Here is a 144,179-nt window from a genome sequence, read left to right on the forward strand (position 1 = left end):
ATGAATCAGTAAAAGAATCAGCTTGCAAGAAGCATAGGAGAGTCTGGGGAATTCCTCCTGACGGAGCGCTCAGCCTGAAAATGGACATCCTACTTCTTAGGAGGTGCAGCCACACACATATTAAGAGATGGATGGTAGTGTGAAATAGGCTGTTCATTTTGGTTACTCAGAGGACAAGTCATTGGAATATGTGTATAGTAGAGAGGCTTGTAACTAAATGCCATTGGGGGACAGGATGTTTAGTGGAGGAGGGAACTTGGTCTTATGCAGTTCCAATATTGAAATTTCAAAATTATAAAAGAAATCATTCCTTTTCAAAACTAACATTGGGCAATATTAAACATTAAACAACACTACTGCCCTTTTTTGATTGTCCCCCTTAGGAATGACATGACAGCCTACATTTAATACTGGAAACTGGAAAAAAAAATAGCCATTACTGTGTCATGCATGCAAAACCAAGCTGCACTGAAATACTTTACTGGAATGCAAAATAATGTATAAATGATTAAACTAGACATTTAGTACAAACCTGCTGAAGAAATTTTGCTGAGATTGGAAAAATTCATTGGAGATCAGAAGTTCATTCAACCAACAGTAATAGAAAGATGCAGCATCTACGTGTGTGTTCTAGTAGGGAGGATCAGTTCTCCACATCTCTTCCTCTTTCCACAAAAATTACAGCCTGTTGTTCTCCTTCCATCACAAAGCAGGTGCTCCATGCTTCCAGTGAACTCTCCTGGCCTTGGAATGTAATGGTGTCATGCAGAAACATGGTACTGCATTAGGCATTCAAGACATGCTAGGAAGTTGTTCATAGGTAACTTTTAGTTTTTCAAAGACCTAGACCATTAAATATGCAAAAATGGTATTAATGCAGTGGTCATACAGTTAGAATAATTAAGTCAGGAACTTTAAGGTATGCTTCCAGCAGTAATGTCAGCTTGAACAATGTCAGCTTGTCTCGCCATTGTAATATTTTCTGCTCACTTGCCTTAGCAATGAAAAACATAGCAACCATTCATTTCATCCACCACAGTCCAGGAAAGCAATCAAGGAAGGATTTCACCTGAAGCATAGAAGTTGTTCTGCTTGTTCTCTGATGCACACATCAGACTGCAGATGCTGTGAAAGGAGAGCTATGTGATTGCATTAGTAAAGAAGAAATTTGTTCCTTTTTGGAACAAATGGTTAAAATACTTAATTTCCATTAGCCAATTATCTGAGGGGAAAAAAAAAAAGAGCAGTCTATGAAGACTGTGTTTCGATCAGCATTTTTTAATGTTTATGTATAACAATACTATTTCAAAACAAGTAAGGAAACTTTTCACTTAGGTATGTAGGAGCAGGAAGAGTGTTATTCCAAACATACATTTCTTGAAACTTTTTTTGCAAATCAGAAAAATAAGCAAAATCAGCATCCTTTTTGAACAGTATCCTTTTTGAATCATCATCAAGAAAATTGATAAAAACTATTTTTCTGGAGAATTTCCAATTACACTTGGAAAAAACACTACCTGGATTCCCTTCTTGACTGTGCTTGCATTTCTACATGCTCTAGACTCAGCAAAAACATTGGTAAATACCATTTTCCAGAAGAAGGAATGTATCTGAGCGAGATGGGGTGCAAAGCAAGTTTCCACATTCTGTAATATGTTTAGTGGTTGGCTACAAATACAGTCTCCATTTTCTCATGAACACTAAGACTGTTCCTTCTATGTGCTTCCAAAGCTGGATGGTGTCTCACATGGATGTAAGGGTGGTGGATGTAACATAACAAATACTGGAGCATCCATCCTTTTGGTACAACAGCTCTCTGACTGCCTGTGAAATGATTTAGCTTTTGCACTACTCGCAAGGCAGGGCAGCATCTCACAGGCATTACACAGCCCAGCATTACCAGACGCAGCATGATGGCAATTGTGCTGGGGTAACTGACCACCACAAAGCAGTTGGGGAAACTCCTGAGGCCCAGGCTGTGGTTCTGAACATGGTCAGAGCAGTTAATGAATGAAGCCGAGCACTGCAAAGCGTCAACATTTCAGAATTCTGACTTGCTAATAGACTCAGGAAGCAATAAGACAAAATGCCCTTTCACTGATGTTTAATAGTTCAGAAAGTTAACCTTTTTGTTGCTAGGCAATATGACTACGGTAAAATTACAGCGACCGTCTGTGCAAAGCTCAAATGGAGGCCCGGTTCACATTTTGCCAGACACCAACCCATCTCCACTACGCCAGAAGATCTACAAGACTGATTTCTGTTCCCCAGGGCTTCCTGATGCACAGCAGCCCCCATTTCAAGCAGTGCCCAGGAATGCAGTCCTAGCACACCAATCCTTCTTTATGGAAAGTGATAAATTCCTTTCTCTCAATTTATCCAGAACTAAAATAAATTTGTAAATATCCAATAACTCTGTGAACTCTATCAGCTTTATTTTTCAGCTGAGAGCCAGTGACAGAGGAACAAAAAGGATTAAAGGCTAGTAGTGGGAAAGAACTCTCTTTCTGTTATAACTGGTTGGATTTGTAGTTACAAATGCCTTTTCAAGAGAAATAAAGGTAACAATTTATGGTTCATCATATTGTGACAGAAGTGGGGAGAGAAAGAAAGTGATAGCTTGCTTATTTTTCTGATTTCCACTGCCAATTTTGTTTTATTGTAAATATATCCCTTTACTATATCTGGCTCAGGAATTAACTTGTTAGGCACTCAGAATTGCTGTAGTGCGGAGAAACCTGTAGATTATGAATAAAGAAGTCCTTGTGGGTTTCTGTTATTGTCAGGAATCACACAACTAGAAAAACAGTTAGAAAAAATAGCCCTCATCTAGGGCTGAGGTTGACAAGCTGTTGCCTTCTAGGTAAAAATATAAGGTTTCTTTACTCTTAAAAATCACAAGTGTATGGGAATTTCTGGGTAATTATAACAAAAGATCAGCAGTAATCTCTAGTGAGGTTGCCTGATATTGTATTCTGTAGGGTCACTATATCACTGGCATTACTGATTCTCCATCTAGATGAAGAAGTTCCTATAGGAAGATTTATAGGAATTGAGCAAGACCACCACCTTGAATACCCTCTAGCATTCTATAACTCCAGCAACTGTTTTTGTGTCTGTCTGTGGTCTGAGTTCCTTCTCCCCCACCCCCTGCAGTACTCATCCTTCACCTTGAAGGCCATTCTCAATACTTTGAATATTTTTGCTATCTGAAGGAATTGTTAAAGTTGACATCAGGGTTACTGCTTAAACATTTCATGCTGGAAAATCTTTCATTTCCTCATCTCCTGCTATTTCCACTTCAATTTCCATTGATGAAGTGCATACTGATCCTTAATTAACAGAAGCACCTTTACTGGACTGAGCAACATGGTTTCTAGACAGCTAAAGACTTCATAATTAGTTGGGTTTTCCCCAGAACATTACTAAAGGCTGGATTCATCTTGTCATAATGCAAATACTTTACAATTTAACCTCAAGAATTATGGATAAAATTATATTACTTACAGAAACATACCATGAATAAAACAATAAGCCAGGAGTAGAGGAAATTAGCTGGGTAAGTAGCAAAGTTCAAAAATCTACTAAAATGCAGTTGGCCTCCTTCAGAAAAAAAGAAATCTTACCCAAGTGAAATCAAAAGGAAAGTAGCAAACTATCACTGATAATGTGCAGGGAAGAAGTTAGAAAAGCAAAGAGGACATTTGGAAAATACTTATCCAAAGACGTTAACAGAAACCCCATGATATTTTCTAGGTATAATGGAAGCAGGAAGTCATGAGTGAATCAGTGACTCCCAAGACCAGATGAGCATAAACTAGAAAGAAATAACAGTGGAAATAAGCTGAAAGAATAGCCCCATCCCATCATGTCACTATGAAATTATACTTTCATTAATTCAAAATCAAAATTTTCAAGTAATCAAGACAGGCCATGAGCAAAAACTCAAGATGAAGAGCAGTACAAGAAGAGAAACTGGAACAAAGTGACAAGTTAAACAGGAACAGCTTACTAGGACTGGCTGGTACATATCCAAGAGTTCTGCAGTTGCTGAAGACACAAGAGATTTGACAGCTACCAAAATATGCAATCTTCAATTAAAATCAGCAGCTATGTTGAAGGCCAGTAGGATAGCAACTGTTCTAGTTCCAGAAAGGTAGTATGGATCTGGGGAATTACAGATCAGAGCTTTATTTCCGTATCCATTAACTTTATTTAAAAAAATTAAAAATAGTCTTTGAAAACACCTCGGGGAACATGACAGGACCAATGTGTGGTAGAACCCCAGTCTTTAACATGCTTATAATCATTGAGAGAAGGTGAGAATGGTGAGGTAGGCAGTTTTACAGATGGTAGAAAATTACTTCATTTGGCAACACTAGAAAAGGTTGTAAGGTGTTCTGTAGAGACCTCATAAAGATGTGTTAGTGAGAAGCATACTGTCTAAAAATCAGTATTGGATGTTATCCAGGAGCAACAATGAAAAGAACAGCCTGAACTATTTTGTACATATAGTTAACCTATACAATTTGCTTACCCAGGTTGCATTTGGAGCCAAGAACTTTGCTGTTTTTTTTTTTTTTCCAAGTGGAAGTCAGTATACCCTATGGAAAAATCTGTAAAGGATGCAAACTCTTATGATTTAAGATGCTAACTATTAAGTATCAGCCTCCAGGAGGTACACAGCAGTATTCTTTGTAGCAAGTCTTCACCCATCCTCCGGAAAGGCAAGCAGGAGGATCAAGGTAACTACAATCCAGTCAGCCTCACCTCAGTCCCTTCGAAGGTGATGGAGCCAAGAGTTGTGATCACTAATGTAAAGTCCATCTGGCAGCTAGTAATGAGTGGCATCCCTCAGAGGTCAATACTGGGGTTCATAAGGTTTAACAACTTCATTAACAACCTTGGTTGTGGGACAGAGTACCTTTTCAGCCATCTTGCAGGCACGCTATATTGGAGGAGAGTGATCAATATGCAGGAGGGTGAGGCTGCTATTCAAAGTGACCTAGACAGACTGGAGAAATGGGCAAACAGAAACCTTATGACGTTCAACAAAAGTATGTGTAGATTCTTGCATTTGGGATGGAATACTCCCATGCAACACTAGAAGCTGGGGTGGTGGAGTCAGGATGTGTGGGAAGCAGCTCCGCAGAAAAGGACCTGGAGGTCCTGGTGGGCAGCAAGCTGAGCATGAGAAAGCAGTGTGTTCTAGAAGCACCCTGGGCTATATCAGTAAAAGCGTAGCCAGCAGCTTGAGGGAGGTGATTATTGCCCTCTGTTTAGCACTGATAAGACCATGTCTTGAATACTGGGTCCGGTTCTGGTTTGCTAGTATGAGAAATACACTGACATACTGGAGCAAGTCTACCAAGCTGGTCAGGAGGCTGCAATATGTATGAGGAAAAGCTAAGAGAACTGAGTTTATTCAGCCTGGAGAGAAAAGTCTTAAGGGAGACCTTACTGCCACCTACAGCTACCTGATTGGAGGATATAGAGAAGACAGAGCCGGACTCTTCTCAGAGGTGCACCACATTGACAGAATAGGAAGCAATGGATACAACTTGGAACAGGGGAAGTTCCAGTTAGATAAATTGAAAAAACTTCTACCAAGAGAGCAGACAAATTCTGTAACAGGCACACAGAGAGGCTGTGGGTTTTCCATGCTTAGAGGTGTTTAAGACTTGACTAGACACAACCCTGAGCAAGCTGGTCTGATTAAAGTGCTTTGGGCAGTGGGTTGGATTAGATAACCTCCAGAAGTCTTTTTCAGCCTACATTAGTCGATGATTCTGTGATTCTAAGTGACTACAGAACTGTTCACCAGGAGTAGTCATCAGCCTTCCTTTGACATATCTCATACCCTGCTGTGTAAGAGATGAGATACCACAACATCTTTAGATCCCACCGCCTCTTCTAACTGAGTCAGTAGTGCAGGTCTCAGAGGCATACTAACGGTTTGCCTACACTTCCCAGAAAAAGTGATGTGCAAGGTGCATGACTGAGCGTGAATGAGTCCATACAGAGTAGCACACTGATGCTAAGGCAGCTTTAAAGCTGACCTCAAAAGTTTGTAGAAACTTAGCCCTAAGGCATCTCCTGTCTAATCCCATATGGCTGTTTCTCTCCCATTACCAGAAAAACTGTTCTAGTGGGATTTTTAAACAAATAGCAAGATACTTTGAAAAAAGAGAAAAGAAGTAACCAGAAAGAAGTACAGAAATTCACCATTTTGTCCAGATATCATTTGATTGTCCTTCTTTGATGAAGCTACCTTTGTTACAGGCTCTCAAGTGGTAAGTATATTTATCACATTATTGAAAATCACATATATTTTCCAAAAAGTAGGCAGGACGCAAAATGACTGAACTTATTAACATAATTTAAAAAATATATATTAGCAAGTTCTTTGAAGATGATGTCTCTAATTGCTGTACTGACATTTCAAGTGTAATATAGTTGCATCAATCTGGGGAAGCAATTTTGTACTTTAATTCCTAATTAACTGGTAATGTTTCCTTATACTTTTATAAGCACATTTCCACTGTTATGTAATTCTTAATCTATGTTGGTTCCTGTTGTGACACAACTCAAAATTTTTCTCCCTTTAAGAATACAGGTAATAATTATTCTGAAGAGTGACAATTATTATAGTTTGTTTGCCATGGCAGCTCTCAGCAGTAATAAACTAAGCAAAGGGCTATTGGCAAAGAGTAGCAATAGTGGCAGGGTGTCAGAACAGATCAGAATGAGGCAGAAGCATATTCCAGTTGGGTGGAACAGATGCTGCTCATTTGTTTAACATCTTCCATAAATAGATGACAGAGACAACAGCACGTTACAAGTTATATTAGAATAGAAAACATTGCAAACACTTACGGAAAAGGGAGAAAAGGAACCTAGAGGAATAAGAAATGGGAAAATGAGGTCTGTTTTAAATATTCAGAACATAGATATTCACTTGCATGAAACACTTCAAAATATGTAGGGTTAAAAATATTATAACCTGTGCCTGAAGATCAAAATAGATATCTGCTTGCACTGCAATATTGCTCTATAAAACATTGTGTGATTTTGAGGAGTGGAAGCCTCATACCGCATATCAGGGAGGTAACATCTCTGTATCACGGTGGTAAACATCAGCTACTACACTGTGCACATTTTCAAGCACTTCTGCACAAGAAGGATGTCTATAAAGGAATTTTGAGAAGAAAAAAGAAGTGCTGGTGATTGGAGGGTTCGGTTAATTAGGAAGCTGTTGAGAACAGAATAATATTAATGGGATGTATTAATCCTCGCTTGTCCTTATAACTGAAAGTTGTGAGCACATGCTAGAAGACATGAAAATCTATATTTCTGTTAGGGCTACACAGTAAGATGCGGTTAAAATACGAATCTTTCTCTCTTTCTCAGACCTTTGACAGACACAGAATTAAACTTGCACCCCACATCCACTGAAATGTTCAGTTCCTGAGCAATGATTTTTGAACACATATTCCATTCCCATGTAAATGGGAGGCTTAGAGAAGACAGAGCCATACTCTTCTTTAAGATGCACAGTGAAAGGACAAGGGGCAAGAGACACTAATTGCAACAGAGGGAATTCTAATTAAATGTTAGAAAAATTATTTTCACAGGAAAGGTAGTCAAATTCTGGAACAGGTTCTTCCAGAGAGGCTGTGAGATCTCCATCCCTGGAGATATTCAGAACTTGACTGGACAAGGCCTTGAGCAACCTGATCTAATCTGTATCTGACTTCAGCATAGGCTCTGCTTTGAGCAAGATGTCAGATTAGATGACCTCCAGAGATCCCTTCCAACCTCGATTATTCTGTGGTTCTAGCAAGTGTCTGGAGGAGAAACCTGCACACCTGATAACCTTCATAAGTCAACAGCACCCACAAGATGAGAATCTGTGGCCACCTATGGGAATAGACATGCCACCACTTCTTCAGACATGTGTGTTAACCACTGCACTCCAGTGCCAGACTCGGCATTTTCCATAGCTATTTCATTAGCATGTTCAGTGTAGGACTTTGTGTGTTTGCTGTGGTCCTGGCTACAGTACTTGAAAAGTGATAATCGAAAGCTAAACTATACCCACTGAAAAGGAGGAGCACCCTTCCTGCTGTTTGTCTTCAGGCTTATTTTGCTTATGTTTAGTAAGCAGTTTTTAATGTAGAAAAAAATGAAATTTCTTTACCTAATGCGTGGGCCGTTTTCTCATTGAGGACTTCCTTTAACCTCTTACAGCTTACTTAAGAATACTTCTTTCTTATACCTACTTTTTTCTACTACTGATAGACTTTCGATTTGCAGGGGCTCAGATGTGATAAAGACTTACTAAAAAGTTTCCCAATGCATATCTGAAGCACTTTTGTTGATTTCATGCAGTTTATGGCAATAATAATAACAAATTTTACTCATATCTCATAAGCCTAATATACAATCCTAAAATTAGCCTCTTGTGCCAAAAGGCAAGGGCTCTCCCAGATATCAAGCTGAATTCAGCACAACACTAAAAATAAATTTGAAGAAAAATACTTTAAAAAACAGATGATTACAGATGTATTATATAGATGTATAGCAGCAGGTGTACCACGCAAAATGTATTTAGTAAAGATCAAGAAAAATCTTGCAGCTACTTCAGCCACCACATTCAAGGACAAGTCGTACATTCATACTTTTAAATAGAAACTGTAGTATTAAAATAAGGGCAAGACTGAATCACGAATCTATGAAAGATAGTTTAGTTACATTAAATGTGAACTGCAACGATGGCATAGGCTTAAATCAATGAAGAAAGTGATGACTTCTGTGACATTTTCTGGCACAGTGGGGATTTGATTTTGTTTCCTTTTTATATCAGGAAGGTGGAACAGCTATGACCTTGTTCACACTACAGTAGGTAAATAGCCAGGAGTTTTGCTTTGGGAGAAAGGGTGCTTACAGAGCTCTCCCCTTTGCAAGAGGCCGTAGGTTTCCTGCTGAACCCAGCCTCCTAGTCCCACAGATCGATTCTCCTTTGGAAACCCTGGACAAAGCTAACAAGAGCTGATGACCACATGAAAGGGAGAAGAAGCTCAGCTGTCACTCTTCTGCTTCTGTAAACCTCTGGATAATAGAGATGTGAGCTCAAAGGCAGGGCCAGACACTTCATGCTGCACCATATTTTCACCTTCTGACATGGCACTATGTACCCGCGTGTTCCTGGACAATCACCTCAGCAGCCTCAGCTAAACCTCGTAACAGCCAAGGGCATGGGGACATGCCAGCCAAGGAAGAGGTAGAGAAACAGCCACAAGGCATGCCTTTTCCTCCAATTGGTGACACTTACTTAACACAAGCTATAGAAACAGCAGGGACAAGCAAGAGCTGAAGAGGAAGAAGAGTGCAAGGGGAATGGGATTGGAGGAACAGTAAGCTTAGAAAGGAGGACACAGTGTGAGGTGAAGAGTTTGATTACTAGAAGACGAAGACTGCTGCATCGGGGGGAGGGGAACAGAGAGGTTATGGGAGAGAAAAATCCCACCCAGACAGACAGAACGAACAAGGTTGAGCTGTCTACTGTGGATGAAAAAGCATGTTCTGACAATAGCTGTTAATGATTCAGTGCATCAGACCTCAAGGGCTGCTGTTTAAACAGCTATTTGCTGAGCTACCGCTAAGAAGTTCAAGAAGGGGAAAACAAAGCAGCATCAGGATAAGACATAGGAATTGGGAAGAAAAAGCCCAGCTTTGTTAAGGTAACATGAAGTATTCACAGTCTGACATGGTTGCTCTCTGAATGAGCACTTTTATACATTGTCTCATACCCAACCAGGACACAATGCGCCACGTTCTTCTTCTTCTTCTGTCTCTGCACAGAAGAACACTGCATTGGCAGGAATCCGTAGGAAAGTATTTCACTTCCTTCCCCCTGCCCAAAGTACCAGGGAAAAGGCAGGGGCATCCTATAAGCAGTACATGGATGAATGAAAAGAGAGCTGAGTCGTATTTCAGCTTCTCCTGCTGTGAATTATGTAAGACTACTTTTCCTGCGATATAAAATAGGGGAATCCCTAGGCCACTCTGCTAGATTAAGTGGCCTAGCAACTCTGAATCAAGGAGTCACAACCAGTTTCTTGACCCTGTTTTTTCCCTTCACTGTTCCCCACATGTTGCTACATATAGATGCGTCTGGGACAGGGTACAGAAGGGAACCTCCGGTTAATAGAGAAGAAAACAAAAAACCAGCTCTGTTCCCGTAGAAATCATTAGGAGTGATGACACCGACTCCAGTGGGCCCTTAATTATCAGGGAAAGAAGGCTCTTGAAAAGATAATTACTGCTACAGGTCTCAGAGTGTTATTTAATTATCCATAATGGTAATCATAGCACTATGCACCTTTTCATTCTTCCATTCTACAGTATATATCAAATACTTTGCAGAACTGTGAGCCCAGGAACGAAATGCAAACAAGTGTAAGGAGGTTTAATTAGTGAGCTGATGTCTCAATCACTCACCAGGCTGATCATTATCTGACTCAGTAATTTCCCTGGTTATTTTATTGCACTTCCCAAAAGAAAAAAGACGAAGAAGGGCGCAGTGTCCTCAAAGCATTTCAGGGACAGATTCTGCCACTCTTACTGCTATTGAATAATACCATGCCCCACAAACCATTATTCCAAGTCAACTGAGAAAAGGGATCTGACATTCTTGCAGGTGGCAGAGGCTTCAGTAAAACATATGCCTACTAACACAGTATAAGCAAGGGTAGAAGCACAAATCCATAAATGTAAATCTACCATAATACTTTTTTTTCACATAACAGCAGTGATCTCCACCACCTAGGCCTGTGGTATGCAAATTCAGAAGCACTAGTATGCAAATATCTAGTCTTGATTGCAAGCTATCATAATACATGACATGCAGAACAGTACTGGTGTACCTGTTTGAAGTGCTGATATGATACAATGACATTTAGCAGACCATTTCAGTAGCTGCATGTCCAGTTTGACTTTGTGAGTAAAACAATGGACAAGAGTCACAACATTTTTAAATCCCATGTACAGAAAAAGAAACTTTTTTTTTCAAGCTATGAGTAGTTCTAAATCTGGAGCAATCTGGACCCTCAAACTGGATTCTTCCTCCCAAGTAATTCCCTGATTCAGTCTTATTCATTAACATGGAGCATGAATGTCCTGCTTTCAAATTGAAGATAATTTCCTCAGCATTGCAAACTGAGTGATCAGAAGCTCCATTGCCAAGAAGTTCTCTGATTAGCAAAGCCAGTTGCCTCACACAGAATTTAAATTCCTTTGCTAATCTCACAGATAACTGCAGTCCTTTCAGGCAACAACTTTCACATTTCTTCTCCTCAGGTATTCCCTCTGATGGAAATGTTAATCTCAAAATTCATATGTTTCTATTTTTAACATTTTCTGGAGTTTTTGTTTTATTTTGTGGGAGCTTCTGAAATAACACCATCTTTTTACCAAATTAATCTTTAAAATCATTTTCCCAAAATGTCTCTTTTTAGACTTCTTGCTGTTCCTCAGTTTTTGCTCTCCAGTTACGCTTTCTTTTTGAGGTGACAGTTCAGGTTATATCACTAATCTTTTAAATAGATTAGAGTCAAAGACATCATAATGTAGGAGCTGAGTTTCTCCCCTAGTTTTCTAACATGCTAACAGAAGATAAATTCAGATTATTTCCTTTTCTTTCATGGACTTTTGGGGTGCTTAAGAGTTCTTCCAATATTCTTCCAGATATCAACATGTAGTCTCTGCATAAAATCCAGAATTTTTCTTGTTCACCTTTGGAACCAAACTGACTCCACTTAGGGTATACAGAGCTAATTCTCTGAGAAAATACAATAAGACAAGAGGACAGAAGGTAATGCTCTGTACAAGGAAATCCTACTCAAACTGCCCAAATTGTCAGAGATACCTTTATCACTCCCATTTTTTTTAGTTTTTGCTGTTAAGTAACTAGTGTAGATACCACTCAGTGAATCTAGACAGGGTCATTTGATGGTGAGGTGAATTTAGATGAGGGGTGAATAACTCAGTAACTTTCCTAAAATGTCCAAATTCCCACAATATTGGGATATGAGAAATACAGACAAAGTTACAGCAAATAAAACAGGGATCCTAGTCCAGCGCTCAAGAAAGACTCAATAATCAATACTTCTGGAAGGGCAAAAAAACAGTAGCCAGACTGTATTCTGTGGGGCAAGGAATGGGTATTAGGCCTCTCTCGGCACCTTTTTGTAATTGTTCTGACTGTTGCAGAACATTCCTTCATGGCTTGAGTAGCTAGTTTGATATACAAATGATACAGAGATTGCCCCAGTTCCTGACAACTCAATCTAGGACAACGCAAGGATAAAGACCGATTCTTCTATATTAATGAATATGTAAATACACACCACTTACTGCTGCTCAAAGTACTTAGCACCAAATTACCTGACCAGAAAGCATAAACCATCCACAGTGTGGATATGCCCAGTGCGTGTGGAGCTTTTCTCTTTACAGGAGATTTTTTTTCAAAGATGAGATCTGTTCGATGAACCTTTTATTGCTGTTTCTAAGCACCATTCAGCTCCTGCCATCACCTGCCAGTAGTGACACCTCACCACAGACTCCAGGGCAGCAGCTCAGAATGTTTTTCCTAACTTTCTGCAGCAGCACTCTGCCTTTCCCACAGATATTTCATGGTTCCACAGGAGAGATTCCTTCCTGACGCCCCGGGCTTTCACATCACCTTTTTCTGGGGCTCAAGAGCATGTTTTTTGTACTAGTTTCACAGATAGGGTCAGCAGCTCTATGGCTGTTTGACAGCAGAGCTGATAATGAGACAAGCAAAGGGAGCTTTTACAATATTGTCAGGGCTGATTTGTATGTGTGCAGGTTTAAGAATGCTCCTAGCATTTGGATAGATGGAATTGCTTCTGCAGTGTCAGTCCAGCACAGAATTAGCCCTGGTTTTAACATAGACTGAGCTACTAGTAGAGTGTTATGGGGACTGAAAAAAAAAAAAGAAAAGATATAGAATAACAGAAAGGTAAGTATTTAAGTATTTATAGTTTTGTTGACCGTTCCTTGCTTTCTACCGATAAGGCATTTCCATCATTATTTCCTCTCTCACAGAAGGTACTTTCAAACAGAAACACATGGACATCATACTCCATGTCCACCACATACCTAGAATACCTACAGTAAAGTCATCCAGGCCCATAGGTCTAAAGAAAAGGACTTTTTCTTATCTCTGCATAAGTTTCTTACTGGATCATGTGGATGATAGGACTATCCGAAACTGAGTTAGAGATACCCTGACACTGAAGGGAAAGGAAGATCCAGTATTATCCACTTGTGACACATCAAAGAGGTCTTGATTTCAGAGTGGTACTAATATGTACTCAGACCCTCCTGGAAGCTGAAGGATTTCCCCCTAAAAGTGACTTCTGTCAGAAAATCTGATTTGCACAATTTACATGCCCTAAAGTTCCAAATACGCTATTCTTCTCACTGAAGCAAATGGCTAAAGAAAAAGACTTTAAGAAAAAAATCGGTATAACTTTTCTTTTATCAAGTAAGAATCCCCACTCAGTCTCAGTGTGGTCAAGGCTGTCACAACTCTACTTGAATGTTGGATAAAACAACTAATTTAAAGGGACTGCTTTAAAGGGACAATGTGTGATAATAATTTAATTTTCTTCTTGAAGACTTTGTTCCTGCTTTCAGGAACAATCCTGAAAAAATCCTATTCTGTTCTCAGAATTCATACCAGCATAGCCTTATTACTTTTGTTTGTTTCCGTCCTGCACCCAATTTGATGCCCCATAGATCCAAGGGGGCAGCAAAGTTGTCCAAGGGGGCTCGCTGATACTCTAGCAAACAAATATTACACTGCAGGGCCAGTGAGTGTCAATGGGCATAAGGAAATTTTTCCTGTCCTTCTACAAAGAGGGAAGACTCACATGCTAGGGCTTGCAATTCTTTGTGCCCTTGGTGGATTTGTTTGACATTTAAAATTCAATCTCTGTTGAGGATGTACACAAATGAAATTTATTACACAATGAATATGAAAGATAATAATACACAAACATATTCCTACAGTGTCTCCGTCCTCAAAAAGGGAGTCTCAAATATAGGGCAAGCTGGAAAATGTTTACTGAATACTAAAAGTGACAAAATAAACTTCCTCCTTCTCTTTAGATAGCTGGGCACTAGATGAAAAAGTTTTGGGGAGATGTTTTCTGTTATTAACACCAATCCTTTGGGACTTTTTCAATCAAAAATATTTATTTGACCTCTAGTTGTTCGTACTGCAAAGCAGGAAAATATCCTTTTCTTAGTTGGTTTCCACACTGCTCCACTAAATAAAAGTGCTATTGCAACACAGGCAGGGAACACTGAAAAGATTAGTGGTGTTCTGCCAAATTTTCATTGACAAAGAGCCCCATTTGTCTTCAAAATGTCTGATCCATCTCTTCCTTCAGATAAGGATAAATTAACTAGGTGAAAAAGTAACATGAAGAAGTCAAACTGTCATTCTTATCAGCCTTTTTGCACAGTCCTCTCATCTGCCACTGTATCTTTGTAATTCTCAGTACTACAAGATCCTTCAGTAGGTCTTCATAGGCAGCAATAATCTCATTATGAGGAATAATTTAATGCTGTCATCAGACTTTGTCATGTTGTACAGTTCCTCGTTAGTATAGTGGTAAGTATCCCCGCCTGTCACGCGGGAGACCGGGGTTCGATTCCCCGACGGGGAGGTACACACTTTATGGGTCCCGATGGGATGCACCCTCGAGCGCTGAGGGAGCTGGCGAATGTTATTGCTAGGCCACTCTCCATCATCTTGGAAGGGTCCTGGAGTAACAGCAGAGGTGCCTGAGGACTGGCATAAAGCCAGTGTCACTCCAGGCTTCCAAAAGGGCAAGAAGGAGGAGCCAGGGAACTCCAGGCCTGTCAGCCTCACCTCCATCCCGGGAAAAGTGATGGAACAGCTCATCCTGGAGGCCATCTCTAAGCTCATGGAGGACAAGAAGGTGATCAGGAGTAGTCAGCATGGATTCACCACAGGGGAAATGATGCTTGACCAATCTGACAGCCTTCTGTGATGGAATGACTGGCTGGGTAGATGAGGGGAGAGCAATGGATGTTGTCTCCCTGGACTTCAGCAAGGCTTTGGACACTGTGTCCCATCACATCCTCCTAGGTAAACTCAGGAAGTGTGGGTTGGATGAGTGGACAGTGAGGTGGATTGAGAACTGGCTGGATGGCCAAGCTCAGAGGGTTGTGGTGAATGGCGCAGAGTCAAGTTGGAGGCCTGTAGCTAGTGGTGTCCCCCAGGGGTCAGTCCTGGGTCCAGTCTTGTTCAATGTATTCATCAATGACCTGGAGGAAGGGACAGAGTGCACCCTCAGCAAGTTTGCTGAGGATACTAAACTGGGGGGAGTGGCTGACACAGCAGAAGGCTGTGCTGCCATTCAGAGGGACCTGGACAGGCTGGAGAGGTGGGAGGAGAGGAACCTCCTGAAGTTCCACAAAGGCGAGTGCAAGGTCCTGCGCCTCGGGAGGAATAACCCCATCTACCAGGACAGGCTGGGGGTTGACCTGCTGGACAGCAGCTCTGCAGAGAAGCACCCAGGAGTGCTGGTGGACAACAAGTTAAGCATGAGGCAGCCATGTGGCCTTGTGGCCAAGAAGGCCAATGGGATCCTGGGGTGCATTAGGCAGAGTGTTGCCAGCAGGTGGAGGGAGGTGATGCTGCCCCTCTCCTCAGCCCTGGGGAGGCCTCCCCTGGAGTCCTGTGTGCAGTTCTGGGCTCCCCAGTAAAGGAGAGACATGGCGCTACAGGAGGGAGTCCAGCGGAGGGCTACAAAGGGAACTGGAGCATCCTTTTTCTTTCTGTGACTGTTTCATTTCTTTAAGAGCCTCTAGTGTCAGACCTTGCCAAAGCTTTTGCAAAATTCACATACAGTAGCTCAACCAGACCATCTGTTTTTGTTATACCTCTTGAGCCTTTCAAAAGCTTTAATGGATTTTGAGGTATTACTTCTTTCTACAAAAGTCTTATAGACTCCTTGTCATTATATTAAGATTTATCTGTGTGTCTATTTATTTTATTCTTTGCTACCATTTCTACCAATCTGACATATATAAATATCAGCCTTTCTAACGTACAGTTCTCTAGCACATCCTTAAAACCTTTTAAAACAAATTGGCACCACTTTTGTCCCCTTCTATTTGTCTGGCACAGAGTTTGTTCTGACTAGAGGCTATACATCACTATCCTTCGCAATCCAGCAAATTCATATCTGAACTTTTTTAGAACCCCTAAGGAACTGCCATCATGTCCAGGCAATGTGTTAACATTATTTTTTTCAGTTTATTCTAAAAAATCCTCCATTGATGTTTCAGTTTTGAGTCAGTTCTTCAAACTTCCTTCCCATTAAAAAGTGTAACCAACTTAGGAACATTCCTAACTTCCCTTCTAACAAACACTAATACAGAGAATTCACATAATTTTTTTTCTCTTGCCTTATTCTCCTTGAGTAATGCTTCTATGCCTAAGTCAGCTATCAGGCTTATGGTTCTCTATAGCAGGCTTCCTTCTTCCACTGTATTTTTAGAAGTCTTTTTTTAATGACTAGTTTATACGTATTTAGCAATTTTATCGTCAAAATATTTTTTGGCTTGCCTTGCTATGAATTAGTATACAGAGTTCATGTCCATTTCTACTTCTCTTGTTATAGCAATCTTTTAAAGATGTCTTCTTACTTCCAAGACCCTCCTTTCTTCTGTTCTTTTAGCATGGCCTTTTTTTTTACTTTTGAAGATAGTCTTCAAGTCCTTTCTGATTTTTGATATACATTTATTCTGAACCTAAAATATTGATTTGCAGTGCATATTAACGCTGGTACAAAAAATTAGCCTGAATCGCCAAACAGTCTACATGCTGTCTGCAACATTTTTAACCTTTTAGCAACTCCTGTTAATTAGCCTTCTCACTTACAGGTAGCTTTGCTATCATGCTAGGGTTGCTAGGAGATTCCTGGAGAGCTTCAATAACAACTGCCTGAGATAGGTGATTGAGGACCTAATCAGGAAAGTTGCTCTGCTGGACCTTGTACTTAACAAGGGAAGGAAGGATCCCCTGGAGATGTGAAGGTCAGGGCAGCCTTGGCTGCAGTGACCACAAGATGGTGAAGTTCAGGATCCCGTGAGGAGGGAAGAGGGCAGAAAGCAGGATCACAACCCTGGACTTCAGGAGAGCAGACTTCGGCCTCTCCAATGCTCTTCTTGGAAGAAAATCATGGGATATGGTCCTAGAGGGAAGAGGGGTCCAGGAGAACTGGTTGATATTCAGGGATCACTTCCTCCGAGCTCAAGAATGGTCCATCCTGAGGAGCACAGACTCAAGTAAAGGTGGCAGGAGGCCTGCATGGATGAAAAAGGAGCTCTTGGCAAAACTCAGACCTAAAAAGGAAGTATGCAGAAAGTGGAAGCAGGGATAGGTAACCTGGGAGGAATATAGGGACATTGTCCGAGCATGCAGGGAAGAGGCTAGGAAAGCCAAAGTCGATCTGGGGCCACAAAGTGGAAATCATGCTTAATGAACCTGATAGCCTTCAACAAGAAAATGAATGGCTTGGAAGATGAAGGGAGAGCAGTGGATGTTGTCTCCCTTCACTGTAGCAAGGCTTTTGACACTGTCTCCCATAACATCGTCATAGACCAACTGTTGAAGTATGGACTTAGATAAGTGTTTGGTGAAGTGGACTGAAAACTGGCTGAACTGCTGCTCAGAGGGTTGTGATCAGCTGCATGAAGTGCAACTGGAGGCCAGTCACTAATAATGTCCCCCAGGGGTTCAATACTTGCTCCAATACCATTTAGCTTCTTCATTAATGACCTGGATGATGGGACATAGTACACCCTTAACAGGTTTGCAGATCATCTGCTGTATCAGCCACTTTTCCAAGAGCAGGAGTATACCAGATAGTTGCGCTGCCATTCACAGGGAACTCAGCAGGCTGCAGAAATTAGTAGACAGGAGCCTCATGAAGTTCAGCCAAGGGAAATGCCAAGTCCTGTACCTGGGGATGAATAAAAAAGCATGTGCTAGTGCAGGCCGGGGGCTGACTGGCTGGAAGACAGCTTTGCAGAAAAAGATCTGTGTCTCAGGGTGAACAAGAAGTTGCCCATGGGCCAGCAATGAGCTTTTGCTGCAAAGAAGGCCAACCGTGTCCTGGGCTGCTATAGGAAGAGCATCCCTAGCAGATCAAGGCTAGTAATCGTTCCTCTCTGCTGAGCCCTTGTGAGACGTATCTGGAGTGCTGTGTCCAGTTCTGGGCTCCACAGTATAAGAAAGACATGGACATAACGCAGCAAGTCCAGAGAAGGGCCTCAAAGTTGATTAAGGGATGGGAGCATCTGACATAAAAGGAAGGGCTGACAGAGCTGGAAGTGTTCAGCCTGCAGAAGAGAAGGCTTGGGTGCATCTTGTCAATGTTTATAAATATCTGATGGTAGACTGTAAAGAAGGCAAAGTCAGACTCTTCTCAGTGGTGCCCGGTGACAGAATGAGAGGCAACGGGCACAAATTTGAATACAAGAAAATCTGTTTAAACAGAAAAAAAAAAGTTTTACTGTAGAGGTAACTGAACAGTGAAACAGGTTGCCCAGAGAGGCTGTGGGGTCTGCATCCTTGGAGATATCAAAAACCTAACTCGACATGGCCTTGAGCTCTCACTGACTCCGCTTTTAGCAGGGAGGTTGGACTATATGGTCTCTGTGGGTGCCTTCCAACCACAACCATTCTGTGGGTCTATATATGCTTACAGGAAAACTCAAGGAGGAGATGAACTTCCAGCAGTGGATGAGGCTTGACTCAGGGATAACCTGAGAGAACTTGACCCATACAAATCCATGGGACGAGATGAGACCTAACAGGCTGTATCCAAAGATGCTCGGAGAGCTGACCAATGAGTGAGTGAGGCCGACCAACGAGTGAGTGAAGTCTTTCTCTATCTTCTTTGAAAGGCCATGGAGCCTGGGGGAGGTCCTTGAAGTCTGGGAAAATGTAAATGGTAAAGGTAAATCAATCTTCAAAAAAGTCAGTCTAAGAAATCACAGGTCTGATAGCCTCATTTCAGCCCCTGGAGAAATCATGGAGCTAGTTCTTGTGGAATACATTTTTAGGCACATGAAGGAGAAGGTGACTGGGAGCAGTCAGCATGAGTTTACCAAGGCTATAGTATGCCTGACCCACCCGATGATTGTCTTTTTTTGATAAAATGGCTGGATTTATGGACTGGGAAAGAACAGTGGATGTCATTTACCTACACTTTATCCTGGCTCCACACAGTCTCCAACAATATGCTTGCACATAAGTTGGAATATTATGCTCTGAAAGGGTGGACAACTAGAAGAGCAAAAACTAGTCGGATGGGTGGGCTCAGAGGGTGGTGGCTGATGGGTCATAATCTACCTGGATATCCGTGATGAGTGTGACACAGACCTGTCCCGGCACCCGTGTTGTTTAATATCTTTAGCTAAGACCTGAAGGAAATGACAGAGAGCACGCTCATCAAGTTTGCAGATGATAGTAAACTGGAGGGACCAGTCAATGTGCCTGAGGGCCATCCAGAGGTACCCAGACGGGCTGGAGGAATGGGTCAAAAGGAATATTATGAAATTCAACAAGGCCAAATGCCATATCCTGCCCTGGGTACAAAAGAGGCCCCGCAACAACACAAGCTGGGGACAGAGGGGCCAGGGAGCAGCTCTGCGGAGAATGCCTTGGGGTCATGGTGGGCAGTGAGCTGAACATGAGCTGGTGGTGTGCCCTGGCAGCAAAGTGAGCAACAGCACCTGGGCTGCATGGAGAAGAGCATAATCCTGTAGACTGAGGGAAGGGATTATTCACCTCCATACAGCACTCATCAGACCACCTCTAGAGTATTGCTCCCCAGGGCAAGAAAGATATGGACAAGCTGAAGCAAGCTCAGCAGAGGGCCTCCGAGGTGGGGCTGGAGCACTTGTCCCATGGGGAGAGGCCGAGGGAGTTGGGCTTGCTGAGCCTGGGGAAGGGACGACTTCGGGGCACAGAACAGCCCCCCAAGCGCCTAGGAAAAGATGGAGCTGGGCTCCCCACAGAGAAGTGTGGCAGAATGGTGAGAGATAAGGTGGATAAACTGAAATGAGAGAGGTGCTGAATGTGTATAAGGATAAATATTTTCCCTGTGAGAATAGTCAGATACTGGAGCAGGTTGCCCTGAGAACTGTGACATCTCCATCCTTGGAGGTTTTTGACTCGACAAAACCTGAAGCAGCCTGGATTGACCTGAGAGCTGGCCCTGCTTTCGGGTAGAGACCTCCTGAGGTACCTTCATGCCTAGATGAATGTGACTCTGTGATAGGGAAGATCTTATGGTCTCTGGCTCTCTACAGTCCTTAACACAGCTTGGTTGCATGGATGGGCAGTCACATGCTGTCAGACTCTGTTCTCTCTGTTTAGGCATGGCATTTCCATTCATAGGAATCCCATGGTACAACTTTGCAAACCACCTTATTTCATTTACTTTATTTGATGCTTCTTGTAATATATTCAGAGTATTTTCCAGTGAAAAAATCTATTCTGTCATTTCTATATAATTTGTGCACTGTTACTAGCATCCTTCTGAAATTCTATCCTGCCTCTGCTTTCTAAGTTATCTACAAAGTCAATACACTTCTTTAATCCAGGCACTTCACATCATCCATTTTAGCTTTCAGACTTCCTTTCCAAATCTGTCTCCTCAAAAAGGCCATACTTAGCCACTAAAAATTAGTCTATTTAGTTCAGAAGCGTCGAAATGCCTCACTGATATCCATGGAAGCTGCTGTCTGTGACTGAAAATAAATTTCTCAGGCACTGAGCTAGGGATTTTAGGCATTCATGTCTGGCAGAACAAAGATAATAATAATAAAAAAGAACATATAGAGATTTTGTACACATTACTTTGCACAGAATCTCACCCTTCAAGCTAAGCTGCAAATTTGGCACACCATGGGCAATAAGGGTTTTATAAGCTACATCTCAAAACTAAACCCCGTAGGCTTGGGTTTAAAGACACTATGAAGCCCTTCGTAGGTTCCAGCTTTAAAAAGTGAAGTGCAATACTGCCTTCCAAAAATGTTTCCTCATTCAGAAGTGGTAAGATTAGTACATAGCTAATAAATACACAGCATTTGTATATTTCTATATAGGAAAAGGTTCAATTTTATCACTTTGAAAATATATGCACAGTTGTAGCTATTATTTACAATTTGATATCCATTTCTAGAGTATACACTACTTACAATAGTACTTGTTCATATAAAAATGGCCTTTATCAGAACATATGTAATACTATATGGCAATTATAAAAGAGAAGAAAATATTTAAATGGTAACTTATCGGTAAAACAGTATGCCTGGAGTGCTTGTAGGTAAAGTTTGAGTATACGGTTCTAGAAAAAGGTGATGATAAAACTGGTCAATATATTATGCCAATAACTTTCTAAATCAGATATATCATTCTGTGGCTGGCATAGAACAAAACATATACTTTTTTGACCAATACTTTTTATTTGTTTTTGTTTTATGAATTCCTTATACCATACCATTATGTTGCTTGACAAATATTTAGTGTGGGAATTCCAGCTTGCTGGGATTTTTGTCTTTGCTTTTGTCTTTGCTTATTTCTTCCTGCACACTGTGTGGAAGAATGAAGACTCACAGGAAATAATGAGGTAGTTTGTAAACCTGTCAGAAAAGATAGAATTAATCTGGCAGTGGTCTGCTGAAGGGGCAGGTGAGGACTACAAGGGCCTCATTTCACCTCTGCAGCAGAATCCTTGTTTCTACATCAAGCAATGTTTTTACATGCATAGGTAAATCTCAGAGTCTGATGTTTCTTCTCTGCACAAATTCACGATTCCCAAACAATACGCATATGTAGGAGGCTTGAAGTAACACCTGAATTCCCCTCTTCCCTAAATCCCTAGTGAAGCTTCCACAGCTGCTATGCATATTTCCCTCTTTCTGCCTCTTTGCCAGGAGTGCCAGTGTGTAACCTCTGCAACAGATGTGATACTCCATCTCCAGCATTCCTATTCTTTGCCTCCTTGTCTGCTTGGGACCCCTTGGAGAAGACTTCTTCAGGATAAAGGTGTGCCAAAAGCCCATAAGGGCTTGTTACCTTCTTATTTTTATTCTGTATGATTCTTAGCAGTAACAGCATGTATTTGAGAATATATTCATCAGCAAAGTGAGACTTTAATATTAATGCTTTGTGTATTTTATTTTCTTAAGAGGAACTGAGGAAAACAGTCCATTACTAGCCTTTATGTCTGTTAGTTTGCTACAGGGAGGTAAGACAGACCTTCTACATCTGTTATTCTTCTTTACTTTTCATGGGGGAGACAGAAGGCTTGTTGGCTTTGTTGCTGTTCTATTTTTCCCAGTAGCATGCTCAGGAGACGCATCTTCTGAGGAGAAGGCTATGAAAATGAGAGGAAGTAGAAAGGCTATGAAAGGCAAGGGAATTGATTTTGTACTAACCCGTGAGGACAGCTTCCCAATGGGAAGATAATCTTTGGAGGGAAAGCTACTATATGTTACTTAAACCATTTGGGTGCTCAGATAATTCTAACATTACTTGTATTAAAAGTTTCCGGGTAAGTCATTGCCTATTATGAGTAAGGCTAATCCATTTCATTATTTTACTATTTGGCATGCATTATCAAGATTTGGTTGCAACTATTGCTGATTCCCATTGGATACTTGATGATTCATCAGCTCTGTGAAGAACAAAACACCATCAGGATGGCTATAACTTTTTGTCTTGCAATGTTCGCAGGGCTCAGCCTGAATAGAATTTTGCTTGACCTTTGCTTGACACAGATGCTCAGAACCCTTGTTTCTTATGGTTCAACCAGTATCTGCTCTTTACTTAAGAGCAACAAAGACAGATGAATCTTTATGAATTCTTATAGGTTTGAGTGATACAAGCACTGTACACTTGACTTTATCGTTTTATTAACAGCTCTTAGAAAAAAGTTTAAAACCCTAGTCCTATGCCATAGTCTCATTTTCTCAGTTCCTTGAAGACTGCCATAATAGTAATTATTTTAAAAAATTGATCTCTGCAATTTAATAAGGATCTTCACAGCTGATTTATACTTTAGAGAGGAGAAAGTTGAAGAGTTGATCCTATAGAGAATAAGTAAATGGGTTATGACTAAGGCAACAATATGAGTTTGTCAAGAATAAGTCTTATAAAGCAAATCAAATGTCCTATGACAGGACAGTGATTTTGTGGGTGACAAAGGAAGCAGTAGATGTCATACATATTAACCTTAATAAGATTTTAAGGATAGAATTTAGAGGAAAGTAGCAAAAGCCTTCAGAAGTCTAGAAACCATGACCTTCAAGGAAGAACTGAACAAACTGAGGTTGTCTGGCACTAGGAAGAGAACATTGAACAAGACGTATGAGAAAAATAGAAAAGTATATGAAAGGCTGATACAAAGAAGAAGGAACTAAACAGCTTTCCAAACACACTGTCTATAAGACAAGTCACGGCTTAAACTGAAGCAGAGAAGGCAGACAGGAGGAAAAACGAGAAAAGCAAAGCTAGTTAAACACTGGGATGTATTACTGGATGGAGAAATGAGATCTCCATCACTGGAGAGTTTCAAGGCCAGGTTAGACAAGCAGTGACCAAGAGGGGGACATCTGTAGTTGATCTTGCTTTGCAAAGGATTGATGAAATGATGATATCTTAAGACATCTCCTGGCCTTTTGATTCTATGATACATATCTTTGTCTTTAGGTGCTGCAAATAGTCGTCCAGCTGAACTCTTTTTAGCAGAATACACTTTTTAAAAGCAGTTTTGAGTTGATAAAAATGTCTTAAGAGTGTCTTTTCCTCCAGAGATGCTTTTTTTTTACTGCTGCATGGTTGTATATTGCTGTTTTGCTTTAGTTTAACCATCTCATTGTTTTCATGGAATCAGGCTACTTTTAAATGAGGAATTGTCTTTCAAACATTTGTGAAGCTTTTAGTAAGAAGAAAACATTCTATACAAAAATATGGCAGTTAGTAAAACTGGCAACTTCATGTAAGAATTACGGGTACCTGGCTGGAACTTTTTCTTCTGTGATTTCACTTATAAGAAAGTATCAGAGACCTTAGGAATTCTATTTTTCTCCCTGAAGAAGTCATGCAAGGGCTATGGGAATAAAAGCTACCAGCATAGCCTCCCGTTAATTAGCTTCCGCCTTTTCCTAAGGATGAGAGATAGTACAGTTACTTTACTTACTCTGTTCATTATCTTTCTCCTGAGCCTGTAAAGCAATAGGATAATGATTTCATTTGTATGATGGTGATATCTGTCCAGCAGGAGCAAGTCTGAGAGCATCAATTTATTTCCCAAAAGCCATCCATTACTTAATCATAATGACTTAAATATTAGGATTCAGTTGAGTCAGATACCATATCCACACTATGCAATTCTGTCTTGAGTCTTTATTAGGCAATATTTGCATTATTTGTACGTAACATTATATTTATGTGCTTCGGATCCCTCCCTCTCCTGTATCATATTTCTATAAACACTCTAAACACGGGCAAATATTGCAGAACAATATCTGTAAATGTTCATTCAGTAAATTGTTCACTTTCCTATGTGCTTTTAAAAGTGTATTGAATAACAGATTGTGAGTAAGAAATTTTTAAGATAGTACTGCTTACATTCTTTGCACATAAATTTGCAAACAGAGGCTTACACAAATACATATGAACACAGGAAATATATCCATCTTGAAAGCCCTTTATGGACTTAATAACCCTTTGAACTAAGGAGAAGGTACAACATATGTGATTTAGATTATCAATAACACAGTACACATAACTAATAATAGGACTGATTGTCATAGCAATTAATTCATAAGCACCTCAGAGGTTGAGCAAACGCTATGAAAAACCCACTTCTGGATGATTCATAAACAGAAGAGGGAAAACAGATAGCAATCATTGTCCTCTGAAAGAAGTTTTTCTAACTCTCATACTGCACTTCTTGTCTACTTCACTCCTCCTTTTGTATCCTGGTTCCCTTAGCCACAGCAGGGACCCTGTTTTGTCCAGTGCATGGAATTGGAAGGAGGTGCTCCTGGGTAGATCTTAAGTGGAGCTCATCCATGGTGCGTGAGAAAGATAAAGCCAGGAAAAAGCTCAAAGCTCATGATTATATTACCTGATCAGGAGAATAGAACATGGATGGAGGATTGTATGAAGGTCAACAACATCTGAAAAAGAGATTAAGAAAGCAAAAAAGCATAGAAAGTGATTAAAAGGAATAAAAAGAGAATTTACTAACACATGAGGAAATTGATCATGAGAGATATTTGGGGCTCATTACAATATTATCAAAAAAAAAAAAAGAATTGCATTCAAGTATAGATATAAACAATGATACAGTAAGAGAGGCAAATAAAATATCAAAAAATTATCAGTTAAAGTAAAGGAGAAAAATATATTTAAAACCCAGCTAGAAAGAGGTGACATTAAAGAATACAATAATAGAAAATTCACTAGCTCTTATAAGAAAAGACATCAATAGTATATTAAAACTTAAAAAATGGGAAAAGTTACATTGCATAAGATTTGATTCTTCGAAGATGTGTTGATGTAAGCAATCCCATTTTAATATATGGGAACATTTATGTGAGTAAAAGCACTCATGTCAGCAAGACCTTAAAATATTAGCTATTTTAGGGGTATTTACTCAGGATTCTCTAACCCCTCATATTTTAAGTTGTTTCTTCCACTCATTCAGCTCCATTAGTATTAGCAGCAGTAAGAGCATCAGCCGATGTGCTGTAACTAGTTAAGCTGTAGTAAACAACATTTTTTGGCACTTTTTGTATACTGTTTATGGGTGGCAGAAGAGCTACCAAGCTGAGATTGTCCTCACACTTGTTCCATGATGAATTCCCCAGAGCCATTAGGAAGAGGCTGCTGCAGTGCAAACACCATCACCCCCTAGCCAGCACCTTGGTGGCTGTCTCTTAGGCACAAAAAAGCATGTTAGATTCTTCCCAGGCTTTTGTTTGGAAGAGAGGTACTCCAGTACCTTCATGGAGAAGTCGTTTGGGATACTTGCATCTGACCTGGGTGTGAAAGGGGTTCATGGGACTTACACATCTGGCCTGGACAGCCTCTGTTGGTGCCTGGCAGCTATCATTCTGTTGGTACATACACTCAAAACCTCTGAAAGCAAGCTTGGGCCCTTTCTCCAGCCTAAGTGTAGGAATGTATGTCTTCATGTTGATGTGCCATTGCATATGGATTTTTTTGCCATTGCACACCCTGCCCAGAGCTACCTTTTCCACCTGCTCAAGGCCTCGCTTGTGAAGAATGGTTACTAAACTGGGGCAGGATGACCTTACTTCTCACAGCAGCTTCAATGTCAGTGTGCCTTGGGCTTTTGCTGCCCGCTTTGATGAGATTGACATTAGCAGAGACAAGTGACCACTGAAGCAGTGTCTCTTGACAGCACCATATTGACAGAAAGAACAAATAGCCAGAAGGGTGGAGTTGTCAGGGTGGGTAAATGTAGTATCTCTTCAGCCCCATCACTCCTTGCCCATGATACCGCACATCCCAACTGGTTATGGGCAGGCAGCAAATAGTCCCCAGCTTTTGCTCCTTTGAGATTAAGGGCCGGTGGGGCCCTCACTGATCAGGCAGTGAGATGACCTTTCTGACTCCCTCTCATTGTTCATATAAATCCACCACAGAGCAGATAGAGTGGTATAAAGGAGAAAATTGTTGCCAGCATCCACCAGGAGGTTCCTCATTAACTTACCTGAGCACCCACAATTTGTACATAATTATGTGGGCATCACACCTGTTCAGCACTTGTAGGCAGACTACCCAGCTCCCTTTCACCTACTTCTCATGCAGTTTCTTTTGGTACTCTTGCCCCACTTCTGTCTCTTTTGGGGACTTTTGCCCCACCTGCTCTAATGGGGAGTGGGGGGAAAGATGATGAACAGATGTCTGGTCCCTTACAATGTTTGGTAGAAATTTATGATGCTTCCTGTCATTTCTGCCATTATTCTGTGTGGGTAAAATCAATGATGCTTTCTCACTTGGTAGAAGCATCTCACACATGATATACAGGAGTTATCGGCTCACTGTACATGATCTGAAATCTAACAAACAGCTACACTTCTTTCCCCTTGTTTCTCTGCATCACAGCTAGCTTCTCCCTAACTGGTTAACATTATGCAGTTACAGTTAGACCACTTGTTCTCAGCTTGCATTTACCTTCAAAGTTAAATACTACCTATTTTACTATGCATCTTCTATTTGAGATCTAAAAGGGCCTTGTATGCCTCCTCTATATTTTTTCAATCAATTCAGCAAAATGTATCACTTCACCCTATAAATCTTGCCAGAGAGCCATTTTGTCATTCATATAAAGAAAATAATCTTTCTATCCACTAGGTAAAATTAAATTTCCATTTCCATACCTCACAATTATACCTTCTACATAAAAAAAAGTAAATATAAAGCTAGCTAAGATTCAGGAACATTACGTTAGCTACAAATATATGTGAAACACACAGTTAACATCCCTGGCACCATAACATTACAGCATTGTCGTGATAGAGATTTCTGATTTTAGCAAGGTTATGATTAAAGTTTACTTCAGTTCAGCCAACACTGTGTTACTGGCTTGAGGAAAATGCATGGTGGAATAGAAGCCCTGCTCAATACTCTGCTTAGTGTCTTTTACCCCCCCATTTTAGGTGATTCCTCCTCTGTGACAGATAAGAAAGATAGTAAAAAGGGGGCAAAATTACTTGGGATTTTACATTTGTTCCATACTTTAATTTCTAAAAACAGATCTGGATTATTTATGCCACCAATTTCCCCTGCAGTTTCTGCCAAGAGATACTCATAACATTATGAATTGCTGAACTGATCATATGAAAAAGCATTTCAGTACTGAGCATTGTTATGCATTTACTGTGGCTCTCCATCATGAAAAACTACATGGAGGCTCTATTAAATAATAATGGACCACTGGTTTTTTTTGTAGATAACTACTACACCAGAAAACTTCTGAAATTCCTCATTTTGGTATCTTTCCAGGGCAAGATAATGGATATTCCCACATCATATCATTACTAATCACAGAACTTCTCCCCCTAATAGGATAACAGGATCTAACACCAAGAGAGCTTTATTTTTCAAAGGTACCATCTTGTAAGCAGCTAAGCATTTTGTTTTGCATGAAAGGCTACATTCGTTCATGTTAGCGTTTACTTTAAGAGGTTTAGTCCGACCAGCTACATCAGTGATTCCAACATTACTCTAAAGGTAATGTTGCTTTTCTAGAATGGCATCAGACTTGGCTCTGGGAGTTCACAAGCCACATCTGCACACTAACTGAAATTACAGTGGAAAAAATAATGCTATTATCTCCATTTGACCTGTGGGCCTCCCTTCACCTCACCCCACTCGCTATTTTGTTCATTTGCATCACTCACAGATCAAACCTTCCAGATAGGGCAGAGGGAATATGGTCCATCACCTCTGGTCCCTGACTGCTGAATCCCACCACCAGGCAGCATGTTGGGAATTTTGTGCAGTGCTCAGAAGACAGTGGAGGCAAAGCTATCTTGCCATGCCAGGGTGTTCAGGGTAGCTCTTTCTGAGCTAATGGTAAATTTCCACTCTGCTGTCTGAACTCCCTTACCTGTTACTGTAGGTCCTTGGACATCTTTTTTCCCTAGTAAAGGCACTGCGGCATGATCGGGTGTTTCCACCGTGCCTTGTCCTCCATTCTTCAAAAGATATCCTCTGTGGTCTGTCTGAAGCTACCTTGGGCTTTTGTGGTAGCAATAGGCTGTGCATATTGCTGAGTCCACGCATCCTCTGTTGGAGGAGCAACAAAGAGCGGGGAGTTTCCTCTATCTTGAATTTGAATAGGCTTGTATAGAAAGTATAGACTTTTTGTCCAAGTTTAGTCCTGCCATGGAACGACGCTTGGGGCCCACAACAAAAACAGCAGCTGCTTGGGCATTGACTGCAGACACTTGACAGGTAGAAGGAAGGTTAGTATTGTTTAACGCTAGCCTGTATGAAATTACCTTCAAGTGTGGATGAAGCTCCTCTATAGCTAGATTTTTCACAAAATGGCAAACTCTAAAGATAAAAGAAATACTAACAGCATCCTGTGCTATTTTCTTCTAATATTCTTGAGTAATGCTGAACTTTCAGAGAGGTTTGCTGGCGTTAATCTCAGAAAATACTTGGACAGTAGTATGGTGAAATGTTTTAATAGAATAAGAAAGATTGAGTAGAAAATATATGATAATGATTTTACTGAGCATATTGTACGAGACTCGATTCCCTTCATTACCGTGACACTGGTACCAGTTTGTGAAACTTGGAAGATGCTTAACAGAAACTTAAAAAACATAATGGTAACTCTGAAGAATTTGAGTATAGAAATATTTTGTGGGAAATGAGGCATTTCTGTTACCCCAGGTTAACACAGAAACATAAACAAATACAGAAGAGGGCGTGTCATCTGCAGTCTACTAGCATGTGCTAAGTGTAAGTAAGGACATGATTTATAATTACTTCATCTTTTTGTCTGGGTTTAATGACCTCCAGATTAACTACACTTGAAGCCTAATTTTTTAGGTGTAGGAGCTGAAGCCATTGTTGCTATCAACATGTAAGGAAAAATACAAAGCACTGTGGCCTGAAATAATTTTAAAACTGTTTACCTGACTGTGAAGGGAATAAGAAAACATCAGGGAGACTGGTCTTTGAAAAATGTTTTTCTAATACCATGGAAAGTAAGACATTCCAGGTGTCCAGGTGGCAGGTGACATTTTACTGTTCAATGCTATCTCATCAGCATTACCCACATTAACTTCTTGTTGCCTGTTCAAGCTTGGCCTGCAATGCTGGTCTACAGCCATATCTATGGTCTGCTGAAATTGTTAAGAAAAAGTGCATGCTAAGAGATCTGAAAGCTCTTCTCACCCAAAAGGTCGAAGTGTCTGATCCTTTCCCACGGCTGTGTTTGAACAAGATATTGTACGCCTTAGCTCCACCTTTAAACCCCTGGTCTGATTTTCTGGGAAGGAAAGCAAAGTGCATAAGATGGAAAGGAACAGCAGGGAACTCCAGCAGTCTACCAGTGTGGATGTCTGAGGGACCACAGTTGTGCTGCATGCCCACAAAAACACTTGCCTTGCATCTTTCCCTGACTTTGGTGTCTTGACTGGGGATAGCGCCCTTCATCTTTTATCTACTGTTACACTTAAAAGAATTTGAGATAATTAATGCTATTGCTGGCAAGGATTTAGTATAGCTTAAACTCATGGAAAGCAGGACCGGTTCATAAGTTCTCCTTAGAAAACCGTAGTCACCACAACACCAGCACGGATCCAAGGTACCATATCAAAAATCAGTGATCTATATTTGCGGCTATTTTTTCAACCTGAAAAGCTCACTGTGACAGGACAACCAGATAAAATTGCAGATGGGCCTTTAAGAAATTAGTTTGGGAACAACTGTGGCTTGAGCAAGTCATAAAATGGCCAGAGGTGCTAGTATTCGAATTCAAAATGCACGAAACCACTGCTTTCTCTGTTGATGTAAAGAATAACCATGTATTGAACCAGACTATTTGCTTTTCATCTATCTGTCACACTTTCACCATAGAGCTCACAGAAAAGTCATTAGAGATTGACACATCTCTAAGTTCTTACATGACCTCTGTCTCCATGAAATCCAAGTGCTCAATTACCACCTGTAAATTAAGATATAACTTTTATCAGGGATATCACAAATAATTCCTTCATGCAATTTTGGAAAAGATAACCACTGCTCCAATCTTTTTTTTCTGCTAACATTTTCCTGAAAGGCAGGTTTAAATGCATATGTTTAAAGAAGAAGAAAAAGTGTGGACAAAACTTCTGAATGTGCCATCAAGTCACGTGAAGTGGAGACTACTGCCGTGACAATGGAAGTGCACTGCAGCCTGGGTTATGAGCACGACTCTCTGTGAGATGAATATTGTCAGAATTACTGTGCTCCTCAGACAAAGCTATTACATCAGATCCCAACATCTTCATTTTTCAAGGTAAGGGAGATTAAGAACTGACATTTCAAAACCAAGTCAAAGAACCTACTGATTAAACACTAATCCAAACTGTCCCCTCTCTGCTATCACCGAGGAGGAGAGATAGCTGTATTAAAAGGGGAGCATAATTCTGTTGAGGGATTTGCTGAGTCCTTACAAATTTCTCAAGGTTATGATATTACAGTTTGCAGTGAAACATGGAAGTCTAGTTCTGGTTTGTTCCAGTATGAAAACAGATAATACTAGATACTCCATTTTAGTGATAGCTAGTTAGCTCTGTGCATGTAGATCACATACTCTCTCATAAATTTTAAAGTTCAATGATAATATACATTTACAAATTTGTTCAAGGAAATCTTGAAAAGCAGCTTTTAACCACTTTTAATCTAAGTAGCTTTTAACCACTTTTAATCTGACTAAACTAGCAATATTAATAGTCCCTCTTTTCTTAAAGGTAGGATACAGCCCTCTGATACAGGAGCATATTTTGACAGCTGCATCGATACACCTAGTTGTTTCAGCTGTATTGCAACAAAATTATTATGGTCAGCTTTCTAGCACCATTATTCTAGGGACTAATTATGCAAATAGTAAAGTTTGGAAAACTGGATGCTAAAATAATTCTCTGGCTTCACATCCACGTTATATATAGTTAAAAGCTCCACAATTGCTTTCTATTAAATGCATTTATGCATTATAGTGTTTTAAAAGAGAAATCCAGATTTGTTGCAAATTTGGTCCTACTGCAGTGCATGGTTGCCCTCTGCACTGCATTTTAGTAATATCATTGGCAGGAATCTTACACTACTTCAGGGCTTCAAATAGATTCATAGCTATAAAACCAAGTAGACATGGGAATAACATCAGGTCAATATATTTAAAACAATCCTTAGCAAAAAAAAAAGAAAGAAAGAAGGAAAAAAATAATATAGAGTCTTTCATTTGATTTAATTCAACTCACTGCACTTGCATTTTTCCAAGAAAATGTTGGGGTTTTTTATCTCAACTAAAACCAGAAACCACGGTAATATCAAGAGGCGTTTGAAATATTACCCTCAAAGACAATGTTCATGTTTTCTCATTCTTATTGCAGATCTACCGTTGGAGCAAATGCCAAGGGTCTGGAGTTGAGCTTCCCCCTCAGCTTTGGAGTGTTTACGTCCAAATCACCTACCTTTCTATAGAGTATACTAAACATGGGGCTTTGAGAATGGTAGAAAAGGGATGCAAAAGTACACAACACATACCATTCTTCTTGATCCTGCTTTTCCACTTTACGTGAACGGATCAGGAATTCACCAGTCCAGATACCGAGAAAGAGAATATGTGTGCATAAAAAGCATACCCTATTTCTAGAGCACTCCTGGAGGCTTATACGATATGGATTTCATGCCTGTGCATTTACTTTTACAATAAACAATTAATGAATAAATTGCTGCAATAATTTTTAGACTATGGTTTGTAGCCACATTTTACTCCCTTCCAGACAAAAACCCTAATCATGAGGCTACACAGCCCTGCGCCTGTTCATGTTTTCTCACTGGTCAGTGTGAGGCTAGTCCATACCAAGTGGCACATCAGTGGCATCTACCTGGACTAGTCAGGCGGTGAGATGGGTCTTTCTCCATTCCAGGCTGCTATTTGGCGCTGAATTTTTTTTCCCCTCTCCAAAGACTCAAGATGACATTGAACCCAGTGTTCCTACATACTGGACAAGTGCTCTAACCACCCCTACCTCATTCGGATGCTTGGCCCTGAAAGTGTGTGTGAAAGCATGCTGCAATGGATCTGAAACATCTCTACAGGGCTGACAGACATGGCACAAGGCCTTGAGGACACTTGTCCATTTGGACTATCAGCTGGTAGCCAGATGAGATAACCTAGAGCAGCTCAACTGGCACTAGGTGCCGGGGGGGGGAGGGGGGAGGAACTCAGTCACATCCCTAGCTTCAGCATAGACACCTACATTTAGGTATCTTAATTTAAAAATGAATTCTATCCTTCCCATGAGACATTGTACTTCAGTATAACATTTTTAGGTGCCTTCATAAGAACAAGAAGTAAATTCTCCCCCAAAGGTATGATTTTTAATAAAATTTGTCTGATTCCCATGACACTACAGAGCGTCTTCTCCATTACCAAATTTGACTGTGAGGAGAAGGGAAGAAGGTACAGTACGACCAGCACTTTCCCCACTAAATATTTTTAGCCACTGCCTCAAAATATTTGTTCTCCCTCTTTACGTCCTTGCAATTCACCAAATGCCTGATAAAAAAAGCCCCACCACTTTCCTTCTCATTTTTATCTTCCTGGATTGGTACATATCTAAGACGTCTTCTGAGCCAATCCCAAGCAGTAGCTCAAATACAAAATGCTGCAGAACAGCAAATGCATGTATGTAGTAACCATTTCCCTTACCACTGAGTTTGATAACAGTCTACTACCCCAGTCTGTCTGTTAATGGAAGGAGTTAGAGAATATAAGAGCAGGTTAAAGTCACTGAAGTAACTAAATAGGTAGGAAGGTTAACTACTTAAACTGATATCCAACTTGGACATAACAACTGAACATACCTATTTCAAAAATATGAAGATTTATTTCATCAGAAATGAATCGAGCATCCCCTTCTGCATTCAACCAGTTTTGCTACTGCTTAAGAAATACTACAGGGACTATATCATCAGTTGTCACAAGTCCTGAGGGGAAACCATCTGCGAATAGCTCTGGCTGCAAAATTTCTTTAAATTGTTCCTGCCTTGCCCTCTCACTCCCACCTGTGCACCACTGCTTGAAATAATTTATATAGTCCCACTAATGATTGAAGTGACATAACAAACTGAGGCAGAAACTGGAAACTGGAAGGATCACCTCTTGAAAAGGTTTTACTAACATTTTAATGCAGAACTCTACCCCAAGATCTCAGGTTTTTCATTGAGCTACAAATAAAATTGCAACTGTTCCCTTGAGTTATTGCCAGATAAAGGCTGATTCAGGAAAAAGAGTGACACCTGCTGATCTGCTTCTACCCCAGTGTGGGTTTTTACCCTAGAGATCTCCCATTTGAGCCATAATCAAATGTAATCTTTTCTTCAGTTGTGTGATACAATGAGATCAATGTTTGAGGAAGCGTGTATAACAGGGGATCTCTAGCTTGAGGAAAAAGGCTAGATGTGATGTTGACTTTTCTATTATTCACATCCGCCACTTTTATCTCAATCTATGAGCGATCATCTTGTTTTTTTCCCAACTGCAAAATTCAAGATTTCTGCTTTTGCCCTGCAACACATTCCACTCAAGCCACAGATACAGTGCAAGATGGGCCTGCTGATTATCATCCATTCTGCCCAGACAACAGAGGAGATACAAGCAGCACTGTTATTTCTTCCATGTAACATTTCTTGACTCCCTTGCATTTGAACAAATAAAAATGACTCTGCCTATCAGTGAAGTGTTTTCCGAAAGGTCACTCTGTTTTTGTAAAGAATGAATCCGTAACCCTGCATTATCCAGTGCACGAGATGAACCAAAGATACGTATATCGCAATTCACAGAGAGGTGTGGGTTCATACTGTATAGAATTTTTTAGATTGTATTCTTAAAGAGCCTTCTAGCATGAGCCAAGGCAAAGATAAGAGATAAATAGAGTGAATATATAATATACAGCTCTGTAAAAAAAAAACAAAATAACAACAAAAAAATAGCCAGGCACATGCTCTGCCTACAGACTGCTTCTCAGAAAGAACTGCTTGTTTAGGGCTCAGCTAAGACCACTGGCAATGGCTATAGTATTCTTAGGTGGTGATTAAAGAGTGTTGGAATTTATAACTGTGATAAATATTTACTATTTAGAGGTTAGTGTACAGTATGTGAAATAGCTTTTGAAAGAGGAAGACTCATTTGTTTTTCATTCTTTCTATCTGCTAACTTTGTCAGCAGCTCACCCCTTAACTATATAACTGATCTTAAGAGGAGTTTCTGTGGTGTCTATTCTGAGCCCCTTTCTTTGGCCATAGAGAGCCCAGGAAGGGCTAAGAGTGAATGGTGCCTTTATAGCATCTAGCATTTCCCAGGTGAGCACTAACAGGAAACAGTTTAGTCATCTGCCTTTAAACAGAATAGGAATGCAAGCTCATCAAATATACCTTTAATGTATGGGGATACAGCTCCCTGACTTCTGAGAAATTGCATCTCTGCACTAGAGGTGAATTTGGCCTGTACTTTCAGGTTTGCCCAGAGTGCAACAGCTTCTATGTTTTGCTTCATGTTTTGCTTCATTTTTATCCCATTTAACTGGAGCTGCAGGATTAGTGGTACTAGAGGGACATAAAGCTCATCTCAAACAGGTAGAGAACATGGTAGTTAGTGTGCCAAAGCCTTTCCTTCTTCTCTTGTCCTCCAAATGCTGTAGCTGCCATCCACCCCCCCAGACTGAGTATGCATGATCACGACTGCAAATGGCTCAAGTGGACTATAAAAGTGGGCCAAAAAGGATGCCTGAACACTACCTCAAGATTAATCATGACTGGCCTGTCAGTACTGCCCGAAGCTGGAACAGTAGCTTCCAGCCCTTCTCTCCAGAAAATTGCTATGCAGGAATAGCTCCTCGTCCCCAGGGACTACATTTCTTGCAGGAGGTATTGCACACTTTGAATAGCTAATGTTATTGGCTAACACAATTACAACTTTCTCTTCTCAAAAAAAGGCATCTTTCAACCAAGTAACAATCTATATTGTTTTCTTTATCTTTCACAAGTTTTATTTTTTGTAAGGGGAAAGGGCGAGGGGAGAAACGGGACACATTGTGTATTTTCTGTTGAGCCACACTTGTAATGCATTCTGTGGGATCCTGTTACTCTAGGCAGCCACTCAGTATTAAAGAGTTGCAGCTTGTCACCTTTAATTGCCATATCATAAAATAGTTTTTAAAGCTTTGAACATTAAGGGATTTAAATCTCTTTAACGTTCCTGGATTGCAATCTCTCAAGGTTCATACTGAGGCCAGCCCTTTATAATAAGAAGAATGTGGGCAAGAAAAGTAATAACATCAATTAAAGGCATGTGTTGTAGAAATGATATGAAAAAATTGAAACAAGATCTCTGTGAGTCTTGAATTTCCAAAATGGCCACAATAGTAAGTGCAGAAGGAAGGAGAGAAAAATTCTCTTCCTTCACCAAGTTGAGGTGAAGGCATTTATTACTCTCTGAGGAAAAGATTTTATAGCATTCAATACAGGTAGATCTAGATGTGTGAGATTAAACCCACACAAAGAAGGACACAACCCAGTCATCAGTTTTCCATAGGCTGACATAAAGCAATATGAAAACCACAGTACTGTTGTACCCAATAAAAAGTACTTCTGATGATGATAGAGTATTACTGGCAGAGGCTAAATAATGTTTTAAAGATATTCAGGTAGGCTACACAATGCAAACCAGTTGAGCAAATGTGGTAACCGTCTTCTCCCAAATATCCTTAATAACCACGTAATTTCCAAAAGTCTGTGGGTGTTCAAGAAATATGTACATAGACAAGTGTGCTATTGGAAAACTAGTCATTTTAGCTAACTCCAGCATTTTCCTTTCAAATCCTCTGCAAAGTATCCAAAATGTTTTTGAGCCTGAGTTTGCTCAATATGCAGGTATTGGAAACAAGAAAAGGTTCTTATGTAGACACTGTGTACCAGTAATAAATGGCTTGAAATAATAAAAAGCTGAGTGAATTATTAAAAAAATGTACTTTTTTTTCCCTCCGAGATTTCCTCAAGTTGGCAGAGTTCTGCTGCAGCATCTCCGATTCCACTTTTATTTAAAATAAAAGTGCCTGCAAGCAACATCTTTCAGGCCTACCTAAAGTCTCTTAGTAGCAATTAGCACTTTTTATTGGGTCATTCCCAGAGGGCCAAGATGGCCAGATCTCTACAGATATCCCAGCTGAGAGAAAAGCTAAGGAAAGGAAGGGAACTACAAGGAGCAATAGATCCTAGAAGAAGGTGCTTGCTTTATCAATTTTTATATATTTTAGTTTTATACCTGAATTCATAGGGCTCCACCTATTCCGTCTGCCTCAAGTGCAGTTTGTTACCTTATATGTGCTCTGGGTATGTCACAGAGCCCTGTTCAAATTACCCTTTCACTTAATTATATTTCAGCTACAAACATTTAATAGTAAATAAGGCCTTTCTTGCTGACTTTTTTCGAATGAAGGCCTGTCACTTGAAGACAGTATCAGGTAGGTGCAGGTCTTTCTCCATTTTAAGAACTGGAGAAATTTATTTGAATTCAGTGGGATTGAGCACCTGGGTTCACTATAAAACAAGGACAACCCTTGCTATTTAAGGTAAAATGCAAATTTCTATCTAGCCCATAACGCAGAAAAGAATAAAAAGGATCAAAATGGATATTTCCAATGAGAGTCAAGAAAGGTCTTATTTCCAACTAGAGGCATGGTACCAGTACCAGCTGACCTTCATCCTTCTTCTCCAAAGCTGGCATCTTTCCTCAATATTCACATCTCTTTCCTTTTGCTGTGCTTCACTTCACTACTCATTTGCCAGTTTATTGCACTTGTGCCATAAGAAGAGTTTTGTTCACTTAGCTTTTCTAAAACTAATGGAGATCAACTCAGACAAGACACCAAAACCTAGCAAAAACTCGCTCCATTAGTTTGACACTGTTATTGTTATGCCTTTTACCTGAATGTCTGCAATTGAATGTATGGATTTGTAATTACTCTTGTAAATTTGTATGGTATACAAGTACCAAGAATTTCTCATTAAAAAAGCTAATGCTTTGAGTAGCAAATTCATTCTTGATAATACTAAAAATATTTTCTCGTTCCATTTGGATTTCTCTAAAGAATAAACAGCCTTTTTCTGTTTACATTATAAGACTAAAAGATACATGTCACTTGTAATTGCCACAGTTTTCCTGTATAAAATCTGTCACAGCTGATCACCTCTTCAAACCTTTGAAAACTTCAGATTCAAAAATAAAATTCACCGAATTCCACATTACCTAAACACAAGCCATAACGGGAAAGCTGCTGTCATTGTCCTATAGCCAAACAGCCCCCAAATTTTACATATGTTTCTTTTTAACGTATGTTTCTTCCCTCAATTCTGAAAGCCACTGTCCGTAGAAAGCTAGACTTCTCCGTTTGAGGAAGTGCATCTGTCAGGTATTAAATTATTTAACTGGCCCCTTTTCTTAGGCTCTGTCTAAGTAGTAGTTTTTCAGGAGCAGCACCTGGTGTTCATATGGGTCAAGTTTATAGTTGGGTGTGATGAAGTCAAGGATTCTGTGTAAAGCTGTTTTACTACTAGATCAAGGTCAAATACTGAATCAATACTTTAAAGTTAGGTTCCAACCACAACAATCCCAAGCTGAAGACTTCTTCCCCGACCTTTGCAACTTCTGAATGAATGACATAAGATAAATAGGCTAGATGAAAGTCCTGAGAAAAAAGGAAAGGAAATCACAACAAATGGAGATGGTTTAAAAGCTTTTGCCTTCTGGCCATGTGTTGTAATATGTTTACTTTAGCAATCTGAGCACGTACTCCATTTACACTGAAAAATAATATTTCTTATTCAAAATGAATAGACACAGAAGTAGACTTCTGAAGGCAGCCTGTATGGAGAACAGCCAGATACAGAACTTCAAGATCTCATTCTTGTAAAAGAAACCTTGATAAATAGGAAATACATGAAAAATAGCCTTGGAAAAATCTTGAAAATTCCACAAGCAACAAAAAATTCTTGACTACAATCAGATAGAATCAGTGTGGCAAGAAATTTCATCAAGCAAGTATGAAAAGAAAGTGCAATTGTCTGGATACTAAGGCTAAGAGAAAGGGGAACTATATAGAAAAGATTGAAATTTAATAAATGCATAGAGAAAAGGAAGAGGAAATGACCAAGTGAAAGGATAAAGCATACAGAGGAACGAATATAGCTGAGTCTCAGCCAAGCAATAAAATTAGAAATGAACAAGTGACTTTGGGGAGATCAGATTTAGTTGGCTACCAAGCCTCAAAGAAGGATGGCTGAGGATAATGGGCAAAGAATCTTAACTGCAACCCCAATATCACAACTGCTTTCTTGTCAGCCTCATAAGAGACCAAAGTACACATAGTCCAGCACAGTATTTTACATCAAAATCTATTACCAGGGTACATGCAAGGATGTGAAGCTAAGGGTGGAGAAAAAACTACCAGATGAGAGGCCAGAAACAAACTAAGGGACAGACAATACCCAGAGCTTTGGGACAAAGGCCACAATCCTCAACCACAGATCTGCTAAATAGTAACAATAGGTGCTGCTGCCTTACATGGGCTACCAGCGGCTCAGGGGCATGGGCAGGCTATATCTGTGTTTATCTCAGCCCTCCAATTACTAACATGCCTTAGCAGGAAGGACCCTGGGAGAAGAAAAATTAGCTTCAAGACCAATAACAAAGGAAAATCCTTTCAAAAGTCCAGTCTTCTTTCTCCGTTAAAAACACCTAACAGGAGAGAAACTTTCTGAACCTTCTATTTTCCACAAACTGACTTTCAAGGTCCATAACATGACATCATTGCATATTAGGCCATGGGTTCCCAAGTCTATAGTCTTAAACTTCAGCTTTAATAGGATGTTACAGCAAAGGCACTGCAGATCAAAAGCCAGATGCCTTGAACATATAGTCCATACTGTGAGTGGCTTACAGTCCTTCATGCACACCTGTATTTCTGTTCTGTACCCTGGACCTTCCAGTTTCACAAGATGACCCTGTCTAAGCCTCTCCCACAGCTGCTGAGACCTTTCAGTTTAAAAAAAAAATCTATGTGATTCACTCTGAGTCTTCTTCCTAAGTTTACTGGTCCCTCAAGCCATTGACAAAAAGCTACTGACATCCTTTCAAGGCTAGTCCTGCTCCAAACAGATCCAAACCATGGAATGCCAAATTCTGAAGGCAGTATCTTTGTCCAGGTGATTTTTTTCACTTTTGCTAAGGACTGGCTTGAGGTTCTTCATGGTGTTCCAAACATCATACATAGTTTTGCTAGGATGTCACCCCTTCTGGAAAACATAAGCATACCATTGTCTTTTCCTTGACAGCAGGGTAGGTGAATGGTAATAGGCGAACGTCTCTGGCTGCAATGTTTTCTGGCCTCCCCATCATCAGTCTCACAGGAAGACTCCAGAAGCACTGATGTGGCCTTCTTGTTTGTTCTGTGGTAGGCAGAAACTGATCCCCACAGCTCTGTCTGCAATCAGAAATATCCTGAGGCCCTTAGGTAGTTTTTCTTCAAGTCACTTTTCTGAAAAGCTAATCTTCAGACAGCTACAGTAGGATTCTGCAAGAAAAGAGGCTTGTCTTTTCAGTAGCATTTCTATCCCCTAACTAAACACCATAGCATTACTCTTTGGAGCAGGGAATTTCTATATGGCGCCTGCCATAATGATTGTCTCCAAGGCAAAAATACTATCATGTACAATAATACTACCTGGTCTTTCACTAGGAGCAAAGTTATTTACTCCTTGATGTAGTTATATAGGAAAATAGCTTTTCAAAAGTCCCAGAGCCTTTTCAAAACCTTTCAGGGTGCATGTCTGTAATTCAAAAAAATCTTAAATGGAATCTGCCCTCTAGGAAGAGATGTCAGGTTGACTCAAAAAGTCACACTGAGACTCATCTAAAAACAGAGTTTACACAGCTCAGTGCAGAATTCATTTTCTGGCAGTAAGTCTGACATAGCAGTTATGTTATATCATACTTTTCTGTGCTATGCTAGAACAAGCAACCTTGATCACTGTTCTGCACGTGTCTCAACTGTTGATTCAATATTGCAATGTTTCATGTGTCCTTCACCATGAGTAGGGCTGTTCTAGTGCCTCAGAAGTTTAGCGTGCTTTTCCAAGAAGCTGCTGCAGAAGTACAGCTATTTAGTAAAGGTTCCATGACATAAAACAGAGGAACAAGGAATGTTAGCAGAAGTGCCCTTGAATAATGAACATGAGCAGTTAATGGAATTTTACAAAGCTTCCACAAAAAGCAGATGTAGCTACTGCTTGCACAAGTTCAGCAGACTATGCTCTGAAGATATACCTAGAGTCCAGAACGGGGCTGTAAAATAGTTATATTTTCCAAAATAGACAACATACCTACATTCTTTTAAATACCCCAGAACAGATAAGCTCGATCTCTGTTAACTAATGAGAATGGTAACACATGGATGACTTCACCTAGGTCTTTAAGACAGGATTCTTCTTCTCTAACTTCAGCATTTTAAAAATCAGACATACTGTCTAAAATCAATATTCAGATTCACTACAAAGTTAGCAAATGGAGAGAGAGGCACCTCTGGATAGCAATCCATTCCTTTTGAAGATAGCTACCCGGGACAGGCAAAATTAATCTTCTGCATCTTCCCTTGGAGTGTCCATAGGACCTACATCCAGTCTTCAGGCAGCTTAAACTCCATACAGAATCACAGAATTGTTTAGGTTGGAAGGGACCTCTGGAGATCATCTAGTCCAACCTCCCTGCTCAACAAGGGTCCTCTAGAGCATATTGCCCAGGATCACATCCAGACGGGTTTTGAACATCTCCAGCGAAGGAGACTCCACTACCTCTCTGGGCAACCTGTCCCAATGCTCTGTCACCCTCACAGTGAAGAAGTTTTTTCTCAGGTTCAGATGGAACTTCCTGTGGTTCAGTTTCTCCCGTTGCCTCTTGTCCTGTTGCTGGGCACCACGGAGAAGAGGCTGGCCTCATCCTCTTGACACTCCCCCTTCAGATACTTGTACACATTGATGAGATCCCCTCTCAATCTTCTCTTCTCCAGGCTGAACAGGCCCAGCTCTTGCAGTCTTTCTTCAGAGGAGAGGTGCTCCAGCCCTCTAATCATCTTGGTAGCCCTCCACTGGACTCTCTCCAGGAGTGCCATGTCTCTCTTGTACTGGGGAGCCCAGAACTGGACACAGGACTCCAGGGGAGGCCTCCCCAGGGCTGAGGAGAGGGGCAGCATCACCTCCCTCCACCTGCTGGCAACACTCTGCCTGACGCACCCCAGGATCCCCTTGGCCTTCTTGGCCACAAGGGCACACTGCTGCCTCATGCTTAACTTGTTGTCCACCAGCACTCCCAGGTGCTTCTCTGCAGAGCTGCTTCCAAGCAGGTCAACCCCCAGCCTGTCCTGGTGCATGGGATTATTCCTCTTGAGGTGCAGGACCCTGCACTTGCCTTTGTTGAACTTCAGGAGGGTCCTCTCCTCCCAGCTCTCCAGCCTGTCCAGGTCCCTCTGAAAGGCAGCACAGTCTTCTGGTGTGTCAGCCACTCCCCCCAGTTTAGTATCCTCAGCAAACTTGCTGAGGGTGCACTCTGTCCCTTCCTCCAGGTCATTGATGAATACATTGAACAAGACTGGACCCAGGACTGACCCCTGGGGGACACCACTAGCTACAGGCCTCCAACCTGACTCTGTGCCATTCACCACAACCCTCTGAGCTTGGCCATCCAGCCAGTTCTCAAGCCACCTCACTGTCCACTCATCCAACCCACACTTCCTGAGCTTACCTAGGAGGATGTGATGGGACACAGTGTCCAAAGCCTTGCTGAAGGCCAGGGAGACAACATCCACTGCTCTGCCCTCATCTACCCAGCCAGTCATTCCATCACAGAAGGCTGTCAGATTGGTCAAGCATCATTTCCCGCTGGTGAATCCATGCTGACTACTCCTGATCACCTTCTTGTCCTCCATGAGCTTAGAGATGGCCTCCAGAATGAGCTGTTCCACCACCTTTCCCGGGATGGAGGTGAGGCTGACAGGCCTGGAGTTTCCTGGTTCCTCCTTCTTGCCCTTTTGGAAGACTGGTGTGACATTGGCTTTATGCCAGTCCTCAGGCACCTCTGCTGTTACTCCAGGACCCTTCCAAGATGATGGAGAGTGGCCTAGCAATAACATTCGCCAGCTCCCTCAGCGCTCGAGGGTGCATCCCATCGGGGCCCATGGATTTATGGATGTCAAGTTTGGACAAAAGATCTCTAACCCGATCCTCCTCAACCAAGGGAGAGTCTTCCTTTCTCCAGACTTCCTCTCTTGTCCCCAGCCTCTGGAATTCCTGAGGGCTGGCCTTAGCAGTGAAGACTGAAGCAAAGGCAGCATTCAATAACTCTGCCTTCTCTGTATCCTTTGTTATCAGGGCACCCACCCCATTCAGCAGTGGGCCGACATTTTCCCTAGGCTTCCCTTTTGCTATTGATGTATCGGAAGAACCCCTTCTTGTTGTCCTTGACATCCCTTGCCAGATTTAATTCCAAATGGGCCTTAGCCTTCCTTGTCGCATCCCTGCACACTCTGACAACGTCCCTGTATTCCTCCCAAGTGGCCTGTCCCCTTTGCCACATTCTGTGTACTTCCTTCTTGTGTTGGAGTTTTGCCAGGAGTTCTTTGCTCATCCAGGCAGGTCTCCTGCCCGCTTTGCTGGACTTCTTACTCAGAGGGATGCACCCATCTTGAGCCTGGAGGAGGTGATGCTTGAATATTAACCAGCTTTCTTGGACCCCTCTTCCTTCCAGGGCCCTACCCCAGGAGATTCCCCTAAGTAGGTCCCTGAAGAGTTTGCTCTCCTGAAGTTCAAGGTTGTGATCCTACTTGTTGCCCTGCTCCCTCCTCATAGGATCCTGAACTCCACCATCTCATGGTCACTGCAGCCAAGGCTGCCCCCAACCTTCACCTCTCCAACCAGACCTTTGTTTGTTGGTACAAGGTCTAGCATTGCACCTCTCCTCACTGGCTTCTCCACCACCTAAGTCAAAAAGTTATCCTCAATGTTCTGCAGGAACCTCTTGGACTGTTTGTGCCTAGCTGTGATGTCTTGCCAGCAGATGTCAGGGTGGTTGAAGTCTCCCATGAGAACCAGGGCCTGTGAGCGTGAGGCTACTTCCAGCTGTCTGTAGAAGGCCTCATCAATGACTTCCTCCTGGTCAGGTGGCCTGTAGTAAACCCCCACAACAGTGTCACCCATGTCAGCCTGCCCTTTAATCCTTACCCATAGGCTCTCACCTTGCTCTTCATCCACCCCGAGGCAGAGCTCCACACATTCTAGTTGCTCCCTCACATAAAGAGCAACTCCACCACCTCGCCTTCCTGGTCTGTCTTTCCTAAAAAGCACATAGCCATCCATGACAGCATCCCAGTCATATGAGCTCTCCCACCATGTCTCTGGAACTGCAATGAGATCATGGCCCTGCGACCGCACACAGATCTCTAACTCTTCCTGTTTATTCCCCATGCTGCGCGCATTGGTATACAGGCATTTCAGAGAGCCAGTCAAGCATGGAAGCTTCCCAGGAGAGGTGCAAGAGGATCCTCCATAGCCATGTTCCATGTTGTCTCCCCTGGCTGCATGCACCCGCTGGAGGCCTCCTGACTGGATCAGTGTTTTACTGACTCTCCTGTCACTATACCACTCCCCTTCCCCCATCTTGCCTAGTTTAAAGCCCTCCTTACTAGGCTGGCCAATCTGTTGGCAAAGACACGCGTGCCCCGCTTGGTAAGGTGGATCCCATCGCTCCCCATCAGCTGTTGATCTTCAAACAGGGTCCCATGGTCATAGAAACCAAAGCCCTGTTGCCAACACCAGCAGCGCAGCCAGTTGTTAACTTGGAAAATCCTTCTACTCCTCCTCCCGTCCCTTCCTCTCACAGGCAGCATTGAGGAGAAAATGACCTGGGCTCCCAGACCCTTCACCACCATTCCCAGAGCTCTGAAGTCCTGTTGGATGGTTTCCAGTTTGCCTTTCGTGTCGTTAGCACCCACATGGAAGACCAGCAGAGGGTAGTAGTCCGACGCGTGGACAAGCCTTGGCAGTCTTTCCATGACATCTCTTATTCGAGCCCCTGGCAGGCAACAAACCTCTCTGGACAAGAGATCAGGTCGGCAGATAGGTGCCTCTGTCCCCTGCAGCAGGGAGTCACCCACAACAATCACTCGCCGTTTCTTCCGGGGGTTCCTGCACGGCACAGGGTCTGCCAGGCCAGTTGCCTCCCTTGGAGCCATGCCCAGCTCCTCCTCAGCTTGGAGGGCGCTAAACTTGTTCTTCAAGGGTAAGTCTTGAGGAGGAGCAAGAGCCTTTCTCCTTCTACGAGAGGTCACCAGCTTCCAGCCCTCTTCCACAGCGTTATGATGCACCTTTACACACGGTGCTGAGCCCTCTGACACCTCCGCTGCAGTGGGGGCAGGGGACTCCCGGAGCTGCACAGTCTCCGAGAACGCCCTGTCAATCTCCCGCTCATCCTCTCGGATGCTACGCAGCCTACTAACCTCCTCCCATAACTCCTTTATCTGGTGACGCAACTGGTCAACCACAGCACACCTCACACAGGAGAGTTGACTGTCAGCCCAGGCCTTGCGGAGAGGCCCCAGGCACTCCCTGCAGCCCGACACCTGCAGAGCTGCATCTGCTGTCTGAGGGTCTGTCTGGGCTGAAGCCTCAGACACAGCCACAGCTGATGCAGCACCTCCAGCAGCCACTGGGGAGCATGCTCTGCGGCGTGTCATGACCATGCCCCGGGGAAGGACACACCACTGTGCAAAATGGAGAGGTGCCTTCTTTGCCTTCTGGCACCCTTCTGCACAAACTGCTGCACAAACTGCTGCATCTGTTGGCTGCCTCTGTTGGCTGCACTCTGGGCCTGGCTCTTATATAGGCCTCTGCCTAGCAGTGACTCACAAGGGTGCTTGACCCACCCAATCAGGAGCCACCTGAAACAAAAGCCCCAACTCCCTCTGACCAGGGCAGCCCAGAGAGCTCATTAGCAGCAGCCCCACCTAGCTAGAACTTCCCAGGAGAAGTTAAGTCAAGGCCCCCTGCAGGAGTCCTTGCCCAGCTCTCCCTTCCTGCTAGCAGCAAGCACCATCTAGTTCCTCAGGGGTCCCCAGAAAGCCTCCACAACTTCCAACAAGGCCCACAGAAGGCCCAGGCAGAGCCCAGACACTGCTGCGCAAACTGCTGCCTCTGTTCGCTGCCTCTGTTGGCTGCACTACCTAGCTCTTATAGGTTTAAAGTCAAGTGAGGCAATTTCTACTCTCTCTTGGCAGTGACAGGAAGGTCAAAAGAGTTTGGAAGCAAAGTATTTGTAATGTACTAAAGACAAGATAATGATAGCTATCTTTTTTATTATAAAAAAAGGGATGGAATTCTGAGAAATACATATGTCCATCTGGTACTGTTGCATCCATTCTTTTCATTATACTCTCAGTTTGCTCCACACAACGATTTTGCAGGAGTTTCTTCAGGTTGTAACAAATGATGCTGACACCAGACCTGAGAGATGTATTGCTTTGTCTCAGACTATTACAACCCACCTCTTGTTTATGCCTGCTGGCGCTCTCCTTATACTTGCAAGTAGTTGTTGTGGTTTCAAGAACTAATTATGAATAGGTGGCAGGCAATTGATCTATCTTCTGAGAATGATGTTAACTTCATCAGTACAATCAGAACACCAGGGCATTTTACAAGCAGCAAGCTGCATGGAAGATGGCTGGGATAAAGTAATTCGGACAGAGCTGTAGCTAAAGGAGTAGACAAATAGGAAAGGATTATGGTGTTGAGAATGCAACCGGAATGTATTCACACATATTGTATTCGCTGTATCTACTACATCATGGTAGGTTGCATCCCAGGTTTATGCGCCAGCCCAAATATCTTGGTTGAATGCAGAGTACATGAGTACACACACGTTCTGAGCTCAGAGGGAAACATGCCTACCGGCTGCATGGGCATGGGCAGGAGTAACAGAGTAGGAAGGCCAGGTCCTGGCGTACACTCACACTCTACCTGTGGAGGCTTTTTGGATGTAGATTCACTTAGCTCTGAGAACTCGACCCTGAACTTCAGCAAAACTACCTGCAGCTGTACATATACGTAGCAAGACTGGAGAAAAAAATTAGGTCAGTTCCTCTTTGAACTGGAGATACTGCTCTAAGTCAGTATCTTCATTACTAACTATATACAGTGTTTCCATTTTTGACTAGCAGTTATTTGTGTAATATTACATGCATATTTTAATTTCTTTTTTCTTATAATTTAGTGAATGAGTTACCTATGAATAGTTTTCTACTATTTGACCACCTCCATATATACCATTATACACACACAAAGATAAACACACAGATTATGTCAACCTCTTATTTTAAATGAACTACTGAGATTAAGAAGTCAAGGGGAAATAGCTAGATTGGGTCTCTGCATTTCTCTAAATGTAAGTACTTGTTGTAGGCTCCTTCTTTAGCTTACCATCTCAGATCAGAATTATTAATGCTGTTTGAATGACATTAGTACTTGCTTCATCTTTTCTCCAGTTCTTCTCTTTTGCTTTCAGGAAAAGAAAGGATAGCAAAGTAGCATGAAATGGTCAATTCTTTGCCTGGGGGCGTCTATCTTGGTTTTGTACCACAGGGCTTCTTTTTATTCCAAAATGCTATGATTCACCAGGCTTTTGCTTCTTGCCCTAGATACCTCCCACCTACGGGAACAACTACCAGAAAACCCTAGCTATATCTGCCTTGAAAAACAAGCTGCAGCTTCAAGGATAAATGCAAGCATGCCATTCTCGTGACCTGAGCACTTTCCAGCCACTCTGTTGGGTGTTTGTCCAACCTGACCATGGGTCCACTGCATCTCCAGAACTCTGAGGGAGGGCTAAGCTCAGAATAGCCACTGAAGAGCTAGACTGCAGCATGCTTAACCCATCCGGGTCTCATCTACCCATCCCACATGAGGGAGAGTCTGGTGTGATACTCAGCCTCTTATACTCTTGAGAATGTTTCAGAGAGCAACCTAAACTTCTGCATTCATGAATGATTCCAAGTAATGATGTGTCTGGGACACATGTGGACTTGAGAAAAGGCTCAATCTTAAGATAATTCAAGATAATTCAATGACAATGTTGTCACCTCCAACTCTCTTATGGTTTCTGCAGGCAAGAAGTGGATATGATCCTTAGCCTCAAACATAAATATGAGAGAGTGAGCCTCCCCACTGGGATGAAAGCAATGGAGCCAACAGATTTTTATTAAAAATCTTCTGATTGCATTACTACATTTACCACAGGCTATTTCTCTAGAAACTAAGTAGGCTCAGCAGCCTCACACTTAAACCCTCCTCCGTGTTCTCAGGAGAGCCTTCATTGAGAAATTTGATTCAGAAAGGAGGAGTTAATCCTCCTTTCCAGAAGGGAAAAATAAATATAGTAGAAATAGTGCATTTTATTTAGGAGATTTAAAAAAAAAGAATATTAGTCGTGACAAAGAATTATCAAATTAGGTATACTAATGACCTGTCCTGCAATCCCTGCAAGTCCAATTAAAAAAACAATCAATCACAGAGATTTGCAGACCATAAAATCCGAGGATCATGGTCACTCAAGGAGCTAAATTTTTCATTGATCACCTACATTTAGAAAACAGTTGAACATACCGTTGAAAAAAATCCAGTTGTACCCAACTCCTCCAGCCACATATAAGCAGCAAGTACAAGGTGATTCAGATGTCCCCAGTCGAGCCTTTCAGGAACTGTGTCAGTAGTGCAGTCCTGGGTCCCTGATCCACCCAGCCCTTGGCCACCCAAGAGCCTAGAGACAGCCACCTGGCAGCATGCAAGCTGCCTCTCCCCGTGCTAGAGGTGCATCAGAATGGTGGTGAGCTCACTGGCTTGACCCAGGGGCAGCCTACAGGGTGCCCTGCCTTGTGGCTCTAGTGCCTAGCAAGAGGAGATACTGTCCTCAGGGTAGGACTCGTACTACTGTCATTTGCACCAGCAGTCTCCAATTTTATTTTTTAGAGCCACTTTATTTTATATTGAAATCTGGTAAAGAAATCCACATTAAAGGGCAAAACTGGCTCAAATACAAAGAACCTATCCCTTCCTGTAACAGTCCCAAAAGGCATGATTCCTTTTGCCGTTGCGTCTGCAGCATGTCATTTGGTCTGTTCAACAGGCTCTTGGACTATTTGCAGCCTATTTGGTTGCTATGGTTACCAGCTCTTCAAACTATCACTACCAGATCAAAAGAAGCATGTGAGGTCTGATGATTCTGCCCTGATTTTGCCTGATTTCACACAACAAATTGTTCTAGATTCAGGATCTTGAGAGATAAAGGGCAGAATAAGTCAAGGGCAAAATGCTGAAGGGCATTATCCACCGTGCATCGCAGCTTTACGTTGTCATATAAATCTCTCTAACAAACTGATTGAAGCACAAAACCACTGAAAAGTAGTACAATTTCAGAGCACTGAGATGCTTAAAGTTGATATTTCTAACATTTATTTTTAATTTTTGTATATGTATTATATTAGCATTCAGAGCTTCAGCTGGCATACAACTGGCTAACATTAATGTGGCTAGTGTGAACTACATTAGCTAAAGATCTTGCCACACGTATGCACAAGTTTACAAGTTTTTGTCTACCTTTTTTATCTATATATATCAATCAAATTATTTGACATTATTCGACTGAGAATATTTTTTATTACAGAGATCAAACTTACTGCAGAAAGTGTTATATACACAGATATAAGATCATATGTACGCTTTCAGCCCTCACTAGCCCTTGGTTAAGGTGAAGTCCACAGAAAGCAATGACCTCAGTCATTAGATTATTCCAGATAAATGTTTTTCACGTGCTTTGAAACAGAGCAACAAGGACTTCCAGTGGCTAGAGGGACAGTAATAGTATACACTATTGGGTTATATTAAAAATGGTGTATGTTAGTAAAAGTAGTGTGAAACGTGATTAAGCATAAATGCTATTTCCTTTTCTATTCAGCATTTAATATTCGGATGAAGAACTAACTACCAAATGAGCTTATTACGTTACTAATGAATATACAGCTTAATTTCAAACCACCAACATGGAAGTTTAGTTTTTTATGTTACTACACTGAATTACATTATCCAATTAAAAATGCCCCAGAAGTAAGGGAATCTATCCCCTTGAACACAGAAGCTAGGCAGTTACAGAAACTTGAGCAAAAAAGTATTACCTCATGTTACATAACAAGACTTGGGAAACCAACAGACTGTCTACAGAAAGAAAGTGTACTTTACTAAATGTGAAAAAGTGGAGTTTTTTTTCTTAAAATAAAACAAACTAGCATTCCTTCAGCTAACAAACATTTCCAACATACATTGGAAATTAAAGTTAGGCAATGAAGATAAGTTTGTCATTTTTCTACAGAGGAAGTATTAAAGACAAACTATTCTTCCATGCTTAATAATAAAGCTGCACAGAGTAATAAGATGGAATAATGCCTTTCTTCCTCCAGTACATTCTTGCATGAGTGCATATGGACATAAATCTGTGGATTTTTTCTTTCTAACTTCTGTACAAAACACATGGGCTGAGCTGTGAACGTTTTCCTGGACTATCAAGTAACTGAAAAAGAGGAAAAAATAAGAGATAAAATTTTATCCTGACACAGTTGGTCATGCTTAAAAGTTCTCACATTGCTCATTTTGCAATGAAAAGCAAGTAGATAGAAATGTAGTTTGACCAGCACACTTTCTTTACAAGTGCGTACCATTTATTAGTACACTGCTTTCAAATTTAGTGTTAAAATTAAACTTGAAAGGGAGTAATTATCTATTTGAAGATCCATGTTTCATCATCTCGATTCCATATTCCTGTGATGTATCTCTAGTTTACATCTAGACAGTTCCTTAGTCTCCAGGAGCCTTAAAACTAATTAGCAATGGTTTGGTTTCCAAACTATATTCAATACCTGACATGTACATCTTCCAGTACTGTTGTCTGCATTTGTGTACAGTTTTTCATGCCACATCACAAAAATTAGTTGTCTTTAAGCTTTGTTTTTGGAAGTGTTAAAGATATTGACTTAATAAGGTGGAGAGCCAGTTCCAGGTACTGGAAGCAAGAAACAGGACCCACAGCCTCTATCTATTTTGTATTTTATGCCAGACAGCAGAGGCTCTTGCACAGTGCGGAAATCAGACTTTGTAGCATACAGCAGGCAAGTTCTGAATAACTGATTCAAATGCAGATTTTTTAATGCCAATGTACATTTTCTCCCAGGTAATGTGACATTCATCTCAGTATTGACTTATTTTTATCTAGGGCCACTCTAGCGTTACTTGCTATTTAAATTGTCATATTACTGCAGTAGTCTATCAGGGGCCATAACCCCACTGACTAAGGACTGAACAAAAAGGACACAAAGCCACCAAGCGGCCCAGAGAAAATGATTTTACCTTTAGTCACAAGTAGGTAGAGTGGATGATTGAACAGTTGGAAGGGTTGCCAAAGAGAGAAACCAAGATTTAAGTTTAGACAAGAGAAAATCTGTTTCTCTTTCCTTGTCTGTGTAGAGATTGGAAATGAATTTCTTTTCTGACAAAATTAGCCAAAGAGAATGCCTGCAGATAGGAATGTAAAGCAAAGCTATCTGAAACCCATAGGAAATAAAGGAATGATCTCTCCTGAGGAACATCCAGAAAAAAAATGATTAGAGAGATGGGAGAAAAGCCAGGAGAGGACAGAGTCTCTGGGGAAGGGCAAGAATTCATGAAAAGAAGCATAGCTGAATGTGCTGCAGGTGCTTGATAATTGAGAAAAGATAAGCCCGCCGTTTTGGATATGAGATTCTGCTGCAGTCATCCAAGGCTTTGCTGAGAGAAGTGTTAGATCTATGTCAGGGATGGAGGATAGACTGGAAACAGGATGAAGGAGGAGAGTTTAGGACACCAATGACCAAAGGGAAGAGGAAGCCAGGGAAGAAGTTGGAAGCATAAGTGGGGATTGGGGGTGGGATTCTTAAGAATGAAAAATGGGGAAATACTTAGAGCAAGCATTCAGGTGGAGTATAAGAAAGGCATCCAAAGACTCTGGGAGATAGGATGCACGCAAAATAGAGGAGAAAAGCAAATGGGAGGCTTGTGTTTTTATCAGAGAAGAGGAGGAAGAGGTAGTAGGAAGAAAGAGAAGCCAAAGGCAGCAAAGTAGCTGTACGGTTTTTATCAGTCTTCTCTTGAAAGAATCAATGTAAATTTGTATGGAAAGGGAAGTGAACTCAGGAGAAGCAGTACAGAGGCAGGAGGAGCAGTAGTCTTGAGGAGATGAGTCTTAACTATCTTATCGTTCCCAGTAGGATTATCCACAGAAGAAAGGTATTTGACCAGGTGAAGGAAAATTAGGGCCCTCATAGCGTATGACTATTTTTTATACTAGCCTCAAAATACCAGAATGGAGAATTATGCCAGTGTGAGTGAACTGCAAACAATTCACTGACATGAATCCTTTTCCAGATGAATTTGACACATCTATCACTTGACTATGTGTAGAGATGAGCTTCTTTCATTAAACTGGCCAGTATGTCAGTGTATAGAGCAGGAAGATTTAACAATAAATCCTTGAATCCTTGAGATTTGGTACTGCTCTGCTCAAAGAAGTTTCTTCATGCATTTTGAGAAACATTTCTGGGATGAACTGAGCACTGATATGTCCCCTCTATACCATGAAGTTCTCGGATATAGTCTTTGTGTTCTAAGGAGATTGTCACAGTAGTCCTTAAATTAATGGTAATCATGTATGATTGGGATGATTTGGATGATGCTCCTTCTGTTTATGGTTTACACTTAAAAAAAGAAGACTCTGTGATTGTACACAAATATTTTACTTCACAGAAATGCAGAGTATGTTTCCTCTCAGCTCCATAAGCAGGTAAAATTTACTGAACATGCTTGTTGGGTTTCTGTACTGAAGAAAATATAATTCAGCCTTGTCTCCTGTGTTGCTTACAAGCAGCAGATGGCCAGGACTACAGGCATTTGCTGTCCTCCTGAAGTTCAAACAGCCATTAAATTTCCATGCGGAAAATAAAGATAGTTTCAGAAATCTGACTATCAAGCTTTGTCACCAATATCTTTCTGGGTGCAAACTGGCACGGTTTGCAGCCGCCAAGAAATGTCCCTTTCCCTATTATCCATATCCAGCACCCTCAAAATAGTCCCTTGATTTTTTTCATTCCATTCTGACAAAGGTTATGACACCCTTTACAGGAGAGGATGGTTAGTGTGTCTACACATGTCTAATAATTAGACATACAAATATATGTTTTTTGAGCGTTCCAGGTATTTTCATGTGCAGTTCCCTATGATACCTGAGGGATGTACAGCTACTTAATACAGCTGAAAGAGCATTTATATTTAAGCTTAATTTATGTTTAAATAGATAATTACCCAAGTTAGAGTTGACTGTCTTATCTATGTATTCAAAAACAAAGTAAAACTTTCTTCTGTTCCTCCATTTCTGACTCCAACAGTTGAGACTGAAATTCAGGCATTGTGTTAGTGCTGAACTGCAATCATGCCAATCACCCATGAAGCTCAATGTGGACAGGAGATATGGGATTTGATTGAACCGGGCACCTTAAGTGCCTTTCTTAATCAATACAGAGAAAGAGAAATTTCTACGTATTATTCGCCTCATCCTAAAAGAGATATCTAAAAGGAGTCAGATGAATCATGCCCTAGAAATGCCTATTTCTCACCATGGGAGCTGAGGAGGGCTACCTTAGAGTTAGTTAACTACATTTTTGAGGTCTAAAGTTAGGTCAACTGAATCTCATCAGATGTGCCTATACTGCTGCCTATTCATTCTGAGGAGAAATGACACGGGAGAAAGGTATGAATGAGTAACACAACTAGATTCATCAAGAGTGAAAACATTATGCTTGCCAGAGAATAATCATTTTTTATTCATAAAAAAAAAAAAAGATCCTCTAGACAAAGCAAAAGTTCTTATTACTCTGGTTAAAGGATCATGACTTGCTTTTGGTGACTGGTTATCAAAATATAGCATTCACTCTTGGGTCAGAAGTATTGTAATAGCACACTATCCTAATGACAGCTAACAGCTATTAAGTCAAACTTGAAAGAAGCCTGAACAATAACATAACTTTTTTATTTTAAAAGCCCTTTTGGCAACATTATATGTATATGCCATGAAAGCACAAGGCAAATAGACAACCATATGATGCTGCTGGCTGATTACTGGTAATCAAAGGAAAATTGTTGAGGAAAACCATCAGTTATCCAGGGACAATGAGATTATATGGCAAATCCAAAGTATCCCTATAAAACTGGGTTATATGTCATCATTCATAAAAATTATACCCTGCTCAGTAAAGTAAACAGCCAGCAGACACAGCTGAATTAACAGAAAGCTTTGCAGTCTCTAAAAAGCCATAGGAAAAGGTTCTAACCATTTCTTCATACTTTTTAATGAGCATGCTTTTAGGGATGAATATGGGAGACCTCTTTTCAAAAAGCAGAAGGATCTTTTTTTAGATGAATAGAAAGTTCATCATTTGACCACTGTTATTTAAAATTATGAAGGCTTTCACTGTTCTTAATTAAAATAGGCAATGCAACAGGAAGTAAAAGACACAATCATATGTATGTGTCTGACAGAGTTGGGGGAGACTGACAGAGTCCCGATGTGTTTTTTTTGCCGGCAATGAGCTCTGCCATTCAGCCAGTTCTCAATCCATCTCACTGTCCACTCATCCAACCCACACTTCCTGAGTTTATTTGTGAGGGTGTGATGGGACACAGTGTCTAAAGCCTTGCTGAAGGCCAGGGAGACAACATCCACTGCTCTGCCCTCATCTACCCAGCCAGTCATTCCATCACAGAAGGCTGTCAGATTGGTCAAGCATCATTTCCCCTGTGGTGAATCCATGCTGACTACTCCTGATCACCTTCTTGTCCTCCATGAGCTTAGAGATGGCCTCCAGAATGAGCTGTTCCATCACCTTTCCCGGGATGGAGGTGAAGCTGACAGGCCTGGAGTTTCCTGGCTCCTCCTTCTTGCCCTTTTGGAAGCCTGGAGTGACACTGGCTTTATGCCAGTCCTCAGGCACCTCTGCTGTTACTCCAGGACCCTTCCAAGATGATGGAGAGTGGCCTAGCAATAACATTCGCCAGCTCCCTCAGCGCTCGAGGGTGCATCCCATCGGGACCCATAAAGTGTGTACCTCCCCGTCGGGGAATCGAACCCCGGTCTCCCGCGTGACAGGCGGGGATACTTACCACTATACTAACGAGGAACTGTACAACATGACAAAGTCTGATGACAGCATTAAATTATTCCTCATGCTGGGAATGCTGGGAATACATGATCCAAGGAATAGTTTTCATATCAGTTTACTGTCGACTTGCATGATATTCTTATCTTTGGACATTTTTGACTGTGTCTGTCTGATGCTGCTGGTGCATCTGTAGCAATACTCAGTGCCTAGTCCTTGGACTGCTTTCATTATGTCATGACAGTAGTCCCATTGGTGTAAAAGGGATGAAACTGTGGGGTAGCTTGGCCCTCAGCCTCCTATAGACCTCCCATCATGCAGTCTGGATGACATACTCTTCCACCCATCATGGCTCAAGACCCCCACCCTATAACCCAGAAATCAATGAATGTGTACAAATGCCATCATGCCACAACCCAGGACAGCCACGTCTCCATACTTGGAATGCATTTTTAAAACACAGCGGCCAATGCTTTCTCTTCTTGTTTATAACTACACCACCATGCTGAATCCCAGAGCTCCTCTGCTAGCCTTTCTCCTTGGTTATGAGGCAGCCAGGCTAACAAGGCTAATAAACTTTCACTGCAGGACTTGATTTGAAAGACAAAGCATGCACAAATATAATGGCCCCAGCATCAGGCCACTGTGAATGGTGAAAAATTCAGTCAACAGGTGCAGGGAAAAGCCACCAGGACTGTAAGTGTCACCTTTTTTTTGTTATTTTGGTCCTTCATAGGAAAGCAGAATGTTCTTCCTTCATTACTCTGAAGAATGGTATATTTCGAAGGTGAGTGGGTAGTGAATGGTCAGGACTTAAGGCCTGGACCGATATGGTAGATATGATCCTGGATAATCCTGGTTTTACTTTCTGTTTTTAGTAGATATATTTCAGTGCTTTTTGTTAAATACTAGGGTTAGAACACGAACAAGTGTTTACATTCCTTTTCTTTTTTGGAGTCATCTGCCCTAACATTTATACTGGTCACAAAGACCTTCTGTGTGGATTTAAGTTTGATGGACTAGATGAGATGACAGAAGAAAGAATTTACAACAGACCAGATAAAGTAATACAGTATTTTTGCACTTCACAGTATGTGCTTGTTCTCTTGCCTTAGTGGGAAAATGCACTTTCTTCTCCCATCCTAAAGGCCTTCAGGAAGGGCACTTGCTCCCATGATACATGTGGGATATGACAGGACTTGACCTCCAAGAAAAAGATAGAGGAAAAAGTATATAACAAGACAGTGTGAGCTGTCTCCGACTAGGAGCACTGAAGGTATTTGATTTTGCTGAGGTATATGCAAATGGCAAGTTTCCATGGTTCTTCACTCCTGGGAATGCAACACTAGGGATGTATCCAAGGTCCACACTAGGATCCTCTGTAAGGACCTGACCACCTGCAAGCACTCAGGTTCGGGGGGTCGCTGCTCACCTTACACAGATGAGGCCAAGCACAGCAGACCACAGAGACCCAAAAGAATTCTCCACTCTGGTGTTAAGCCAATCTCAAAGTTGTCAATCTGGTCTTGCAAGAAAGCCGATAAACCATATGTCACCTGAAGTTGCACTCCATGGATAGCTGGCATGAACTGGGCGGCACCTGAACCCTCCGCTGGGAATATGGTAGTCAGCATATATAATGTACATACACCTTTTCTCCACTGATATCAATGATATGGTTGGAAAAGGGAAAATTTCAGGAGGAAAATGCCGTCTCTGAAACATACAGATCTAATACAGATGGCTGGTGTGTCCAGTGCCTGTGTGCATGAACTACCTAGTATAATCACTGATGTCCCCGTGCATGATAGAAAGGTACTCCTTATGATTACAATAGTCATGGCTGCCTTCAAAGAACACTGGGTGGGATTTTTGAAGGTAATGTAATATTGGGCATGCGACTTTTCTAGAATGTAGCATGTATTACGGCCCTCATTGGCAGTGATCAGTTCAGGACTGACCATATATATCAGGATTTGCATAACTTGTCATAGTGGTTGTCGCAGCAGGCTTCTTAGTACTGAAGTGCTATGCCACAGATGGACAGCAAGCTCGTGAAGCCAGCTTCCATCTAGTGATGACTAGAAGCTTCCTGACCGCAATGGGACAAGTAAAACTGGTGTCCTGCTCCTTCAGAGCCTGTATGACACAGCCAGCAAGGTAACTTTCTGTGACCAGAAATTACCAGACTACTGCATATCATTCCCATCTGGAGGACTGCATGGCCCTATCAATGGTTGCTCATGATACTTACACGAAATCATCAAGACAGTATGGGTCTGAGCACAAGGCTGCTGTCATCCAGTGACTCATTCCCAATCTTGATTTGTTTAGCTGAACTAAACCTATGAATGGCTCTGCTCTCAATAGTATTGTCCTTGAGAAGAACTGAGTACCTAACCATAGTTTTGCCAGTTGTATCTCTCCCTTTGCTTGAAACTCTCTGGAGAGCTGAATTTTGAGATGTGTCTGAGACTGCCTTGCGAGTGCAGTGGAAGCAGTGAAATCAAAGCAAGTAGGAAGCTCTGGCTTCAGATCTCTCATGTGGCATTGTAGATATGGCTTTTGTCATTTGCTGCTGGCTTCAATATCAACACGAAGTAATTTTATAGCCGCTGTGCAGGATTTACTGATACATTTTTAGTTACACTTGAGAGGCTTCTTTATGCCTCGGTGAACAATGCAGTTCCTGAACAAGCCACTATATCCACTTCCTTACACATGGGCAAGAAGACAGATAGAAATGTCAGCTGTGAATCACGTATTACAACCAGAGCTATTTCTTCACTCTCTAAACAGTACAAGTGGCTACATTCCCTGCCTGTGTAGGAACTATGCAAAGCAACGCTCTGATCTGTCACTATTTCCCATTCTAACATTAAGTATTGAGAAATCCAGCTGAACACTGTTCTTCATTCCTTACTTACTTACAGCAGGATTCTTATTCTCCAAGTCACCAGGTGGTGCCTAGCATTATTATCACTTTTGCATTTTTTTTAATATCTGCATTATTTTACCACACTCTGGACCACGATCTCACTGAGGCACAAGCAGAAAACTAATTCACCTACTTTACTTCCAGTAAAAGCTGAAATTAGGGCCCCACTGGAGTAGATGAGAGTTTGGAGGCCAAAAGTTTACATCAAATATCTCTACCGTTAAGATTGGAGCTACACAGCCAGAATCCGTCTGTCAGGGACAGACAAAGTGCCTCAAATTCTTTAAGACTGCCTTACTGTGTTGCTTCGGTAACAAATGTTTCTAGTCTGAAAGTGACACTTCAGGAAACCTCAGAATGGAGATTATTGCCAGCAAAACCACACAAACTAGTGGTTCTTCGGACGCATAAAACATTTCTTTTTTTTCTGATATAAATATATATTTTTCCACTTAAATTATGTTTTGGACATAATTATGTCCAGGATATGATTCAGTTGCATAAACATTTTTGTGAAATTTAAGATGTCCTAATGCATCCAATATATGTACTTGCATGGAGCTGACAGTCCTGCACCTTCTACAGGTAACAGCCAAGAAAGATGCCCTATGGATAGAATACCAGTCTCACGTGTCAGTGGGCAGCTGTGTTTATGTAATTTAACAACATCCTCACGGAAAAATTCCTCTCCTCCAACATAAGTGGGATTGGATTCAAAGTCAGGCTGCAGACTGTTAAATTTAGGAGTTATAATGTAAAGATTACATTATAACTCAGTTTCCTAACTATAGATAGATAGTGCTATCTATGAAACCTTGAACATGTACCTGCCCTCTAGCTGCCTTTATAAAACAGTGCAGGTCCTATGTTATCGGCCAGCTGCATGTGAATGTGATAGATGTTTAAAATGTCAGTAAGGAACTGAATCACACCACGGGTATCTGCAAAACAGTTAGATGTACAGGCTCCCATTATAGTCATTGAGATCCGGTCAGTTGAGTCTAGAGAGCAATCCAGCCCACTCTGTGGTAAACATTTACTGAATCACTCTTCAACGGCTGTAGCAGCTAAACTTCCAATGACAATACTGGGAATTTAGACAGGTAAATCACCTATATCTGGACATCTAAATTTAAATATGTTAATTTTCCAGCTGGATCCCTCTCCAGTTTTATCTTTGGAAAATCTTTTTGGATTAAAATAGAGATGAGTTCTCTGTCCAACAGCTCAAAATGTTCTGAAGAATTATAAGAGAAAAAAATGTCCATGCATGTATGGGGGTAGTTAGGTTCTCAGACTGCATCAGCATCAATCATACTTGATAAATAGATTTCAAATTTAGATGTTTCGCCATCACAGAAAGCATTGTTTTGGGGAGAGACAAAGGCACCTAAAATGGAATGAATGCATATAATCCATTTTTCATTTTCTGAACATCATGTCTTCTTTAAAGAATCCTTCAGACTCTGTCTATGATCAATGTAGATACACAAGAACTTACAAATGGAATAGCTCCCTTACGATGGTATGAATGATGTTCAGGAAGGCATACCTCAAAACAACTGGGTTAGTGAAGATCTACACTTTTAAACAGAGAGAATCTGATAACATAAGTACACCTTTACTGATTTAACCTCCATGTTCAAGGTGAGGTTTAAAGCAGAGCTAAAAACTGCCCTGACACCTAAGATAGTTGTTAGCAATAGTGTGGTTATTGTAATAAGAGTCAGAAAATAGATTTCTATTTTCTATACCTGTCAAAAGTAGCTACTGCCCACAAAGTCCTGGCTCACTAAGCTCAGAGAAACATTTAGCTTAAGAAATGGAAGAAACGAAACTGCAAAGTAGGGGAGATAAATCTCTGCAAATGCTGCTAAGGTCTGAATTGACTAATTGACTGTAAGCTAAATAACAGGAAGATATTATAAATCTTCCTCTGCTTCAGCTAAACTAATCATCTGTACACATTAAGACGGCATTTAATAAATGGTGCCCTGGGAAAAGTAAAAAATCTACTTGCTAGTGAACACTCTGCCAACAGCAGAGTGAAGCCAAGATTACAGTGGCCTTTTAACACAGTTAACAAAAAAATCAATAGCTTTTTATTTTTATTAAATTACTATCAGTGAAGAGAATGACTGAAGTATGTTTTCCATTTACTCCATGGAATCATATCTGTAAGAAGCTCACAAATAATTGGATACAGAACCCTTCTAACGACATGGCTCAGATATCTTTATTGTTAGAGCGGATGCTTAATACACTGCTTTCCAGTGGTTCTTCAACAAGGAGAAAAAATCTGAGGACTAAATAATTGACTGCTGCTTCAAAGAATTAATAAAAAGCACTGCACGTAGAGAGCAGTTATTCCTCTGAACGAACTGTGCTTTCAGTGGCTTTGTTCTGCTAGAAAGCCTATCAGAATTTCTATTACTAAACAAAGTGCATACAGCCTTCAACAAGGGAAGCAGAGAGGGGAGGAGAGATGTCATAATAATGAATATAAAACATGTTTTATTCCAAATACTACTCTCTTGAAGTTCAGATAACCAGACATCATTAAACATACCCTGAAGGAGCATAGACCAGCAAGATGTACATTTCCATTTTTAACAAAGATTTCCACTTCCACTTGTTCTTTACTATATACTCATTTCCCTCACTCTTTGTCTTGTCCTCTTCACATTCGTCTGCAATGCAATAATCAAAGGGCGTGACAGGGGGAAGGACTGTTGCAGAATTTCCTGTGAAAGAATCCCAGAGGTCCACCTGGCTAACTGTGACAGGGGAAACTCTCTTCCAAACACAGATAGACTATATCAATGATTTTCAACCTGAAAGGAAACTGCATAGCCCTACACATTTTCCAGAAGAGGCATTACTCCTTGTGTTGTGAGTTTCACCTTCCTTTACAATTTTTCACTCACCTCCAGGGATCTGCTGAGCACACGCTGAACAATTACTGTCTTCTACATAGCTCATGTGAGACCTGTTTCTACCCTAAGTACATTGGAGTACACTGGAAACAGCAAGCCTTTCCATTTGTCACGCATACTAACCATCTAGCGCCTATACGATGGGTGGTGCCAGTAGTGCCCAGCCTCTTCGTGTTCTGACTCATCTCACCCTAAATACGTCTGAAGGTGATTGCGTATGCAAAGCAAAGCAGCTGCCATGAGCCCCCCACACTCAAGGCATCCACAGTGGAGTGGAGCATGCAGAAATTAAGGGATCTTTACCTCCCTTAAGGATCCTAAATGAGGGGGAGCTCAGAAAGAAGTTGAGCAAAAACAACCAGGAGAGAAGCAATTATGGAAGAACAATAACCTCAGGACAGCTCTTTCCCAGCTATAATGCTGTTCTGAATATAAAGTTCCTTTATTTTTCATATTTTTAAGCACCTCAAAAAGTCTTCTCGGGTCTCAGAAAAGTTCTAGTAGCAGAGGCAAAAAAGCAGGTGAGAAAATTCAGTCAGGAGTAAAGAAAATATCATTTGCAACCATGTTCAGAAAAGAATAGAAGAACTGACTTTTAATAATCTTGATATACTCTGCCCTAAGTATCCCTGTTTATCCACACTGCCATACAACTAGGGCAGAACAAAACAATCACAAACAGTTCACAAGACCTGTAACTGAAAAAAAAAGAAAGCCTGTATTGAACAAACACACGATTTACCTATTTCTGTAATGTCTCCTGCAGCAGTCATAACAAATGCCTATGGAGGGGGTAAGAACAGTCCAAGCACATATCATAATTCCTCCAAAACTCCCAAGCTTAAACTATTTCCAGCTCAGGAAATTATGGTTTCTGTGCATTTATTAATCCTGGATTACCTTTGAATCCCATGCAAACTGCTTGAACTGATAGCCTCCTTTGGCAAGGAGTTCTCCAGGTCTAATATCTTTTACCCTAAAAGCGACCTCATTTGATTTATTTTGAGTAATGCTGCTCCTACTTTAATTTGACATCTCTAATTTTTTGTAGTAGTAGTAGAAGGCATATGGCAGTGATAATTGTATAGACCTCTATCACATCCTTCCTCAGTTATCTTCCTCTGAATGCTGAAAAGACTTTATTTAGTGCTAAGTCATTCTTTACATGAAAGTCATTCTGTAATTATGACCAGAATTCTTGCCCTTCTCTGAATCTTTTCTTTTTTTTCTCTTTTTTTTGAAGTGAAGGGACCAGAGCTACATGCAGCATTCAAGATGCAAGTAAGCCTTGCATTTACATAGCAATAAAATGGTGTTCTGTGTTATTATCTATTCCTTTTCTAAGAATTCCTGACTTTAGGCTCTTTATTTTGGCCACCATTTACTGCTGAGCTGATATGTTGTCAGAGCTGTCACAATTTTATGATCTGAGCCTGGAGTGGCAACCATTTATTCAAAGCTCATCTTTTTTTCATGTAAAGTTGCGGAGGGGTCCTCCTGTACACCATTTTACATGTATTTGCAAATACTTTCACCTATATAATGGGCCTGAATCTTTACTGACCAGTATCATTAGACATTTATACATATATAAATGTAAAGTGAACAGAATGAGCCATTTTGTGCCACGACAGCATGCAAACAGAACCAGAAAATCAAAACTTTGCCTTGAATTATTTACCCTATTTATTACTGCTTTTGGCTTCACTTAGGACTAAGTTTCTTATACAAAAATGTTTCTAGAAACAACGGTAACGCACATAAATTTTCTGAAAATTTATTACGGACAAATTGCTATTCCTGTATTTGGAATAGCTTCTGAGTAGTCCCACAATAGATCTCTGAAATAAACATGTGAATAAAAAATGACTACTAGCTTACAAAGCTGATGGCCTCTAAAGAGGAAAGAAAAATATTACTATGAAACTTTATTAGGCATCAGTATTGAAAGCTATGAAATATTACAGATTTGGTGGTATTCAAGAAGATATTATATTTGTAACAATGATTCAGAAAGCCATGAAAAAAGTAGTGACTTGAAAAAAATCATAGCATCCTGATAATTTTTTAAAAGAGTGTTCTACATCCATCAGGTGCATTTTCATTGAACACTGGCTCTATTTTTCTCTGTGATATGGTATCATTATGGCAGTAAAAAAATTATAATATTCATATCAAAACAATTAATCATAACTGTTCCAATATTCCATAAAATTTCCAGTAGCAAGCAATGATATGGCAAAACATTTGCATTTTGTTTTCTTTGTGACTATAATTTCTCTGATTTTCTTAAAACATTTTTTAAGTTTTTTTTCTTTTCACACCCCCATCCATCTTCACTCTCTCACAGCAGATAGCATGTTATTCAGTGCATCCAAAAACAAAAGTATTAAAATACTACAATTTAGATGTCATACAACATAAATGAAAAGCAATTTGTGGAAAACAGAACTATCCCTAGTCACATAATAGTTTGTTTAATCTGAATAATAAAGGTTAATGCAACAATGCATCATAATCTCCAGCATGATTTAATCTTGTAACATAAAGCTTTGCTGGGCAGGCAAAAAATAAAACCCAAAGCAAAATAACAACAATAAAAAACACAAAAAAATACACAACCCCCAAAACAGAGCTAGCCTTAGATATCTTCTCTGTAGATGGAAAATCATCTAAATCATTTCTACAGAGATATTTTAAACTGTATTATCATGAAAGCTAAGAAACCACCACTTATATTAAAAGACAAACAAACCTAGGGAGCAAGAATAAGCTGCATCATGAAGAAAATGAAGGCAAACTGGCATCTCGCTAATGCATAATTTTTGTCTAAGAGTTTTTCTTTCACTTCATTTTAGTTTCTATGGACACTGCTTATGTTTCTTAGGAGATGGCTCGGCACTATATGTGCTTCTGAAGAGATTCAAGGAAGAGAACGGAGACCTTAGAAGCAGGTAGGATATACAGAGCTGTATGGATGGGGGAAACCCCCTGAGAAACAGAAAAAAAGCAGTACTTAAAAATGGTGTCCGGGCCCCAGTGGTGTCGCAGGGTCCATCAACCTCTCCCCCAACTCACAGTGGGAGCTGCATTTTGGCTCTGGCCCTTGCCCCATGTGGCCACCTCTGCATGCTCTGGTCCTGGTCAGCCTCCTCAGCCTGGGCTTATCACCGCGGGCTCACAGGGCCATCGCGGGGCTGCAGCTGATAACGTGGGAGTGTAGGTTAGGCATGATGTGGAAGGAATAAAAGGAGCTTGATATGGCTAAGACGAAGAGGTTGGGTTGAGATCTCCATTGTTAGTCTGTTTTGCATTGTAGTTAAATGAATCAGTGATTAAAATCCTCTGCCCATGCTTGCTGAAAAACAATATGATCTGTTTTATGACGCAGCTCGATATTTATGAAATTCTTTCCTCTGAAGGCGCCGTATTAACATTTTTTAAGGAAATAATAACCAGAAATGGCAAGTTTTCATAGAAAGTATTGGAAGTCATCCTCTTTGATGTATCCAGCTCATGATTCGGTAGCTAGATGACATTAAAGCACACACAATTGAAAGTGAGAATTGAAAAAAAACGCAGAATTCAAGACTTACTGGAATAATCTGCCACAACTTTTCCGCTGAACAGAAAATGTCAGATAGAGACGCCTCTCTGGGCTACGCTGTCTTGATACGGAGAAAGAAGACCTGTGTCCATTCTGCTTTGTTACTTTGTCAGCTTGTTTCAAGAACAAGCTGCTTCTCCTAAGCCATAGCAAAGCTCTGCCTGCAACCTGAGAAGCCATGAAAGAATTGCAAGCAACCATGGACATGCAATGCAAAAGACTACAGGCTACAAAAACAAAAATGCGACATCAGAAGGAAGCAGAAGAGTCTGGGAGAGTCCCTAGGCTGTTATTTTGTTCACCAGCACTCTGTTCACTTTCAGTGATACCTAAGCCAACAGCTCGCCCTGGGCTGGGCAAAGACTGCATGCACAGCTGGTTCCTTTGCGTCACCTAACTAACGAGAATGCGTTAAGCTGCAGAAACTCATACACGCACTTGCACACTGCAAAATGTAGGCAATAACTCATAAGAAAAGGTTTCCTGGAGAGGGACATGCTAAAAAATTAGTGAGACAAATATCAGTTACAGGTAGTCTGTATTTACCTGGATACAAGGACAAAAATGTTCACAAGGTATGGTCAAGCACTGGAACAGATTGCCCTGAGAGGCTGTGAAACCTCCATCCCAGGAGATTTTTCAAAGTCAGCTGACCATGGCCCCGCACAAGCTGCTCTAATGCAGTGGCTCTGCTCTGAGCAGAGGGTTGGACCAAACAGGCTCCGGAGGTCCCTCCCTTGCAAATTATTCTCCAACTCTACTTGAACACAGAAACGGGCTAGCGAAGCTCTAGACTACATCTATAGCAGGAAGTCAGGCAGCTGGAGGGAATGCTTCAGGGCAGTGGAATTAAATTGTCTCAGTTGTTATCTCAATATGTCCCCAGCATGGTGTTGGACTGTTACAACTAGCAGTCTCTCAAACGACTGGTGGGCACAGCTGAGGAGGCAGCACACACCCACAGATACTGTCAATGGGCAGTTTGCATGCAGCTAATTTTCTGAGGCAGCTGAAAGGCTTTAACATTTCTGTGGACAGAAATTGTCCCGCGACAGCTGGCTCCAGTGCCAGAGAACAGTCCTGGGCACATTTGTTTATTAGCGTAGCGCAGCCCCAGTGTGGGGATTACCAGTGCATTTCTAGGATACCTTCCCAAATTTTAGAAGTGGTACTGTGGTCTTTTTCTACAATGAGTAGATCTTTTTGAACTTACCACAGGATGTCACAGCCCATAGATTCATTACTTCTTTTCTTTTATGAGAAAACACCCTAAGCCCATCATTTAGTAAGAAACTCAAAAGGGCTGGCACAAGTCATGCTGCAGGCAGGCCTCACACCATGCAAACACTGCAGCTTCAAGCAGTTATTCCAGACGGGCACAGGCCTCCCATAAGTCTTGTAGCATATCTGCCAACCCAAATATCCTAAAGCATCCAAAACACTGTTAGGCAACTAGTTCCCACCTTTCATTCTAGAGACACTTGGTTCCAAAAGACACAAGAGAATGGTAAACACCTTGTATAAAACAAAAGAGAATACAGAAATCTAAAATGAAGTGTTGTAATGTGCAAGAGTAACTATGAAGCAAGAACTATTCCCGTGGATAGTCCTCTCTTCGGCTGTTCAATTGCAGAAAACAAAGAATATATCTCAGTACTTTACCAGCAAAAAAATTTATGTTATGATATGGTTGCATGCCATTAGAATAGAGAAATAATGTTACTGACTCTCTTATTCTTAACAGAATAATATTTTACTAGCTGATCCAGTAACCTAATGAAGATCTCTTGTGCTGTCTTGCAGAAGAGGCTCTTAAACTTCACAGGTGCCTCTCCTGCCTGGCAAGCAAAGACAGCATCCTGCCCTTCTGCCCCAAGGGGAGAGGAATGATCCCAGATCACTGGATGGGAGGCAACAGCCATTCTGGCTGAGGAGGAAAAATATTCGTGGCATTATTCTGCAAATGGGATTTGTGAATAACTGATTTGCAGGCAAAGCAAAAGATTGCAAAACAGATCTGGATCAGATGAAAACAAGCAAACAAATTCAGAATCTTGCCAAAACAGACAGTGTGAAAAATTATCTTCGTGTCTAAGGACACGTTCCATTACACCCCAAAAGCAAACGTTTTATTTTCAACAACTGTTAAGAAAATGAAGGAAAGAAAGGACTAGATTCACAAAACTGCCCTTGCCTCACCCTTCCTTAGCCCTGTCGCAGACCTTTCTCCAAAATACCTCAGTTCTGAATCACTCCTTCACCCAGGATCTTTCATTTAATTCCCTCCTCTGCAGGAGTGGTTTTGATTTTATTTCACAGAACAGTGCCCAGAACAGCAGGCTTATTACTGCTAGGGGAGGGCCTTGCTCTGAGTCTCCCTTTTTAATACTCTTCTGTCTTGCATAAATAATTAAAGGTCCAGTGCAGCAGCAACTGACACCCCCAGGTGATTGCCTGGTCCATCAGGCTACAGAAACATCCTTCTTCATGCCCTGTTTTTTACACAAACAGCCTAGTTGTTTTACCTTCTAACCTGCACCAGGTCCCTTTTAGGAGAAAAATATAAAAAGCACTGTTTTCTGTTATATGAGTGATCTGAGTAGATCACCCAGTTCTACAGAAATTTTCTTCTATTATAACTGAGAAAAAAGACACTCTTGAGTTTGGGTGACATTCTGCATGAAATGAGAACAGAGCTCCTTACATTATATTATTGCTAAGGCTGTTCTTTTGGCCTACTGTTATATTTTTATACTCTGTTATGGAATTATTCAGCCCATGGTTCAGTCAAGTAAGTCAACGGGGTATAAGGGCCCTTGAATTTTCTGTGAGGGTCTTGATTCTTCCAGCCAGCTACTAATTGGAAAGAAACAGTTTCTTTGTCAGTTATGCTTTAGGTAACCTGTGGATAACCTTTACAGTTCACATCACTGAATCTAAGCATCTCATTTTTTTTTTTATTTTTCATACAGCCTCAGGTTTTTCCACCTGCATTACAAAACCCACAAAGACATTTTTGGTTTCTCAGTCCTTAAAGGCTCTATATTATGTAAATGAAATGTAGTATATAGCATCACCAAAGACTACAGAAACAAGATACGCCTTTCAAAGTGCTTTTTTAAAAGCACAGCTTTTGAAGAAAATTTGGTCTGTGAAAAACACGAGAGGTAATTGGACAGCAGTGATTGCAGCACACCACACCACCAGTCAAGAAATTCCCTAACTCTGCCAATACTATCCAGTAATTAAAAACATCAATCACTTCTCTATTCCTTTGTCAAGCAGGGACAGGTTAAAACTTCAGATACCTACATTCGTAGAGGTATGAACTATAAATACCCATGGTAATTGTGTCTTGTTTGAGTTTCCATGGAAACAGTGTTTATGGCATTGCTGTGTTATCAGGGAAAAAATGAGTTATAAATAATAAAGAGGATAATGTTGTTTCCCTTGGTCTGCTGAACTGCTTCAGGCATTGAGACAGATGAATTGGATAGAAATGGGAGACAGCAGCTGTAACACCAAAGCTTATTATCATCTGTGCTTTATTATGGAAAGCCCACATTACTGTTAAAGCTTCATAATGTGATGGTGCCAAATTACCTTTTATTAACTACTATAACCACTAAAGATCTAACTTCTTTAGAAATAATTGGCTATGCTATTTTCTCTCTACTAATTTGCAGAATTCTAACTTGTCTTTTCAAAATGATTCAACCTCAGTTTGCATTTTGCTCATCTATTCTTTTATATTTTAGCCAGCAATAAATTTTTGTTTGTTTATACCTCCTATTCTGTATTCCCCCAGGCATTACAAAATATCTCTCTTACAATACTTTACTTTTGTTGATATGCAAAATTTTATATAAATGCCTATTCCCCCAAAGCGAGGCAGCTGTCCCTTGTAACAAAAATGGGTGGCTTTGTAGAGGCAGTGCCTTTTCGCTGTTTCTGCTGTGTTTGGTAAAAATAAGCGTGCCTAATCTATTGCACGCTCAAATGTTAATGCAAATTGACCAAATGTTGGTACATAAGGGAGTCAGAACCTCACTGCTGTCTGTCAGCAATTTCCGGACTCAGTAACTTTGAGAACTAGTTCCATAGAAATTGCTCCTGCAACATGTTCTGTATTGTCAAGCCCTGCTGAAGTCATGGGTACCTGAAAGCCTGCCACGCTACATAGGAAGCCTTCAGAACCACCTTCACGTGGAGGACTTAACTGCTTAAAGGAGGAGTTAGGCACCCACGTCATAAATAGCCTTGCTGCCTAGCTTTCACCTAATCCAGGGGAAGTCTATAACTAGAAGTTTCAGCCTGTAGGACCCAATCCAGATAAAACACATGATAAGAAATTGAATGTATCCCTCCTTCCGCACCACTTTAATATCTAATCACAACTATATCATCATAACAACCATATTATCAGCACTTTTACTAGCCATGAGAAGCCCAGGTTAAACACCCTCTTGCATTTTAAAGCAGGGATTTTTACACCGGTCACAAATTTCTTACAAGAGTTTCTTAATGGCTGCTTTTAATCACTGTTGTGAAGTAGAAGTAGGTCTCTCTGGGGATCTCTCAGAGCTATCCCACACTGAATAAAATGTTTCAGTATTCTTCACACCCAGGAGACAATAACAACTTAATCTGCTTATTGAACATTCACCCTCGCACTTAGGGTGAATGCTATTAGTATTTAATGAAGTCCATATATCCACATAAACAGCCATGTACCCTGAGTTTGGATCCCATTTGGAACTTTGAAATTCAATCTCATCATTAATCATTTTCTACAGCAAAACTCTTTACTAAATGAATGGTCCACTTTGGTGTTTTGTATCTTGTACTAGCCAGGAGCAAAGTCTTCAGAGAAATTTCATAATGGACAGTAATAAAGAACCATATCCACAAAGAAAGCTCCTGCTGAAGCTTACACTGACAGTTGTTGCATCATGTTTGTGAGTTTTTTGTCTCTATTATAAATCTTATTTTCAAACTGGGTACCAAAAGGAAATGCTTTTTTTTTATCTGTCATCTAAATATACTTTCAAACGCTTGATCTAAGCAATATACCTGTTAATTATGGCTTGTGTAACAAAAATATTTGTTTTGATTCAGTTTCTATTTTTTTACATACAGAACTTTAAGACAGGCTTGCATGCATAAAGATTTATTTGCAAGGTCTGTAGCTGATGGCATACACAGACTCTAGCAGGTAAAGTTATTTTCAAGAAGAGAATAAAAAAGGAGAGAGAGATTCTCGCCCCAATGGCGATCACTTTCTATAAGAAACCTGACATAAGAAACATAACGATGTTTCAGGATCTACAGGTGTGAGACCATGAGAACATCAGCACAACAACAATGCAGGAAAATCACTGCCACAGCAGCCTGGCATGCCCAGGGAACTGCAAGTAGAGCTGCAAGTGAAAGGCATCCAGCAGTACTACAGGAGAAGGGCTGCAGAGCTGCAAGGGAAAGGCCCTGAGTGTTGCAAATATTCAGGCACTTGAGGCACTGCGTAATGGTTTTAAATGCTCCAGAAAAAAAATTGGGCAAATGCTCAGAAAGGGATGCATTTTTAAAAGTCTACCGTAGTGTTAGGTGGATCCAAGTGACAATTCTGTTGGAAGTCAGTGTGCTTTATTTGCATCGCTACTTGGTGCCACTGTGATCTCATTTGTGAACTCCTTACTAGCTTTTTCTGTGACTGATGGAGTCTGCAGGTAGTACTGATGCAAGATCCATATCAAGTTATAGTGATTTATTTGGATTACAGTGGCATGTAGGGGATCCTTTGCCAGATCAGAACTCCTTATCAGTAAGTATTGAACAAAGGTGCAAAATAGAAACTTATCAAACACAGACACAGAGAAAAAGCCATATGTTTAACTCCGTAGCTGAGTTATTGCTATGGGAGTAAGGGAGTTTTAGAACTGTAAGCTATTAACAAATATATGTGGTCTTTCCTTACCATATCTACAAATTACATGCAATGCTCCTAACTTGCGTCTGTAAATTCTCGCATGTACATGCATGATTTCCTGAATTAGTTGACTTCATACTTTTTCAGAGCTGGGCTAGAAGCTTATGTTTGAAACACTGACACCATGAAAGTGAGAAAAAGATTTACGAGCTGCCTGGCATTAATTTAATGGACTACAATGGGCACAAGTTTCTCTAACAGCTCACTGAAATCAATGGATTGTTGCAATTCTTCTTTTCCATTTAGCTGTACCTCAGCAACAGCAGAGTGCAAGGCTTCTACCTTTGTGATGTGGTGATTCCATTTCATTGCTCACAGCAAATTAAAAATATTTGTATGAATGTTATTTAAAGGAGAAAATCAATAATGATTCAGACTCTTGGCCTCTTCAGTGAATTGTCAGGATTATTTTGGAAGGTTATTACCTTGGCAAGAGTGCTTAACAAATCTAACAAAAATATGCACAAAGCTTTATCATCACAATTTATTTTTTAAACAGATGCCAGATTTACACTCTTATAAGCTTATCCAGATGCCTAACTTAGCTAACAAAAGTATTGCACCTCATGCAGCATCTGTACAAGGAAAAGGAAGAAAATAATATTTGTTTGTTTGTTTTACAAGTCAAGGCAGCCCACTATAAGGAATGCCTACATATGGATTTAGGAGATAAAAGAGATCAGTAGAAAAAGTCAGACTAGTTTCATCAACAAGGTATGCATATTTCTGCTGTTCGGAAGCTGGGGGTTCTAGCTCCCACTCTTAACACCTCGTGAGCGAGACTGGACAACTACTTTGTTCTGTGGCTCCTGAGATGTACTGCACCCTCTTTAAAAAGAAAGGAGTAGTAGATGATAGGCCCTTCCAAATGGCCTAAAAGGAGCTTTCCAGTCTCTTTTTTACCAGCATTTTTGTTGAATTTACTGCTAGATCTGTGATGTAGGGCCCATCAAAGAGGTTGGAAAGCAAATAGTTTATAATGTGATCAGATTAAATGTACACTAGCACATCTTTTAGATAGATGACAGAAGCCCTTCCTGCAACCGGTAACACTTATTTTCGCATGGATTTTTACTTACTAAATATCATGAAAGTTTGGGAAGATAAGGTTAAAATTTCTAAAACATTATAAGTCAGTATTTCAAATAAAACAGAAAAATACTCCTAGAAGGACAAAAACTATTTTCTATTTTTGAGTCTAACATATTTTCTTTCAAGAATGTGGAATATCAGCTTAGGTCATAAGCATATAATATTTGAGACCCCGCCCCCCCACTACCTACCGAAAGAGTGAAAGCTTAGAATTCAACTTCTTTCTCCAACAGTAGAGCTAATATACTCTTATCTAGGCTATTAGTGGTACCTTGGAGCCCTCTAGCTCACAGTTCTTTAGTGTTGCATTGTGATCCATTACAGCACTGCTAATTGTGTTTTGAAACATTGATTTTAGGAAAGGGATGGAGTACATTACATTATAAAGCATTGAGCCTCAGTAAAAAATATACTGCATATTCTGAAAAGGAAGTCGAGATTGACTTGTACTTGTATCCCACAGGGAAAGCATAAACACTTGTTAATTATAGAAGAAGATAAGCACTAAGGTAACCGGGGACACAAATTCATATTTCCAAACAAAGAAAAATAAGCATTCCCTAGCACAACCCCTCTTTGCATTAAATGAGTTATCCTACCCAGGGGAAATGAACTGGCCCCACAGCGCAGTGCCGCTCGGAGCAGCAGGAATGAGGAAAGGCTGACATGGCAGCAAGGGAAGGTGTAAGCTGTCTTCTCATGGCCAGCCCTCCTCCGCCCCTGGCACCCCCCTCCCAAAAAAGGCCGCACTGCCACATCTTGGCTTCGCCAGCATACCCATGATATGATGAGGGTACTCCACAGCCCCTGTATCTATTATTTCCATCCAGCGAAAGAATATTTAAAGTGAACTGGAGTGGGCAAAGGAAAGCTTTTCAATAAGCTTCAATGTGTGTTCACAGGAGGATGGCGGTCACTCCACTTGGTGATACTTACCTAGCATGTGGGAAAGCAGTTGCCTCCGTGCTAGCCACGGCACTTCTGTGGAGCAGCTTGCACTCCCAATGCTTCCTCTCCTACCAATAACCACGACAAAATCTGGGGCTATCGCAAGTCCCATGAGCTGTGTCTATAGGAAGACCCTGGGCACTGGCTCATGATCACCCATGCCATTTAGCTGCCAGCATGCTCACTCACTAACAAAGGTTTAGCCTGTGCCAGCTAGCTCTCACCCCATCCGAGTCCCCTCCACAAAGCAGCATGGACCCAGCAGAGCCCACACCTCCATCACACCCAGTAGATCACGTACGTTGAGGTCAGCCTGTTTTGGAGGAGAGGAAGGTGTAGCACATGAGTACAACTGACCCTTTCCACTGACCCCAGAGCCAGAGAGCAGGCTCAGGCCTATTATATTTACCACTATAGACACTGTTAGAGACATCAGTGGGGTTAATTTGGGTCCTACATCAGAAAGAGGAGCGACAGCTGCATTTTGACCTCCGCCCTTGCTCATTCCTCTAGAGTTGCTGGACACATCAAAAAGGCAGACCTGAATCCAATTTCTATTCAAGCAGAGTAATAACACTAGAGTCATTGCTTTCACCACTGTCCTCTGCCTATACAGTTCTTCTTCCACAGGATTTTTACTTGTAGCAGGAAATTCATGTGAGAGTATGGAGCAGCTTTTCTGATAGCTGCTGAAATGCTGTTTTTACTGACAATCTGTAAAGCTATGTTAGATGTATTAGACAGAAGAGACTATACTGTGCATCTTTGCTCGTAATCAGAATATAGGTAATTGTTTGCTCTGGCCAGATATATTCTGCACAGCGGAGATGATAAAGTTCAGAAAAAAATATTAGGCTTTGGATGTATGAGGAACAAATACTGGCCTAGTATTTCCAGAATAGTAAAAAAAAGGGGGACTGAAATCAGCCTCTGTGGCAAATTATTCCATGCTGTTGTATAAGCTAAGTGAAAATATGGGGATTTTATGGGCCTGGTAGAGCTCTAGAGATAGATGCACAGAGGTCTTTGTATAGTTATTTGTTTTTTAAGTTGTGTTATTCATAAAGCTTTGTAGTGCATAAGATCAGTGCAGCTAAACAGAGCAAAGCCTTACCGCATTAGTACATGACTTAGCATGTTATTTGCATCGAACAGGACTGAGTTTGATGAAGTAGATGAATGAACTCCCCTGCATTGTCTTATAATGAGGCTGCTCGGGTTGAATGGGCAAAACCCACATTGCATTAGCTGGAGATAACACTGGGAAAGCTAGAGAAGTGAAATTCACCTGTTTTAGCACCAACAACAGGAATGAGTCAGGCAGAGCAGCTGAGTTCAGGTATTAAGAGATGTATTCTCCACTCCTCAGGTTTTATAAAACCAAAAGTCTATACTCCCACTGATTAAAAAAGGAGATGGAGGAATAGGGACAGGAGAGGGAGCCAAAGAGGGGAATGAGGGAAATAAATAAAGGTCAGTGATAAAGTAAAAGATTTGCAGAGGCTCACACAAAGGGAGAGGATGCGAGTAAGGCTACTCTCAGCTCTGCTGACAAATGATATCTTGTAAAAGAAACCTGACAGGAGTGGAAAGAGTATGAATCAAAATACAAAGGCAATGTTAATAATTTATTTCATTGCCCTGTGTTTTGTTTTCAGCATTGCAAATCGCTCTCTTAACCCTTACTTTGATAGAACAAAGTAAACTAATTCTTTTTATCCTTAAGTGCCATTTACTAAAAGAGCTGACTCTGACTGACACAACAAGCACAAAGGTTTGCTGCTCTCCTGAGCGGTAGGCTGAACATAGTGAATAGGCAATTTCACAGAGGGCCTTTCATCCAGAAAGCCTCGGGGAGACCTAGAAAACTGGGGCACACACTTCCTCCATTTGGGGCTGGGAAAACTGGCAGTCATGCTGTCAAGAAAAATCCCTTTTTTGGCAGCTGATAACTAACACAGACTTGGAAAGCTGCAGAAGGTCTATGAATCCCCAAAATAAACGCTCTCAATACCCATCAGCAACAGAATACATTTTCCTGAGCTGAAACCAGGTACAACTGAGGAAAGTCCATCTAATTGCAAGTATCTACAAGGGGAAAAAGGCCACAAACCACTCATCTTCTTTGCTTACACCCATCACTAATGTCATATGTAGGTATCTTTCAGCGAGAGGTGATATGCCATCAACACACCATTACTTCTCATGTGAACATAAGTCAGGATGGGTTCAGTTCCCTTCCAAACCACAATGACTGCATGCTAAGAGTACAGAGACAATAATACGGTATTTAAAAACAAAATGCTACATGACCAAAGGATACGAAGTAAGTGAAGGAAAAATTAGTGATTTGTTCCATTGACATTAAAGAGCAGCTTTTATTGACAGTGTCACTTTTTCAGTGCAGTGTATCTTAACTACCTAATAAGATCTTCAGATGAGCCTGATACATTTATAATACAAGCATGCACAAGACAAAATGGAAAAGTGTATTGGCTGAGCACTAACATTGTCCATTTTTCATGTTTCATTCTTCCACGTATTTCAAAATGCAATTAAAGTCAATAATGCAAGTGACAATGCGCTTGAAGTTTCTCACCAGCACTTTTCAGTCAGAACAGGTCACAGTTTCTATTTGCACCACATGGAGTCATAAATTAAGACTAGATACCAGCAGAAAAAATGCCTTAGCGTGTACTACAGCACAGCAGTGGCCTGGTTCTCTGAGTTATTATTTAGTATGCTCTTTAGCCAGTTCAGTGGGTTCATTCGTTCTTTGGGATATCAGACTGGAAAACTAATTTAGGATCAGATTAAGCACCCATCAGAAGTCAATGCTATTGCAGAAAAATAAACCTAGAAACATGTTTTCTTGATTCTCTGAGTTGCTTAAAGATAAAGCCTGAGGAACTGCAGGAATTCTACCTCTTCATTACAGTAATCGTGAGAGTCCTATGAAAGCTGGGAGCATTGCCCAGAAGAAAAACTTTGCTTTCAGGTGAACTTCACAGGTTCAGGAAATTTGAACTGAGCATACTGTTTGAAGCATTAGTTGGAGCACTCGTCAAATGTAACATTTTTAGTGCTTGATGATGTCTTCGTTAATCATGATATTACTATGTGTGTGATAGCCAAAATGGAAAGAAAAGCTGAAGGGACCAGATTGCAATTACTTCAGACCACCCACAGGAGGGAAGAACTTGAGAATTTGGGCTTTATGCTTTCCAGTTCGTAGGATGCTAGGAAATACAAGGCCATATCCTAATTTTAGATGTATTTTTGCTCAGGCTCCTATTGTCTTTGGCAAAAACATTTCCAAAGTTACACTGTGCACCTCTGTCTAATTATACATACTTGGTAATGATACAGTAGGCAATCAAGTTAAAATTAATTTAAATTTTTACATATAAGAGAGGCTGAAACTTTTCAGTTTATACCTCTCGCATAAATATGATTAATTTTTTCTCTATTTCACTTTGTCCTACAAACAGAAGATATCTATAAATTATAGCAGTAGAAAGGCTTGGCCTTTTCACATTCTGATAATGCAGCCATTTGAAGAATCTTCTTCATTTCTTCAGCTGACTGATTGAACATATGCTCTGCTTTTTCCAATGGTTCCTTTGATTCTTGAAACTTGCTCTTTCAGTTTAGTTGCTTACCTAATATGACACTGATGTTTTCATTTAACTCATTTGTGTTAAGTGAAAGGTCTTGTCAATAGGGATTTAGCACTTCTTAAAGTTTCAGTAAAATTTCTTTTCGTTTTAATGAAAACAATTCCTAATACTCAGTCTTTTTATAGCGTCACGTTGAGCTGACAAGAAATTTTTTCTTTTTAAGGTTTCAGAGCTTTTTCCCAAGGTAGCTAGAACTCAATCAATGCAGAAAATGGTCTTGCAAAATGTTTTTGCAATTTTAAAGGGTTGGAGGTCTCAGTATCTCCTTACTATGATATTAAGAGGTGACTCAGAACCTGAAGCTGGAGCGTGCTAGATTTAACTCTAAGGGAACTTAAGGCAAGTCAACAAAATTCTCTTAGAGGTTAGCTTGTTCCAATATGCTTTGTTACAAAACATTGCAACTAAAACATAAGACCTCTTCAAAAGGCTCTAGAAGGAAGTTGCCTACTGGAGTGAAGATGAACCATGTTACTGATAGCAAAATAAAATCAGTTGTAAAAATACTGAGGCTTGAGGGGGGTGATTAGCCTGTGTGCTCAGTATTATCATGGAAAAGGCTGCCGAGTGGTGCTATTTCACGGTCCTATGAGAGAAAGTGAATGCCAGCATGGAGTTTCTTGATCACTCCACGGGGAGCACTGGAGGCCTGCTGCATGATCATGGTCGTCATGTGGACAGTGGGCTAGGAGAGCTGCAGGAGGTCTCTGGGAGGTGCTCACCCAGGCCTGGACAACCTCAGCACAGCTGCAGTAACTCCTGGGTCTCAGAGGAAAGAGCCATGCCTTCTGTATGTACACCAGCAGAATGGACTTCCCCCAGCAAAGACCAGAGGAGAGCATAAGGCCGGGGGGAAAAAGGTGCTCTGCCTTGCACACCACATAGTACGTAGCTCCCTCGCACACCCCACACTGGCTTTCCACGGCATGCCTTGAGAGCTTAATGACATTGTAAGTGAACAGTTGCAGTGTAGCCAAAAGAAATTACCTTGCCATTATTTGATGATTTATTTAAGATCACATCTTTATAGAAAGCATTTGCATTTCACACTTCTCCAAAATGCTTTGTAATACTTCACTCAATGAGGTGTGGAAGCCCTCTTATATCTGTTACAGAGGCATCAAACAGAGGGACAGAGAGGCCAAATGATCCTAAATACAGGAATCTGCTTAAGATCTTAGCTTTTTCATGGACCAGTGCCCTAACCCATAGTCTGCCCTTCCAGCTACTCTAGAGCCATTTCTCTCTGTATAAGTAGACACTCTGTGCCTCAAATCTGCAGTCAGCCTTAGAAGAAGCCTTGAAGCCTAAGGGATAATGTATTTGGATAAGTATACAATGCTAACAAGATGTTTCACTGAGCATGAATTATTTCAGGGTGCAAACCTAGCCTTTATTTAGAGAGTGTGACCCCAGCGCATTTTAGCGCATTGTACTAGTCCAGCACTGCTTTAGGACTCCTCCTTTGCTGGTGAAAACCCTTAGGAAGACAATTTTTCAGCTTCTTATGGCGTAAAGGATCTTTGCCCAAGAGCCAAAATGGGAAGAAAAAGATAATACACTGAATTTTTTTTTAAAGCATATTTATTAAAAAATGAAATAAAATTCAGATCGTGTGATCCATGTGGGCAAAAAGTCTAGGGTTTGGAAACTAGGTGTGTCAAAAAGCAGAAACTAATTCAGCAATGGCTTTGAAAGTTTGGTATTATGTGCCAGAAGTGGAGCACCCATCACAGCCCATGCAGTAGCAAATGCCACAGACCAGGGAAGGCTGTTCCCAGCTTGCCACCAGCTCCAGCAGGCACTCACTGCACAAAAAATGGGTGAATTCAGCAGCCATTTCTTGAAATAGAGAACCACTAGGGACAGCTACTTGTCCTGGGGGAACGATGAGGAAGCTGGAAAGCGGAGGTGTGAGTTTGCAAGCGTATGCGTGTGTGTGTGTGTTTTTCTGGGGAATAGATGGGCTTTGGGGTGGCCCAGAGAGGATTCCCCAAACCAAGGTCTGGCACCTGTGAAGCAGCAGTTAGGCATAAATGATAGGCCAAATTATTGTTTCCTCTCCCTATTTTGTTTAAGATGAAAGAGAAGCTATCATCAGATCTTTATTATGGTATAAACACATGCCTCATAGTTGATCTGACAGATGGTACTGCTTGAGCTCAGCATAGACAGTTGCTAAACTGGCTGTGATTATATGAATAGTCAGACATGGCAAATGGTCTTTTGCATTCTTCCAGTACACACAGACTGTTTCAACTTTGATAAACTCATACACTAAAATAAAATGTCTGGATTTTCCATCTGATTGAATCTGGGAATAATGGGAAGTGTTTTTCTGCTCAAGATAACTACAATACCCTCATATAAATAAAACCCCTTCATTCACTCTTTGCAAAAGCTTACAGAACCAGACTAGATTATTTTTGAGAGATTTTAGTTGATATTCTGAGAAAATAGCTCAGTGAAATGTTTAGCAAATTGGAAGACTTTGCACATTTTGACTACTGCATCAGTTAGGAGAATAGAAACAATCTGTTTTACTGTGTTCCTACATTCTTATTAAGGGTCCCATGTTTTCCAGAGATATACATGGGCAATTCTTACTAAAACCAGTGGAGGTTTCCAGCATCTGGGGACAGAATGTTCTTCCACTTTAGAAATGGGAGACTGAGGAAGAGGGAACAATATTTGACTATGCTAAGCCTTGTAGGTAAGACTCCTAATCCCAGGTATATTTATTCAAAGGCAAAATTAGACGGGGGAAATTAGACAGTGTTGCCTAATTTGTTCTGGTTTTGCTTAAATGTTGGGAATATTTCAGGGAGATATGTATGCTGCTTATATACTTGTCAGCTGTCTGTCCCCAGGACAGTCAGCAACTTTCACCATTATTTGATGAAACAAAATTACTAATCCAAACAAAGAGAGAGCAGCAAAACAAACAGGCGGAAAGGTATATCTTTTCTATTTGAGTGAAGAGCAGGGGATGTTGCTATTTCATTACCTTCCACCTCCATTCCTACTTCTTTCCAGCTAGGACCAAAAAAAAAAAAAAATAGGGACTATTTCCTGCGTATTTCTGTCTTCATGGTGCCATGCTTTACTGCTCCCAAGCTGGAGCAGCAAGGCAGCCTTACCACCTTGGTTACTTGCCCATTCCCTAAGGGAATGGTGCTTTCTGAGGTTACCTGGGTGGGTGCCTGGGTGGATTTTTGGCTATTATTTCTTATAATATGAAGTATCTTTTTGGATGGAATCTGACAAATAATCCGTCCTAATTCCTCTTCAGAAGTGCACGGATACCTACTCTTTTCAAAAATGCCTCCTGCCTCCTATTATATTAAATAAGGGGAGATCCAAAGTGTCTCTGAGCAGAAGAAGGTGGCAGACATCTTAAAAGAAGGCAGTTCTCTGAAGACACTACTGAATTTGTCTTCTGTTAGGGCTGACAAAAAGTAATCAATAAAAACTGAGAATCAATAATAAGCATCTCTTTAAAAACATGAAAATTGTCTTATACGTGCAACAGAAAGAGCAGGGAGGAATGGGCTGGTGAAGAATATGCGTATGCAGTTCATGTGGAAACCAGGAGCTACAGCAAAATGCCCACTATGCCCTAATTTGCTCTGGGATGTTGTGTAGAAGGGTGTCTTGGAATCTGTTGTGGAATCCAGTCTAAACGTTGAATGAAAAAAGGATAGAGACCAAGATATATAACTCTATTCCACTTAGCCAACTACTAACATTATAAGGAAACAAAAAGTGAGAAAAAATACCTTTGTATTTTGTATTGCAGCAGAGCCAGGGGAGTTTGGGTCAATCTGCCAGGGTTCTTACTGATGTGCATCTTGCAAGTTACTATTCTACTGCCTAGCGAATGATGATCCATTTTTTCCTTAATATTCGTACTGATAGGGTTCCTACCCTCTATAGACTTCAGAGCTGCATGAAGTTTGCAGGAATGTAGTATCTTTGCATTTTCCAATTTTTCATCAATGTGGTTGAAATTGGCCAAAAATGTTCAGAAGTTACTAGGAGCAATGACAGGCACACGAGCACGTGGACGTGTATGGGTATGGCATATAGCCTTATAAGCTACTTAGGAAGCCAGGCTAAAAATCTCTTATCTTTAAACGTCAGTTTAACCTAACCTGAAAGTAGATGGATAATCACAATCAACATGAAATGTTTTTGCCGTATAAACTGCTGCTTTGTGATCAGCTTATACTCAGGATGGAAGTTCTAATTAGATTTTGTTCTGTGAGAGAAAACAGGAGGCCAAGAAAAATAAAAAGGAAGAGAGTGAGCTCTGGATTGCAGGCTGGATTCAGACCATCTGGTTAGCAGGAGTTGCTTTACTGTGTGCAGACAGATATGATGAATATTGGTACAACAAAGCTGATTACAGATGCAAGGCATTACATTCTCACTTTTAAAGACTCATGGAATTTATATTATCCATTAGACCAAGTCACAACCTAAGAAATGACCACTAGAGAAATCAGGGAAAACAAAGGAACTGAAATATCCCTCTGAAAATTGCAGGAGTTATGCGAACGTCACAGGTGATGTTTCTTCCACATGATTCATCCAAACAACATATCTTTAGGGTAAGAATTCTCCAGATAATTCTATTTTCATTTTTGCATGCAAAATAATGTAGAAAGCATTCCCATGTTCTGTGTAGTATGTCGTTTGTTACACTAACCATAAATGTTTGAATTTTAATTAGTTCTGTGGAGTTTCTCTTCCTTCAGAACTTTAAAACATTTACATCTGAGTTGGATTCTCTCCAGTGTTTTCGGGAAAACAAAAACAAAGATTAGAAAAAACCATTCTACAATTTTATGCAGCAAAAAAGAGCTAGGTATTAAGAAATGCCATAGCCACTGCAGAAGTTTGTTTCAATATCCCAGTTACACTACCTCCAGAGCCTGGCTTTCATAGCAGAAGACCAGCTATCTGAGAACTTGGGCTGGCTGACATGGTAAGAAATCTCCTTAAAGCCCTTTCAAAACATGTGGCAGGAATAATAATATCAAAGTGACAGCAGGAAGGTACAGTACATAAATCAGGTATTTAAGGGAAACAAGTGACTCATCTTGATGTCTTCAGAATTATAGTAAGAGTAATCAGTCTTCCAAACCTGAAGACAACAATACTTGACCCTAGAGGCCTTTTATGAATATGAGATCTGTCACTCCTCAGATACAGCTTTTAGTGTACTTTACCGAATGAAATTCAACATGTCATTTCCCAAAGGAATGAGAAGTAATGCAATCTATTAAAATGCAATATAAAGCAATACACAGGAAAAATACTAAAGAAGCTGTGAGATGGTGTCCTTCCCAGACTGCTCTAGAATGAAACTCGTGTACTATGCAGGATGAAAAACCTATTTCTGGTAGCTTATCTTCTTTATTAAATATACGCCAAGCTTTTCCCCAGATTTTACTCCCAAAGGCCTGACACTGCAATCCTTAATCCTGTGTTTAGGGTAGCAAGGTTCCTAGATGACTGTAATGCATGCAGCCCTTTCTCAGCAGGATGACTGATCACTAACAAAAGTATTTCAGGCAAAGTGTATCAACATGTTACAATCAAACACTGTGTTTGATCACTGTGTGTTAAGTAAAGAAAAAGGTACACAGCCGTATTCTTCATGTGAATATATCCATATTCCAACACCACCACGGTCTTACATTACTGAAAAAGTGCTCAGGCATAGCCATTTATAAAACTGGATCATTTCCTTTGCTTGTGGCTGCACATCAAAGGAGAAGCAATATTATATTTCTTCTGTTTAAAAGGTATTTCTTAGAGTGGTCAGACATCTCACTGAACCCTGTAAAAATAGGTGCTTTGCTACAATTTGTATTAATGCTACCACAAGTCCTAGTAACTTCCTTGGACTTTGTTTACACCAGGAAGAAATTCAGTGTGAGGGAGTGTTGCAAGCATAAATACATAGAGATAATTTACCTTAGGTGAAGGAGGTGGAGGGCGGCAAGTAACAGGCATGGTTATGAAGAGCAGCTTCCTATGGCGGATGCAGAATCTGCGCCTACTGTAAAATAGTGCAGCTGTACTGACACTGGTAAAACCCCTTCGGCTGAGGATCCGGCCTTCGCCTTTGCACTGGTGGTACCTGGATCCTTGAAACAATTCCAAAGGGGATCTTCTGAACTGAAAAAAAACACTCGTTAAGGAACTTCATCAATTTAAAGGACGTAGAGATTAAACAATTACTGCTTAAATAAAATGCTCTAGCAATTTTTATAAGACGTCACTAAAAGAGGGTTTATAGTTGTCCTCGACTGAGAACTAATTACCATACTTGTACTAACAGAAAGGTATGCTTTCCGTAATTCTCCTTCCTGATAAGTACTATAGCTGAGTGCCACTTCTACTAAAATCAGAAGTGTACTCCTTCTTCCTCAGGAACTCACCTAAGTACTTTAAAATTTACACGGATGTGGGTAGGATCAGTGTTCCTTGTTTCAGAATATTTGAAAACGGCAAACTTGTAATATAGCATCCTGGAGAAATATGCATATATAAAGAAAAGTGAAGGAAAACAAAAAACTTTTCTGAAAACAGACAAGTTTTACCCACTTATTCTGCTTGCACCTGGGATGAACTCATGGCTTTCATTGTCTCCAAAGTTATTCTAACCATTTGGCTTTTATCTCAGGTAGGTAGTGGGTGCACCCATCAAGGGGGAAGGGAGAGCACAATACTTGTCAGTGCTCACTAAATGAAAGGATTACACTTTGCAAGCACACACTGAAGATGAAAGGTCATTGAAACTTTTGACTTTGAGGTCCTTAATACGAGCTTTGTAGTATGTCAGTCAGATCAGCATTCACTGAAACTGCCTCTCATCCTGCTGCCATCAGTTCACACCCAGCTTTTGAACGCTGGAGGAAGAAAGAAAAACGTCTTGATGAAATCTTGTCTAGAAAGGGTTTTTGGGAAGGGCTTAAGCAGTATAAAAGTAAGAGCATAGCAGAAAACCCAGAAGGAGCTCAAATTCTTCTAAAGAAGAAAATGAATAATAGCTGTGAATGTGTACTAGGAAGGATTGGGTGTTTGAGAAATTTGTGGCAGTGGGAAGGAGTTGGGACATAATGAGGAGGGCAGCAGGGGTTGAGAAATCAAAGGGAAGGAATGAGGGCAATAGGGGCCATTTTTCCTTGGCATTCCTGAGCCTTCCTCTAACGCCTTTCTGTGCGGGCTCTTTCAGACTCTTCCAATACTTCTGCAGCAAGCTCTGCACCTTCAAATTCCCCCACCCTATCTTATGCCACACCCCAAATCATGCAAGACACATCCTCAGCTTCAAGTTGCAGAAATACCACTCTGGCTGCAGATATACTGCTCAAGTTGTAGAAATACCACAATACAACACAGACCTCAGATTATACGAGAAATTTTGAACTGAGACCCATCTCTTCACACAGAAAAGATTAGTTATATCTTAGGAACACCACATGGCTTGCAAAGAAAACCCCGGGGGTATGTTTACACCAATCTGGAGAAGTCCTGCCCTTGGTGTGTGGGACCAAGAACAGGTACGGAAGCATTCCTCAGATGTGAAGTAAGAGTTCACACAGCAGCAATATAAGCCTTCAGCCAAATGACCAAGACTACCTGAGAAATTATTTTTCTGGCAAAAATTAAATCACCTAGTACAGTTAGGTTTAGATGATCCACTCAAGAGAAGTTTGGATAACACAGATTTTATCTTCATAAGTCAAATAAAAATTAAAGTCAGTGTTTTGCAGTTAATGAAGATTTGGAGATTACAGTTTGTAAGGAGAAATTCTAAGTGTACACTGGCAAACATAGTCTATGAGATGCTAATGCTGCCTGGAGGAACCATCTTGCTCTGTACCCTCCTGTTTTCAGGAATTCATCATTTGCTCTAGCAGTCAAAAAGATGACTAATACTGATTTTTCAGTGAACTAGATTTCATAGTAGATGTTTTGGGTGCTTTACAATCCTGATTTACAACTCTGCTCATGGACGACTAACTGCCTTCACAGAGGAAAAGAGCCGCAGAAGTTCTCAAGAGAAATTTGGGTGGCCATTAAAAGGATATCCAGAATGAGCAGAATCCAAAACAACAGCATCCCCCTTTACAGTTCAAATCTCTCCCCAGAAAAAGATTGATTCACGTATAGTTGACTAAATGAGAACTAGACTTTTACTGAAACTCATTTCAGTGCTCTAGAGATTAAAGGTAAGAATTAGAATGTATACAAGTCTCATATATTTTTGGTTGTTGAAATCTACAACATGGCCATTTGACGGAGCACTTTTTTCCTTTGAGTGAGAATGAAGAAGAAACCAAAGGATTTCAGTTAGACACTGAAAGCCATACTGGCTTCAGGGGTCTTACAGATTTTCAGTCAACATCAATGATAAAAATGGTATTTATCTCTACTCTTGTTTATGCAAAGGCAAAATAAGGTTTTAATATAATGAATGCCAATGCTGACAGGTAATGAAGAAATAAGCCCCATAAAGGGGTTGTTGTGGCAGCAAAAATGTTGGAAACTTTTACAATAGTGGGAAGGAGACCACATCCACCATCAAGACTTGACTAAGGAGTGTTACCTGGCCACTAATACTAGCTAGTCACAAGTATCGCCCAACTGTAAGAGAATTAACAGAAAATACAGAAATTTTCTGTGCATAATGATGTAACCTGAAATAATAACTTATCTATACTTTTATTAATTGCTACTCCCTTTGTTCTATGTTAAGTCACTATAAAAGTCAAATAATGATCAAAGGCTTGTGTCAACATTCTTTTAATAATTTAGCAATTGGTTGGTATCACTGTTTGACAGAAGAGAATTAGCTTATCATTTAGAAATCAGTTACAAGCCTTATCTGCAGTCAGCTCACATTACTTCCTGGCAAGATAGGGTGGAGGCAAAAAGACCCCCAAAAACACAGAAACTGGGTACTATCTTTCTTGCTGGTGAATGACGCCAAATGCAGTCTACTGAGATAAGTCCAATGACCTCTGTGGGTCTGAAGTTAATGTTATATTTCTTAAGGACATGATGCCTGGGCACATAGTGGTTCTCATCGGCATGCAGATAAGAACCAAATCCAAAACAAAATCTGTGCTTTATTTTTATACAGTTCTATGCCTGTCTATTTTGCTCCAACTTCTGCCTCCAAGATGTTCATTTTAGGTGCTGCATACTGTACATTTTTTCAAACTAAATAATTCAAAGGAAGATGGACTTATCTCTCTGGTGACTTCTTTTATGATAGCACTAGTGCTCTGTCAAAATAGGAGGTTGGTCAAAACAGCCACCTTGTGGGTTTTGCAACATTGTGGCCTAGTGTCATTTCAGAAATAGTCACAGGAGGCGAACCATTCCCTGTCTAGCCTGGCGTGCTGGACTCATCAGCAAGGGGTCGTTTGTGCCTAGAGCCATCAGGGGCAGGATGGGTAAAGCTATTTAAGGGAGAAGGGTAAATTGTCCCTCAGGGCTAGGGACATCATGAGGTGAGAATAGCAAATGGAGATTTTACCAAATTGAGTTTTGGGTGTCATGAGTAAATTGCACTCAAGAAACTGGAATATGTTTGCCATAAGGAGACTATAATCCCGCCTAGACTGCATTTTCGCAGGCTGGCTGGACTCTGGGCTGAAGATCTGGTCCAGTTAGGGTACCAGCAGTTCTTGCTTGAGCAGCCAGGACAAGCCCTTGTGCACATCCAGCATTGCACAGCCCCGCTCCCCCACTCTCTGCCCTGCCCTAGATCAGATTTCTTGCTGATGCTTCTGCCCATCTCTGCCTTCCAAACAAATCACCTTACCTTCCTTTCTCTACCTACGTATAGGGTCTGGCTTTCCAGGTGCAAATGTGAGCTTGTAAACTCATCACACTGTGTAGTAGGGAGGTCAGGAGGACAAAGTGCTATGGATGAGCATAGAACACTTTAGGATTAAAAGACTGTGGGTTGTTTTTTCTGTCTTTTTTCTGGGCAGAAGTGTTGAGGAAGGGGTGAATAAGCGGCTTCAGAGATTAGTGTTAGATACTTGAAAATATGTTTATACAGCTGCAAATTGAACCCTTAACCAGATACAGCATTTCCTGGGACATTTCACATCCTCAGCATTGTTGAGTGAAAAAGGGGAGGGAAATCCTTCCCCTCTACAGCCCATCCCCAAGTATTGGCTGTTTCTACTTTGCCAGTATTCCCACAGGTCTATCTTTGTGCTGTTACTGACAACAAAAGACTGCAAAAGCAGCATATGTGATACCTAAATTTTGATGGATATGGTGTACTGCTTCATTCCCCATACTTCCTACAGTAAGGACCATAACAGCAGCAGGATGACTGAGTACCATATGCGGACCTATGTGAGAAATACGTAATAAACAAATATCATTTTAAGGCCTTTTCCTGTAAAAGTGCAATAAGGACACTTTTTTTCTTTTTTTCAACTTTACACTTGACTTGCATTACATCTGCATGCGAGGAGAGCAACCTGACGCCTTACTCTGGGTTCCAGGATGTGTCTGTACAGCTTCAGGCACAGGGCTTAAAGCAGCTATTAGACCTTGAGGAAGGTATTTTCAAGGTGATGATCACCCTGCACTTAATTTGATATAATGCATATTTGTGTACATATTTAAAACCCACTGTGAAGTCCCAGCAGGAACTCTTATTTATATCAAAGCAAAGTAACAGCATATAGTCACGGAGTGAACTGTATTGTCGTATTCATTTTCTGAAGTGGAAACAAAGCTATTTTATTGTATTAACTAAATATGGCCCTTATTCTTTAAATGCTTTCACAGGGACTTACTTACTTTTAAAATTTGAAGTCCTCAAAGAATCTTAACACGTGAATTTCAATATATATATTTAAACCTGTTTTGAGAAGAAGGCTGTCTTCTTGAATTAGGCCTTTGGTTGTCAGGCTGCTGGCAAGCGGCGAACTGAGCACAACGGAGAATGGCAAGGAGAACAATTCAGAACACCTTCAGTCTTCCTTTTCAAGGATAAACATAGCACCTTTTGCACTTCACAAGAAATGAAGAAGCCGTCCTGGATATATTTGCCAGTACTAGAACATTAATGTACTGCTACATAGGTCAGTAACATTTTCTATTATGCTATTTACAACTAATTATTCCTTCTTCTTTTTCTTTTTCTTTTTCTTTCTTTTTTTTTTTTTCTTGAATTTCCTAGGGGTTCTTCAGTGTTCCCATGCATGGAGTGAGATAGCTTCATTTCTGGTACTTCATTTAGAAAAGAGCCCAGGGTTACTAAACAGCTACACCATACAATTACAGCATGGTCAAGCGTGCTCCAACATGATGTCCGCTGCTAGATATCCGTATAATCTTAGAAACCACAGCCTGTGTGTTTTGAATGCTAGGTTATGTTTTGTTAGTGTTTTTTGTTTTGTATTGTTTTTAATTTGTTTAAGCAACAGCTCAAGATACCTGACAAAAGATACTAACATCTGCCTTTAAAACGTACTGAATTCCCATAGGACTGCTAGGAAGGTAACCTAGTTAGATCTCAGTTTTCAAAGATTGCAGAGCAGTACCTCTGCCTAGCCTATGTTATATCTAACATTGCAATCATGCACATAACAAGTTTGTGGAGCTTGGAATACTAACAATAAAGGTCCTTTAACAGGTTGGTCACTTGAATTTTGGAGTAAAAACTCATTATAAAACAAGAAAGCCCTCTCATATGTGTTTATTGATAAAATGGCCACGTTACGTTGCTCCTGCAAGGCTGAGTTTATCAAACTGATCCAAGAAAGTGTGACCCAAAAACTTCAGCTTCACAAATTTACCAGGCTGTAGGTCTAATCCTGGCTGTAGCACTATCAGAGTATGAATCAAATGTGTGTAATCAAATCACTGACTGAACAGGCTTCTGAAGAAGTTATTAGAAGCAATATTTTTTGTATTGAAAGTTTACCTGGGGATTTTGCAGCTAAGCGGAAATAAGCATAGAAAAGAATTACTTAACAAAATGTACAAAGTGTTTAGAGAACGATAAAGCCACAAATAAAGCCCAAAGGGGGCAGCCTGACAAAAGATGGTACTTAACACATATACCAAAAAAAAAAGTGATAAACATGAGTAGCATACATCAAGAAAAACAGATTAGACTTCTCCCACCCAACAACTATTCAAAGCATGATTGATTGTCTAAAGAAGATGTAAGTCAATATAAACAGCTTGGTTTTAGATGCAAGTAAGAATTAGAAACAAATAGTACCTGCTTCTGTACTTTAGAAAGGAATAGAATAGTGGGCCATGTCTCCCAGTCCTTCAGTGTCCATCAGTGTGATGCAAGACATGTCTTTGCAGTCCTCCAGGGTGGTAAGTTTAATAACATAACACTAGAGGACTGGCAGCCAACAAACTGAACTAGCCTACAACATTGCAGGGCACTATGCTTATGCTACAAATTATCTCCAGCTGTGGGCACCTCCTGTCAAAAGTCTGACCAGACCTACTGGGCAAGGTTGAAGCTATGGGTTTCACAGAGGTTAGACACTTGATGCAAAGTGATTTGCATAGTAGGAACAATGTGTTTTATCCCACTTTAGAAAGAGGAAATATTCACTGAGATCATCTGAAAGTTATGACAAGTACTCTTTTTTTTTTTTTTTGGGCACAGAACGTCAAAAAAAAAAAAAGAAAACAATGCATTTAAAGGCTGGAAAACCACCAGCAGAGTAACATGCATTAGTTTAGTTTATTATATATTAATGAATTGAGCTCGGTGAGGCAAACAGCCTTTAGTTCAAAGGAGCCAGAAAGGTCTGAAAGTTCTCAGCAGTGGCTGAGCTGATGTCCTTAAACAATCCATAAGTTTAGCTGAATAATCTCTTACTCACAAAAGTCATTGCTACTGAGAAAAAGCACTTTACTGACCCTGCTGTGGCAATTCAGCAAAAGATATGACCTGCGTAAGTAAGGGTTAGCAGAACTGGTCTATCTTAATCTCTCTGGCAATTTTCCTACGACCAAGCAAAAAAGGGCTGAGGAGCAATCCCTAATGCCAAGACCATGTTGCAGGTACTCTGCCAACAGCTGCAGAGATTTGATCTTAGAAAGAGCCAGCTGAAGTGGTCCAAAACAGTCAGGGCGACAGGTAACAACAGTCAAATAGGATTCAGTGTTTGAGGTTTGTCCCTTACTCACTTTTATTTAACTGTATAAACATAGCCATCACCATAATATTCCATACTGCAATATCTAACTAAGCAACATGGGCTATTTGCCTTATAGACCCTCAAGATGGCCTTTATAACATCTGCTCACATGTTGTGATGTATATCACGCACATTATCAGAAAGATTTTAGTGGCTTACCCCTCTTCAAAGAAAGGTGAGTTCACTTATTACCAACGTCTAATGGGAAAGCTTTTTTTCTTCCCAATTCTGATGCTTCCATTCACCCTAATGTTACATGGTACTTGTGAGGTGATAACATACGTTAATAATATTATTCTGTGGCTACAGTCTGACTCCTAGAACACCATCTCCCCAAACCACATTACTTAGATAAAGGAATTTTATTGTTTAAAGTTAGGCCAGTTCATCCACTTCTATAACTGGAATTAAAAAAGATCTGAATAATTAGACCATTGCTATTTCCCTAATGATCTAATCTGTTTCAAGTGTAAACACGACAGGGAGAAAGCAGGTCAGTCTCGGTTTCATTGATTTTCAGTGACAAAACATGAAACATCCTCTAACCTAGTTTGTCCTTTCTTTTCAGATCAATATGAAACCAGTAATAGCTTTACTTCTAGCACACAGCGATTGCATTCATTAAAACATTAGGCTGTTCCAACCTTGATCTTATTGAATATACTAAGTAGGTCACTTGACAGGTCTTTTCTTTTTCTTTTTAATTGAAATCAATGCAGCTGACCCTGCCAGGTAAAACTAATTGGATCATTACAGAAGTAGCAATATTTTTAATGATGAGATATCTTCTATTTGGCTTGGAGTTCTTTCTAAAAGAAATGAGCTTGAATTCAGTGTATAGAAGTTCTTCTCAGGCAAATTTCTTCTATGAACTTTGGGAAGTATCCCAGCCTTTCATTGTCATCAGCGTTGCAGGAAAATTGCCTATTGACTCTAGGACATCTTCTCCATTAATTTCAGCAGAGGCAAGTCCACAAACACAAAGAGATGTTGTGACTGCCGTGTTTGGGAACTAGTCCTCTTGTGACTGAAGTTAAGAGTGTCACGTCTATAGGCCAGACAGTGTGTCATCTGTGGAGTTCTCACAAATGCCTTCTAACATCGCACTACTTCTTAACCAGGCAGACAAGATGTCCCTTCAAGACCTTCCCAGCAATTCAGCTAATTTTCAGCCCACTTCTGTCAAGGTGAAAAGCCCAGAGCATAACAGTACTAAAACTCTGACGTAAGGCAACAGAACCTTCCCCAGTGCGAGGGTCCCAGGGGAAAAAAAAAATCACAACTGCACCCTCAATTTGAGCTTTTGATTCAGTGAATCAATACACAACGCATAAAACTGATCACCAAGGTGACGGTGGTTTATTTTATATATTAACAAAATATAGTCCAATAAACACAGGCAGATGTTGTAACTCAAAATGAAAAATCTATATCAGTCACTTAAGTGATCATCTAGATGTAGAGGAGATAACCAGGCGTATGAAAATCAGAACTAGGAGGATAGTTCTCAGACTTTGAGACAATAGATGAAAATATGTCAGATTATGAGAGACTAGATAAAATTCAGCTTTAACAGAAATTCGTCTTCATGTCCATAGGAAAAGTATTTGAGAAATAAATAGCAACTACCCCCAAACTAGTAAGAACAAATTGTACCTTCCCCAAAAGCTTCCAAGAGGTTCTGTACCAGAACCAAACTAAATCGTGATGCTACCACCTGTCTTTGAGTAATAGCAGTAGCTTTGTGTTCATTCTGCTACTCTGAAAGAACAAATGCTCAGTTTCATTCTGTGCATAAAATGAAAGCAATCAACATCATTTATTGCATTTTTTTTAAGTGAAGGGCTTTTCAGTATTTTTGAAAGGAGTCTGTAATTATACACTCATTTTAAGCAAAATTAACTCATTTTGTAGGACAGCAGTTATTAATGGAATGGAATGCTAAATGAACAGTTATAAGTCACCATGCTAAGTGTACTGCTATAAATAACAGTGGCAAAAAATACAAATACATTTCAAATATAAATATTTATTAAAATAAAATAAAATAAAATAAAATAAAGATTGCTTATGACTGATTTTAGAAGTACATTACTGTTGTTAGTTTCAAAACAAATAGCCACACTGAAGATAAAGCAAAGGTAAACACCAAACAAAAAAGGCAGAAATAGGTTTAAAGAGAATAAGTGAATTAATTGTTAAAAATAAACCTGAAGAAAAGCTGTGGAAAATCAGATACACTTTTGTAATAAGACATTTAATATAACTATATGATATTTATTTATTCTGTCTTGAATAACTGAAGAACAAAATCTATCTTAAGCTGATATTTTGCTAGAGCTACCTAAACAATATGAGATCTAAGAGCAGGATTCAGAGAACTAAATGCAGTTACCTAGTGCCATAAATCAAGGGCTGGGAGATATGGCATAGGACCTGTAAGAGTCTTGCACTTTTCTGGAGAGGCAGCTGGATGTTAGGTGGGAACTCCTAGGGCATTTTAAATGGCACCTAGCACCTATGTGCAGGAAACTGAATGAGGTCCTGAAAAGGGCATTGAAAATGTGTGAGCTTTGACTTGCAGTGTATAGTGTCTGGATAGGAGCTGGATATCCAGATTCCCACTACAGTTCATAGAAACATAATCAAGACAGCCAGACTCTCAAGAGTTATTCAGCTCACCCTACAGTAGACACCTATAGCTGCATAGCTGAGCATGTCCCTAGATTCCACAGACTGTGTTGATGAGTTCTCCATGGGCTGTAGTGGGAGGTCAAGCACCTACTGCACGCATAGGTGCCAGTAAAACCCTGCATCTCAAGTCATATGTATTCTCATTTGTAATACAGTCTTTACAGCCAAAAAGACTGCCTTCTCCTAAAGAAAAGAACACTGTTGTCTAATTAGCATTTATCACAGGTAGTCTAGACTCCACTCAGACAACCCCTTTCCCCAAGAAAGTTTGAGACAAGCAGCAAACTCAGTCAGCTGAGCTGCAGGACAGCCGTTGAGTACATCCACAGCTGATGAGATCTCTGCAGCAGTGCTTATCACCCTGAAGAGACCCCCAACTTCCCTTGACAATGAAGCACCTTAAAAACTAACGGACAGTGTGAGAAAATTGGACTGTTTGCAAGAATTTGAAACTCTGCACTATATTACTGTTTGTTGCTTGGTATTATCATTATGCTTGTATGGGAAAGGAAGACTTAGGGAACAATATCTTTAAAAAGCCTTGACCTAGTCCGTTTGAAAACCTCTGCAATATCCAGAGGTTCATTAGCTCTCATTAGAATAACAGACCAGGCTACACGATTGACACTATGTGGAGCCAAGATAGCTAACCCAAAGCTCATGAAAGTACATCCATATCGTTACTCCAAAAGAGGAGAAAGAGAAATAAATTTATAAATATTATACTTAAAATACCAAGCAAAGTTTTGACTCTCTATAAATATTTAATAAAAGACATCAATAATAAATGTCTCTTCATTTCTACTCACATCTGAATATGTAAGGTTTTATTTTGGAAATTTAAGTCTGCCTGCTCTGTAAAGGTGGATTGCTCCCCGGTGACCAGTGAATGAACTTGGCAGGCAGTGGTCGCTGGGGCACTCTGGGGCTGGGAATGCTCTCTAACGTGTGAATCCTCTTACTCTTACAGAAAAGAAGAGATTCTAAAATGTCAGAAGGCATATCAAATAGTAACTTTAAGTGTTTCCTGGGGAACAAGCATGAAATTCCCACTGAAGTCAGTGAGTCATGTATATTTGGTCTACAGGGGCCGAATTTGGTCCAAGTCTGTTCAGGCATTTTACCTAAATGGATATAAAAGACCTTATGTAACAAAGTATAGAAATCAACTCCTCCGACTTCAGGCCATTGCTATGCATTTAACCTGAGCATTAGGCCTCAGAAATACAGGCATTTTTTTTCATTCAGCATTTCCTCTATGGCTGCAATTTTTAAACTCCAGTTCACTTGCTTATTACTTTTGATGATAACCTGGACATTCAAGTGCTTCAGCATCTCTCTTGGGCTCCAAAGTGCAGGATTTGAATTCTGAATTTGTGATCCTCTTTATTCAGAACCTTTCACTTGTTTCAAAATGACTCAGAGTTCATCAAGAGGTTGCATTTCAGGGTCTCACTTTTAAATACAAATGAGTATGTAGACTAGACTGTTGCCTATTATTTGTATTAACGATTTTTTCTTTACATAAGCCATGGAAGACAAAACAAGGTAAAAAAAAATGCCTTTTATAGCAACTCAAGTCATTCAGCTTTTATTTCTGCGAAATGGATTTTTATTTTGTTTTACTATTTAAGAAATACTGGAAATCTAATTTCTCAGTTTATGCCAGCAGGAAATTATTGCACTACATATTCTAGTTTATGAAGTATCCCAAGCTTGTTTCTTGTTTATGTTAGTTATAGACATTGCAAGCAGTGTACGAAGACCTTCAAAACTCTAAAAATGATAATGGGAGCTATGCGACTGCCTTTGCCCTGGAAGATCATTACTTGTTCCCTTATTCGAGAACACTTCTTCCAACATGCGGTTGCTTTAAGATCTCTCTGATATGTAATATTATTAAAGATATTGCTGGAAAGCGTGACCCTCATTAATGAACAACAGTTCTGATACGCTCAAAGAAAAAGAATAGATCCAAAGACTTTTTTTACAGCTAGATAAAATAACTGCCCTCTCCTTTGATATGGCCAAATATCCTTAATCTAACTAGAGAAATAGCAAAACACTAATAACTCCGTTTCAGTCACTCCTTTTACATGAGCAGCTAATTTTGTTTTGACATTCAGAGGGTAAAAAGCAAAGTTTGTATTCAACGGTACAAAAAAGAAATTGACTTTGTTCATATTTCAGCCTACTGCAATATTGATCTTACAGGTATTGGGCATGCTAATATGAATTACTGAACACATATTTTTGGTTCTTTCATTCAGTGTGTTGTGCTGCAGAGCTGTAGGGTCCTTTCAATTGTTAGTTGAACTAGATATATTGCCTATTAGATGTGCTCAATCGTTTTTCTTCTTTACCATTAACTTAGGCTTTTACAGTGTGCAAGAGGTACAGCTTGGTAGAACTGGATAGCCTGCTCTTCATGTGCAAATACATTAAACAAGCTGTTCCATGCACTGTGTATGCAGCCTATCACTGCCCTGCTGTAAAGGATTTTGATATGCAGAGACTGATGCATAATTCAATCTTAAATAACTCTGTCAGCCACTGCAGAATCAGGCCAAAAGCATGGCGCTGATCTAGCGCTAGAGTTTGGTGGTGTAGACAAGCACCTATTTCAGAAGAAATCAAAGCTACCAGCTTCATTAAAATGTTGATCCAAGCAGAGCAATGAGATGGAAAGCTAGTGAACAGTTCTTGATGCTGTGAAACATAATGTTGCTTTTATTAAATAAAGCACTTCAACCTTTGCTAGAAAGTTTATTGGAAACTCTTCACAGTCTGGATCCTGAAAATAGTACAAGCCTTTCCCAGGCAAAGTGACTCTCAGCAATCAGGTTTAGCAAGGCTGCCATGGCAGAATGAACAGTAAAACAAAGCATAGAAATGCCTGGTTTTCAGCTTTGTCTAAGCTGCATCTTGAAACACCTGCAAGGAGTTTTGCGACCTGCCACCCCTAGTAACAAATACTTGAAACAAGGGAAGTGCAGACTGGTAAGTTCCAGCACGGCTGCTCCTTCTCATTTGTATAGTAGTTACTGCAACAGGTGGTGAAATTTTCTCACAGATTCACCAGCCTTTCCGGTTTTCACAAGAACAGTCCATGCTAGCTGGAGACCCTGGCTTCTGTATTCCTAGTTCTTCCTGGGAGCTGGGCTTCGCATAGCGCCCAGCCCCCTGCCCCCTGGACATTTGTATACAAGTAGGCACCACTGAACCTTTACTGTCTTCATGTTCACATACAGCCACATAAAATTATATTCTAACATTTGTTTCAGAAATACAGCACCAGGCAATAAATCAGGCTGTTTGTATATACAGACAACCTGAGCCTACAGACCTTGAGAGTCCCGGCATCATGTGATTTTCTTAATTGGAGAGCACAGCCCAGAAGGATAAAAAAAAGTAGCTTTTGCTTCTGAGAGATTTAACAGAAACAGATATGTCTGCTGTGAAAAATTCAAAGGGTGAAAATATGTTTTGAAGTCTACATTTTCCATTAACTTGAAGAGAGCCTCAATTTCACTGCTGGAACTCCTATCTTCTCTTTTTCTCTTTGGTTCACCAGAGATGTTTCCTCATTGGAAATATCCACACTTCCTATGACACAAATAGCAGTTTACCCCTGGAGCAAGTCCAGGGTCCCTCTTCATCCTTGTCCTAAGTAACCACTACTGGTTGCTGTCAAAGGCAGCATACCAAAGTAGACAGCCCTTGTCAGAACAAAATGTTCTTGTGTTCTTAGAAGACTTAAATGCTGGATGTTCTTTAACACACCATTAACTCACAGGAATAGTTATCCTCCATCAGCACAGATGGATTAGCCTTGCTGAAGTGATTTTAATCATACTACAAAGTCACAACCAATTTAATGGGCCTTCACTGGTACTCTGCTTATTCATATATCTTTTTAGATCTGCGACATCTCCTGTGGTTCTTAATGCCACAATTTGCTGAGCTACTCTGTAATCTTTTCACTAAGGATGGTTTTGGGAACTTATTTGTCTTTCTGGGATCACAAAGGGAATTGTAGGATGACATTAGTAGACCATTAGCTCTTGAGAGTGACTTAGCCAATATAAATGAAAGTGGCATCTGAGCCTAACCAGGCAAATTAATCTAGATATGAAGCAACAGCACATTTAGGTGAGAGCTAAGAGTGGAAGGAAGTTACCACCCAAGAAAAATCCTAGTTTAACTTTGCACTGAGTGCTCATAAGGCACTAGTGGTTTGAAAAATGGGAACTGAGTGGAATCTATTGCCTTCTCCAAGCTCAGGAACACAGCACTGGAAGGAAACACATGGGTCAAGGTAGCCAGTCCCTCAGCCATCATAGGCATTCACAGTGTCTAATCCTTTTTCTGTTCCGGTCCATCTGAAAAGTAATTATCTTGCTCCCATCATTCTTATTGGAGGGCTATTACAGGACCTCTTTGATTCCGAGATTAGAGCCTCCTCTAATTTCCAGCCTACATATAGTCATAGTCCCTTTATATACAAAAATGGAAATGCCACAGCTGAGAGTTGTGATTGTTAACACCTTAGAACCAAAAGATCTCTTACTTATATTTAGAGAGCCATTGCCAGATCCGCGTCTGCAAACAAAACGTCTCACATACAGAGTGGATCAGAAAGTCAGGGACATACCTTATACCTGATCTCCAGAGACCTACACAGAGACTTACGCTGAAAAGTGCATGAGTTGAAGAATCTTCCTAGAAGCATTTAGCAGCTGCTGAAATCCAGAGAATGTTTTATCAGAGAGTTAATAAAGCAAACCACTTGCTTAGAGGCTGTCTCCCCTTCAGCTCTTTTGCATGAATTGAAACTCATCTGTCAGGACAACAGTCTGACAGCTCTTACTTCAGCCAGTTTTGACATACCAGGACTACAGAAGGGGAAAGAGGCAGAAGGCTGCAGCACTGAGTTTGTCATGAACAGCCAAGAAGCAGAGACACAAGCCCTAATGCATCAATCCTTAGATTGCCTTTTGGTCTTGAGTAAACTTAAAGAGCTGGATCCTTCCCAAAGACTGCTTGTTGCAGTCTGAAAAAATATCAGACCACTTTTTCAATGGCAGAAGGAAGTGGGAGAGGGACTGCAGAAGTACTTTAGTTTTCTCTCTCAGCTAGCGCTGGCAGCTTAGTTGTTACCCATTTTACCTGAACATCACTTCTTCTATGTGAGCGACTGAGAAACATGCAGGTTGCCTGCTGTATAGGCGAGAAGTTCCTGTCCTGACCAAAACACATTACTGAATGCTGCAGCAGAAACTGGGAAGGCAGGCAGGAAACAAAGGTCTATTTCCTACTCAGAACACAGAAATTCTTCACCTTGAGCCTCTGTTTCACTACTAATCTATTCACAACCTCCTCAGATAGATCCACTGCGCCTAAATTAGGCACCTAGAGCAGGGAATAGATGATTTTAAAAAAGAAAAGTCATGAGCTCCCTATAAACTCAAGGGAGAGATAGAGGTGTTTCTGAAGGTTTACAGAAGGCAACTCAGACTGCCTCAGTGAGAATCTGCCCCTCTCCACTGAGGGTGCGGAAATACTGTAAAAAAAAGCAAGGTTCCTATTGTTCCTCAAGATTAAAGCTGTTTAATATCTTTGTGACTCTTTTGCATAAGGAAGGCAGAGTTCTCCTGCATGACAGGATATAGCCTAGGGCATTTGGCCAGGAAGGTAAAGATCAGGTTTTTAAGCTATGTTCAGGGTGGTAGGGCCTAAACAATTGTCCCTGAGAACTGTCTTAATGGACAGTCTCTCAGTTTCTCCTTCTGAGAAGGGAAAGTGCAGAAGGAAAAAGTTTTTGCTCACACAGCCACCAAAACTAGACAGCTGTACGGTTAAGAATGCAAAAGTCAGGGAGAACAAAGTGTTCGGACAAAAGTGAGTCCTACCTGTGAAGGTACAGAAATGGGGTCCCAAATCTACTTCCCAGATTGTCTGTATATTAATCTTTAATGTACCTCCAGACAAAATCAAGGATAATACCCTCATATCAGGGATCATAAGCCCAAAGCCTTTGCAGTTCCCCAGCCGAGATACTGGACCCAGCCCTTTCTTACTTGACACATACTGACTGTGCTCCCCTTGCATTGTTGGTTCCACTTCAGGAGGAGGGGTTGCCGATACTGCCCCAGGGAGGATGTCTGTCAAGGTTATCCCCCCTTCGGAGATGGGGAGTCACTCTGCGAATGGGAGATAGCCTGTTTCCAGGGCAAATGCTGTAGCCAGCAGAAAATGACCCAACATAAGGAAGGGGAAGAGAAGGCTCTTGGTTCCACCAGGTGAAGCTAACCTGATTGGAAGTGTAATTAAATTTAATATACTTCCATGGAGGCTGTCAAGCAGAGCTGTCTGATTAAGCTTGTATCACTGAGGAATTCAGGTGAGGGATGGCTGCCTATTTCTTTACGCTGCAGGCTTCTGAGCACGAATGAGCTCCCAGACATGGGTGCCAAGAAACACTGAGCGCAGACTAATGAGTTATGATGCCCAGCAGTGGGAGAGAGAAGGGGACCAGGTTAAGTTTTCAGTCTCCGAAGTCCAAAACTCAGCCTGGCTTTTTCTCTTCAAAATAAGAGCTTAACTTCCCCAAAAGAAGAGAGAGCTTGAGAGTAGCCTGGGACAGAAGGGAATTACAATCATATTAGGGCAAAAGGAAATGCTCCCAGGAACATGGGGAGGGGGTAGGGATGTAGCAATGAGGCACTGAGCACCATCCAACACTCAATGGCTGCTGAGTTTACTATCCTTTTGTTAGACAAATGGTGGTTTATTCATTTCTTTCCCCCTTTCACTTCATTTATCTGGATGGACCTAACTGTTCAATTTACTGAAAAAAATTAAAAGCTTAAACAAAGCAGTTACCTTATGTTGCCACCTGATGTGATATAATGTGACATACAGTGCCAGCTGCAATCACAGCTTGTATCCTAAAATAATTTAATGAAATATGTCATGACATGAAATAATAGGAAATGATGCATGGCAAATTAATATCTAAAAAAAGCAGTAGCAGATGGCTGTGAAATCTCTTCTTCAATGGTTTTCATGGTATTCTTGATGGAACACTTTGCCATATTCAACATTAACAGACATTGCACACTAACCCCACTTTGTGGTACATCAAACCATTGCAAATCTCTTAGCTTTGCACCACAAATCCTTGGTTTCTGAAACTTTTCTTTTTTAATTGGACACACAGCATACGAACATCTTACAAACCATTTTCAGAGTTCACCTCCATCACATGGTAGATAGCACCAATGGGATAGCTTTGATTTTGGTATGAACATTTCAAAGGCCAACTGGTTCAACGGTTCAGCTTTGCTTCAGTTAGTTAATATGAAGTGCTTCTTAGCTTAAGCCACGTTTCAGGGGCACTTGAAGTGTCTGCACACTTAGGGTGAGTCCTGTTTTGCACTTAATTTTCTTTCCCTTTTTTTGTTTGTTTTTGTCCTCATAGATTTGGCATATCAAGGGTAATATTTAGAGTTATAATGCTCTAAAGGGTGATAGAAGTATAGGATCTTTCACGGCACTGACATTTTCCTAGCATGCACCTTATGCTCTCACGGGTAAGTCAGCTGGACAGTACAGAAGGGTGCTAAGGAACATAGAATTATGCTTACTCTACAATAAGATTAGTTGCTATAAGGTCTTCAGGGAATTTTAAAATACTTTATATACCTTTACCAAAACCAATAACCAATGTCATAAGCAACTGCTTTTCAGGCAAAAGTGCCTTTGTACAACTGCAGGAGTGAACACACTGTTTCACACTTTAATAGTGTGACTATACCTGATTGCTACTACAGTAATAATGTGACATATGCTGCAGCAAGCAGTCTATGCTAGGTTACCTACTTTGTTTCAGATTGAATGAGCCACATGTGTTTTTTCCAGCTTTTTCTAAGCTGGTTGTTTGCCAAACTCAAAAGAGGTCAAAACTGCACTTTTCATCCGAGCTTTTTTAATGGAGAAGCATTTGTAAATGCATATTTTATACAAATATGTATGAATACACACATTTCCCGTTGAATGAATGCAAAAACAAAATGCATGTATGTAAATTAACTACCATCATTGTAGAAACTTACTCTTCAGTCCCATACTTTTTTACATCATGTCTCAGATGACCTACAGCCCAGAGTAATATAACTGTGTTATCAGAGGGCTTTCTAACCTTAATAATAGCATTGCTTCCAGGAAGGAATGCATCCATGCTTCAGAGCTGTGTTTATATCCCAAACGACCTTTAATCCGCTGGAGAATAATTTGATTCTCTTTGATATTTAGAGAACAGTAAAAATCAGTTAACTGAGATTGCACTCACTTTTACGGATGACCCTAGTTTATTCATACACACATTATTTCCTAACTTCACATTTTATAGTCATTGGTGTTGTTACAGAATCACAGAATATTTGGGGTTGGAAGGAACATCTGGAGATTATCTTGTTCAAACCCCCTACTGAAACAGGGTTACCTAGAGTACACTGCCCAAAATTGTGTCCAATCAATTTTGAGTATCTTCAAAGACAGAGACTCCACAATCTATCAGGGCCACCTCTTCTGATGCTTAGTCACTCTCACAATGAAGCTGTGTAGGGTTTTTTTTTTAAATCTTCAAGTGGAATTTCCTGTATTTCAATTTGTGCCTGTTATCTCTCATTCTGTCACTGGGTATCACTGAGAATAATCTGGCCCCATCCTCTGTACACTCTCCAGTCAGACATTTACACATACTGATAAGCTTTCCCCTGAGCCTTCTCTTCTCTGGGCTGAACACTCCCAGATCTCTCAGTTTCTCCTTACATGAGCGATTCTCCTGTCCCTTAACTATCTTTGTGGCCCTTTGTTGAACCTGCTCCAGTAGCTCCACATATCTTATACTGGGGAGTCCAGATCTGGACCCAGCATTCCAAGTGTGGCCTCACCAGGGCTGAGTAGAAGGGAAAGATCCCTTCCCTCAGCCTGCTGGCAACACTGCCTAATGCAGCCCAGGTTGCAGTGGTCCTTCTTTGCCACAAGGGCACATTGCTGGCTCATGTCCAACCTGCTATCCTGCAGGAGCTCCCAGGTCCATCTCTGCAAAGATGCTCTCTAGCAGCTCTGCCCCAGCCTGTCCTGGTACAAGGGGTTATTCCTACCCAGGTGCAAGACTTGGCATTTCCCTTTGGTGAACTTCATGAGGCTCCTCTCTGCCCACTACTCCAGCTTGTCAAGGTCCCTCTGAAGGTTTATCGGTCACTCCTTCCAGTTTTGTATCATTTGCAAACTTGCTGAGGGCATCATCATCCAGATCATTAAGGAAGATGGTAAACAATTTTTGCCCCGGTACCAACACCTGGGCAACACCAGTCACTGATGTCCAGTTGGACTTTGTGCCATGGATCACAATGCTCTGAGCTTGGCCATTCAGCCAGTTTTCAGTCAGCCTCGCTCTCTGCTCATCTAGCCTGTACTTCATTAGCTTCTCTATAAGGATGTTATTGGAGACAGTGTCAAAAGCCTTACTAAAGTCAAGGGAGACAACATCCACTGCACTAGCCTCATCTACCAAGTCGGTATTTTCTTGAAGGATATCAGGTTCATTAAGCATGATTTCTGTTTTGCGAATCCATGCTGACTCCTCCTGATCACCTTGTCGTCCTTCTGAAAGGTGTGAAATGATTTCTAGAGCAAGTTGCTCCATCACTTTCCCAAGAATTGAGGTGAGGCTGACTGGCCTGTAGTTCTCTAGGTCCTCCTTTTTGTTTGTCTTGAAGATAGGAGTGACATACGCTTTCTTCTAGTCCTCAGGCAGCTCTCCCAGTTGCCAATGCCTTTCAAAGATAATTGAGAGTGGCCTCAAAATGATAGTGGACTTACGTATGTCCAATTTGCTTACATATTCCCTCATCTGATTGTCCTCCAGTCTCCAAGGAGAAGTCTTGCCCCTGGTCTCCGGGGTCTGGCATTCCTGAAGGCCAGTTGCACCAGCAAAGAGTGAAGCAAAGAATACTGAGTACCTCATCCTTTTCTATGTCCTTTGCCACCAGGGCTTCTACCCCATTTAGCAGCAGGTCCAACAGGTTTCCCCTAACCTTCCTTTTGCTGCTGATGTACTTGAAGAAGTCCTTCTTGTTGCCCTTCATGTTCCTTGTCAGTTTCAACTCCAAAAGGGCTTTAGCTCTCCTAACCCCATCCCTGCATGCTTGGACACTGTTTCCATATAACTCCAAGGTCACCTGCGCCTGCTTTCAAGTCTTGTCCAGTTATTCACACTGGCATTACTAATATTATGTTCTTAAATCTCTCTCCTATGTCTGGCACATTTGCATGAGAGCTTTGCATCCAGATGTGCCATCTGTTCATTGTAAACAAAGGTACGCATACAGCACGCAGTCTCTGAAGTTCAGGACAATAAAACTTCCATATGTTCTGAAACATCAGCCTCCAAGGCAGTCCGGCTAAGACACACTGTAACTGGCTGTAATCCATATATGCAAACATATACATTTAACAAGTTAAATGATGAGGAAGGAGTAGAAGAAATAGGTATTTCATTCCACAGAACTTACTACGTTTGCGGAAAAAAGATCAATCATCATAAACCCTAAAATTGTAAGCATGTTTCTATATAAAAACTTTGCTGAAAATGGGAGCATTCTGTAACCTACCTAATAATTTTAGGAAATTTTGCTTTCAATTTAAAGGACAGGACCACAGTTTCTGGGTTTTTATGTACAGCACTTGAGACTTACAAACCTACTGTGTCTTTAAAAGTGAAAACGAAACAAAGCTTACTCAAGATCAAACATAATAAAGAAGTTGCGTAATACATGATTTCTATAAAAACAGTCTATTTACTGCTTACAATCTGACACTTAACGGGCTTCACCCACCAAGGGCCGGGCCAAAATACTAAGACTAGGCTATCGTCTAAGTCAGCTGCAGAATTATGAAGGCAAATCAGGAATTGCTGCCTTTGTCAAACACTTCAGAAAATGCTACCACCTCAAGTACTGAACTTTCTACTTCATACCTTTCAAGGATAGCAAATAGGCTGTCATGTTAGCTCCAGCAATGTAATTGGCGTTAATAGCTACATAAAGTAAGCAATTACTTTCAAAGCGTGATAGATCCAAGTATAGTTTCTTAACAAAAAAAATTGAGGGTTCTTATCTAAAACCATGGCAATTCATCTTGAATGACTCAGGTAATATTACTTCTACTCTTCAACCGCTATAGGATGTTGATTCATCCCCAATACCTTTGCTTTCACAGATATAAAGCCCTCAGAGGCAATTTTCCAAAATAAATATTCCTAATCCTTTTCATAACGTGCAACAGAATGACACAAAAAGCTTGAAATGTATAGATTTAATTCTCACTTTATAGAAAACTTTGGTCCTTGCCCATCTCACTTTATAAATTTAAATGTTCCTGACAACCTTTGGAAATCATTTTTCCTTTGGGAATTATATAGTTGATTTTTAGTATACGTCTTAGTCAATGCTGAATAAGGATTTAAAGTTATATGATAATTCAGCAAGAATATAAACTTTCTTTTTTGTTATAGAGATATTTGCATCACATTTTCTAGTGCTTTTAAACTTGTCTCTTAAAGCAGAAGTATTTGACTATACTGCATTCGTAAGCAATTAATGCATTTAACAAAGCAAAAGACATGACATACTGACAATAAAGCTTAAAGATGTGATAAATATGTTTTTGCAATATTTCTAAAAGCTTTCTTGACCAGGTAACAAGATCTGCAAGGCACACAAGTATTGCCAGCCTTAAGCATCTGAACCTACCAGAATAAATAATTGTGCTTTGAGAAAATAGTGAAAAATCTATACATTATAAGAGTATATAGGGTGCAAATGCCCTGGTTTCAGTTTCATTTTAGAAGGATCAGCTAGAAGAACTAATGATGGCAAAAAAAGTTAAATATTGATCCTATCAAACAGTAGTCTATTGCAAAGTTTAAACAGATCATAAATGGAAACTCTGCTGGAAGATAACAGTGAGAACTGGAAAGGGAAATCTATCCTTTTTATAGGATAAAGAACCTCCTTAAGCATTCAGCTACTTATATATTCTTTACATATACATTCTCTGAACTCCTTGAGCTCAAATCTTATTGGGAGATCTGAAACTGGATGGCTACCTACTGTATTAAGAAATATACAAACAGAAAAACACATAAAATCTCCTGCAAATAACCTACAATATAAATAAAATGCAGAAATCTCGTTTTTATCATGAGATGAGCGCCTAACATCTTAATGACACTGGAAGAGGAGTGGTAGCTTAAGAAAGTGCCCTTATTCTGTTCACCTTGTTATTTTCTCTAGCTAGTGAATATGGAACCTGTATCAACCAGAGTTTGCTGGTAGGTTAACAGGGTTTATATTTTGCCATACTTTGATTTTTGAGGTTTGTCTATTTTTCACCTTCCTTTCAATTATTTTTCATAACACTTTAAATAATTTATTATATAATTGTTATATAATTAAGCAAAAATTTTATGCATATTCATCTGAAGACAATGGCAAAAAATTTTGAAATAAACTTACTAAATGTATCATGTATAAAAGTATATGCAACACACCCAGGAAAAAAAAAACCTGAAGATAAGCATAGTGTAATATTTCTGGCAATAATCCTCTTACTTCCTGGACTCCTTGTGTTTCAGTAATCAAGCATAAGCCTTTGAACAGCCTGTCGAGCATAAAAAGTTACAATATTCAACTGAGAATCCAAAGAGACAAACTGATCATTTTATTACCGAAAACCTTACTGTCGGTCCCAAAGGGATCCTTTGCAAGGAAAGAGTAAACAATCAGCAGAGGTCCCTACTTTAGCAAAGTTTCCTCTGATCTATTTATTCCCATCCTTTCCTCTATATCAGAATAGGCTGAACTGAATCTTGAAGCCAATAGGGTAACATCAAGAATAAATTGTATTCTTTGTCTTCAAATATTTGCTATTGTTGCTTGTATATAGTTTGCATTTCTGTCAAAGTAAGCTGTCCAACTTGTTCCAGGTACTGCAAGCTCATAAGTCTTAGTGTCACCTTTTGAAAAGCTGTACAGCATCTGGGCATGTCACGTTTGCTTTGATCTGTAGCTGCCATGAGTAAAGGCACAAACATGCTTGATGTATGTTGTAATATCCATTGTGCTGAGCGAGCCCTACACACAAAGTGAAGTTCTATTCTTCTGCATGGGCACTTGACTGCAAGATTAAAAGCTATGCAGCTATGAAGTCACTATATTCTCCCTGCTGCTAAAATATACTCCCCGATCGACTATGCTGTCATGAGAGGTTTCACGGGAACTACAGAAAGTGCAGAGCTAATGTATTCTGATAAAGACATGTATTTTATGATGCTGGCAGCTGATCACACAAAAAATTTCTAAAATTTTGAATTTTTAAATTCTAAATATTCTGAACTCTGATTTTATAATTTCTAAAATTGAAAAAATTCTAGAAGTTTTTCCTAAGTGAACCAGTCTTTCTTAAACGACTATGAAAAACAGCATTATTTGTGATGTTTCGGATTCCTGCCATAAAGAGAGGACAATTTCATTAAAAATTCATGCATAGCAGAGTAGATCATGACTTTGAGCAAGCTTTAGAGCCCTGGAGACTCTTTCATCCACCTAACCTGTTTTTACCTTAGCAAAATTTTCTCTTTGCTTTTGACCCGAGCATTATCAGCTAACAAGGGATTGAGAAAGAACATGGGTTCACTGAATGGTGATATAGATGAATGTTTAATATCTACACCTTTACTAGTGAAGCTTCAACATTCTTAGGTTTACTGATATCTGCGTCCAACCGTGCTATATTTTTCATGGAGATTCCCACACTCTGCCAGCTACAGAAAACCCAGGTGTCATGTCATAACAACATGAGTCCTAGTAGATCCTTACCCTAGAGAGATGTTTGCTCACTTCCTCCATGGTGCTTCAGCTGAGCCCCAGTGGCACTAGCAAAGGCTAGTGCATTGAGTTCTCCAGCTCTTAGCTGCAGCACCTGCCTGAACTGAGGCACAAAATCTGGTCTAGGTCTTGAGTCATTTTCATGGGTATGATCATTTGGAAGCTGTGACTGTGACATCAGTAGAGGAGGGACTCTAAATACTATACTTGAAAGATTTCTCTGCTGCTGGAAGGAAATGTACTAAACTTTTCTACCACTTTTCCACCTGATATTATTTTGCACAGACTCCAAAATTCCAGTGATGCAGGCAAGTCTGAGGTGGCTGCTGAGAGTTTTTTTAAGCTCTGATGTGTTAGCCTCCCCATAGCTTCAATTAGTTTTAGCTTTACTTTAGGAAGAAACCTTCCCTGGAAAGATTTGTCCATATGTTGCCCAGTAATGCTGTGGAACTTCACCACCTTCAATATGCATCAGTGGGAAATCACAGAAGTCGGAGAAAATAAAGCAGGAGGATCCGAAGGGATCAACCCCTCCATGACTACTCCACAAAACAGGATCACAAACCTACCATTGTTGACAGACCTATGTATAACCAGTTTTTAAGAAATGTCAGGGATGTAAATTTCACAGAAACCTTATAGCATTTCCCTACCCTTACCATCAAAGAATGATTTTCCAGATGTCTAATGTGTATCTCCCTTGTTTGACTTACAAGTGTTACCCTGTTTTACATACTGTAGAGTTTATCCTCCTCCTTCTTAGACAACACCTTTCACCTTTCACTGTAATCATAATTTCTCTTCTTTTAATGAATGATCCAGATTCCTTCAGCCTTTCCTTCATGAAGTTTTATCATTGCTATTGCTCCCTTCTGTATTTTCTGCAAAAGAAGTCTTTCAGAAAGCACAGTGCTCTGAAACAGAGTTGGCAACTAAGTTAAGGTCTCCTCAGTGCTGGGTAGAGAGAAAAGCTTTTTGTGTCTAACACACAATACTTTTTTTCTGTATATCTCGCTATAATGTCTGTCTTGTTCACAACTGCAGAGCACTGCTGATTCATGCTCGGTGTTAGCTACTAGAACCCAAGGTCAATTTCTGCATCTTTTCCCATCTAGCATTTATGTAATCCAGAATCTTGCTCAATCCTCCATCCTAAATTTATTCATGTGATTATTCCTTCCAAGACATGGACTACTTTTTTAAGTTACAGAAACATTGTGATTTTCAGCTACACCATATTTTTTTCTGGGTCATTTACCTAGTTTCTTAAGGTAGTTTTCATTTCTGATTCTGTTCTTCAGTGTGATTGCTGTTCCTGCAAAGTATAGTCTCTATTCTTTCATCCAAGTCATTCATGAAAATACTGAGCAATATTAAAACACCGAGGAACTTTACTTTGTACAGTACCCTGATGTGACAATGAATGACTGATAATCTTTCTCTGGATATGGCTGTCTAGGCAGTTCTGCTCCCATTTTACAGTAGTTTCAGCTTAATTTGTTTATGAGAATATTATGAGCATATTATGTCACAATGCCAAGGGTCTTCCTGAAGTCATGATAACATTCCATTATCTGAGACTTATTCCTGTCTGCAAAGTTTAATTGACTGGCTTGCCCTCACTTTTTGAAGATAGGCTTCATGGTTGTTAGTTTGCTGAAGCCTCCTCAACCTTCAAAAGTTCTCAGAAAAAATTACTAAGGATCTGAGATTGTTTCATTCTAATTTTCTACTGCTACAGTTCAATTATCTTACTGTGAGATATTGAATGCTCACAGTAAAACAAAAGATGCTTTGCATTTCTTGGCTCCAAGCAATCTCTCCACGGTCCCACAAGAAGCAGTCGGCAGAGCTGGGACTGCAATAGAGCTGCAGACCGCATTGGGCATCCCATCTTCAACCCCAGAGAAGAAAATGAGTTCAGAGGCTATGCTTAGGTGCAAGAATGTGCAGAATCTGTGAGATGAGACAACTTATACTACAGTCAGAGTATTTCACAGATGTTTGTGTCGGTGTTATATAAAGGTATTCAGTAAAGGCCTCTTCTGTAACTTTTCAGATTCACAAACTACAGTTCACCACTCTATTGCCAACTGATAGATGCCTCACAACTTTGAACAGCTTAAAGTAAGTTACAGAAACTGTTGACATTTTTATGTGTTGCCGTATTATAGTTCTGTTCCCAGTAACAGCCAACTTTTGGCAGCTCAGTTCTCAAGTTTTTACCAGAACAAAACTTACAATTCTTGAAATTTCCAGTTGAAAGGCAATCTTAGGGGGAAACAGGCTGAAAAAAAGCAAATAGTTTTTCGTGCTTTCTTGAGTAAGACAGATCATCATCTAAGAAGCTGTTCCTCTGGAGATATAGGCAGTACGGGAACCCTCTGCCATAGACTGGGGAGCCTGGAAGTCCGAAGACCTCTGCAAATCTCCAGATACGCTGAACCCAGAAACTGCAAGCTTAGAGCTCCCACGGTTACTACAAGGGTGGCTCTTTGCAGCTGAGTGTCTGCAAGTTCTAAAACACTCAATCAAAGTCCAAGTCATTAATGTTTCCTCAGCTACTGGATAACTTGCTATGGAGCCTCCAACAGTGTTTTTAGTGAGCTGTCAGGAAAACAGGAGAAATGCCAAGTACTACCCATTCCTCAGGAGTTTAATGAAACGACTCCAACTTTGCAAAAAACGTCACTTTCTACAAATTCCTGCAGGTAGCCTTCCCATAATAAGTAAAAGATATACTCATTCCACCTGCCTATCGTCAAACCTATCAGCAATCCAGACACTGCATACTCACAGAACTGGGCCAAGGAATTACCGCATAGCGACACTTCCTCCTATGCACTTGATTGCTGCAATATCAGAACTTTAAAATGAGGAGGCGAGATGAAACCCATTGCCTCAATGGCAGCCAATCTGCAAATAAAAAACAATTTAATTTTGGAGAAATTTTCCCTTCTGCCAAATTTCAGAAACCATACTTATGCTTGATGCCATCATTCACATCAGGAACAAATGTGGATCCAAAGCCCTGACAAACAAAATGACAAATCTCTCCCTTATAGATTTATAATCGCCACTTTCCAGGCTTCTACATGTGACACATATGTATAGTATCATTACTCTGGGAGCACAAAGGACCCAGCACCTTGAAAGCTGCTTTGACAGTTGACAAGGTCTCATCATGGCTCTTATGGCAAAGCACAAGTTTAGCCAGTAATAGCATTCTAAAACTTTCGGCAATCTTTAGAGAAATCATTTTGAATTTTGGACTTCTATCTTTGGACTTCTTTCTACCCATGAAACTGCCAAGCTCTATGAAAGCTTTAGGTAGTTAGTTTTTTGATATCCCTGGCTAAAAATGTTCAGAGTATGTATGCATAATAGTGTACATTCATATTTTCCAATCGTTTGTGATGGCACCTTTATACCATTGGCTTTTAGCAGCTGGTGAAGGTATTAACTCGAATTAATGTTGTGAGCACAGAACCTCAACACTGCAAAAAATGACAAGCACTATCAGATTTTTCTCAGTTACTCACATACCACAGGCATTGTCTATTATTGTCTCACTTAAGCCCTGAATATTCCCAATAACAAATTGCTCTGAGAGTTCAGAGCTTTTATTGATAAGCCATTCTGATGCCAAGCTGCTCAGATGCTTACTGGCAACAGAGCTTGAGTAATGTCTAAAATGTTCTATTCCAATAGCCATCAAAGGTATCTGAATCATTGGAAACAGTAGCATGAATTTAGAGGACCCAGAATGCATTAGGAGTTTGAAACATTATATTATGGAGACAACAAGCAAGATAGTTCTGTGTGTGTTTAGTTTGGTACACAGTAAACCATAATGGATAGAAATAGAGGTTGCACAAGGTACAAGGACTTGTTTTTTGGATCCAAATCTCAATTAATTTTAAGCCAAATTTGAAGTCAAGATCAAGCCAGATTTGTGTTTAGATGGTGCTGAAAGCATCTGATTGTTCTGGAAGTTATCACTCAAAAGGGTGGAAGTCCCCTAAGAGCTCCCAAAGTGGGGGCTTTGTGCCATCCTATATCTTTGCAAATTCAAAGAGATGCTATTCTTGCTGAGATTTCTGTTATTTGGAGAGAAAAACATAGCAAGAACAACTCATACAGTTTCCAGAGTATATAAAATCTTATCGTTTAGAATTGCGTTTCTTCTTTTCCCTAGACACCATCTATTTTTTGCCTAGGAATTTTGTCCGACTATATTAGCCTGTATTCTTGAGGGAAATGTTTCCTATCTTTAACTGTGTGTGTCTAGTGCTATTTTAGACACTGTAGAGTATCCCATATGGCTTCCAGTTGCTGCTCCAGATGGATAAGCATCTCCTGTGGGTCCTATGCCATATCTGACAGCTCTTGTGAATGTCTCAGACATGCTGGACCATGTAAAATGGTTGTAGGGTCTTCAGTGGAGGCATCTGATTTGCTTCACGGATTTCTAATGGTGCCTCTAAGCAGGCTGCCATACATTTGGAAATGCTAGACATGGATACAGCCTGTGTGAGCTATGATGACACTAGGATTTATGATAAAAAATAGGTTCATACATGCTATATAACCCTGTGGTATTTCCCAGATTTCCAGGAAACATTATATTTATTGTACATAATTTTTATATAAGCAGCTTTGCTGCAAGGGATATACTGCATGTGTGCTGCCCAGCTGGCATATACGCACAGTGAACCCAAGGGTCTCTGAAAACTTTTCATTTCTTGTACAACATTATCAAGCTAAGCCATACGTATTTCTCTTTAGACAATTCCTAACCAGAAGCACGGAGTCTTAGCGCATAGCAGTAGGTCAACAGAGACTTAAATTACTGTTTATATATGGCCGATGACAAAAGATTATTTAAAAAAAAGAAAAAGTGCATGTCTGTCATGTGATTTGCACAGCAATTCACTCTACTATAATAAGAAATCTGGTTTAAAAGAGAGCATTAGTCAAAATTTCCATTTAAAAGGGCAATTTAACTAGAATGAAATCGATGGGGAAGGAATATGCCATCTAAAATAATTTGATGGGAGAAAACATGTAAATTAGTCTGAATCATTTCAATTTTCCATTATTTTTTGATGTCAGATCATAGCGTTTCAAATATGATTAAAATCAGGTTTCCTCTGTGTTGATTCACTTTCCTTAGCTATATAAAATATGCAAAGTAGCATTCTATTATGTTATAGTTATATTTCACTTTATAATGTCTTGATATTATTTGAATGAAGCCTTAAATGTTCTGAATCATTCTTCTCACTTTGTTAGAAGCTGATGAATGATTTTTTTTGTTTGATTATGGATTAAAACAATTTTGTAAGTGTTAAGTTTTTCCACAAACTAAACTATCATATTTTCCACCTCTAGTGACAAGAGGAGAGGAGAGGAGAGGAGAGGAGAGGAGAGGTCAGTTCTTTAACTATATTCTAACAAGCAAAAGTTTACATGTCTGTGCACATAGTAACTATGAAACATGATATTTCTGTCCAGCTGAAATGTTTGTGCATACAATACAGGTGAGCCAAAATTAGGGGTGAAATATCACTTCTACTTTTATTTACATTATTTCAATAGTTATTTACAACTCAAAAATAGGGACATATGTATACACATTTCATATTTACGTTTGTTGCTGTAACTGCTTATAATGTTTGCAAATCCTTAACTATGAATAGCTTTTTCTACATGTTTTGTAATTAATTTCATGCAAGTATATGGCATTTAGATACTTATAAAAGCTTTTAAGTGAAAGCAACTGCATTTTTTCAGACCTCTTTTATCCTCAGACATTCTCTATCCCTCTCTTCTATCCAAAAAACCAATAGCATATGTCTGTGGTGAGAATAAGCAGCAGCATTTTGTTGGTTTTAGAAGATCCTGAGGAGCTAATCTTTGTCTTATATAGAATACTAGCTGGGGCAAAGTACATCATTGTTATATGATGGAGAATTAGACTGAAAACTATGAAACAATCAACTAGGCTTTAACAATATTTCAAAATATTTAATAAAAATGATGATCACAATGAAATAAAATATATCATGTGTGCTGCACACATATATCATAAAATATATCACATAATTTTAGGCACTCTGGTTTTCCTATATAGACATTTAATCCTTTGCTGTAGGAGATTAGTGCCTTCCCTCAAAAGCCATTATGACAGTAATTCACTTCATAAAGGCAAAGAAAATGCCTTTCTTTTATGAAAAAATCTTAAGAGGAAAGAAAGGAAGGAATATATTTGAGCAGCAGCCTGAAGTGCAGGCAGGGCACCGCCTTCATACGTGTACATACCCAAACGGGTAAGCACTTGCAATTCTCACTGTTCAGGCACAGCCTTCCTGCTCAAAGGAGAAATGCAGAAATGTTGCCTCTAAGCTACCACAGGGAATCAATTGCTCAGACGTATTAAAAATAGGGTCCTGACTTCTCTCTATCAAAGCATCATCCTTCTTTACCTCTTATTTCTGAAACCAGTGCACCTTGTGATATGATGTCTCTAAATGATGAGAGTAGGAAATAAAAGATGATGATAAAATGAACAAACATGAATTCTGGCTTCCCTCCCATTTATCCCAGCTAACTTACCAATAATAGCTAGCAAAGAAAATCAGTCCCATGCTCAGTTTCCATGAGATGATTATCAATATTTTTACTGACTATTAAGTTAGAGGCATTAGAGGACCATGTCACTGAAAGTGAGTGAATCTGAGTCTAGAATTCTGTTTATAAAAACTTTCTTAAGATTTCCATTCAGCTGTGGTGTCAATAATAAAACTGTCAGCTGAATACTTAAAAGTGATTTCAAACTGAAATGCAGGGCAGCAGTCTCAGTATATTTACTGGGCCTGATTTTGCTGATTTATGGTTCTACTGAGAAAATATAGCAAATACACAGTACCCTTCTCCTCCTGATAAGAATACAAAAATATCAAGATGTGATTTTGTAAGCAGATTATTTTTAAAGAGACTTCTGTACCTAGAGCTGGTAAACAGTATCTGATATCAAAAGCCCCACACAGAAACATAAAGAGAGGCTTTTCAAAAGGAGAAGAAAAGTCAGAAGAGCTTAGAAACTTAAATAATATCTGTTCTTTCTAAACTTATGATAGGCAAGAGCTAAAACTGACAGTCTTATGTGTAGTAAGTTATTTTCCCATTCCTTTAGCTAAATATTGTTTCTAGGTGATTCCCCCTAGATTTGCACTGGAATATGCATCCTGATGCAAGAGTCCCTGCATTATGGATAATGCACACTATTATTCTCAATGTTCAATATCATTCGGCACTTTCTAGAACTTTCACTTTATGAGTGAGAAGGTACTGAAAAGATAAACATCTCTCCTCACCCCACCTATGAAACTTAGATATTTCACTAGCTATTTTCGTGAGACAAGTTAAGTCATCTCTTCCCCCCTCCCTTTCTTTTTGCATTTAGGCAGACTTTTTCTATCTTAGCCAGGAAAAGATGTGTCAGAAAAAAAGGGAATGTTGTAGGTGGAACAAAAATTGTCGCGATGTTCTTAACCCTCCGATTCAAGAAGTATTTCAGCATACACTTCAATACAACAATATCTCAGGAACAGTAGCTTATGCTAACATTTTTTACTGGTCTGTTTACAGTTTCTTAAAACGGGAACCACTCACGCTCTTAGCCAAGATTCCCTATAGATCCCAGAAATCAACTGTTTCTCTGTTAGATGTAATCTAACCAGTAAATATTTAACTAACTGAACAGTTGTTGTCAGCCTATATTTAGCTTCTATTTCAGACCTAAAGAAGGGCTCATGTACCTGAAAGCTTGTTTGGCTCTGACACTCATCCAATAAAGCATGCTATCTCTACCTGCAACCCTTATCCTCCCCGCATCCCTAGACTATCTCAGCTACAATGAAATAGCTTAAACATTTGCTAGGAAATCATGAATGTGCCCTTTGCAGAGCACATGCAAAAAATCCAGAGCTTTAGGGGCGCGTCTATACCACCGCATAGATGGTCTGTGCATGCAGAGTGACCTATGCTTTCCAGGTGTGGAGATTTAAACTGTATCAGCCTCACAGTTCATGCCCAGCTGCTCAGTCTGATGTTTCCTACAAGTGTTGTCTTTGCCACCCTTGCAAAGCACAGTCATCCTGCGCTTACGCTAAGGATGTGTCTGAAGCTTCCAGATACATGGCAACCTGGACAAATACACACAACCCTCAAAATTCCTTCCCAGGAAAAGGAGGTCAGGCCTTCAGTACCCAACTCTGATGCATGCTGCTAGCTCTGAGTTTGATTCATTTAGCTAGTACTAGATACCTGAGGGATTGACCACCTCATCCAGGCTGGACAAGATGTCCTTGAAGAGAACACAAGGGCAGGGTAAAGAAAAACAGACTTAAACATCTGGAGGCCCGTATCTGAGTCCATACTACAGTGAGCAGGATCTGAAAAGTGACTTCTCAATCTAGTTTCTCTAAACTACAGCAGCTAGTTGAAAAAATAAAAAGATATCCTACTGCGTTTATGGCCTTTTCCAGAGATGGGAGCAATGCAGATGCTTGTAGACCTTGGGCAGCCTGTTGTGCCTGGTCAAAATGAAGGCCTATGCTGGTTCCTCTACAAAAGAGGATTTCCATACTGGGCCAGTAAGATATTGCACATCATGGGCTGCTGGCAGGAGGTACACTCTGCTATCTAACAGGCACTGAAGTCTCACTTTTCTGCTTACAAAACTCAAGGCAGAAAAATATCTGGAAGCAAGATGCTGTTTAACTAGACTTTGAGCACAGACAAGAGGCCCACTCACAGTGAGCTAGTATGTTGAAAGCAGGAGGCAGCCACCTAAGCCACAGGCCATGTGGCAACCTACAAACAATTAGCATTTTTACAGCTCTCAAGTGCTTTGCAAATGTATTTTATCCCTGATTAACCTCTCTTCAGCTCCACTTCCCCATGGGTGATCAGTAAGTCAGTGGCTGAGCTGGAAAATATATTTCTTGCTGGCTTCAGACTTTGCCAGGAACGCAGGTGCTACTTCAGTAGCTCCCTGTAGATGCTTTTTGTGCATAGCAACAATATTTTTTTTCTGACAGTAGATTAATTATAGGGGACTCCAGGTAGTAGAAAAGGTAATTGAAAAATGCCCTACTTCGACTTCTTAGGCAAAAGTATAATCAGGATTTGCTTGGGTTTTATTTTCCTTCCCATTAGTACCAGTTTATTCCTACAGTCTCTTCCGCTAAGAAGGAAGAATTCAACCTGATTTTACTCAGCTGTTCTGAGGAACACATTCCTCCTAGCAGCATTCAGCTAAGTCCTGTTAAAAACATGTGAAACCAGTGGTAATTCTTCATATTCCACCATGAAAGGATTTGGTTCAGCTCTTCTTTTCCTCTAGTAATCCTGATGCCCACTTTAGCAAGCATCCTTAATCAGGACCAGAAGTTGTCTGAAAGGCACAAATATCAAATGGACAGTTAGCCTGTGTCCCAAAGACAAGAGCCCCACACAAAATTTTCATAAGAATTTGTGAAGTGTTACATTTCAAGTGCAATTTGACTCCAAATATAATTCTTGTACGAACCCTGGATGGTGAGTCCAAAGCAGACAGTACTTCAATTTGGTCTGCACAAAGTTCGTACTAATGGCAAGGGAAATAAACCTTACATGCAGGGAGGGAGGAAAAGCAAAACTGTCGTCTAGCTCTCAATGGTAACATCATAGCACTGTGCTAGCATGCACGCTGGAGCTGCAAAGTGAGATTTCGTATAGGCAAAATGAAACTGCTTGTCTAACGTGAAAGCAATTCAAACAATGAGCAAGAATGTAAACAATGAGAATGAATTTAGATCTGCTGAAATATTGCTACTATTTAAAATATTTTTTGGTAAAATACAACCTCCTCTGCAAGATAACTAAATATGGTTGAGGTGAGATTATCTGACATAACTCTGGACATCTGCACTGGTTGTACTAGGAGACATTTGTGATCTATTTTAGATATTTCCTTGAGGATTAGAATTGTCCACTTTTCTCCCTTGACCGTAGAGGGAGATTAGACAACAAGCACTGACATAGGTGACTATGTTTGGTCAAATGACCAAATGACCTCAGGTTGTAAATGGATGACTTTTAACCAGAAAGTACCCTTTTAAACAAAACAAACACTGTTTTTCCCTCTGTAGTTAAGAGGAATAAAACTTCAGCTGACGGATCTAATCATTTCTCTTTCCCTCTTTTGCCTTGGGTGAAACAAGAGGTAAGAGGTTTCCAATGTAGGAGAAACAGTAGAGCTGTGAAACAACTAGAGGATGGAAAACAAAGGGGAGAAGGCAATTGAACCGGGACAGAGGGGGATTTTTTCCCAGTGCTGCGTGTGCCACACAGGTTCAGTTTCAGCAGAGGAAGGAGACACCTATCTTGGAAAGACACAGCTGGGGGAAATGACATCCAAAACGGAGCTAGCCAGTGGAAAGGTAAAATATGAAAATTGTCAATCAACTTATACCACTTAGGGGACTTGAATCTGACATAATAACAAGCATCAACAAAAATAAACAGGGTAATTTTGAGTAGTGCCTCAGTAGCTTGGAAGGGATAGGGTAGTTGTTTTCTGTGCGCCACAATTTTCATTGGTATCCATTTTTGGTTCAGCAAACCAGAGGGAATTCAGAGAAACAGAACAAAAAGGATAAAGGTTCTGGAGGGAAGGAACTGTAATGGAAGTACAGAAGGAGCAAATACATCTTATATAAAGAGATATGATTTTGATGATATCTTGAGGAGTGCAGCAAAAATGTTTAAAATAGGTGTTGACTGAGATCAGTTCAAACAACACATTTACATTAAAGTGGGATAAAGACCATGAGGACTGTGGCAGAGAAAGAATTGTTTAAAGAGGGGGTATAAAGAAAGAGGCAAAACATTTAAGAGAAATATGGAGAGAAAATTGCCTGAAACTGGTATATAGTAGCCTAAGAAGTCTCTCAAGTCTTCTTTAAAAGACCGTCCCCACCCCATCAGTGCTGCGGAAAGTATTTCTATATGATATTTATTTGATACTATGATTCTAACTTCCATATAGATTTTATATGTAGTCTGGATTTTTTCGAGCTGTCTGTTTAAACAAAATTAACAAGAATGTTTTCACTAACTACAAAAAGCTTTAGATTAATTTGGAGTGTGTAAAGATATATCTTCTAGCCTGTGTGACTACAGGCTGAAATAAAGTTACTTAGTTTTAAAATGTACAGAATGCCTGCAGGTCCCACCTGTTTCAGTGAGGTCCATACGACAGACAGAAGAAAGATGAAGTGAAAAATCATCCTATGGCTTTGTCTCCCATGACATTCAGGGCAGTTGGTTTTGGTTTTTTGCTGAATTTTGGCACCTATAGCAAAGGTGTTCATGCAGTATGGCATAACCTCAAATGGAGACGCTCTAGAAATTTCTCTTGTTGCTATTGCCAGGACTGGGTCTGAGAGAGGACAGTGAGGATGGCAGAATGGACATACAGAACCAGGGATCCCTCAGTTACTCTATGCAAACTTTCAATGCTGGGTGGCAAACAGTTCACAGGTGAATTTCCAGCGTACTACAGGGTTTGGGTGGGTGCAGGGTGGTTTAGTCAGGAGGCTGCCCAAACTTCAATGGAAACCTTGTGCTGGTGGTTTCTCTATGTCAGGTTACATGTTGCTTGAAAAAACTGATTGAAAGCATCTTTGTAAACTACAAAGGGGCTGAAAGGTCCAGAGAAACTGCAATGCTTTCAATCTGTTCTGCCTCTCAGTGACCTTTCTGATAGTGAGGTAAGGAAAAAGTGAGCCTGTGGAAGGAGAAGGAAAGGGAGAAAAAGGCAAGGTGAGTAAAAATAGAAGGTCAGGTGGGTTCTTGGGGCTAATGAGAGAGTAAGAAAAATTTCAGCCTGATGTTTAAGTTTGGTAAGCTAGTAAAAGTAGGGTTAGAGTGACCTGATTACCTACAGACCTGTCTCCTGTGCCTGTACCAGAAATAACCGTTTTACTGTGTATTGACTCCTGGGTTTGACACCCAGCTTCAGCTTGCATTCCAGTTACCAACCCTGAACCGCAGCACTCCTGACCCTGAGTATTATAACTTTATGGGGTCAGAAAGGGGTTGGCACAGCTTGGTGAGTTTGAGCTGGGCTATTTGTTCAGTCTGATATGTCAGTTCTCTAACCTGAGGATATTCTTCATCAGAGCAGCTCATTTTCCTCATTAATCTCATAAAGTGTTCTTTTAATGCTTGAGTAATCACTCATAGTTTATCAGATTTCCATCGATGCACAAAGACTACGGTGAAAGCGCAGGAACCACCTCCACCTTCTAATGCCATACAGAGATAAAGGGACATGGGTTATTTCATAGGTAGTTTGGGCCTTTTATTTTTTAGAAAATAGGATTCATCTAACAAGTCTTGGACATCTGCAATAAACACTTCTGATCTGATCTTTTTGCACTTATTCCCTCCGTTCATCATGAAAGGCACGTAAAACATTTAGCTCAGGTATACATTTTAGGTGGCAGAAGTCCATACAGTCTGAAATAGTCATTGTCCAAAATTTCACAACGGATCAGTGTGCATTAGCAGCATTACTGGATAACTGCTAGTAACAATCGCAGCCCTGCTTTCTGTTCTCCAGAGCCCCTTCTCTCCCTCTGGAAATCCATGAGCTTGTCCTGAACCAGCTCTGTTCCTTCTTTAGAAATTCTCAGAGAATTATCAAAATCAGTACTTGCTTCTTAAAAGCCATTTAATGCAAAGCGGAACGAGGCTCAAGTTGCAGTCTGGCTGCCAAGACCCTGGGTTAAAAATGAAACTGCAGGCATAAATTAGTTATGACAGCTGACTCAGAGGTGTAAATCCTTGGGGCCTAATTGCATAATTTGTATATTAGGAAACTGATATTCTGATGAGGAAGGTGAGGAAGGACTTTTGAGTCACTTATGGTTGCTTTCTCCTCTAGCAATAGAAATTCAGTCAGATTTCTTCAGCCTCCTATTGTTTTTTTTTTTTTATGATCGTAAATACTTTCTAGCAATCACATTATCACTTTTTCTCCCTGAAATTTCATCTATGAGGTGGAGGAATGGTCTGCGTCTCCTTATCTCATTTGGAGACCACTTTGCTGATTTCTTTTGGAGTATTTGGATCATCAGTGGAGCCTATATGGATTTGGCTGGGGTGGCAGGGAAGTAAGGTCTTGAGGAAAATTTCTAAGATTTTTAGATTCTTGCAGATCTTCTGCACAATGCAAAACTGGGTTATTTGCTGGATGCACATCCTGACTGAGAAGGAGGAGAATCTACAAGAGAAATTCTACTCAAGCAATTAAAACATACACACACACATCATCAAAGCAATCTAAAGTTAACGTTCCCCATTGTATGGAGTTTTTGGGAGACTGTTGGAATGAACATAGCTTTGAGAAGGAAACACATAAAACAGCTCAGCATGAAAAGGATTCCCAAAGCATCCCTGATCACAACAGCCATTGCACAAGAGAGAGTTCAAGTTCATGCTATAACCAAAGTAAAATCTGAAGTGGGAGCTCAAAAGTAATTCAGCATCAGGGGGTCCTCCCAAAGGAAAAAACTTTGCCATTGCAAAGGAGCTAGAGATGGTGCCAGAGACAGCATGAACAAATTCACCTGAGAGATGCTGCAAAAATATTTGCAATGGAAGAAGAGCTTAACATAAGAGCTCTCTAAACCGTAAAAGAATACACCAGCTCCCCTATTTGGGTAGCAGGAGTACCTCTGCGATGAAATCAAAGTAAGAGTCCATTCAGGAGAAATACTATTGAGATAACCTGTGAGAGAAGAAATGCCATCTGAAATCTACTCTTGCCAAATCACGGGTCCCACACATTGCAAAAACATCAGAAGTGTGAGAGGGAGGAGAATTTTTCTTTCAGGGCCTGTGTTATTGAAAGCAGAGGTCTCATATAGGGCAGAAACTTAGGAAACATGCCAAATGGGAAAAGATTTCTGCCTGATTCCTTATGGGACAGTCCATGCAGAAGAGCAGCCAGAGTAAACCCACAGATAATCCCTTCATGCTTCCCCATCAGAAGCCAAACGTTTGGGTTTACAGGTGGGCAGCTGGGGAAGCGGAGGTTTCCTCATTCCAAGTGTTCTCATCAACGACTTTGCAGTTGGAGAGAGAGTGACCAGGGTGCTGAGAGCATGAAGAGGGGTGAGATGGACACTGAAAGGAGGCATTGTGTCCCGGAGGGAAAGGAGCAAGGTGACGCACATCTGGACTTCTGTCTGTTCCTGAGTAACAGGTGGAATATGGAGCTGGACAGAAAGCAGCCAATTCCCAATGGCTTTGAGTCACAGAGGATATAGCGAATAGTCCTGTCAATGGTAGTAACAGAAAACAAGATACCTGAACAGTGTGTGTTTTGCAGGAAGGTTTAAAGAGGCAAGGGAGCAGTGCTTTATTACTTCAAGGAGTTTAAAATGTCAAGTTCCCATTTGGCTTCAACTTTTCATTTATCACACTGTTGGAAACTCCTGAAAACCACTTAATCAGAAATGAAGTGTCTCATATTGAACACATTTTCATTTTCTCAGCAGATACACTAAAGTACTCACTGCAGTAGTCTGAAGGGTTAATATCACTCAAACCATTATGAAGCCTACTGCCTATTCCTACTGCAATGAATTAAATTTAATTAAATAAGCTTAACTAATCAACAAGTAATAAAACCTAACCAGACCTGTGGTCTGTCCCTTGACAGATGTTTCATATTGAGATTCAAGGTATGAGATCCAGCTCCAGCACCGTTTTGAAAGCCTGTAAACCATTTTCATGTTGGGAGTGGTTGTAAGGGGAGTCATTCCCAAAACAGAGATGTATAACTCTGTTTGGCACTTGCCACATCCCACGCAAAGCTCTGGGCACTGCCCATGCACAGAGCAGCAAGCCAACACCCTCAGCTGTGACACCTGGCTGGTGGCTGGCTGTCTCTTAGCAAAGAGGTAACAAGGTGGCAAAGCGTTTCTGACTTCAATCAGACCTGGTAAAGTGGGTGGCTTTGAAGGGATAAGTGCTCTTTTACAAGGCAAAAGTGCTCTTTTACAAGGCATACTAAACCCTTGAATAGATGAGAAGTAGCCTCATAACTCACAATGTTCCTGCTCTCTAAAACTAAATAATTTTACAAGAAACAAACTATTACTTCAAATGTGGATGCACAATAGCAGGCTGATTCAGTGGAGGTGAACTATTTTCCAGACAGAACAGTCATCTGATGTACATTCAAACAGCAGTAGACATTTTATTTGAGCCAAAGGTTTAAAAGACAAAACTGGAAGTGAAATATCATGGATTGCTCAAATTATTTTTGCTAAAAGACATGTACCACCATTATCTAACTAACGAAGGTAAAGAATTTATTTGCAGGTTTTTACTGTTTGCTAAAGCAACAGTTATGTTCACCCTTCCACTAGCTACATACCTTTCCCTGCTCTGATGTATGACCAGCTTTAAAAAAGAACAATAAAAATAGCTTTCATAGATGTATATGTAGCAACCCCGCCACTGTGACATCCTCCAAATCCCTGAGTGTTTGGAAGCTTGTTCATGAGGCCTTTGAAAGGTTAAGAACAAACATTTACAGTGAAATTTTTGCAGTAGGTGAAGTCATTAGCCAGGCTCAGAGAACAATATAGTGGATGAAAATTCATACAGGCAAAGTAATCTCTGGCTCTTTTCCTCCCAGAGAAATATTAATAGTCAGTTTAAAATAGGACAAGATTTTCAGAACTGAAAATGCTATAACTGAAACAGGAAAGGGAGAAAGAAAAGAGCCGTGGTCCAGATGTCTGCTGTAGTCTGCAGTTTAGCAGAAACTTCCCAAATGTGCAATGTTAAGATCTATCATAGTCAGAACAGAACACGAGAAAAAGTTTCATCATTACTTTCTCTAACACTGCCTGTAGGACAATTTTGAGGGAATTTTCCCTACAGAAAGACACCCCTGACTTTACAACACAATTTGCAAAACTCTTGGACCACTCAGGCTCCTGGAAAAAATATTTCTATATATCTATAGAAATATACTATCCCTATCAGTGAAGATGATTTTGACAATTTTTCAGGCAATAAGAAAAGAACATTGTGCCATGTGGCTATTGTTTGACCCTTCAAGGAACTACTGTTCTATATGAGCAAACATACAACAATGGCAGCTGTTTGGCCTGAGTGCAGAGAAAAGTTATCCTGAAAATCACTGAAAGTATTTACACATTTTTCTGTGCATAATGAACTTACCTCATAGGAACCTACCAGGTTACAAAACCTATACATTCCTCTTGCCTTCAGACAGTACCAAAAGATTTAGTTCTTTTTACAGGTACGTTGACATCCTAGAGTATCAATGAGTGGGTACCTGGTACACCTGTTGTATCACAGACTCATCCAAAGGACAAAATGCATTTATAGTTTCCTCAGTGTACATCATATTGACACCATTGCTACCGAAATAAAGTCAAGCCAAATAAGATGCATCCCATTTTGTTTGGATAAATTTTTAGCTTCACTTGAATCTTCAGAAAGCTTTAGGGTTCTAAAAAAGAAGATCCTACCATATGGTAAGAAACTGGGGAAAATTCACACTGCACCAGAATTGTTGAATTCCAAATGACATCTGCTTGCCTTAGGTATCATGCATGCCCTGACAATGCACTAGTCTGGCACATCTTTCTCAGCTTCTTTCAAAAAGCTGTGTCGCTTTTGAGAACAGGTCTGGAGACCGTTAAACGCAAAGTAAAATCTGTCATTCAAAACACTGCCAGAATTCCGGTTGGTCATGTTTCTTGCTGTCTTTTGGCTGAGGCCGCATCTGGGTCTTACAGAAAGGTTCAGTTCTGGAGCATACTAGAAGAAGGAGTATGGAATACTCTGGATGCACTAGAGGGCTGTGCTGCCCTTCAGAGGGACCTGGACAGGCTAGAGAGATGGGCAGAGAGGAAGCTCAGGAAGCAGAGAGTCCTGCATCTGGGGAGGAATAACCCCATGCAGCAGTACAGACTGGGAGCTGACCTGCTGGAAAGCAGCTCTGCAGAGAAGGATCTGGGAGTCCTAGTGGACAAGTTGACCGTGAGTCAGTGATGTGCCCTGGTATCCAAGAAGGCCAATGGGATCCTGCAGTGCATTAGGCAGAGTGTTGCCAGAAGGTGGTGGGAGGTGATCCTCCCCCTCTACTCCCCCTCACCCCCTACTGAGGCCACATATGGAATATGGTGCCCAATTCCGGGCTCCCCAGTACAAGAGAGATATGGAGCTACCGAATCGAGCCCAGTGGAGGGGTACTGAGATGATTAAGGGACTGAAGCCTCTCTCATTTGAGGAAAGGCTGAGAGCTGAGACTGTTCAATCTAGAGACGAGAAGACTGAGGAGGGATCTTATCGGTATGGATAAATATCTGAAGGGAGGGTGTAAAGAGGAAAGGACCAGATTCTTTTCAGTGGTGCACAGTAATGGGACAAGAGGCAACGGGCACAGACTGAAACTCAGGAAGTTCCATCTGAACACGAGGAAAAACTTTATTGTGAGGGTGACAGAGCCCTGGAACAGGTTGCCCAGAGAGGTTGTGGAGTCTCCTTCCCTGGAGATACTCAAAAGTCACCTGGACAAGGTCATGGGCAATATGCTTTAGGTGACCTTGCTTGAGCAGGGGGTTGGACTAGAAGGTCCAGAGGTCCCTTACAACCTTAGCCATTCTGTGATTCTGTCCTGTGTGTGTTTAACCAAGTTCTACTTGTGCTAGATGTGCTAAACCTTTTGTGTCAGAGAGGAGATCATTGTTACAGTAGCCATTTGGTTGGGGGTTTTACCACATGTAGCAAGATACTGTTGTATCATTTTCTTTGTAAAAGTAAATCCATCAATGTTGCCTGCTGATAGCAAATGGATGACTAAAACCCCATGATTTTCAAGGCTCTGCTCAGGGTTTGGTCAGATTGAACTGCGTGTAGGCTGTTCTGCTACCCCCAGGACTAAAACCTTTATGCTTTATAACAGAAAATTGAAATTCATATAATCACAGGTTTCTGGGATTTCAAGCAAGAAAGGAGAAAAAAAAAGATCAAAAAAAGTGACAAATGAAACTTTTCCTATAGAAATTTATCTCAGTTAATCTTGGGGATTCTCAATGTGTTCCAAAGCAATAGAAAATGCTATATTTGTTTTCTTCTTGATATTAATGTGAATTTACATCTTTACATTTTGTTCCTTCCATGTGCTGCTTTTTAAATCTAACTTATCTTGAGGAACTGTTGAAACAGAACCTGGTCTGCTTGCTACAGATAAAAATGTCTTGGAGTCCTGATGTTGAGAAAAATGCATTTAGAAAAAAGATCTGAAACCCAGTATCTACTGTACAAATTACTATTTAAAGGACATTGGGTTTTGAAGTACAGTTTGCAGTCCTATACCGGAAAAAAAAAAAAAAAAACACTCCTCATTGTAAGCCAAGGACACACATAACTAATATTAAATTATGACAGTATAAATACAAAAGAGGTATGCAAAATATACTAGTAAAAAATAGTCAGTTTTTAGATAACAATTTTGTCTACTTTTCTTACTGCTTTTTTTTTATTTTTATAGCATATTTTATAAAACATTTTATCCTTTACATTATAATTATCTTTTATTTTACATTTTAAAGATCTTTGTTACATTGTGCTTGAGAACGTATCAGGGATACATCATCCTGTTTGTCATAGCTTTTATCTAAAGTACATAAACATTTGAAGGATGCACTCTACTCTTTCTCAAAACTGTATACTTGTTATCTTGACACAATATTCACTTTTTATTGCAGTAAATAGGTTAACACAGTGCTTCTGCATAGATAGAAGATGCTTAATCTGGCTGTATTTCTATCAAGAAAAAAAACAGTCATTCTTATGCTAAGCTATAATCAGTCAGATTGGCTCTTCACGTTGCTAGAAACCTGTGTGACAAAAAGCAAATAAATAGCTACTGTTTTTTTAACTAAATTTAATTCCTGTTGGGAGCACATTCATATGGAATTTTTTTTTTTTTTTTTTTTTGGCTACCAGTTTTAAACCTCACAAGCCACGAGGAACTGACAAAACAATGCCACCATTCTGCCTTGTTAAAAGACAAAAAAAATGGGGTAATGTGACTAGATTACATCAACACATACAAAAAAAGTTATTAGTAACTAAAATACAGATAGCAACACCACAGCCTTTTTCCAAATGATGTATATTTGTAGAAAACAATATTTTTAATATGTTTATTTCATAAAACATGTTTATTTCATCAGCATCTCCCAAGTGCATTTTTTTACAGGCAGATGATTTTTAAAGAGGGCTTTACAATTGCTGTTATATAGCATTCATCCTACTTATGGTATCAGTAGCCTGTGGCAGAGGGTTGACATTGTTTACTATTGCCTAATGTTTTTTTTAAAAATAGATCTCCATTTAAAGACAGTTTTATACTGTCTGTTACTAATAATTTACTTTACATACTTTCATCTGCCTTTTTGGCCATGTTAAAAAAAAATCATGTGGGTATTTAAATTCTCACATTGCTCTTTACAATTCCTGCATCAAACACAGTAACATAAACACAAAGAGCTTGTCACATGTTTTAATATTTAATGATGTTATTCTTATTGTTAATATCAGCATTGCTAACAATAATGTTAGTATCAAAAGAAATGTCATCAACGTTATTCTTCATGTTGGCATCATTCTAAATCAACCAACCACAGCTGTTCTACCTGGACCATTTATCCTAAAACCCCAAATGTTTCAGAAAGCTTCTTTTTCAGACTCTGATTAAGACTACTAAAAAATGAAACGCTTATTATAGCTCTCATCATTTTTTCCATGTAAATTTCTAATTAAGGACCCACTGATTCAATATCTACCATGCATTTGAAGACAGTTACACTTAACATTCTTTCTAACATCTACCTCAGCTGTCAATTCCAGACAAACACTACGTATGCTTTCTTTCTGAGAGCCTAGGAGCAAGAGCCAGCAGAGACAGCTGGAGTCTCTGTAAACACTTCTTCCAAAGATGAGGAGATCACAAACAAAAGATAGAAAATTTCAGCTTTAGTTTATCTGGAATTAGCACCTATCACTGATTGCCACCAAAGTCACCCGCCTGAAACCATCTGTGTGTTCACATCCATTTACCTATGATTTAATCAATCCCCACAGATACATGACATATGCCTACATACATGCATATATAAATTGTGTGTGTGTGTGTATATATGTATATCTATGTATGTATGTATACACATGAGAGGTCATATGCTCTTTAGTTGAAGAATGCCCTAACTAGCTAAATCCCACCCAGGATTTTCTGCCACACAGCTCGTGCAGCTGGGTGCAGACAGTGAGTTAAGGGATACATGGAGACACACAACACATCTTAATCCAAAAGTAATTTGGGGAATCCCAGAATTTCTATATATCACATCTACCAAGGAGCAAAGAAGAGGTGTGACTAGGTTTTATCAAGGGCTTACTTCTTTAGACCTGTCATTTTAAATATGTTTAATTAATTGCAATGGAGGTATAGGCACAGGTTTTGATAAGTGCCCAAGTGATGTTTTATGTCATTTCTAAACATGTTCTTGATCTTTTTACTTCATCCAGTTTAAGAAGAGATGACTGGACATCTCCACCCTCTGCACTGCCCTCTGGCAGTCCTATTACCAGGATAAGCATGAAGCAGACATTAAGCAGCAAGGAGATCTGAAGCATTCCTGAGCAGCGAGGAAAGATATAAGAGATTGCCTATTCAACAAACACACATCGAGCGTCTAAAATTTCACCATAACATAGGACCGGTGCATGGAAACACCCAGGTCCTGTCTCTCAGGCTCACGTTATGACAATAACAAGTACAACACTGGAGTTGCAGCTAAACTGAAAGAATAATAAATAAATGTGGTGTTAAACTTAAATCTGGCTCCCGGTTGGAGTTTTGTTGGAGCCTGCCAAGCACAATGGAGAAGAAGAGAACAAGGAGGCTCGTGTGGAAATCAGAGCAGAGAATGCTGCAAAGAACAAAAGACCTCCAGAGAGTATTCTTGGCAGCAGACACTGTACTGATAAGTCAGACAGCATCTGGAAAGAGGAAACTTACAAGAGGAGGAGGGAGAGAAAGAAAACGAAGGTGTCAGAGGAATAGACAAGAACCAAACGGGGTAAAGCAAAGCTAATGAGAAAAAGGCAGGGGTATAGCGTCCTTCAGCATTGACTGAAGAGATATCTTTGAGGCTGTAACTATTGATGAACAGGCAAAAAAATAGATTAAAAAAGAGAGACAGTACTTCTTAAAGGAGCCAGCTATCCCAAGAGAGCGGATAAAGGGAGCTGAAGCGTACTTCAGCTTTACAGAGCTTTGGGAGAAATACCACCATACCGAGATCCTAAGCACTCTTTGCAGCATGTCACCACCTCAGACTTGTCCATTTGTGTCATGGACCACGTTATGAACTGAGTCAGGGAGCTGGTGGGAAAAGCAGGGGAAAATTTATCCATTCAGGATATTTCTTAGGGGGAAGAATTAGGGATTCCTAGGACCAGTGTTGCCTCTTGCATCATCTCACCTTGACCTGAAGTGACTGGCTGAGGGAAGAGGAAGACATGTTCTGAATCAAAAAGTGACAACAGGAGTAATCTAAGGGGATGTAGCTGGAAACAGGACTACTAAGTCCTCCACATTATTGTGGGGTGTAAAAAATGTACGTTGCATAAAGGAGTCAGCATAAAGAAAGGAAGCTGTAGTTTAAAGCCATACATTTTTTTCCCAGAACAGTTTTCTTGGTCCACTTCCAGTGGGAAAACCCTCATGTTTCTTTATAAACTTTTCACAATTAGTTTTCATTCTCTGCTCTTGCCTTCCTTCTAGATTCTAACACTTAATCAGATTCAATTTACTAGCAAACTGAGTTTTAATTGCCTCAAGGTAACAAGCAAAAATACACTCAATTTCCTTATTAAGCTCATCCCTAGCCAAATCATTGCTGGAGACATCAACTACTAAAAGATGTAGAGAATATCTGCATGTCACATACCTTCCTGTACCTTATTCCAGTTCAGTTCAGTAGGGCAGATTTCAGGCTCTAAGCCCACTGGAGAAGAATAGTTTTAGCATGTGGGTAGGATGTTATCAGAAGAAGAGAATCCGCTGGGAAAATCCAAATTTCTTACTGTTTCTTTGAGGAGAGCTGGGGCATTAATCAAGCCAAATCTTTGTGCAGAATATGGTCAACACAGACTTTTCCTCAGAGGACTCCTCTAGTTGAGGATGGACTGGCCCATCAAAGCCTTCTAAAGACATCAGCCCCAGGAACAGCCAGAGGCCTGTGTCTTAAGTCATTGTTGTGGGACATCACAGGTTAGCATGTATTCAGACGGATTTAGATGGAGCTAGCACATTCTAAGCAAGAAGCCAAATCACTGGACTACTGGCTCTTTTAGAGCTTTTCCCAAACCTTTTCCCACATTGAAGCATTCCAAAGATTGCTTTGTTCTGATGCAAAATGACAGAGTTTCAGAAGTTTGATCAAATTAGAATTTCTGAAGGTCTTGGCCTAAAGAAGCAGCTCCCTGGGTGAGGTACTGAATAATCATGTTTTTCTAAGCACTCCAGGTAGTGCTCTTTAGTCCAGACTCATAAATTATTGGTGATTCCCTGTTTTTTCTGAAGTCTCCTTCAGATCTGTAGCCTAAACTAAGCCACAGTTGGCTGTTCCTGGCTTATACGGATATAAAATCTCCCCTGTTTACTCTTCAAAGCACCACACAAACCAAAGGCACTGTAGAGGTGTTGTGTTTTTTGATATTTCACCCAAAATATCAGTGAGCTCTTTCTTTTATAGTCTTTGATCAAAAATGGAAAAGAAAAGCATGCAAGTTGAAATTCAAAGCATGTAATCTGAACCTGTTGTTCAGTTACTCTACTTTCTAGAAATCACTGTGTACATATAGATCCATAACTGCTATACTTCCAAAAGTTTCATTAAACAAAAATATTGCGGCTGCCAGCTATAATTAAGAGAAAAAATAGACAAAGCACTAAAAAAACCCAAAACTGGCTTGCTCTGTCAGCTGGGGCTACTTTAGATCAGATAATCTCATTTTACTTTTAGTCACTTACTTACTTCAGAAATGGCTAAAATAGATGCTCCTTTTTCATATGTGGTGAAGTCCCCTCCACCACGTTAGTCTGTGGGGAAGAATGCCCTAGGCGGAAATGGAGTACATACAAGAAGCAGCTTTCAGTGTGATTTGCTGGGAATGAAACCACTGTGAGGATTCATTAGCTCAGTAAATTCACTGTTGCTGCACCATCTATGCTTTCCAGTCATATTTAAAAAATGATGCTTCTAATATAGCCCTGGTAAATATACCATATGAATTATGTTATACTATTTGGTATGTAGACAAAGGACTATTTTATGCCATCATTAGACAGTCAGAATATATGAAGTCACCGCAGAAGACAAGCTCAGCAAAGAGGATATTATTAGGCCAATTTGTAAATCTGAGTGTCTTCCAATTCACAGATGGCTTGGCCCTGGCTGTTATGACCTCTGTTTCCAAGAAAATCCTGATAACCAACCAGATCTTGTGTTTTGAGCTTAAGTATTCTATTTTGTACCATTGTTTTCCTGTGTTCTGCAACATTAATAGGTTCTCATGTTATGGAACATATCAGATGGTTTACTACCGAGAGAAACTCATTTTGTCACAACAGTTTTTCAGTGCTATTACTGGACTTTTGTGACTTTGTTGACTGTTGGCAGAATGAGGCCTACATTTATGTGGGACTTTCTTAAATACAGGTGCTATAGATATTTGGAGAATGATGACTTTCCTTTCCTGTTGGAAATGTTCAGCTTGAAAATACTCAGTCACTCTCCCTGTATTGAATAGATCCTCTGCAAGGATGGGACAGGGAAATGCTGCAATTTAAGCCACCTGCATCCTAGCAATATTCATGAGAACATCTCATTCTGAAAGCTGTCCATCTCCTAACTTTATTGTGAGTTTTGCAGTATCTAATGTTCTCTTGAAATTGGAGCCACGTTGTCATATCAGAATTCCAGCTTTTAATCAGAACAAAATCTAGGTGTCTGGATTATTGAGAAACTCAAAAATGACTGGCTGCATTCCTCAATGGTTTGAAATAAGAAAAAAGTCTAGAAGCATAGCCAGAATGTCATTATCTGCAAGTCATTCTCACAGGTTTGGTAATTCATTCAGGATCTTTAATTTTGGGAGATGATAATCCTGTAATTATGTTAATAACAAATTACAATGTCCACTTCAAAAATACCAGGATGATATCTATTTCATTCAGTCATGCCCAAGCAGTTGTGTGCTTTAATTAAAGATATCTTCCTAGATTTACCCCTAATCCCATATAAGCACATAATCATTTCTTTCCCTCCAGTCACTGGATACTGCCTGGCAAATCTTCCTATATTTATTTCAGACTTTACTTCCAGACCACTCAAACTATTATAATCTGCTGTTCTTTAGAAGATTTTACTCTAGGGTCTTGAACATTTCCACATAGGATTCATGCTCAGTAGTTATTACAAGGTAACAGCTTTCCTTTTGCTATTCCTGCATTGCAGCTGTTGCACATTTATTCTCTAGTATAGCCACAAAGGCCCTAAGCATCTTAACTGGCACACCAGCTACATTCAGTCTGCAAATACCAGAGACATGCAGCACCAGCCAAGTGGCCTAGGCCAGGGCAGATGATATAATTCTTAAGGGAGTGATACCAAAACCACATAAAGCAGGGAAGTGTCAGTCAACTAATTTGATTGACCGTGATGCAGCTTTTGTAATTCTACCTTGGAGAAATAAACCTTTCTTTGAAAAATGACTAGACCCTACTTTTGTCTCCCAGAGTATGTGACTAGAACTCTCTTTATTCATACTTCTGTCACCTGAGTGCAATATGTTGCAAGAATTGACTTTCAGACTAGGATCATTTAGTTCATCCAGCAGAAATGCAAACGATCAAAAGTCACGAGTGCAGGCTATGTGCTGCGATGTCTTACCTGAAAGTTTAGTTAGACAAAATTTCCCACTTTGTTATGGATTGTATTACGACTGCTAATCACAGGCAGAGAGTCATCACTTTGAATAACTTTCCATCCCAGTTAAACAACAGAAGAGGCTATAATCACATTGAATACAGTGTATACTGCACAGAAGCATGGCAAAACACTGCTCAACCAAAAGCCAGATTCATTTGAAGTCCTACGCTCCTAACTACCCATTGCTTTCATTGAGTGGGAAGCTAGGAGACTGTATGTCTCATCAAAAGTACAGAATTAACAAAAATCTTGCAGTATAAATGAAAACTCAGTCAAGGATTCCATTTTCTAAGTTATGCTGTCTCCCAGTCCAAAGGGATTATAGTAAAAAATAGATATGTGGAATGTTGGCAAATATTCCTCTGAATATACATAATATACATACTTATTGTGGTACCATAGTTGTGATTCTTTTCACACTCTTTTCATAATTCTTTCTAAGCACAAAATCTCAGAGAAAATAAAGACCCTCTGCTATAGGTGTGCAGATCCTACTTATCCTGATGATGGCATTTAATTAGTTCATTGTGCTGCCCTGCTAATTTTTACTTTTCTACTTTTTTGGAAGCTCTCTTGATTTTTATACTGGTCTGTAACACACTAAGCACGATGGAATCTTGGTCCATGACTGAGTTATGATGCAAATAGCAATGTGTCTCCTAAATCATGACAGAGTTTTGGAATCCCTTTAAAGAACAAGTTAAATACAGTTATTTTTGTAGGCATAGAAGCAGAACCAAATGGCAAAAAGAAGGCCAATGATGCTTTCTGCAGAAGCCTAAAAGTATTAAAGGAGAACTAGCTGCCTCATATTACCATGAATTATGTATCTGACTACCAGGAGTTCTTCTGCCGTAACAGAAATCAGAGCAGGTCGAAATGATCAAAAACTGATATTTTCTAAAGTTAGAGTCTTGGAAGCTGTTAGAGGCAGTTGGAAATGGGCATTTTACCTAAAGTTAGCAGCAAAGCTGAAGAAAGGATCTCAAAAGAATCAAAACTACAATAAGTGGACAGATTTTGTACGCAGAATGATGCTATTATTTTTGATCCATCTTTCAATTCAAACTCAGAAGATTTCCAAACCCATATTGCAGGGCCTGGAAATACCATCAGCTCACTTATATCAGCTTTGATGAATGGCTGACTGGATTAGTTCATTAGCATAACCTATCCTAAAGGGTCATTAGTTCTGTTATCTTACAGATCCAAAAGAGGGAATGAGAAAAGCAGTAAAAGTTCTGTCCTTTGGTAATGCTAGTACACTCTTTCATTTTGCTTTGAACAGTGAGGCAAATTTCAGCCTCCAAAGCACCCCAGCAGCTTAATTTTATCAGTCTGCACAACATAATTACAAAAATTTGTTACATATGTTCTATGTTTTCCTGATTTTTGGAGCTACTTATGTTATTCTAAAAGCAAAATGCACTGCTTAACACCCCAGTGTTAAACTACAGTCCCACCCATGCTAAAAAAACAAATATAGAGGGGTCCTACTGGCAGATGTTGCCAGAGACGATGATGATTTCCTTTGTCCCGGTGCCCTCAGCTTCTGGCAAGAGCAAATCAGCAGCTGCTGGCATGGAAATGAGCAGTTCAAGGTAGAACGTTCTCCCCACTGATGCTCTGGGAGAGCTTAGGATCAGTGGAAGGTTGCCTATTTCTGTAATAAGATATGCAGAATGCTCTGGTTTCCTGATCCCTCACCTAGGATCTCTGCTTGGTCCCATCTCTTCCCTCCCCAGAAGGTGCACATGAGGGGAAGTAAATCCTGCTATCTGCAGTGGGGGCTGCAGGCGGAGCAGGTCATCTCTGTGAGGCAGGTGGTATACTGTGATGCCTGATAGGAGATGGGGAAGTGGAAGCCCCATATCCCAGGGTAAGTAGGAGAAGGGGGAAAGAAATATCAGTCTCTTTACCCCACTTCTGCTCCTCAAAAGTCCAATTCTTTCTTCAAGCCTTCAAAAATCTCCCAGCCTAAGTCACTCATATATCCCTTTCATGTACTCAGACTTTATCTAAAACCACTGTAGTCTCCCCAGGCTTTCCCCTTCTTCACCTATTACCCTCCTGGAGCCCTCTTTGCAGACACTAAAGAACTGAATTTTCTCCACAGAGCTGAGAAGTCTTGAGCGAACCCTGGATGTAACCACAACTTGAAAGGATGGTGCGGTCACCTTGCTGCTTCCTCATCATGTGAGGGAGAGCACCTCAGCTAACAGAAGTGCCAGAGAATCCCTTAGTCCCACTTCAGTCCACCTTGATCCTTTGGTTGGTAGTTTTAATAAAATCTGGTGGAACTGGAAGTGGAGACACAGACTTTGTCCCACTAATTCTCTAAAGTACATGGCATTTATCCTCTTCCATGGACCCAAGACCACACGGGGTGTTGGATCATCACATGTTGTTCATGCTCCTCCCTAAGAACCTCTGCTTACGCTGGCTGTGTCTGAGCTGCACAGCTGGTATATGCCATGCTACCCCCAGCTTGGAGTCAGCAGGCACCTCGGGCAGGTGCCCACATTTAGGAGCTCAGGAGCACATGGCAGATAGACACTGGGAGCTCAGTCCTAGCCTTGTCTACATCAGTCGAATGGAGGTCAGAGTGTGACCTTACCTTTGAAATAGTGCTAGAAATAAATGTTTTAACCGTACCTCTTGCTCAGTACGAAATTGTGCTAGGACCTTGACCACCAGGGACAGAGATTTATCTACCCATTGCCACAACATGTCGACCGGGATAGATTAGCTTGGATTGGATTGGATAAGGAGCAGCAGACACAGTGCCCTACTCTGCAGTACCAGGAAAATCTAATTATCTGCTTTTCTGCTTTTAATCTATCAGACTAACTTTCTTTGTCTTTTAATCACTTTGAATAAACCTCATTGGTAATTTTCTTCAGTCTTTTCATTATGTTTTTCTTATAAATGGATGTCATGGATTTATATTTGATATCAAAGTAAACAGCATTATGTTTTGTTTGTTTGTTTGTTTTGGTTTTTTAGGAGGGAAGTCAAAATTATGGAATATCAGACATTTTAAGGTAGAAATTGTTTCTCTTTCCCATTGCTTAATGATTGAAACACTTCTTTATTATGAACTGATTTATACATTACGAACTGAGCCCAAGTTAAGTGAATTAGTTGTGGGTAAACTAGGAAAGGTCTAGAGAATATGGGACCAAGCTTTTGTTAAATCATAAAAACTCTCACTCTGCTTTCATTTGTGGGAATAACTGAATACCTTATATAGATTTCTAACAGCTCTAAATAAGTGAAGTCCCTAATACTCTCTTAGGTCAACACTTTTTGCTCTGTGATTTGACTTCACTGTTTTCTGTTGAGCATTACTCCTTCCTAATGCTTTGCGCAATAAGTGCTTCCTGTCAGTTTCCTTTCTCTCTCTTCCTCTATGTAACGATAGGCACAATTTTTTTCCATAGTCTGAATTAAAACCAACAGAAGCAAGCTCTTGATTGTTTGTTTGGTTTCTTTCCCAACCACCTCATTCTATAACCCACTGCTTATTCAAATACATCTTAACTGAGTCTTACATATTTTTCCATCTCCAGTGCACTATCAAAGAGATTCATGTCTTTGTTTTCTTCCTGTCAGCTGCACGGAACCTAATTCCCCAGCAAAATATTGCTGGCAGAAGGCCTGATCTTTCCCTTCCTGTGGCCTTGCACCACTGCCATTTCCAAGAACAGAAACACTAGGAGAAGAAATCTAAATCCACAGGGTTGAGAGTAGTTTCTGAAGGTTTTAGACATTATTGTCATAGCAAAGATAAAATATAAAGCATCATTTAAAAAAATCATAGTTAAAGATCTAAAGTTAAAATTAGGCATTTGGTTCCACTCTTGCAAAGGAACAGTTCTCACTGAGAAAATTAGAAGTTGAATCAGATGTTGAGAACCCTTACTTTGACCTATTAGTGAACTATAAGAGCACAAGCATAGGTTTAAAAGCTTTTATCTTCTCAATCGAATCAAAATCCGGAGAAATAGCAAAGTGGCCTCTTCCATTTCACAAACCTTATTTAGTCCTAGGTTTCTTCTGTTGGAATGAAGCAAACTGGGACTAAGTTTACTTTTGTCATTTAATGATCTCATTCTTTCTTTTGTTGTTGTTTGTGCTCAGTATATGTTCAAAAATGTTCAGAATTTCTGGTTGTGAAATTCTGGTGTCTGCTTTGAAGGGACATGGTATGTCAGGCAAAAGAAGGAAGTTAGAAATACCTGCAGCGTGTTCTGTTACGGCTTGAGAAGATTCACTCCATCCCATTGTTTAATGTTTTGAAAATAAAAGTCTAAAATAAGAAAAAAAAACTGTCCAAAGGTTTACATCTCAAAGATGCATGCTTTTGTGACTCCAGCTGAGAGTTAAGATATAAGCAGAGCAATTTTCTCTTACTTTGTAGTCCCTAGATCAGAATACAGGCAGATATTAAGCTCATCCGAGAAACAGCAGGTATTAAGTCTTCAGTTTTCACAGCTAATATTACACTTGAAACAATTATCAAGAAAGCAAAACTTGGACATTTGGGTTGATTCCACACAGAACAAATTAAATTTATTGTTTATAAAAAAGGTCTGTGTTGCAGAGAAATATTTAATCCCTTGAAAAAAAACGAAATAAAAAATAGAAAAAAAGAGCAGGAGGAAATCCAAGAAAAACTTAGAGCTTACAATTTGTAAGAGCATTAAGGTGTCCATTAGAATATTAAGATCTTAAGATGTCTTAAGATGTCTTTCAACTTTAAAGGAAACCATGTTACAGAATGCTATGAGTGTGTGTGTGTATGTGTGAGTGCACGTGTATAATATGAGTATATATGGATACATAATGTGTTTGGAGCAAGGTTTTCATAGCACTAAGCTGAGCGAAGGCTCTTGAAATCTTTTTTCAGCTTTATCACTTCCTTTTTGATCCTTAAAAAGTTCCTCTAACACAATGAGGGCAGGATCTAATGGCTCTATGTGACTCTTAGAAAAAATATAATGATGAAAAGCTGGAGAAAACAAATGTATTCAAATAAAACGAACAGTGTAAATAGCCCAGAAACAAGCAGACTTGAGAAATAATTACAGGTGTTTGTAAGAGAGAGTTTTCTTTTTCAGGACTGGATTTTTAAGCCAAAGCTGCTCTGATAGCAGAAAGGAGGTTTGGATCTGAAAGCTGTACCTACACTGGTAAATGAAGCATGCCTGAAGCTGCTCTCTGACACTGACACCAAGTGACATGGAATAGTGTATCCATACTATTAAGCTCTCTTACCCTCTAAAATAGGGTGGCTGCAGCTACCCCGCACTTGGGAGCAGTCTCTGTTCTCAGCTAACTTTTGAACTGTGCTTGGGAATCATTTGGGAGAGTACTATTTGAACAAAAGCTTGCCAGGGGGCATTTCAATGATTTAACAATATAAATAATCAAGCCTAGCCATGTGTCCTGGCGCTGCTTAATATATGAGAGCAGCCACAGTAGGCATGGCCAGCTGCTGATCCCTTAATGGCACAAAGAAAGCGCAGATGGCCTTAGGCTGCTCTAGCCTTCGAGGAGGGGTGCTGGGAGCTTGCCAAAGCATATGCGGTGCTTCATCAGGGAACCTAGAGGAAACTGGATCACTGCAGAGCGTGCCAATGGGCCATGCTGGTAGCAAAACTGCCATTTTCCAGCACTGTTGCCTCCCTTCCCTGCCGGGCTGTGCAATAAAACAAGCCACCTTTTGCTTGGTGCCAGCAAACCGCTGACGTTTAGAAGGTGCTTCCATAGCCTACTGGGACCAGAGCTGGCAGTAGTCCTCCATACTGCAAGTGAGGAGGCGGTAGCCAGGGGAGGGGGAAGACGAAGCTCAGGGGTTGGAAGCAAAGTTCTCACTGGCAGCTGTGCATGGAGATATGACCTCCTCTTCCCTTTCATACTGGTAGCAATTATTCACTTACTCCAGTGTAAATACTGAAACGGGCAGCTTTGATATCTGGCTTTTGCGTAATAAAAAGGTATAAACACTTCATTGCCGAGAAGCACAGTTCAGATCGGGCTTGAGAGGTGTATCTCTCACCACGGCACACTGTGCTTTTTGAGGCCATGGGAGTGAGAAACAGCCCTGCCTCGTAGGCTGTAGGGACCCAAGGAAGCCCAGCTACCCAGCAGCTGTAGCAAGAGAGGTCCAGGGAATCATAGCACTGGCTTTTCAAAATGGCATACGTTTGCCAAGGAGCAGGAAGGGAGCTGAGGAACCCGTGTGTACAGCAGCAGAAAGAACAAGCGGGCTCGGAGGAGGGGATGCATCATGAGATTTCAGTGGGCATCCCAGGTGGGAGGTTTGTCTGAGACAAGGGCAGTTCCAGGAAGGCCTTTGCCTCCTTTTCTCTCTTTCTTTCTCTTTCTCTTTCATGAGGAAGAAGAGGCCATCCATCATCAGAGGATGCACAGAGGTGAGGGTTACATCAGTGGGGCTCAAGGTGGGGCAGAAGCCTGCAAAAGGAAGGGAAGACAAGAGAAGAGAAGACGAGGTTACCAAAACAGATTTGTCTGTTGCACCCTGATTATGCCAGTGAAGTGCACCAATGCGTTGTTTCATTGGAAGTCTCTGCTGTTCTTTCCTAAGATTCATTTGATGCCACCTACCAATAATTTCCGAATTGCCTTTCAAGATCTTACCCACTGTAATTTAAGAAAAGGTTCTTAGTGTAGTTCTCAAAACGGGTACCTATCATTGTTCCTAAATGACAGTATAAGTCACTTCAATGTGCTTTTTTTTTTTCAATTCTCTCCTGCTTAATAGAGTAGTTTCACTACTGGACTACTCCAGTCATTAATTTTTAAACAGAATGTCTTGAAAGACATCAATTACTTTTTGTAGGTGGCTGGAAAAAAACCCTACTTTTTTCTTTGGTCTTATTTTAATAATTGTTATGAACTAAAACACAAACATTTAAATGGTATAAAAAATTAAAATAAAACCCACACAAAGCAGCCATGCACAGGTCAGATTCAAAATGCAACTCTCTTATGTCTTTTCCTGTGTTTATATTTGGAAGGACAGACAGCTCTGAGGAATTCAACATTCCTTTTTGGCCTTCCAACGTTCTTCTGTGAAATCTTCATGGATGGGACATATGCCTTGGGCCTCAACTCTTTTTCAACCATCCATTTAAGACTGGCATTCAAAACTCTTGGTCTCCACTGAGGACTGAGGCTGGACCCTCATCACCAGTCCTCAATTTGGATAGTTTGACCCAATCCTCCTATTAGAAAACCCTGTCCTACAGCAGCGTCCATGCCAGCAAACAGCAGGAGACAAGCAGCATGGATGCAGCATTTGGTTACAGGTATGTACATGTCTTCAGAAGCTTGCCTCAGAGATAGTCTTCATCTACCTCCAAAAAGGAAAGGGAGGAGAGAGACTTTTGTATGACCTTTTTCCTTACTCATTCACATTCACACCTTATGGCTGCACAGGTTATAGCTTACTTTGAAAGGTTTGCCACACTTCCACAAAGGATTAGGAGGTTTGACTGGGGAGGCGTTGGCACAGACCTGATACTACAGGGAGGTGGAATGTGGCCTGAGCATCCCTGCAGACCCAGGGCAGTGCTTCTGAATTAGCTAATGTGATGCTAATCTGTCTGTAATGTGTGGTGTCAGTATCACGCCGCTAATATCTGTGGATGATTTGACCCTTCTCAGTTGAATTAACTAGAAGATGAAGCAGTGTCCAAAGACACTCCATGAACGTGTAAAATACTGCACTAGGTGTTCAATCCAGGCCGCGTTCAAGCCTACAGAAGATAAAATGCAAAAGTGAACACAGGTGTTTATGCCCTGAATACTCTGAGCAGAGTTTCCACAGCGAGTCCCCTGCAAAGGATGGTGGGATTGTTTCATTTCCCTGATGTCCTGACCACTGGAATAGCATCATTACTAGGGGTGTATTGTTAGGGATCACTCAGGTTCTGTCATTCTGTTTTCCTTTCCTGCCTTCACAAACATTAGCTATTTCATTGTCATATAAACACCTTAGAAGCTTATTTTATTGAATGTTTCTGTTTAAACGTCAACACGTTAGTCTTTCTGTCCACGCACTATAGTTTCTTCAGCCCTTTGCTGAGCTCCATTCCTTCCTGTGCCTACACTGCTACATTAAAGGCCACAGTGGAGGTCAAATAACCCAACCACAGTATGCATCACTGTAGTTTTTTTTTTCTTTTGAACGTAAGATTGTGGGTGACCAGACTAACAGCCCATTTGGCTCAGTACCCTTTTTCTAGGAGTGGAAAAATTCAGGTGACTAGAGAAGGGCATAAGAATATAGCAAACATACTATACTTCCTTTATACAGTCTCCAAGACTCCATTAATTTGCAGTTCGAAGATTCCCAGAGCCAAAGGCATATTTATATTCAATAGCACTTGATTTTTTTTTATTACCATCCTATTTCTTCTAAACCTATGTAAACCTTTATCACCCACAGACTTTCAAGGAGTCCAATACCACATATGGTGTGAAGACCTATCAAAGTTTGTTCGCTTTAAGATTGCCTTCCACTGGTATCATTTCATGTTCCCTTTTTTCTTCTGTTGGAACACAGTAAACAGTCAAGTATCCCTTCTCCCTGTCACTCAGATTTTATAGACTTCTGTCCTCTCTTCACATCACAGTTTCTCTCTTTTCCAGGTTGAAGGTATTCCTCTACCTGGTCATGCAAAAGACATTTCAATCATTTGATCATTCTAGTTAACTTTCAAAACACCCTTGTTAGTGAGCTATTCACCTGATACTCTTAAAAAGAGATCTTGAATGTACTCTAGCCTTTCAGCTGGTACTCAACACTGCACTTATCTGCGGCCTGAGCAGACCCTGGCACACTGTGCAGCCTCCTTCTACTTTTTCAGAGACATCGTATTGTCCGTGTCAGGGAGAAAAAAACAGCCCGGAGTCCCCCCTAGAAAGGCCCAGAAATCACCTATCACAGGACAAATTAAACCTGTAGGCAGCCTGACTTTATAGTGCATTGTGAACCCCAAGTGCCAGGTCTTTAAAATATTCTGGGTTTCCAGGACTAGAGTGAATATTCCACCCTAAAGCCCTGGTCTTTTTCAGCTGAGGTCAACATGATTCTGGCTAAGTAATTGCTCGTCACATTTTTAGTGCAATACATCTTCAAGCGTAACAACAGGTTTGGAATCTCAGGACTGAATTTAAACAATGTGTAGAAAGCACTACAGTCATTTCCTTTACGAAAAGTCTGTTTTCCTAATAGGAGCTGAGCATCCTTTACATATGTAATCAAATAAGGTAATCTCTACCTCCAAATAAGAAATTTATGTAACAGGAGATATTGCACAGGAACGATAGCAGATAAGCAAACATGACGTGACAGTGAAATACCGCTGTTTAGTGTAAAAAGCAGCGGTTTCAACATGTCAGCTGCCTAGTCATTGTATTCTATTGCTGTATTCTATGTTCAGTCAAAGTAACTGTGTTTGTAGAGATGTAATGAAGAAACTCCTTTGGGCTGCCGTTTTCGCGTATGAAGTCATTTTCGCTGAGGCTAGTACAAGATAGCATGGCTCCAGAACAGAGCAAAAACAAACCACAAATATGTGACATCACAGATAGCAGATCAGGGCCATTCTTACAAAGATAAGTAAATTAAGTAGGTAAGAAGGAAATGCCAAAATATCCACAGTGTTCAAACTTTCTCTGGAATTCCAGGATGATTTCTAAGACATCTCCTGGGAATTTCCTAACTGGGCAACCTGTAACCATGTAAGCCAAGAGGGCTGCTCTCATCTAAATAGTCAGCTTTCAGTTTGAGACTGCATTTCTTACAGTGCTACCTGGAAGCCTAACTCCCAGTTACAGGATACGATACTATCTTTTTAACTAACCTCATTTATCACCCCAGCAGAAACAGTTACTGCAGTTGATGAAAATCGTATGCAAATAAACTTCCTGTTGACACGACCTCAGCAGTAAAGAAGACTGGTGAGGAAATAAAGAACTGTGACAATTTTATGTTAAATGTCCTTGACTATTTATTGTGAAAATTTGAATTCTGAATGCATAATGTCACTGAAAAAAACAAGAGTAGTATATTTTTGACATAACTAATTTTATAACATTTACAGTTTCAAAAAAAAAGGAGATAACTATTCAGAGGATCAGTCTCACGCCTCTCAGTGGTCCCAGAGCACAGTTTTCCTCAAAAAAAAGCTATATTCATGGGAATCTGAATACATTCAGGACCACAGACATGTTACCACATGCAATAAAAAAAGGAATAGAAGAAGCAATCTAATCCTATCACCTTTCTAACATAAAGTAAGTAAGTGCCTCATAAATGTAACAGGAAAAGGCAAACTCCACGAATTTCTTTTTTGCTAACACAGTTTACTTTTGGCAAAGACTGAAAATAAAATTGTCAAAGAATAACTTTTTTTTAATTTGAGACTGGTAACACAGACCGTCTCTTACTCCAAGTGAATCTGTAAATCACAGTAACTGCATTTTCACCACTATGGCCAGAAATCACTTTGCCCCTGCTCTACACACAGTTAAAAATCCCAGTACCCATAGCAACTGGACCTCTGAATGTCCTAAGCAGGCAATACGAAGGTCTGAGAAACAGCCCAAAAGCCCAGAGCAAACACTGTTTAAAAGGGAAGCATTCTTCCTAGTCTCTTAGTTGCTGAGAAAAGAGGCAAGTCTCCTAACTCCCAATATGATATCTCTGTACTTTAACTAGTTAGAATAAAGGCTAAATTCAAAACTATCTTGCTCGAGTAGAAATTTATTGCCTAATTTACTGTAATATTAGGCCCCCGGTTCCTATTCTCTTCAGTACATAAATGTAGATTAGCTAGAGGGACTGCAAAACACAAAGCAATAACGTAAAATAAACTATTAAAGCAAGGGACACCATGTTCCTTTTGTTCTCATGCACACCCACACACATATACCCACACATGCACAAAAGCTTCTCTGGAGTGAGAATTCTAAAAAGTGAAAAGTCCAGCATACTCCAGGGCTTTAAAATAGACTTATTACTTTTTTATGCACATGTCCTGTGTCATTAAGTAGCTTTCCTAGAAAAAGAGCTGTGACCTACATGCCTTTTTTGCTATGGGAGAGGTAATTGGTTTTTCGACACAAGTCACTTCAAGCTACTTGTTATACATTGAGTGACATGCTGGACAAGTAATTTTGTGCTCCCAAAACAGCAAATTAGAAAGGCAGCAGATCGATAGAATAACCACACAACTCACCTTGAGTTTCAAATTATCGTGTAGGAAGTACTAAAAAAAATAAAATGCCCTGCTGCTGATTTCACAACGGACCATATTTCACCCCAAGTTCTTTTGCAGTAGTTGATTTCTACATTGACTTTAAAAGGGTTGTGAATATCTAGAAATTTAAGCAGGAACATTTTTTAAGAGTTGATTTTTACAGTGTTCCCTTTAAAATACCATTAGATTTTTTTTTGAAATAATTTCTTGGTTATGTCATTTGATTTGCCCTTCAAAATTTGACTGCCTTACACTATCTGAATTCTTGCATCCAGATTCCTTTGTTAGCCCCATTCACAGAACCCTATGTTCATGCTGGTCAAGTCACTCCTGGATAGCACACATCTAATAGCACATTCCAGTAATACCATGCCCACGTAAATGGGAAATCACCTGCACCAGTAAAAAATAGTTTCCAACAGCACCGTGATTCCTGTAATAGTTTTATTGTTGCAGTTGTTAAATTCTAAACTGTCTAGAAGGCACAGTGACTGTTTTCTCACTATCCACTTTAAAGTGTCCGGTGTTTCCTCACAAGTCTCTTCCTGCCAGCCTACCTCTGCAAGCACATAGTTGTGTTTCCATGCAAAGACTCTGCTGCAGCTCTAACTTACCCTCATGCCACTGCTGCTCTCCATTAAAAAAAAAAAAAAAAGTGCCAGCTCATCTGACTTGTGAAGAGGAAGGGCAGATAATCCCCAGCTACATCATTTGCACGGGAATAAAGACGCTTATTTGTACACTGGAAGCCAAACAAAGACTCTGGGACCTCAAAGGCTTGAACAGTTCTGAACAAGTGAGAAAGGACTGCAGTAATCCTGCTGAAAGGAAGAGGAAAACATAAGAAAATCTGGAGCTGCTACCCCTATACTGCACGCTACTGTGCAGAACTGGATTCAATGCTGAGCTGAGATTGCATCATTCCCCACGTTTAACCGTAGATGCTTTACAACTTTCAAAGAAAGCTGAGGACGGCAAACTAACACAAGTTGTATTCAAAAGTATGCAGCCTATGTCAAGGGAGAGCAATTCTTTGATATCCAGCTAAGCTTCATTCACATGCACAGCCTGCTCAGGAAAAGAGATTCAAGTAGGTTCATTATTGTGTGCTTCAGTTTACTTTCCCAAAAGAGTCAAGCTCATGTGGACAGGAAACAAATTAGATCCCTTTGGAAGGAGCCAGTTTATTTTCACAATGTGCACTGTCAACCATAAGCACAGGAAATAAAACAAAAGGTTAATACTGAAAGCTTCCAAAACCCGCTTCATGCGTTTTACAGGACAGGGAAGGAGAACTTCTTGCAGAATAAATGAAGCAATACAAACAGAAAAAGGAACTTGCATACCTCCTAACT

General features: G+C 40.3%; 1 long non-coding RNA gene and 2 other non-coding genes across 3 annotated transcripts; 1 reads left to right on the forward strand and 2 right to left on the reverse strand.

The window, feature by feature from the left end:
- Positions 1-553: 553 nt before the first annotated feature.
- Positions 554-64,000, reverse strand: LOC138062325 (uncharacterized). The gene is made up of 3 exons (XR_011136378.1): positions 63,920-64,000; positions 25,278-25,329; positions 554-744 (listed from the first exon to the last, which is right to left on the reverse strand). It is a non-coding gene; the product is annotated as an uncharacterized lncRNA (long non-coding RNA).
- Positions 14,691-14,762, forward strand: TRNAD-GUC (transfer RNA aspartic acid (anticodon GUC)). The gene has a single exon. It is a non-coding gene; the product is annotated as a tRNA-Asp (tRNA).
- Positions 55,240-55,311, reverse strand: TRNAD-GUC (transfer RNA aspartic acid (anticodon GUC)). The gene has a single exon. It is a non-coding gene; the product is annotated as a tRNA-Asp (tRNA).
- Positions 64,001-144,179: the final 80,179 nt, after the last annotated feature.

This window comes from Struthio camelus, chromosome 1 (genome assembly GCF_040807025.1).
Source record: "Struthio camelus isolate bStrCam1 chromosome 1, bStrCam1.hap1, whole genome shotgun sequence".
Classification (NCBI taxonomy): Eukaryota; Metazoa; Chordata; class Aves; order Struthioniformes; family Struthionidae; genus Struthio; species Struthio camelus.